This window comes from Salvelinus fontinalis, chromosome 29 (genome assembly GCF_029448725.1).
Source record: "Salvelinus fontinalis isolate EN_2023a chromosome 29, ASM2944872v1, whole genome shotgun sequence".
Lineage (NCBI taxonomy): Eukaryota > Metazoa > Chordata > Actinopteri > Salmoniformes > Salmonidae > Salvelinus > Salvelinus fontinalis.
In genome coordinates this window covers 45,031,234-45,175,412 of record NC_074693.1, presented here as the reverse complement: position 1 = coordinate 45,175,412, position 144,179 = coordinate 45,031,234, and the positions used below count along the sequence as shown (strand labels likewise).

At 42.3% G+C, this 144,179-nt stretch overlaps 1 protein-coding gene across 1 annotated transcript; it reads right to left on the bottom strand.

The window, feature by feature from the left end:
- Window positions 1-36,453: 36,453 nt before the first annotated feature.
- On the bottom strand, window positions 36,454-143,017 carry LOC129828031 (glycine receptor subunit alpha-4-like). Its single transcript, XM_055889443.1, is given in 12 exon segments — window positions 36,454-43,119; window positions 46,736-46,864; window positions 49,735-49,764; window positions 49,766-49,819; window positions 49,921-50,070; window positions 50,990-51,204; window positions 51,585-51,722; window positions 67,763-67,845; window positions 70,298-70,521; window positions 75,428-75,495; window positions 76,056-76,189; window positions 142,638-143,017. Coding segments are annotated over 12 exon segments (1,581 nt in total). The 5' UTR covers window positions 142,706-143,017; the 3' UTR covers window positions 36,454-42,831.
- Between the last annotated feature and the right edge of the window lie 1,162 nt (window positions 143,018-144,179).

Below are 144,179 nucleotides of genomic sequence, written 5' to 3'. Positions count from 1 at the left end.
AATGTAGGCCTACATTCCATGAGAATTTTGAAAAACAAACATGCAGGGCTTGACATCTGTTTATCAAGTGACTGAAAATGTTGTTGTGTTGTTTGATGCAAGAAAACACTTTACAAAATAAAACAGATTATTATTCCCATGCCATTATTACAGATAATCAGACAAATTATGCTACCCTCTGCCTATTGGCTACTTAGCTTGTTCAAGCCTCTCAAAATACAATACTGCCCATTTAAGACAAAAAAATTACAGCTGGGCTAATAACTCACTAACTAGCAAAGGATATGAACAAAATGTGTACACGTGGCTACATACAGCTCTCGCTTTGATCTCAAAACAAGTTAATTTACTCACGACTGCTCATACTGTTAACACAGTCCAGTTCAAAGTAAATGGCACAGATCCATATATGTTATTGGTCTATTTGCATATAGGCCTACTGCAGCTCTGATATTGTGTTGATTTGATCACAATTGCCACAGTAAAGGAAAATGTTGATGGTGTTAACAGGGAAAACTAGAACAGTGGTCACCAACCTTTTCTGAGTCAAGATCACTTTGAGTCAAAACGCAAGCAGAGATCTACCACTCACATTTCTTTTTTACGTGACATAAAAAACGTAAGCATATGCAACCTTGATCAATTAAAACCGTACTGTAGCAATGAGGTTTGTGAAGTAAGCTTTAGGCCCAATACATTATCACCTCTTATTGTCTTTGCTTGAATTGCCCTGCCAATGCATTGTTGTTTGGGCCATTTTGAGGTAGGCTATATGATCACACTGGTAACAGATCCGTTGTTGTATTACAGCTGAGTGAGCATACATTTAAATCATTTGATTTTTATTTTATTGGGCTGATGGTGCCTGCATCTGATGGTCAGTCTCACTAGAAGGAGAGAGCAGCAGACTGAGGGTTCACCTCTCAACATCCCACCACTCTCCCTTACCAAAAAGTGACACTGTCTTCCAGGTGATAGCGAAACTTGAATCGCACCACATTATTTATGCCTCATGCACAAATTCATGTTGTTACTGCTATGAACAGACAAAGTGAAATGTTCCTGGATATTAAAAAAGACCCAAGCCGCTAATAATAACAATGCAAGTCCATAGATACACTTCCCGACTCATTCATTAGTGCTGAAGTGCTTGTTGTAGCGCTGAGTGGAAATAAGAAGAAAGCATTTTATGGCTTATAAAAGTGTTGACATTGCTGAGTAACAACTTAAACATGAACTCCCTCATAAAAACATGACATCTCCCTCATGACAATCTCTCTCTAGTCATGGTTTTAAACGTTTTGAAATCTCACAGTATCAACTTTGCTGTAGCTTTCCTTCATGCCTGCTACATTACTGCAGACACGGTCAACTGAGCCATCCGATTGGCCAGCGGTAGGTCTATAGTGCACTCAAATTGCTTTCTGGGCCTGCCTACACATGAAATGTTTCAAAGTGCAACAGTTCTCCTACCCGGTGCGCAGGGCGGCTGAATTGGGTGCACCTACAGCCAACAGCCCGAGACAAAAAAAATCTAAAATAGTAACACAAGGCATTATCGTTGGGTTTTTTACAGAAATGTTTGGCGATCGACTAGGAATGCCTTGGAGATGGCGATCGACCGGTTGGTGAACACTGCTCTAGAAAGTTAAGGGGAAGTTTCATCTCGTGCTTCTCTCTGTGGGCTAATATTTATTTGTGGGCTAATATTTCTGCAAGGCAGTCCCGGGGCTACTGCGAGCGTGCGCAGCTTCGAGGGACCATTGCTCATAGCCTTATCTTCAGAAACCTGTTGCTAGGTTCACAACGTATGAGTTAATGTTTTTACCAACCTCTCATGCGCATTTTAACGAGATTATAAATGTTCACGTTTTGGCAGCATCAGAGAAACAGCAGCCATACCCATGCAATGACGCAACTATTTAGCAGCTTTGGAAGCTGAGGTCATGCAAACACACATTCAAACGCAGCATCAGCAAAGAGACCTTGTCCGACTGTCATCAGTTAGACAGCCAAGATCATAGGTCATAAAAAATATATAAGGGTGCCTATAGATGTAGAAACAGCATATCTTGATTATTGCCTAGTCATATGGTCAAGTGCTGCAAGGAAGGACATAGAAAAGCTGCAGCTGGCCCAGAACAGAGCAGTCTTGCCCTTTAATGGCTCAAATTAGTCCAAATTGTGCTCTGACATACATACTTACCCCACCAGACACCCACCAGGGGTCTCTTCACAGTCCCCAAATCCAGAATGAATTCAAGGCAATTCACAGTTCTATATAGAGCCATGATCACATGGAATTCCCGTCCGTCTCAAAACACTCAAACAATCAGTTCAATTTGCTTTAAAAAACTAATAAATCAACAGCTCACAGCACAACACCCCTCCCCTATCTGACCTAAGGCACATTTCTATGTACTAATGTATGTATGCCTGAACTGTCCGTAGTATGTTTTTTGGTTCTTTTGTTCTTATTTTAAATATGTGTAGTTCAGTCCTTGAGCTTTTCTTGTCTACTGATGTTCTGTATTATATCATATCTTTTGTGTGGATCCTAGGAAGAGAAGCTACTGCTTCAGCAACAGCTAATGGGGATCCTAATAAAAAATAAATAAGTACCTTCTATATGTCACCTACATTTTTGGGGTGGCTAAAGGGAAAGTCGCTGGGCCTGCTGCTGTAGCTTTCTGTATGTATTTTTATTTCTCAATGTTCAGCTCAATAGCAACTATTTTACAACCAAGATATTTAATATGGCTTTGAGATATGGAGCGGCGCACGTGCAAAATGGGCACCGGCCATCGCGAGGGCATGTGTCTCATGGGTAGTAGCCTACAACTTCTTTTAGGACATTACATTTACTGTTGGACGAATACATGGCTACTAGCAGTGGGCATTATATTTAGAGTTAGCAATCTAGTTAATATGTTTTGAGTTTCCACTTCCTCAGGTGTTGAACCCCAAATTAATTAGCCTATGATATTAGTTAATGCACATAAAAATGTAATCAATTCATGTCTATTGAACCCCAAAACAAATTCCTATTTTGACAGTAAAATATAGCAGTTATAGTCTAGAGTGCGCAGTAATGTGAGCCGGTGTGGATAAAATGCCAGGGCCGAATTCTTGTCCCAGTCCGCCCCTGAGGCTATCCCTTCGTTGGCCTATCAAGGTCCATGTATAACCTGGACTCGGGGGTAGACGTAACATTGTCAATTTTAATCTCGGACACTCCAATTAGTATGACCTGTTACGTTTCGTATGGTCTGTATCAATTTGTGGATGTCCATCATCCATTTCATATGATATGTTAAGAATTTAAATTCGTACAATATTTTATGAATATCAACTCATACAATATGTTATAAATTTGCAAAACGTATGATATGTTACGAATACCAATTTGTTGAGGCTAACATTAACAAAGTGGCTATGTGGCTAATGCTAATGTTAGCTAGGCTAGGGATTAGGGTTAAGGTTAGAAGTTAGATTAAAGGGTTAGGGGAAGGGTTAGCTAACATGCTAAGTAGTTGCAAAGTAGTAAGTAGTTGAAAAGGGTGATAATTAACTAAAATGCTGTCCTTGATGATATTCAAACTGTCAAGGTGTGTATAAAGGCGAAGTCAGGTGCAGGAGAGCAGAGTATGATAAATAAAGCGCACTTTATTAAAGTTCCGAAACCGGGAGCACAACAAAACAAACGCGCTCAAAAACACAGAACAATAAAGTAAAGTGCTAAAGAACATCGTATGACATGAAAACAATTACACACAAAACATGATGGGGAAAAAGAGGGTTAAATACAATTAGATTGATTTGGGAAATGAAAACCAGGTGTGTATGAAAACAAGACAAGACAAATGGATATGTGACAAATGGAGCAGCGATGGCTAGAAAGCTGGTGACGTCGATCCGAACAAAGAGAGGAGCCGACTTCGGTGGAAGTCGTGACAAGAACAAACAACCTTTGGGTTGCTAGATGTTCGCGTTATATGCGTATCCACGACAACCAACCACCCTACTTTTATTTTTGCCTTAAGTAGCCTTAAGTAGCCTTAAGTAGCCTTAAGTAGCCTCCAAATGTAACATGCTAATTTCATCATCATTGCCAAAATCCCGAATTATCCCTTTAAACATTTTTTGTTTGTTTGTTTGAACAGGCCAAGGCCTATACAATGATCACCACCAAAAACACAATTACAACTTGACTGGCGAACACCCTACACTGTAAACAAGCAAGGTAGAATTCTTGAGATGGCATAACCCCAGATTATCACAATAATCCCTGTCCCTGTGCTGCCACGGGTGTAGAAAGTGAGCATCATATAATAACATAAAACCTGACCTTTGCAAATGACAAGGGGTTGTATTTCAACCATAAACATCATCAGAAGCCATACGAAGAGGGACAGAACTGATAAAAAAAAAACAATTTGTCACTCGTTGTCGTTCATATCAGAGAGCTTGGGCAAAGGCGTTGCCACTCAAAATGTCAGATTTCAATTTGACTCGGACCACCTGATGGATAGACCATTCGACTTACTTGGTTACAAATCTAGTTTCCTCACTGTAAAAAGGATCTCGTTCGCAGCCACAGCAGTGATAGATTCTCCAATTTTTGGTTTGTGGGATTTCTTGAAAGTTAGGGTGGGGGCCCTGTCCCGACTGGGCTTGTGATTGTTTAACAGATGGGGAGCGCAGGTTGTCTGCCCTCCTCCCCAGATCAGTCTATCTATCTATCACATGCCATTCTCCAACCGTGTCACATAATTGAAGAGATGGTCACCGCTGATTTATGCAGCCTAATCAACTTTGTTATATGAAGCCAGTGGGGACCAAATAAAAAAGAAAGATATGGCTAACATGCTGCTCCCCAGGGGTTTCCCCTGTTTACATTACTGTTGCTATTGATCTACACCGGATTGATCCCTCCACCACCCCCAAGACTTAACGTATTCGATATTTCAGACAATGACCTATCAACCTTTTACCTAATGAAAAATGGCAAAGTGTAGACAGAGATTTAATCTTCATAAGCACTTTACAGGCTTCATAATTGTTTCAATTGAGTTCATGTTTCGAATGTGTAGTATACCATTCATTCCTTTCACATATGTGTAAAAAGCCACCAAAATACTATTTCAAGTATCTATTCACTCTTATTTACTTGTCCATTTCGACAGAGAACAGATTGTTCTAGGGTCAGACACTTTCTGTGAATCGATTTGCGTGGCCACACACGACTCCAACACCATTATCAAGTTCGCTGACGACATAACGGTGGCAGGCCTGATAACCGATGAGTCAGCCTACAGCAGTGGTTCCCAAACTCTTTATAGTTCCGTACTCCTTCAAACATACAGCTGCGTACCCCCTTTTGCCATCATTGTAAGCCTGCCACACACACACTATACAATACATTTATTAAACATAAGAATGAGTGTGTGTTTTGTCACAACCTGGCTCGTGGGAAGTGATAAAGAGCTCTTATAGGACCAAGGCACAAATAATAATAATATAATAATAATCAATAATTTTGCTCTTTATTTAGCCATCTTACATATAAAACCTTACTTGTTCATCAAATATTGTGAATAACTCACCACAGGTTAATGAGAAGGGTATGCTTGAAAGAATGCACATAACACATACATACTTTTCCACACACAGTCTGTGCCTGTGTTTAGTTTTCATACTAGTGAGGGCAGAGAATCCCCTATCATAGGTATGTGGTTGCAAAGGGCATCTGTGTCTTCACGTGATTTGCCAAGGCAAGAAACTCTGAGCGCAGCCCTATCCAAATCTGGCAGTGGCTTCTGATTTAAATAACATTTTCACAGAACTGCGTGTTGCAATTTCGATCAGGCTTTCTTGTTCAGACATCGGTAAGTGGACTGGAGGCAGGGCACGAAAGGCGTAACGAATCCAGTTGTTTGTGCCGTCTGTTTCGGGAAAGTACCTGCGTAATTGCGCACCCAGCTCACTCAGGTGCTTCGCAATTATCACATTTGACATTGTCCGTAAGCTTGAGTTCATTTGCACACAAAAAATCATACAATGATGGAAAGACCTGTGTGTTGTTCTTGTTAATGCAGACAGAAAAGAGCTCCAACTTCTTAATCATAGCCTCAATTTTGTCCCGCACGTTGAATATAGTTGTAATCCTAGATTCAGATCATTCAGGCGAGAAAAAAACATCATCCAGATAGGCCAGTTGTGTGAGAAACTCGTCATCATGCAAGCGGTCAGACAAGGAAAAATTATGGTCACTAAAGAAAACTTTAAGCTCATCTCTCAATTCAAAAAAACGTGTCAATATTTTGCCCCTTGATGACCAGCACACTTCTGTATGTTGTAAAAGTGTTACATGGTCGCTGCCCATATCATTGCATAATGCAGAAAATACACGAGAGTTCAGGGGCCTACCATTTTCGTGAAAATGTCTTTCAAGCTGTGAGGCATCCCCTTGGCAGCAAGAGCGTCTCGGTGGATGCTACAGTGTACCCATGTGGCGTCAGGAGCAAATGCTTGCACACGCGTTACCACTCCACTATGTCTCCTTGTCATGGCTTTTGCGACATCAGTACCGATACCAACACATCTTGACCACCAAAGTCCATTTGATGTCAAAAAGCTGTCCAGTACTTTAAAATATCATATCATGCTGTTGTGGTTTGCAGAAGCAAATGTCTTCCTTAATTGAACCCCCATAAACATAATGGACATATACCAGGAGCTGTTCCAGGCCCGCCATGTCTGTTGACTCATCCAGCTGTAACGCATGTAATTCACTGGCTTGTATGCGAAGCAGTAATTGCAGGAATAATGAAGTCATCCACAATAGTATGGGGCTGGCCTGTCCTAGCCACTCGGAAGCTCACCATATAAGACGCTTCTAGCCCCTTCTTATTAATGGTATCTGTTGCTTTCATTCATGTCTTACTACTTGAAGTTGTCTTTTTTCTCACTCAAAAAAAGTCCTGTGGCTTATTTTTCAAATTGTCATGTTTCGTTTCTAAATGTCTGTGCAAGAGTGAAGGTTTCCCGCGAGAGAGTAACGGTTAATGTGAATGGATGTTAATTATTTGACTAGGCTACCTGTATTTGACATTGTGTTGTTATTTCGCTGAACACTAGATTTCATTTTATTTTTGCCAGTGAAACGAGGCTACTCAGGCGAGGAAAAAAAACTCACCCAAATGTAAGGCCCGGTTGGAAAATCTAAATGTACTTTTTGAAATTTTAAATATATATTTTTTATGTTTATCACATTTTTATTGGCGTATCCCCGACGGCATTGCACATACCCCAGTTTGGGAATACCTGGCCTACAGGCAGGAGGTCAGAGATGTAGTAGTGTGGCGCCAGAACAACAACCTCTTGTTGTTGATCGTGGACTATTGGAGAAAGAGAGGAGAGCACACCCCAATCCACATTGACGGGGCCGTTGTGGAGTGGGTCAAGAGCTTCAAGTTCCTTGGTGTCCACATCACTAAGGACTTAACACGGTCCATACACACCTGCACAGTCGTGAAGAGGGCTTGGCAGTCCCTCTTCCCCCTCAGGAGGCTGAAAATATGTGGCATGTTCTACAAGAGCATTTTGACTGTCTGATTCACTGCAAAGTGCTACAGAGGGTGGTGCAGACAGCCCAGTACATCACTGGGGCCGAGCTCCCTGTTATCCAGGACCTCTCTATTACACGGTGTCAGAGGAAGCAAAAGACGGCAGTCACCCAAGCCATAGACTGTTCAGTCTGCTACCGTCCGGCCAACAGACTCCGAGACAACTTCTACCCCCATGTATTAGCCAGACTGCTAAATAGTCAATTAAGGGTACCCCAGCTATCTGCATTGAATATCTTGCACTGACCCTACGTGCACTCACTATATAAATATTTATATTTTTGGAAAATTAAGGATATTTTATTTCAGCTCAAAACATGGGACCAACACTTCACATGTTGCGTTTATATTTTTGTTTTGAGCTGAAATAAAATATCCTTCATTTTCCATACGCACAAAAAGCTTATTTCTCTAAAATGTACAAATTTGTTTACATCCCTTTTAGTGAGCATTTCTTATTTGCCAATCCATCCACCTGACAGATGTGACATATCAAGAAGCTGATTAAACAGCATGATCATTACAGCATGCACCTTGTGCTGGGGACAAAAAAAGGCCACTCAATCACACAACACATTGCCACAAATGTCTCAAGTTTTGAGGGAGCGTGCAAATGGCATGCTGTCTGCAGGAATGTCCACCAGAGCTGTTGCAAGAGAATTGAATGTTTATTCCTCTACCATAAGCCGCCTCCAACGTAGTTTTAGAGAATTTGGCCTCACAAACGCAGACCACGTGTAACCACGCCAAACTAGGACCTCCATATATGGCTTCTTAAGCTGTGGAATCGTCTGAGACCAGCCACCCGGACAGCTGATGAAACTGTGGGTTTGCACAACCGAAGAATATAAACATGTCACCCATTGAGCATGTTTGAGATGCTCTGGATTGACGTGTACGACAGCGGGTTCCAGTTACTGCCAATATCCAGCAACTTCGCACAGCCATTGAAGAGGAGTGGGACAACATTCCACAGGCCACAATCAACAACCTGATCAACTCAATGCGAAGGAGATGTGTCGCGCTACATGAGGCAAATGGTGGTCACACCAGATACTGACTGGTTTTCTGATCCATGCCCCTACCTCTTCTTAAGGTATATGTGACCAACAGATATGTATCTGTATTACCAGTCATGTGAAATCCATAGATTAAGGACTAATGTATTCATTTCAATTGACTGATTTCCTTATATGAACTAAAATAATTGCCATTTTTGCATGTTGCATTTATTTTTGTGTTCAGTGTACAAACCTTATACATACATACATACATACATACATACATACATACATACATACATACATACATACATACATACAGTTGAAGTCAGAAGTTTACATACACCTTAGACAAATACATTTAAACTCAGTTTTTCACAATTCCTGACGTTTAATCGGAATAAAAATGCCCTGTCTTAGGTCAGTTAGGATCACCCCTTTATTTTAAGAATGTGAAATGTCAGAATAATAGTATAGAGAATGATTTATTTCAGCTTTTATTTCTTTCATCACATTCCCAGTGTCACGCCCTGGCCTTATTATTCTTTGTTTTCTTTATTATTTTAGTTAGGTCAGGGTGTGACATGGGGAATGTTTATGTTTTGTTGTTTTGTTTGTTTGTAATAGTGTTTTTTCGTTCCATGTTCATCTTCGTTCGTTTCATTAAAAGAGAAGATGTATTCTTATCCAGCTGCGCCTTGGTCCTCATTCTCTCCAGTACACGATCGCGACAGAATTACCCACCATCGGACCAAGCAGCGGAAAACAAGGCAACAGGACCTACCCATAAAGGATTTCTGGACATGGGAGGAGATACTGGATGGTAAGGGGCCGTGGGATCAACCTAGAGAATATCGCCTCCCTCGTGAAGAGCTGGAGGCAGCGAAAGCCGAGAGGAGGCGATATGAGGAGGCAGCACGGAGACAAGGCTGGAAGCCCGTGAGTACAACCCAAAAATTTCTTGGGGGGGGCCTTAAAGGGAGTGTGGCGAAGTCAGGTAGGAAACCTGCGCCTACTCCCTGTACTTACCGTGGAGAGCGAGAGTACGGGCAGACACCGTGTTACGCAGTAGAGCGCACGGTGTCTCCTGTACGCGTGCATAGCCCGGTTCGGTACATTGCAGCTCCACTTATCGGCCGGGCTAGACTGAGCGTTGAGCCATATGTCATGAAGCCGGCCCAACGCATCTGGTCACCAGTGCGTCTCCTCGGGCCGGCGTACATGGCACCAGCCTTACGCATGGTGTCCCCGGTTCGCCTACATAGGCCGGTGCGGGTCATTCCACCTCCCCGCACTGGTCAGGCGACGGGGAGCATAGAACCAGGTAAGGTTGGGCAGGCTCGGCGTTCAAGGGAGCCAGTACGCCTGCACGGTCCGGTATTTCCGGCGCCACCTCCCCGCCCCAACCCAGTACCACCAGTGCCTCCTCCACGCACTAGCTATATGGTGCGTGTCTCCAGCCCTTTACCACCAGTGTCTAAACCACGCACCAAGCCTCCTGTGTGTCCCCAGAGTCCTGTGCGTCCTGTTGCTGCTCCCCGCACTAGCCCTGAGATGCGTGTCCCCAGCCCGGTGCCACCAGTCCCGGCACCACGCACCAGGCCTACAGTGCGCCTCAGCCGGCAGGAGTCTGCCGTCTGCACTGCAATGACTGAACTGCCTGTCTGCCAAGCGCCATCTGAGCCATCCGTCTCCCCAGCGCCATCTGAGCCATCCGTCTCCCCAGCGCCATCTGAGCCATCCGTCTGCAATGAGCCTGCAAAGCCGCCCGTCTGCCATGAGCCTGCAAAGCCGCCCGTCTGCCATGAGCCCACTGAGCCGTCCGCCAGACAGGAGCCGCTAGAGCCGCCAGCCAGACAGGAGCCGCTAGAGCCGTCCGTCAGACAGGATCTGCCAGAGCCGCCAACCAGACAGGATCTGCCAGAGCCGCCAACCAGACAGGATCTGCCAGAGCCGCCAACCAGACAGGAGCAGCCAGATCAGTCAGCCAGCCATGAGCAGCCAGATCCGTCAGCTAGCCATGAGCAGCCAGATCCGTCAGCTAGCCATGAGCAGCCAGATCCGTCAGCTAGCCATGAGCAGCCAGATCCGTCAGCTAGCCATGAGCAGCCAGATCCGTCAGCTAGCCATGAGCAGCCAGATCCGTCAGTTAGCCATGAGCAGCCAGATCCGTCAGCTAGCCATGAGCAGCCAGATCCGTCAGCTAGCCATGAGCAGCCAGATCCGTCAGCTAGCCATGAGCAGCCAGATCCGTCAGCCAGCCATGAGCAGCCAGATCCGTCAGCCAGCCATGAGCAGCCAGATCCGTCAGCCAGCCATGAGCAGCCAGATCCGTCAGCCAGCCATGAGCAGCCAGATCCGTCAGCCAGCCATGAGCAGCCAGATCCGTCAGCCAGCCATGAGCAGCCAGATCAGTTAGCCAGCCATGAGCAGCCAGATCCGTTAGCCAGCCATGAGCAGCCAGATCTGTCAGCCAGCCATGGGCCGTCCCTCAGTCCGGAGCTGCAGTCCCTCAGTCCGGAGCTGCAGTCCCTCAGTCCGGAGCTGCCATTACTCAGTCCGGAGCTGCCCCTTACCCTGGTGCTGCCCCTTACCCTGGTGCTGCCCCTTACCCTGGTACTGCCCCTGACCCTGGTACTGTCCCTGACCCTAGTACTGCCCCTGACCCTGGTACTGCCTCTTACCCTGGTACTGCCCCTTAGTCCGGAACTGCCCCTGAATGCAATGGGGTTAATGTGGAGGGGGGTCGTTTGGAGAAAGCCTAGGAGGTGGTTAGGTACTGTGGTGACGAGGGGACTACGACCAGAGCCGGAGCCGCCACCGTGGAGGGGAGCCCACCCAGACCCTCCCCTAGACTGTGTATGGTGCGCCCGGAGTTCGCGCCTCAAGGGGGGGGTTATGTCACGCCCTGGCCTTATTATTCTTTGTTTTCTTTATTATTTTAGTTAGGTCAGGGTGTGACATGGGGAATGTTTATGTTTTGTTGTTTTGGGTGTTTATTTGGTAAAGGGGTTAATGGGTGTAGTGTATGGTTTTGTGTTGAGTGTAGATGTTTAGCATTGTCTATGGTGGTTAGTATTCTAGGAGAGTCTATGGTTACCTGAATGAGTTCCCAATTAGAGACAGCTGATTTCGGTTGTCTCTGATTGGGAGCCTTATTTAGGGTAGCCATAGACTCTCATTGGTTGTGGGTAATTGTCTATGTGATACGTTTGTAGCCTGTGTGTGCACATCGTTATTTAGCTTCACGATCGTTTTCTTGTTTTGTTTAGTTCGTAAGTGTGTTTGTTTCGTTTTGCCTTCTTCGTCAATAAAAGGAGATGGCTTATTTTCCTAATGCTGCGTTTTGGTCCGTCAATCCTCCACACGATCGTGACACCCAGTGGTTCAGAAGTTTACATGCACCCAATTACTATTTGGTAGCATTTCCTTTAAACTGTTTAATTTGGGTCAAACGTTTTGGGTAGCCTTCCACAAGCTTCCCACAATAAGTTGGGTGAATTTTGGCACATTCCTCCTGACAGAGCTGGTGTAACTGAGTCAGGTTTGTAGGCCTCCTTGCTCGCACACACTTTTTCAGGTCTGCCCACACATTTTCTATGGGATTGGGATCAGGGCTTTGTGATGGCCACTCCAATACCTTGACTTTGTTGTCCTTAAGCCATTTTGCCACATCTTTGGAAGTATGCTTGGGGTCATTGTCCATTTGGAAGACACATTTGCGAGCAAGCTTTAACTTCCTGACTGATGTCTTGAGATGTTGCTTCAATAAATCTACATCATTTTCCTTCCTCATGATGCATTCTATTTTGTGAAGTGCACCAGTCCCTCCTGCAGCAAAGCAACCCCACAACATGATGCTGCCACCCCCATGCTTCATGGTTGTGCTGGTGTTCTTCGGCTTGCAAGCCTCCCCCTTTTTCCTCCAAACATAACGATGGTCATTATGGCCAAACAGTTCTATTGTTGTTTCATCAGACCAGAGGACATTTCTCCAAAAAGTACGATCTTTGTCCCCATGTGCAGTTGCAAACTGTAGTCTGGCTTTTTTATGGCAGTTTTGGAGTAGTGGCCTCTTCCTTACTGAGCGGCCTTTCAGGTTATGTCGATATAGGACTTGTTTTACTGTGGATATAGTACCTGTTTCCTCCAGCATCTTCACAATGTCCTTTCTGTTGTTCTGGGATTGATTTGTACTTTTCGCACCAAAGTACGTTCATCTCTAGGAGACAGAACGCGTCTCCTTCCTGAATGGTATTACGGCTGCTCGGTCCCATGGTGTTTATAGTTGCGTCCTATTGTTTGTACAGATGAACGTGGCACCTTCAGGTGTTCGGAAATTGCTCCAAATTGCTCCAAGGATGAACCAGACTTGTGGAGGTCTACAATTTATTTTCTGAGGTCTTGGCTGATTTCTATTGATTTTCCCCATGATGTCAAGCAAAGAGGCACTGAGTTTGAAGGTAGGCTTTGAAATACGTCCACAGTTACATCTCCAATTGACTCAAATGATGTCAATTAGCCTATCAGAAGCTTCTATTGCCATGACATCATTTTCTGGAGTTTTCCAAGCTGATTAAAGTTTAAATCAACTTAGTGTATGTAAACTTCTGACCCACTGGAATTGTGATACAGCGAAATATAAGTGAAATAATCTGTCTGTTAACAATTGTTGGAAAAATTACTTGTTTCATGCACAAAGTAGATATCCTAACCGACTTGCCAAATCTATAGTTTGTTAACAAGAAATTTGTGGAGTGGTTGAAAAGCGAGTTGTAATGACTCCAACCTAAGTGTATGCAAACTTCAGACTTCATCTGTACTACCTCAACTAACCGGTGCCCATGCACATTGACTCTGTATCGGAACCCCCCTGTATATAGTCCCGCTATTGTATTTTACTGCTGCTCTTTAATTACTTGTTACTTTTATCTCTTATGCATATTTTTTTTTAAACTGCATTGTTGGTTAGGGGCTCGTAAGTAAGCATTTCGCTGTTGTATTCGGCGCATGTGACTAATAAAATTTGATTTGATATCGATATATTCTTTTCTAATTTTGGAAACGGTAACTCATTAAATAAACTTTTCCCGTGGTGCCCCAAATTCCTAATGAGTTAATTCTGCCATGAATAATTTAATAGAGTAATAATTTAACGTAGTAGGTAATTATTCAAAGAATAGCATTCATCACATTAATGAGTCACGTCACAACATCATGTTCTGGCCCCCTGTCCATCCGCTCAAGAAAAAAAATCACCTGCAGTTGAATCTAGTTGATGGTCCCTGCCATAAGGGCTGTTGGGTGAGAAGGGATGGGGAGAAGAGGAGAATTTGGAGAAGATGCGACTGGAACCAAGCTGAATTGAGCTCATGAAACATTTCTTCTCCTCCCCACTCGCAATCCCCCATAGACGACCCCAACCCCTGACATCATCATCACCATCAACAGCATTTGTCTCCACTGGGGCCTCCATCACAAAAATCACATAATCTCTCTTTATTACCTCCTGTGTTGAAGGAGAGGAGCCTTGCTGCATCACTCCTGGTGTGTAGAGTGTTTGGGAGGAGGTGGAGGGCTGTGTAGGGGCGGGCTGGCCCACCAATTGGTGGATGGAGAGGCCCAGGAAGGCAAGGGTCCGGAGGTGCTGCTTTGCCCCATTATTTACAGTCTGCACACTGTCATAAGTGCCACATGCTGCTGGTTGTCCATCCAGTCTAGTCATCCATCTACACACTCACCACCACATCGGGCAATGTGTCAACTTAACTACCGGGCATAAAATGTTCTGTACAAACTCAAATTTGTCTGGGGCCCTACCATGGATCATAATGTAAATAACTATTGCAGATATGGAAAATGATGCCATGAATGCCATTTGTCAAGCACTCAACCCTGCACCCAGTTATAAAAGTTATCACTTTCCCCTGGGCTAAACAAAATGTTTGACTGTGTTCACTACTCTTCTTTACATTCTAGTACTTGAACTTAAATGATTTTAAACTGAACTGAATTATTAATTAATATACATTTATTTTGTATTCATAGACAACAATAAGAGGTACCTGAGAGCATTGTTTGACTGAATCAATCGTTGATAGGGCTTGAAGCGCCAACCTTTTAATACCAGCCCTGGAATTTTCATTAATGAGAAACGTGGAGAAAATTGATTATCTGCTTTAGCTTCCAAGCTCAACTTTTATGTTTACCATTGATGGAGCAAAAACTTGTGGGCTACATATTGTCCGTTTTCTTGTTAGTTTTATGGAAAGGAAAGTGTTACTTACTGGTTTACTGGTGGTTGCAGATATAAAACCAGTTGTTGTTGTTTTTTACAAGACGTTTCTTACTGCTGAAAACCCCCTGAGCATGTTTGACGCTTCACACAAAACCCGTAAAAAAAATTGAGGCACTCACACTTCTTAAAAACTGTTACCAATTTATTTTCTTCTCCCCTCTAAGGACAGAGAAGAAATAGCACAATACAACATTGGATCTTGCTCTTTTTTCGAGAGAAAAAAATTCATACTGTACAAAATAATATTTTACCACCCGAAGGCACGGTGTTATAATACGGATAATGGTTGCAGTTTTCAACATCACAGTCTTATCCCCATGTGTGTAATGCCTCAAGAATGAAAATCAAATATTTCTGACATCAGCCATGGGGACAAACTGCTTCCATGGATCATACGTTTCAATGATTTTACCTCCTCTAGTTTCCATAGTGATTTCCATTGTGATCCCTACTGTCATTATACCAAGTGCTATATAGGCCTATAGAGCTATACAGTACACGTTCCGGATATATTTGTTGATGATAATTTGTGTTCTATAGTAAATAATGTTAGAACCTACTTACTCACTCCTTCTCCAGTAGTTTATTACATTTACAACCCGTGTGTTGATTTACAAGGGCTATTGCTGGCACCATCGTTTTTACCTCCGAATGAAAAGGTAATTCCTGTACTCCATCACACGGATGCAGCAAACTGTTCTACGAATCATGAGACAATGAGGATCTTATTCGAGTAAAAATCTCTTGCTTTGTGCCATATGGCAAGTTTAGGTGATAGAGGGACAGAGCATTCTACAGTGTGACCGCCGTCTCCTCTCTGTCCCGGCAACACAATAATTATCCAATAAAAAATATCATCTACGGATATTATTTACCTCATCAGCTACTGAGCACAAAAACGCTGAAGCAGCTTACTCAGTGGTGTAAAGTTCAGTTTGTCAGTAGCTGGATGACACAAAGGACTAGGAAGTGATGCACCCATCAGTCTCCCATCAAAGCCTTCTGGTGGATTTTGTTTTTCTTCTTCCGTTTCACATTCTTTGTGAAATATTTAAACAAGCACCACACAGTATAAGTGAGGCGGCAAGGAGCCTAGTGGTTAAAGCGTTGGACTAGTAACCGAAAGGTTGCAAGATCGAAATCCTTGAGCTGACAAGGTAAAAATCTGTCGTTCTGCCCCTGAACAAGGCAGTTAACCCACCGTTCCTAGGCCGTCATTGAAAATAAGAATTTGTTCTTAATTGACTTGCCTAGTTAAATAAAGGTAAAATATAAAAGTTGGTATCATGTAGTTGCTAATCATGTTGAATTATTTTAAGTGAAAACCCTCTGCTATACCAGGTACAAATACTACCTACTACCTCCCTGAAATAGCAGAGGTCTAGGACTATAAAATAGTGTCCTACTTGGACAGAGATTATTTGTGACTGTGCTGGAGAACAATAAGCTCAGACAAACCTTGGAAGACTGTCTGCAGAGATCCTTGAGCTACTCTCTCCACCAGCCTGTCTGCAGCCTATTTCTGTGGGAAACATATTGCTGCTATGCTTTGCTTGTCGTTTTGCTGTGGAGCTTCGTTTCCCAGGTCCTACTCCAGCAATAAGCAGTAATATGGAGATTTAATTATTACAGGAGACATGAGATTTCCGTCAAGGCCCCTTACAGTTGAAATTAGTCCTGGCAACCCTACAGTACAGTGCTGCGAATGATAATCACTGTACTCTCAGACTCTTTAAAGGACTACAAGCTGAAGAATGTATCGATTACACTATTAAAATAGATTTGTATTTTTCAAATATACTGAAAGGCCCTTCACCGAGGCCTTGTAACTCGCTGTTGAGACAGTCTTTCGACTCGCTCTGCTAGATTATTACTAATAATATTTTAGATTGTAATCATGAGGAAGCCATTATTGAAAACCATTTTCATAACAGCGACAAAGATAAAATTATATTTATAGCGCATTCGGTCTTCTGTCTCATTCCCATGTATAGTGGGGAGAACAAGTATTTGATACACTGCCGATTTTGCAGGTTTTCCTACTTACAAAGCATGTAGAGGTCTGTAATTTTTATCATAGGTACACTTCAACTGTGAGAGAATTTTTAAAAAATCCAGAAAATCACATTGTATGATTTTTAAGTAATTAATTTGCATTTTATTGCATGACAAGTATTTGATCACCTACCAACCAGTAAGAACTCCGGCTCTCACAGACCTGTTAGTTTTTCTTTAATCAGTACAATAGTTTTCAGCTGTGCTAACACAATTGCAAAAGGGTTTTCTAATGATCAATTTACTCCTGAGGTGCTGACTTGTTGCACCCTCGACAACTACTGTGATTATTATTATTTGACCATGCTGGTCATTTATGAACATTTGAACATCTTGGCCATGTTCTGTTATAATCTCCACCCGGCACAGCCAGAAAAGGACTGGCCACCCCTCATAGCCTGGTTCCTCTCTAGGTTTCTTCCTAGGTTTTGGCCTTTCTTTTTGGTTTTGGAGTTTTTCCTAGCCACCGTGCTTCTACACCTGCATTGCTTGCTGTTTGGGGTTTTAGGCTGGGTTTCTGTACAGCACATAAGCTGATGTAAGAAGGGCTATATAAATACATTTGATTTGATTTGAATTAGCCTTTTAAAATTATCAACTTGGATTAGCTAACACAATGTGCCGTTGGAACACAGGAATGATGGTTGCTGATAATGGGCCTCTGTACGCCTATGTAGATGTTCCATAAAAAATCTGCCGTTTCCAGCTACAATAGTCATTTACAACATTAACAATGTCTACACTGTATTTCTGATCAATTTCCTGTTATTTTAATGGACAAAAAATGTGCTTTTCTTTCCAAAACAAGGACATTTCTAAGTGACCCCAAACTTTGGAACGGTAGTGTACATGGTAATTATGACCTTCAGGAGGACGTCCTCCAACCAATCAAAATTTTTGCAATATGAACTGACATGTTGTCCATCCAATCATAGAATTAGGATCAGAAAACGAACGTAGTGAGTTATATTGGGATTGTGCCACAGAGCATTGTGGGGGTTCTATGTGTTGAGAGGCTTGGTGACATTGTTGGATAGAGATTATGATTGAATGGTGATAGTTGAGCATTCAATTCAGATTTGTTTTTTGAAATTACAGGAGACGGAGGTGGTATATTATAAATTGTTTTCCTGGTTATATAACTTTATTTTTGTGTTCAGTTAGTGCAATTTATTTACATTTGCTTTTCGAACTTCAGTAGCTAGCTAGCCACCAGAATGATAGAATGGCCAACGCTGCAGAAAATGTTGTGGACTTTTTGTTGAAGAACCCCTTTCATTCTCTGGTGTACAAGGAAAATGTGTGAATTAAAAGCGAGGGTCGACCTTTGCCTGAGATCAGTTTCATGAAGGCAGATGAAAAGGTGAAGGCGTTCAATACTAACATGAATCAAAAGTATAGCTGGTTAACAGGGAGCCTTTCATCAGGCCGGCTGTATTGCTGGCCTTGCCTGCTTTTTGGAAAGTCTGAGCCTTGATCAGGTGCAGCGACCTGAAGAACACTAATCGTTCAGCTAAATGAAAAAACAAAAGCAGGGCATGCAAGAATTTGCTTTTAGGAGGACACGACGAGAGGTAAAGTTCACATATGGAACTTTCGACTGTCTTTTCTGGGATGTCGAAAACAATTCCAAATGATTTGATAGCTTCCGTCGCCTCATCCATTAAAAGTTATATTAAAGAGAGAGTTTGATGCAACACAATCTCAGGTAGGCTTTTCAATTTCCTCCGGTATTTATTTAGCAAATATTATAACACATAATCACTAAGGCGCAAACACAAGCGAAAACTCACAACATAAATGTTGCAGCAGCCGAGGCTACACCTAAAACATTAGAAATCTGACATGCTGCATCGGATGAAAACGAGACAATTTTTCAGTCTGATCAACTATTAAAAATTGCCCCATCGCTCTGGGACCTGCACCAGTCTACTTGCAGTTGTCAGTTATCGTCATGTGGATGACCAGGGCTTTATTCAGGATGTTTCTAGGTCTACTTTCATGTGTCAAGTGGGCAAGATGCGCAGTCTGTGTTTGACTTTATGAATTTTGAGATGTCTGAGTTTAAGTTCATAGAGAAACTCGTTGTCCAAAACTACGATGGCGCAGCAGTAATGGAATGTATCTGCTGTTTGTATTTAAAGCTAAGTCCCCTCCTGTTCCCTGATTAAGAGGTGATGACTACTCCACTCCACTACCACTGTCAACTTTCTCCTGACATGAACTGAAGCCACGAAGTCTCATGTGCCCGATCATCCACTGGCACATTGAATGTTTCCCCTCCAAGCACTGTGTATACCCCTATCAATTTTCTCTCATTACTGTGTGTTTAGTCAATCACTTACACAATCAAATTATTACACATTAATGATTTTACTCCTTGCTTGGAGTAAAATCATTCATAGCTCTTTTGTCTAACTGTGTAGTGTGATGTCTTATAGTTTTTTATCTTCTCAGTCAAATCCTGTCCTGCACTGGTCAAGCCTCTGAACACCTCAACTCATGCCTCATACCTTCATTCAAACACTGCTGTGATCCCTTTCCAACACGGTGTAAGTAGCCCTCTCATTCCCATTCCCCATAATATTGTACTTTAATTGTCTTTGTTAAATGCTTTAGGTTAATATAATTAGTCTTTGATGGTTTTTTAATTACACTTTGTCATCTCTGTGCGTTCCGTGCCTATACCGTGGGTCTCCCATCCTCCTCAATTTGTCAAGTCACCAGCCTCCAATGTTGTCATCCTCACCAGGGTCTTGACCTGACTCCAGTTTGGCATTGTAACTGACGTCAGTGAGCAAATGCTCACCTTCGATGGTCACTGGCATGCTGGAGAAGTGTGCTCTTCACTGATGAATCAGACGTGTGGCGTCATGTTGGCAAGCGGTTTGCTGATGTCAATGTTGTGAACAGAGTGCCTCATGGTGCCGGTGGAGTTATGGTATGGGCAGGCATAAGCTATGGACAACTAACACAATTGCATTTTATTAATGGAAATGTGAATGCACAGAGATACCGTGATGAGATCCTGAGGCCCATTGTTGAGCCATTCATCCACCGCCATCACCCCATGTTTGAGCATGATAATGCACTGCCCCATATCGCAAAGATCTGTACACAATTCCTGGAATTGCATACTGTACTCACCAGACATGTCACCCATTGAGCATGTTTGGGATGCTCTGGATCGACGTGTACTACAGCGTGTCCCAGGTCCCTCCAATATCCGGCAACTTCGCACAGCCATTGAAGAGGAGTGGGACGACATTCCACAATCAACAGCCTGATCAACTCTTATGCGAAGGAGATTTGTCATGCTGCATGAGGCAAGTGGGGGTCACACCAGATACTGACTGAATTTCTGATCCACGCCCCTACCTTTTTTTAAAGGTATCTGTCACCGACAGATGCAAAACTGAATTCCCAGTCATGTGAAATCCATAGATTAGGACCTAATGAATTAATTGCATTCACTGATTTCCTTATATGAACTGTAACTCAGTTAAATCTTTGAAATTCTTGCATGTTGCGTTTATATTTCTGTTCAGTTTACTAATTGTCCATTGCCCCCACTACAGTTCCAACATTTGTCAGACACTGGTTACATGAGTTTCAATTCCCTAGAGGTCAGATATACTGTATGCAGAAATGTTCTATTATTCCTAACAGAATTGGAAGCTTTGTACATGTTTTTAAGATATTTTTCCATGTTTTAGGAGAAAGGTGGACAAATCATTCTCCCTGCACAATTCTACACCTTGGCATTACTGTACTCCAAGGAATTTAACTCCTTCTGGAGACCCTTTTGAGTCGAAAAGAGGCAATACTGTCTTTGTGACAGTGTGTGTTTAAAGGCATCGCCTCTGATTTGTCCCAATTGATATTACTGATAGCTTGCTAACATTTTTGATTGTTTTTAGTACATGCTTAAGTGATGCCTGGGGATTCTTTACTGTTAGCAGTATGTAATCTGCACAGAGGCTTATTTTGACGTTCTCTTTACCTTTCTTAATTCCTTGTATCCTTTTATCATCTCTAAGTATGTAGGCTAAGGGTTCCAAAGACAGAATGAAGAGCAAAGGTGAGAGAACGCACCCTTGGCGTGTTCCTCTGTGGAGGGTGAAGGCATCTGACATTAGACCGTTAGTGCATATTTTGGCTGTTGGTGACTTGTATAAAAGTGATATATTCTTAATAAATGTTGTCCCTAAACCAAACTCTGAGAGTGTTCTAAACAAGTATGACCATTCTATGCGGTCAAATGCCTTTCCGCCATTCTTGGGGAATGGTACTCTGGCGTAAAAAAGACTGTACATGAGTTTCCTCATGTTGTCTGCTACTTGTCTATTTTTTTCAAAGCCAATTAGTTCTTTGTGGATTAATCATTGTAACATCTAATCTTCCAGCTAATATCTTCCCAAATATTTTATTTTTCATGTTTAAAAGTTGATTTGGTCTGTAACTGCTGCATTCTAACAGGTTGTTATTTGGGCAATAGGGCTATTATTGAGGAGTTCAATGGTTTTGAAAGGTGCCTCTCTCTTTAGTCTTGTGGTATACCTTGAGTTGTTTATCTGGAATTACAGTATTTATAAGGGTTTTACAAAAATGAACAGAGAAACCGTCATCACCCGGGACTTTATTACTAGTGATTAATTGAATTGCTTTGGTAACCTCCTCAATATACATTACATTACATTTACATTACATTTAAGTCATTTAGCAGACGCTCTTATCCAGAGCGACTTACAAATTGGTGCATTCACCTTATGACATCCAGTGGAACAGCCACTTTACAATAGTGCATCTAAATCTTTTAAGGGGGGGGGGCAGAAGGATTGCTTTATCCTATCCTAGGTATTCCTTGAAGAGGTGGGGTTTCAGGTGTCTCCGGAAGGTGGTGATTGACTCCGCTGTCCTGGCGTCGTGAGGGAGTTTGTTCCACCATTGGGGTGCCAGAGCAGCGAACAGTTTTGACTGGGCTGAGCGGGAACTGTACTTCCTCAGTGGTAGGGAGGCGAGCAGGCCAGAGGTGGATGAACGCAGTGCCCTTGTTTGGGTGTAGGGCCTGATCAGAGCCTGAAGGTACTGAGGTGCCGTTCCCCTCACAGCTCCGTAGGCAAGCACCATGGTCTTGTAGCGGATGCGAGCTTCAACTGGAAGCCAGTGGAGAGAGCGGAGGAGCGGGGTGACGTGAGAGAACTTGGGAAGGTTGAACACCAGACGGGCTGCGGCGTTCTGGATGAGTTGTAGGGGTTTAATGGCACAGGCAGGGAGCCCAGCCAACAGCGAGTTGCAGTAATCCAGACGGGAGATGACAAGTGCCTGGATTAGGACCTGCGCCGCTTCCTGTGTGAGGCAGGGTCGTACTCTGCGGATGTTGTAGAGCATGAACCTACAGGAACGGGCCACCGCCTTGATGTTAGTTGAGAACGACAGGGTGTTGTCCAGGATCACGCCAAGGTTCTTAGCGCTCTGGGAGGAGGACACAATGGAGTTGTCAACCGTGATGGCGAGATCATGGAACGGGCAGTCCTTCCCCGGGAGGAAGAGCAGCTCCGTCTTGCCGAGGTTCAGCTTGAGGTGGTGATCCGTCATCCACACTGATATGTCTGCCAGACATGCAGAGATGCGATTCGCCACCTGGTCATCAGAAGGGGGAAAGGAGAAGATTAATTGTGTGTCGTCTGCATAGCAATGATAGGAGAGACCATGTGAGGTTATGACAGAGCCAAGTGACTTGGTGTATAGCGAGAATAGGAGAGGGCCTAGAACAGAGCCCTGGGGGACACCAGTGGTGAGAGCGCGTGGTGAGGAGACAGATTCTCGCCACGCCACCTGGTAGGAGCGACCTGTCAGGTAGGACGCAATCCAAGCGTGGGCCGCGCCGGAGATGCCCAACTCGGAGAGGGTGGAGAGGAGGATCTGATGGTTCACAGTATCGAAGGCAGCCGATAGGTCTAGAAGGATGAGAGCAGAGGAGAGAGAGTTAGCTTTAGCAGTGCGGAGCGCCTCCGTGATACAGAAAAGAGCAGTCTCAGTTGAGTGACTAGTCTTGAAACCTGACTGATTTGGATCAAGAAGGTCATTCTGAGAGAGATAGCAGGAGAGCTGGCCAAGGACGGCACGTTCAAGAGTTTTGGAGAGAAAAGAAAGAAGGGATACTGGTCTGTAGTTGTTGACATCGGAGGGATCGAGTGTAGGTTTTTTCAGAAGGGGTGCAACTCTCGCTCTCTTGAAGACGGAAGGGACGTAGCCAGCGGTCAAGGATGAGTTGATGAGCGAGGTGAGGTAAGGGAGAAGGTCTCCGGAAATGGTCTGGAGAAGAGAGGAGGGGATAGGGTCAAACGGGCAGGTTGTTGGGCGGCCGGCCGTCACAAGACGCGAGATTTCATCTGGAGAGAGAAGGGAGAAAGAGGTCAGAGCACAGGGTAGGGCAGTGTGAGCAGAACCAGCGGTGTCGTTTGACTTAGCAAACGAGGATCGGATGTCGTCGACCTTCTTTTCGAAATGGTTGACGAAGTCGTCTGCAGAGAGGGAGGAGGGGGGGGGATTCAGGAGGGAGGAGAAGGTGGCAAAGAGCTTCCTAGGGTTAGAGGCAGATGCTTGGAATTTAGAGTGGTAGAAAGTGGCTTTAGCAGCAGAGACAGAAGAGGAAAATGTAGAGAGGAGGGAGTGAAAGGAAGCCAGGTCCGCAGGGAGGCGAGTTTTCCTCCATTTTCGCTCGGCTGCCCGGAGCCCTGTTCTGTGAGCTCGCAATGAGTCGTCGAGCCACGGAGCGGGAGGGGAGGACCGAGCCGGCCTGGAGGATAGGGGACATAGAGAGTCAAAGGATGCAGAAAGGGAGGAGAGGAGGGTTGAGGAGGCAGAATCAGGAGATAGGTTGGAGAAGGTTTGGGCAGAGGGAAGAGATGATAGGATGGAAGAGGAGAGAGTAGCGGGGGAGAGAAAGCGAAGGTTGGGACGGCGCGATACCATCCGAGTAGGGGCAGTGTGGGAAGTGTTGGATGAGAGCGAGAGGGAAAAGGATACAAGGTAGTGGTCGGAGACTTGGAGGGGAGTTGCAATGAGGTTAGTGGAAGAACAGCATCTAGTAAAGATGAGGTCAAGCGTATTGCCTGCCTTGTGAGTAGGGGGGGAAGGTGAGAGGGTGAGGTCAAAAGAGGAGAGGAGTGGAAAGAAGGAGGCAGAGAGGAATGAGTCAAAGGTAGACGTGGGGAGGTTAAAGTCACCCAGAACTGTGAGAGGTGAGCCGTCCTCAGGAAAGGAGCTTATCAAGGCATCAAGCTCATTGATGAACTCTCCGAGGGAACCTGGAGGGCGATAAATGATAAGGATGTTAAGCTTGAAAGGGCTGGTAACTGTGACAGCATGGAATTCAAAGGAGGCGATAGACAGATGGGTAAGGGGAGAAAGAGAGAATGACCACTTGGGAGAGATGAGGATCCCAGTGCCACCACCCCGCTGACCAGAAGCTCTCGGGGTGTGCGAGAACACGTGGGCAGACGAAGAGAGAGCAGTAGGAGTAGCAGTGTTATCTGTGGTGAGCCATGTTTCCGTCAGTGCCAAGAAGTCGAGGGACTGGAGGGACGCATAGGCTGAGATGAGCTCTGCCTTGTTGGCCGCAGATCGTCAGTTCCAGAGGCTACCGGAGACCTGGAACTCCACGTGGGTCGTGCGGGCTGGGACCACCAGGTTAGGGTGGCCGCGGCCACGCGGTGTGAAGCGTTTGTATGGTCTGTGCAGAGAGGAGAGAACAGGGATAGACAGACACATAGTTGACAGGCTACAGAAGAGGCTACGCTAATGCAAAGGAGATTAGAATGACAAGTGGACTACACGTCTCGAATGTTCAGAAAGTTAAGCTTACGTTGCAAAAAAATAAAATAAAAGATCTTATTGACTAAAATGATATAGTACTGCTGGCTGGTGAAGTAGGCTGGCTAGCAGTGGCTGCGTTGTTGAAAGTGAAGCTGGCTAGGTAACCTCGACAATTTCTCTAAATTTCTCTAAACTACACAATTATCTTGGATACAAGGACAGCAAAGACAACTAGCTAACACTACGCTAATCAAGTCGTTCCGTTGTAATGTAAGTTTCTACAGTGCTGCTATTCGGTAGAAGTTGGCTAGCTAGCAGTGTTAGCTAGCAGTGTTAGCTAGCAGTGTTAGCTAGCAGTGTTGGCTAGGTAGGAGGACGGCAGCGCGGCAGGCGAAAATAGCTGGCTAGCTAACCGATAATTACTCAAAGCTACACAATTATCTTAGATACAAAGATAGCAAAGACAACTATGTAGCTAGCTAACACTACACTAATCAAGTCGTTCCGTTGTAATGTAATCGTTTCTACAGTGCTGCTAATCGGTGGCTAGCTGGCTAGCTAGCAGGGTTGACTACGTTACGTTACGTTAGGACGAGAATACCTGGCTAGCGAACCTCAGCGAACCTCAATAACTACACAATTATCTTTGATACAAAGACGGCTATGTAGCCAGCTAAGTAGCTAGCTAAGATCAAACAAATCAAAGATAGCAAAGACAACTGTGTAGCCAGCTAACACTACACTAATCAAGTCGTTCCGTTGTAATGCACTCGTTTCTACAATGCTGCTATTCGGTGGCTAGCTGGCTAGCTAGCAGTGTTGGCTACGTTGCGTTACGTTAGGACGAAAATAGCTGGCTAGCGAACCTCAATAACTACACAATTATGTTTGATACAAAGACGGCTATGTAGCTAGCTAAGATCAAACAAATCAAACCGTTGTACTGTAATGAAAATGAAAATGAAAATGGAATGGTAATACTACCTGTGGAGCGAAGCGGAATGCGACTACTCCCTCCAACACCATCTTGCTTATTATTATTATTATTATTATTATATATATTATTATTATTATTATTACTACTACTACTACTACTATTACTATTTATCTCTGTGTCTCTATCATCCAATGGCAGTTTGGTGATGTAGATTTTCTTTTTAAGTCATCTAAATCTACATGTGACGGACTGTATTCAGCTTTGAATAGATCTGCATGGTAGTCCTTAAATCTACTATTAATCACGCTTGGATCTGTGAGTATATTCATATCAGTGAATGAAATAGCAGGGAGTCTGTGAGCTAATTGTTTACCATCCTTATCTCCTAAATATGACAGTTCTTGGATCTGAGTTTAAAGAAAATTCTACTTTTTTGTTCAGTAAATCCACCAGTTCCGTTTGAGCTTTAATGAGATTACAATAGATTTCTCTATTATTGGAATTAGCTTTATGTTGCCTTTCAACAACAGTCATAAGCTCTGTTTAGTTCTTCAATTCTTTTTAAGCTTAGTTTTTTCTGTTGGGTGCTTCATTCTATAGCCAGTGGACTCCTGTTATCTCCAGGAGTGAACTATACTTTTTGTCTTTATCTGTTGTTGTTAGCTTGGTCCATCTACTTTAAGTGCTGCCTGTCTTCCCAGTAGCCTACTTGGTGTGTGAACTGCTGGCTGCTGTTAATTTTCAGATGATTGTTGACACGTCAACCAGGACTAAGCGGCAGGGCAATTTGTGACTTGTTGTTTTCGTAATCAGTGGCTGTGTTGGAGGAGGAGTGGTTTCTCTTCTCCTAGACAATAAGAAATTAGTACCGGGAGTTGTGTTCTTCACCTTTTGCAATTCAATTAGTATTAGTAGTTCAGTCTCCCCTGTTTTCTCAGCGGCAGCTCATTGCAAAACTAAGACGGTTCTGCCAAGTTCTTCGAGGAAGGAAAGAGAAGGCTCCACACCACTCTCTCACTTGAGTATTTTACCTAGTTTTTTTCAGATGATCTCATTTTGATCTTTTGTAGCTTTGGCAACTATGTGTGTGTTTTCTAGCTCAGTTCACTCCTCTCCCTGTAGGCTTTACAGACACTCCCCACCCCTTGGTTGCAACCCCTCTAATTTAGCATACCCTGCACGCACAACCCATGTGGAATTCCTGGTCTCTGGCAGCATTTGGGACTGTCGATCTGTGGTCAAGAACACTGAATACATCTCAGCCTATGCTGCCCTTCAGTCCCTTGTCTTATCGGCCCTGACTGAGACATGGATCAACCCAGAGGACACTTCTACTCTTTCTATTTAACTAGGAAAGTCATTTAAGAACACATTCTTATTTACAATGACGGCCTACCAGGGAACAATGGGTTAACTGCCTTGTTCAGGGGTAGAACGACAGATTTTTTAATTGTCAGCTCGGGGATTCAATCCAGCAACCTTTCGGTTACTAGCCCAACGCTCTAACCACTAGGCTAACTGCCGCCCCTCTAGCTGCTCTCTCTTCATCTGACTACAATTTCTCTCATAGTCCGACAGCATCTTGTCGTCGCAGTGGTGGTGCAGGTCTACTCATTTCTCCTAAGTGGAGATTTTCTCTTTTCTCACTCTCTCTCCTGTCCATCTCCTCACTTGAATTCCATGCTGTCACTGTCACTTATCCACTCAAGCTTAACATTGTTGTCATCTATTGCCCAGCAGGTGCCCTTAGAGAGTTCCTCAATGAGCTTGACACCTTGATAAGCTAATTTCCTGATGATGGCTCAACGCTCTATGAACTTGGCGACTTCAACCTCCCGATGTCTACCTTCGATTAATTTCTTTCCAACTCTTTCCCCTCCTTACCTCTTGGCCTCACCCTTTCCCAGTCCCCTCCCACTCACAAGGCAGGAAATATGCTTGACCTCATCTTTACTATTACCATTCAAACAAATGTTTCTGTCAAACATGTATCCCACTTCATTAAATGACGATCAAAACGTAGACCAATATTATCTGGAAGCTCTGCTAAGAGAAGTACAAAAGCACCAAAAATCTGAGAAAGAGGAAAAAGATAAGTCACCATGACTATTCTTTTCATAATTTTGAGCCAGCAGTCTCTGTGAGTGAGCAACTTCCCTCCTCCTTGGAGTCATGCGATACTGTAGCTATGACTAACTTCTCTTGTCCTTCAGACACTTCCGCAAGCACCGTGGCCGTGTCAGAAATCAAAGCATAAATGTTCAGAGTGGACTCTGCTTCTGATACATATTCCGCTTTGAGGGACGACTGAAACCCCCTACAATGAAACTAACGGTGTCAGTCCCGCCACTGACCCGGTGACTACCACTAGTGAAACACTGTGCGATATCGCCGAAAGATATCCTTGTCTCAGTTCGCAGGTACTGGAACGTTTGCCACACGCGGACACGGTGGTGAATGGCAGGCTTTGATTAATAAAGGATTAATAAAGGCCCAAAACAAGCAAACCTCGACGTAATAATACGAAATAATGTATCTGCTGCTCCAAGATGGTCTGAAATCTGTAATGCCATCTCACCTCATTTTTTTTTTTCCCGAGACACAAAGGGGGCGTATACTAGCCCAGACCCATGATGAGCCGCGTCGATGCCAGTGGGGGGGTCGAGGCTACATGCAACACTGTCGAGGCCACCCGATCAGGAAACAAATCAAGTTGTAAACTTCCCCACGACAAACAAAGGAGCGGACAAGCCCCTCAACGGGATAACCTTAGAATACATCTCAGATATCACAGAGGTGTCCCACACTGGTCGTAAAAGAAGTCTCCTACCAATTTAAAAAAAAAAAACAATAGTCACTCCTTGCCATGCGTAGTCTCACCTCAATGCAACTAGTAAAATGCTCCAATCATGTGTTCCGGTAGGATAACATTACAGAATAAATTGGTAGGATAGCTGGTCACCTTGGGTACCAGTACAAATATAAGTCATTAAAAATGTTATAGAGGAAATACTGTAACTTGGAAAGTATGTATACTATATGTATACTGTTTCTATCTGCGTTGTGCATGCTATATGAAAAATGATGAAAGTGTTTTTGTTAACCTGTCTAGGATCAGCGTGGCGCTAGCGGCACCCCCCCCCCCCCCCCCCCCACTGAAAAACCAGTGCCGCGAAATTCAAAAAAAATATTTTTTTAAAATATTTAACTTTCACACATTAAAGTCCAATACAGCTAATGAAAGACACAGATCTTATGAATCCAGTCAACATTTCCGATTTTTAAAATGTTTTACAGGGAAGACACAATATGTAAAGATGTACATCTATTACCTAAAAACACATTAGCATAATCCACCATCTTTTATTTGTCCACCAACACCAGTAGCCATCACCAATTCGGCTAAACTAAGATATTTATAGCCCCTAACCAACAAAAAAACTCATTAGATGACAGTCTGATAACATATTTATGGTATGGGATAGGTTTTGTTAGAAAAAAGTGCATATTTCAGGTATATGGCATAGTTTACAATTGCACCCACCATCACAAATGGACTAGAATAATTACAATGAGCAACGTGTTTACCTAACTACTAATCATCAAACATTTCGTAAAAATACACAGCATACACGAATCGAAAGACACAGATCCTGTGAATACAGACAATATTTCAGATTTTCTAAGTGTCTTACAGCGAAAACACAATAAATCGTTATATTAGCTTAGCACATAGCAATTAGCAGCCCAGCATTGATTCTAGCCAAAGTGAGCGATAAAAGTCAACATCGCCAAAAGATATTAATTTTTTCACTAACCTTCTCAGAATTCTTCCGATGACACTCCTGTAACATCACATTACAACATGCATATACAGTTTGATCGAAAATGTTTATATTTAGCCACCAAAATCATGGTTAGACAATGTGAAATGTAACTCGGCTGGTCAGAATTTGTCCTTGCGCCACTTAGACAGTGATCTACTCTTATACATAAATACTCATAAACGTGACTAAAAAATATAGGGTGGACAGGGATTGATAGACAATTTAATTCTTAATACAATTGCGTTATTACATTTTTTAATTTATCCTTACTTTTCAATACAGTTTGCGCCAAGCGAAGCTACGTCAAAAAACATGGCGTCCTAAGCCACTAAAATGTTTCGACAGAAACACGATTTATCATAATAAAAATGTCCTACCTTGAGCTGTTCTTCCATCAGTATCTTGGGCAAAGGATCCTTTCTTGGGAGAAATCGTCTTTTGGTGGAAAGCTGTCCTCTTGCCATGTGGAAATGTCAACTACGTTCGGGATGAACTGAAAAGCGTGCCCAACTTTTCACATCGTTGCAAAAATAAATGTCCCAAAATCGCACTAAACGGATATAAATTGCTATAAAACGCTTTAAATTAACTACTTTGTGATGTTTGTAACTCCTATAACGAGTGAAAAGATGACCGGAGAAATATAACAGGCTAAACTAACGCTTGGAACAGGAGAGGGTCGGTGTCTTCCACGCGCGTTACGCAGCAAGAAAAGACTTGCTAGCTAAAGGTTTTTTTCATTTGTAGGGCCTGTGAACGAGCAATCGAGCCCGTTGGAATCGTCATCACGTAAAGGCATCCAGGGGAAGACGTAAGAAGTGTCCGTATAGTCATAGCAACGACAGTGCCCTTTTAACTGACTTCAGAAAAGTGCCCAACATTTCTCAAATCTGACTCCATGTCAGGGAAATTGCTGTAGAATGGGCTCTGTTCCACTTAGAGACAAAATTTCAACTCCTATAGAAACTATAGACTGTTTTCTATCCAATAATAATAATAATATGCATATTGTACGATCAAGGATTTTGTGGGAAGCCGTTTAAAAAATTAGCCACATTAGCATAAATAGTCTAAACAGCGCCCCCATCCCCAACAGGTTAAGAGAAGGACATGATTTTAGAAACCATAAGAGATAATAGTTTTAAATAACTTTCTACAAATGACAAGTCACGCCCCTGAGTGAGGTCAGAGAGCGTGTCAGCCTGACGGAACCCCCTTTTAACGAACTGCACTCGGAATACGCTATCAGAGTTGGTACAGCCACCCGGTTTCTTCACGCATCGCGCCAACAGAAACAAACATCTCTCTGGTAAGAAGAAGAAGGGGGTGTATGCCTTATGATTAACGAGTCGTGGTGTGATCATAACAACATACAGGAACTCAAGTCCTTTTGTTCACCTGATCTAGAATTCCTTACAATCAAATGTCGACCGTATTATCTACCAAGAGAATTCTCTTCGATTATAATCACAGCCGTGTATATCCCCCCCAAGCAGACACCTTAACGGCCCTGAAAGAACTTCATTGGACTCTATGTTACACTGGAAACCACATATCCTGAGGCTGCATTTATTGTATCTGTGGATTTTAACAAGGCTAATCTGAAAACAAGGCTCCCTAAATTTTATCAGCATATCGAATGCGAAACCTGGGCTGACAAAATTCTGGATCATTGCTACTCTAGTTTCCGGGATGCATACAAAGCCCTCCTTCGCCCTCCTTTTGGCAATTCTGACCACGACTCCATTATGTTGCTCCCAGCCTATAGACATAAACGAAAACAGGAAATGCCCGTGCTCAGGTCTGTGCAACGCTGATACAAGCGTGCCGCGAAAATGCCCATCCAACCCCCTTTCCAAGAATGTCAGGTTCCGAAAGAGATACATGGCGAACCAAGGCATTTCCACGTAAATACATTCATGATTTCTTACTCCTAGCGTGCGGCGGTTCATGTGACAGTAGTTTCAAAATGTACCAACTTTAAGTGTCTCTGTCCCTCTCTGGCTCTCTCTCGCACTCTCCATGTCTTTTGTAACAAGCCGCCATATTGTTGTCAGTCTGCTAGGGACCTGTTTCTAATGTATGTATGTATGTTTATCCTGTATTACCATTTAGTTAACTAGTAAATAAATAATTAAACCAATTTGTGTAGTACAGAATCATAAGTAAGGCTGGGGTTTTTGTAGATGCAAGGACAATACAACTGTTCAGAATGATGATATGATATGAGGTTATGATAAGTAAATTGACTGTTTATGGATGAAATAGGTAAAGACCTTTGGAGTTTAATTCGGGAGATGGTACCTCTAAAGAACCGCTTTCGTGGTGCCCCAAATCGAATGAGTTAATTGTTACATGATTAATTTAATCGGGTAACAATTAAACATAGTTGATTTAAATAAATAACAGTCATCAGATTAATGAAAGCGAAGTCACAACAGTGCAGAGGGTTGTGAGTTTGCGCGATTTTCCTGCAGGAGGTGTCAAGTCCTGAGTATTTTGTTTAATGTAAATGTGATATTGTTGGGGAGACAGACCTTGATATGAGCCTTCATAAGGTTGTCAGGGTACTTCTAAAGGAAGAGAAAGCCGTTAAATAGGATCACTTCTCTCTCCTGGCCCCTAGATAAAGGGAGCCATTGAAGTGACCACATATAAAAGGTATATTCACCATGCATGGATATCTGTATTTGAAGAGCTGGTGACTTTTTCAAGGTCTGCATTAAAAACCCTGCTTGGAGTAATTCTCTCTGTACATTCTCTCTGTCATATTTTGAGAGAGGGAGGGAGTGGTTTGATAAGTGCATATTCCTGTGTTTGGGTTTGTGCGTGTGAAAGAGATGGTAAAGAAAGACAGAAAAGGTTTTCATTCAAAAGGACAAAAGTATTGATTAAAACAGTCTCAGGATGCTCCATTGTGGCTCACACATCAGTTTTTACCAGTGGCTCCTATTGACATTCTACTCAGATAAAGTGAAGAAAGCATGTTGATTATCCCTGATGGGTTCTGACTTCTAAACTTGAAAATATGAAATATCCTTATTCATGTCACTGAGGGAGAGAGGGTAATGTAGAACGTTTACATTCTGTCAGAACATCTTATTGTTAGACATCAGGGATCCGAATGGGAAGGAGAAGGGCCACAGTCTGGTACAATTCAACAGGACAGCCATGAGTTGGGGAGGAGTGGGGAATATTGGGCCGAGGTTAGGTCAGTTGAAGTGAGGAAGAACATATCACTAAAGTCCTGTCTAGCAACATAGGTGTATTGGCTGTTCAGATGTGTAAGGAGGAGACTCATCATAGGAGGAAGGGTTAAATACCAGTGCTTGTGTCAATATGTCTTTGTCTGTTCAGCTGTCTGACCCATTGGGGGAATAAACTTGGTCTGAGCTTTAATTCATAGGGATAGGGGGCAGTGTTTCCACTTTGAACAAATTGCGTGCCAAAACGAAATTTCCTCCTACTCTGTCCCAGAAAGTAATACATGCATATTATTATTACTATTGTATGGAAAACACTCTGAAGTTTCTAAAACTGTTTGAAATATTTCTGTAAGTATAACAGAACTCATTTGGCAGACAAAAACCTGAGAAGAGGTCAAAACAGGAAATGAGAAGTCGATTTTCAAAACAGTGTCAAATGGTACTCCGTCTAGATATGACCGAACAAACACTGCCTAGTGCTTCCACTAGATGTCGTCGTCTTTAGATTTTAGTCTTATTATTCTACTATAAAGGAGGGGCTCATGGGAGCTGTTCTAGTAAGTGGTCATCAGAATTCTCAGTCACATTTGCGCGAGGGAGAGAGAGAGCTCTCGTTCCAATGCTCTTTCTTCAGACAATGAAATTCTCCGGTTGGATCCTTATTGATGATTAATGTAAAACACATACTAAATATGGATTGCAAACATCATTTGACCAGTTTCTACGACCTATAACGGAACTTTTTGAGTTTTTGTCTGGATGGATTGTTTGTGCGTCATGAAATGGATTCCTGGGATGAACATGCTAACAACAAGTGGCTAAATGATGGGCTTTATGGAACTTTTCAGTCATTTCTGTCGATCTGGGAATCCTGGGAGTGCCTTCTGATGAAGTTATTCGAAGGTAAGTGCATATTTATAGTGTTTTTGTAGTTTTCGTTGACACCAAAATGGTGACTATTTCTTTGTCTGGATTGTGCTCTAAACGCCGTACTCAGATTAATCTTTTTCCGTAAAGTTTATTTTGAATTCTGACACAGCGGTTGCATAGAGGATAAGTTTATCTTTAATTATGTGAATAACACTTGCATCTTTTATCAATGTTTATTATGAGTATTTCTGCAAAATCACCAGATGTTTTGGAATCAAAACATTACTGCATGTAACGCGCCAATGTAAACTGAGATTTTTTTTATATATATATATGCACATTATCGAACAAAACATAAATGTATTGTGTAACATGATGTTATATGACTCATCTGATGAAGAATTTCAAAGGTTAGTGATTAATTCTATCTCTATTTGGGGGTTTTGTGCAAGCTACCTGTGCTGTGAAAGAAATGTCTGTGCTTTTTTGTATTTGGTGGTGAGCTAACATAAATATACGTGGTGTTTTCGCTGTAAAACATAAAAAAAATCAGACATGTTGGCTGGATTCACAAGATGTTTATCTTTCATTTGCTGTATTGGACTTGTTAATGTGTGAAAGTTAAATATTTCCCAAAAATATTTTTGAATTTTGCGCGCTGCCTTTTCAGTGGAATGTGGGGCGGGACTAGACAGGTTAATAATCGTCTGTGAGTTTTTACTCTGTTTATTTTAGAACCTAACATCCCCAAGGGAGGGAAATGGCTGAATAACGCCGCCATCAAACCAACAGCTCTGTCCTCTGTTTACCTGTGTTGTTGAATGCTCGTGGACAACCAGGAAATGAGAGAGCCTGCCACGAACGGACACACAGCCCATATTCTTTACTCAAGTGCCTCGTTGAGCCAAATCCGCTTTCATAGACTGAAGAAAAGAGACAAAAAAACACCTCGCTACAGAAGTCATCGAACAACGTGACGTCGTCAAGCGGCTTTTACAGTCAGACGAGTGAATGAATGTTTAATATTCTAATTTGAACCCATCATTCCAATGGCAGATTAGGTTATTGATTAGACTATTCGAGTGTTCGGGGATTCCACCTTTACCTGTGATGCCAATCTGGAGAACCTGGGAGGTCACCTCGCCAAGATCAATCAAGATCTCTCATAGAGAGCGGCATTTGTAAAAGTCCTTGCTCCCAGGAATTTAGTGTGTAACGAGAGTTAGTTTATGAACCCCGGCTGCTTGTCAAGTCTAACAGGGGCATCCGTGAGATTCCGTTTTATTGGAATCCCCACCCCCTCAATCTCCCTCCATTTCCCTGTGTAAAGGGACCCTGAGGAGAATTGTTCCCTTCAGGAGGTGGCGAGGGAGCGTAATGGGAGTGAGGCGCCAGAAACCACGGATCATATTTTGTGCGTGTCAGTCATGGATTGCAGATTTAGAAAAGCCTCTTAAACTGATACAAAAGCATTGTTTTTCTCCACACAATAAGACAATGCCGTCTCATGTTATACAGAGCTATAATAAATCAAATGGAGACATCATTGCTGTAAAGGTTGTTACAGTAAATTATAGTCATCTTCATTTTAGAGTTCTGATCTGGCGATTTTATTCCCAGTGATGCACAATAACCAATATTTTTGACATTTGCCTATCACCCTCAGATTTCCTTTTGAGAAACATACTTAAGCTGTCCGAGACGAATATACAGGGCTTAAACGAATGTGTCAACCCACTATATTCATTCTCATGTCCAGAAACCCTTCAACTCTTTGAGCCGATGTGCCTCTCCTTCCCCCATTTGCAATGTTTCTTTACATTCTTTACATCTAGACCAAGGGGATTTGAGCTCTTACAATGAGTAAGGACAGTGTTTTTTAATGGAGTTTTGGACAATCTTGGATTAATTCTGCAGTGGCCATGTGGAAGTGTATATGTCATTTCAGAACCATAAGCTCCATCAGAGGGGAAAATAACCCTTCAAAATCAGCTTGTATGGAGATTGTATGCAACTATCCCCCAAGTAGATTGGTTTGCGTACTGGTTTTCAAAATGTCCAGCAGTTGACAGAGTTGGTGCTAATGGGTCTGCCCACATGCATCAATTAACAAATGGGTTCATCGAGGGTCCACAGCCTCCCACTCAGAGGGTAACCTTCCATTAATATAGACATCTGAAGGCACAAATCGCAGACAGCCTTCTCCCACCAGTGGTAGCACAGCATCCAGAGGTGTTGATTAGGAATGCCTCACCTAAGACAGGACAGTAAGCTGAAGCTGCAGGTCTAAATTGATTTTCAAAAAACGGTGAAAAGTCGAGTCCTTTTCAAACTCATTAGTTGATTAAAAACATCTGATTACCTGTTTAAAAAACGAATCCATCCTCCCATGTCGGCGATGCCCAAATTCTTTTTCCATTTCTCCAAACCTCCATAGCCACAATGAATGGTAGCTTTTATATGTTTTTGTTCAAGGATTCAGTCAGTGATGTTTCTTTGAAAAAAGTTGATGTGAGCTGTTCACATAATTTGTTTAATTTGCAAGGAGGAAAAGTTGTACAATTTAACGAAATAGTGTCGTCACTTTTCTATTTTGCACTTGCTTAATGGAATTTGGCCAACCGTTGGTGTACACTAATGGAAACTAATGGAAGACTATAACAGAAGCAATTGTCTATGATGCTGTAAATCTGTTGAGGAATTTCCTGACTATGTGTTTTGAAAGTCAGACTTGAATCTTCGGTGTATTACAGGTCTTCTATCTTTTGCCCAAAAAATATTTAGTGACAGAGGAACAAAAGCAATCGCTATTTCCTGGCAGAATATCCATTTATTCAAATGTTAGACAAAAAGAAATACTGTGCTGCGCAATCGACGAACAACTCTGTTTATGTACAGTTTATACATTTGTGTGTATATATATATATATATTAGAACTTAGAAATGTCCTTGCTTTTGAAAGAAAAGCACATTTTTTGTCCATTGAAATAACATCAAATTGATTACAAATACAGTGTAGACATTGTTAATGTTGTAAATGACTATTGTAGCTGGAAACGGCAGATTTTTTTATGGAATATCTACATAGGCGTACAGAGGCCCATTATCAGTTTCAGAATAAAGGTCTTTGTTTCTGGCCATTTTGAGCATGTAAACTGAACACACAAATGCTGATGCTCCAGATACTCAGCTAGTCTAAAGAAGGCCAGTTTTATTGTTTCTTTAATCAGAAAAACAGTTTTCAGCTGTTCTAACATAATTGCAAAAGGGTTTTCTAATGATCAATTAGCCTTTTAAAATTATCAACTTGGATTAGATAACACCACGTGCAATTGGAACACAGGAGTGATGGTTGCTGATAATGGGCCTCTGTACGCCTACATAGGTATTCCACAAAAAATCAACCTTTTCCAGCTACAATATATTCCTGATCAATTTCATGTTATTTGAAGGACAAAAAATGTACTTTTTCAAAAACAAGGACATTTCTAAATGACGCCAAACTTTTGAACGGTAGAGTATATATATAGTTGAAGTCGGAAGTTTACATGCACCTTAGCCAAATACATTTAAACTCAGTTTTTCACAATTCCTGACATTTATTCCTAGTAAAAATTCCCTGCCTTAGGTCAGTTAGAATCACCACTTTATTTTAAAATGGTGAAATGTCAGAACAATATTAGAGAGAATTATTTATTTCAGCTTTTATTTCTTTCATCACATTCCCAGTGGGCCAGAAGTTTACATACACTCAATTAGTATTTGGTAGCATTGCCTTTAAATTGTTTAACTTCGGTCAAACGTTTCGGGTAGCCTTCCACAAGTTTCGCACAAAAAGTTGGGTGAATTTTGGCCCATTCTTCCTGACAGAGCTGGTGTAACTAAGTCAGATTTGTGACTATTATTATTTGACCATGCTGGTCATTTATGAACATTTGAACATCTTGGCCATGTTCTGTTACAATCTCCACAAGGCACAGCTAGAAGAGGACTGCCCACCCCTCATAGCCTGGTTCCTCTCTAGGTTTCTTCCTAGGTTTTGGCCTTTCTAGGGAGTTTTTCCTAGCCACTGTGCTTCTACACCTGCATTGCTTGCTGTTTGGGGTTTTACACTGGGTTTCTGTGAAGCACTTTGAGATATCAGCTGCTGTAAGAAGGGATATATAAATACATTTGATTTGATTTGATTTGTAGGCCTCCCTGCTCACACACACTTTTTCTGTTCTGCCCACACATTTTCTATAGGATTGAGGTCAGGGCTTTGTGATGGCCACTCCAATACCTTGACTTTGTTGTCCTTAAGCCATTAGGTCACAACTTTGGAAGTATGCTTGGGGTCATTGTCCATTTAGAAGACCCATTTGTGACCAAGCTTTAACTTCCTGACTTTTTAAAAATCTTTATTTAACGAGGCAAGTCAGTTAAGAACAAATTCTTATTTTCACATAATTTCCCCCCCTCATGATGCCATCTATTTTGTGAAGTGCACCAGTCCCTCCTGCAGCAAAGCACCCCAACAATATGATGCTGCCACCCCCATGCTTCACGGTTGGGATGGTGTTCTTCGGGCTTAAAATCCTCCCCCTTTTTCGGCCAACATAACAATAGTCATTATGGTCAAACACACTTCTGTTTTTGTTTCATCAGACCAGAGGATATTTCTCCAAAAAGTACGATCTTTGTCCCCATGTTCAGTTGCAAACCGTAGTCTTGATTTTTTTATGGTGGTTTTGGAGCACAGGCTTCTTCCTTGCTGAGCGGCCTTTCAGGTTATGTCGATATATATGCTCGTTTTACTGTGGATATAGATAATTTTCTACCTGTTTCCTCCAGCATCTTCACAAGGTCCTTTGCTGTTGTTCTGGGATTGATTTGCACTTTTCGCACCTTTTCGCAACAGAACGCGTCTCCTTCCTGAACGGTATGACGGCTGCGTGGTCCCATGGTGTTTATACTTGCGTAGTATTGTTTGTGCAGATGAACGTGGTACTTTCAGGCGTTTGGAAATTGCTCCCAAGGATGAACCAGACTTGTGGAGGTCTACAATTGTCTTGGCTGATTTATTTTGATTTTCCCATGATGTCAAGCAAAGAGGCACTGTTTGAAGGTAGGCCTTGAATTACATCCACAGGTAGACCTCCAATTGACTCAAATTATGTCAATTAGCCTATCAGAAGCTTCTAAAGCCATAACCACATTTTCTGGAATTTTCCAAGCTAAGGCACAGTCAACTTAGTGTATGTAAACTTCTGACCCACTGGAATTGTGATACAGTGAATGATAAGTGAAATAATCTGTCTGTAAACAATTGTTGGAAAAATTACTTGTGTCATGCTCAAAGTAGATGTCCTTACCAACTCACCAAAACTATAGTTTGTTCACAAGAAATTTGTGGAGTGGTTGAAAAACTTGTTTTAAGACTCCAACCTAAGTGTATGTAAACTTCCGAATTCAACTCTATATATACAGAACTTGTAAAAGTTTGGACACACCTACACATTCAAGTGTTTTTCTTTATTCTTGCAAATATCTACATTGTAGAATAATAGTTAAGACGTCAAACTATGAAATAACACATTTGGAATCATGTTGTTACCAAGAAATTGATTTTAGATTATTTAAAGTAGCCACCCTTTGCCTTGATAACAGCTTTGCACACTTTTGGTATTCTGTTAACCAGCTTTCCCTGGAATGATTTTACAACAGTCTTGAAGGTGTTACATTTACATTACATTTAAGTCATTTAGCAGACGCTCTTATCCAGAGCGACTTACAAATTGGAAAGTTCATACATATTCATCCTGGTCCCCCCGTGGGAATTGAACCCACAACCCTGGCGTTGCAAGCGCCATGCTCTACCAACTGAGCCACACGGGACCACGTTCCCACATACGCTGAGCACTTGTTAGCTGCTTTTCCTTCACTCTGCGGTCCAACTCATCCCAAATCATCTCAATTTTGTTGAGGTCGGGTGATTGTGGAGGCCAGGTCATCTGATGCAGCACTCCATCACTCTTCATCTTGGTCAAATAGCCCTTACACAGACTCGAAGTGTGTTGGGTCATTGTCCTGTTGAAAAACAAATGATAATCCCACTAAGCACAAACCAGATGTGATGGCATATCGCTGCAGAATGCTGCGTTAGTTATGCAGGTTAAGTGTGCCTTGAATTCTAAATAAATCAGACAGTGTCACCAGCAATGCACCACCACACCATCACACCTCCTTCTCATTGCTTCAGGGTGGGAACCACACATGTGGAGGTCACCCTTTCACCTATTCTGCATCTCACAAAGACACAGCGGTTTGAACCAAAAATCTCAAGTTTGGAATCATCAAACCAAATGACAGATTTCCACTGGTCTAATGTCTATTGCTCGTGTTTCTTGGCCCAAGCAAATCTCTTCTTCTTATTGTGTCCTTTAGTAGTGGTTTCTTTTCAGCCATTCAACCATGAAAGCCTGATTCACCCAGTCTCCTTTGAACAGTTGACGTTGAGATGTGTCTGTTAGTTGAACTCTGAAGCATTTATTTGGGCTTCAATGTAAGATGCAGTTAATTGCCGATTTCCGAGGTTGGTAACTCTAAAGAACTTATCCTCTGCTACAGACGTTCCTTTCCTGTGCCGGTCCTCATGAGAGCCAGTTTCATCATAGAGCTTGATGGTTTTTGCGACTGCACTTGAAGAAACTTGCAAAGTTTTTGAAATGTTCCGTAATGACTGACCTTCATGTCTTAAAGTAATGACGGATTGTCGTTTCTCTTTGCTTTGTTTTTAGTTGTTCTTGCCATAATAAGGACTTGTTCTTTTACCAAATTGGGCTATCTTCTGTAACTTTTAACAAGGCACACCTTGCATTCCATGTGACTACCTCATGAAGCTGGTTGATAAATGCCAAGAGTGTGCATAGCTGTCATCAAGGCAAAGGGTGACTACTTTGAAGAATCTCAAATATAAAATATATTTTGTTTTGTTTAACATGATTCCATATGTGTTATTTCATAGTTTTGATGTAGAAAATAGTAAAAATAAAGAAAAACCCTTTTGACTGGTACTGTATGTATATATAAACACGAATACACAGTGCTTTCGGAGAGCATTCGGACTGTTTGACTTTTTCCATATTTTGTTACCTTATAGCCTTCTAAAATTGATTTAAACAATTGTTTTTACCCATCACTCAACAAAAAATACCCCATAATGACAAAGTGAAAACTGGTTTTTAGAATTGTAAATGTATTGATAATGAAAAACAGAAATACCTTATTTACATAACTATTCAGACCCTTTGCTAAAAATTTAGCTCAGCTGCATCCTGTTTTCACCGGTGGTAAAATCAATTGATTAGACATGATTTGGAAAGGCACACACCTTTCTATATAAGGTCCATGTCAGAGCATGAACCAAGCCATGAGGTCAAAGGAATTTTCCGTAGAGCTCCGAGACAGGATTGTGTCGAGGCACAGATCTGAAGACGGGTACCAAAACATTTCTGCAGTATTAATGGTTCCCAAGAACACAGTGGCCTCCATCATTCTTAAATGGAAGAAGTTTGGAACCACCAAGACTCTTCATAGAGCTGGCCTCCCGGCGCAAACTGAGCAATGGTCACTGACAGCTCCAGAGTTCCTCTGTGGAGATGGGAGAACCTTCCAGAAGGACAACCATCGGGTAGTGGCCAGACGGAGGCCACTCCTCAGTAAACGGCACATGACAGAGGCATATAGACAGGTGTGTGCCTTTACAAATCATGTCCAATCAATTTAGTTTACCACAGGTGGACTCCAATTAAGTTGTAGAATCAGATGCAGTTGTGCTCAAGATTCTCTGGTCTGATGAAACCAAGATTGAACTCTTTGGCCTGAATGCCAAGCGTCACATCTGGAGGAAACCTGGCACCATTCCTACAGTGAAGCATAGTGGTGGCAGTATCATGCTGTGAGGATGTTTTTCAGCGACAAGGACTGGGAGACTAGTCAGGATCGAGGCAAAGATGAACTGAGCAAAGTACAGAGAGATCCTTGATGAAAACCAGAGCGCTCAGGACCTCAGACTGGGCAAAGGTTCCCACTCCAACAGGACAACAACCCTAAGCACACAGCCAAGACAATGCAGGAGTGGCTTCGGGACAAGTTTCTGAATGTCCTTGTGTGGCCCAGCCAGAGCCTGGACTTGAACTCGATCAATCATCTCTTTAGAGACCTGAAAATAGCTGTGCAGCGACACTCCCCATCCAACCTGATAGCTCTTGAGAGGATCTGCAGAGAAGAATGGGAGAAACGCCACAAAAACACGTGTGCCAAGCTTGTAGCGTCATACCAAGAAGACTCGAGGCTGTAATTGCTGCCATAGGTGCTTCAACAAAGCATTAAGTAAAGGGTCTGAATACTTATGTAAATTTATTTTTTCCATTTTTATTTTTTTATTTAAAAAATTTTTTTTTGTAAAAATCTGTTTTTGGTTTGTCATTATATGGTATTGTGTGTAGCTTGATTGGGGAAAAAACTATTTAATACATTTTAGAATAAGGCTGTAACGTAACAAAATGTGGAAAAAGTCAAGGGGTCTGAATGCTTTCCGAATGCACTGTATATAATCTATTGTCATATGTAGTTTAAACAACATATCATCATCACCTCATTTAAATCCAGAAATATCAAATACCCCAATCCCTCCCTCACACCCCATTTGTTTGGCATTGTAAAGTTGTAAAAAAGCCTTTTAATATTTTTTTTACATTCATTCAAAGATGCGTTGATTGGTAAAATTCAAGTCAGAAGTATCCATCCAGCCATGACTAATATTCCCTTGTGGTATCTGCCTTTAGCCATAGTTCATAGTTCAGGCAGAAGTTAAAAGACTAGCACTATTATGTTTCTGCTGTAATCCAGTCAAAACAAGATGACTAAAATAAAAGAATGCAATAACATACAGCACTCGAACACCAGTTTAAATTCACAGCTTCACTTTCTTTTCATACACACTTTCTCGGAAATCCTGAAGACGCACCTGAGCACAGAGTTTTTAGCATCAATGGCAACTGTTGCGAAGCATATGCCTCTGAAACACTTTTAATGTAGATCTGATAGGCAGTTTTGGTTGAAAGAAGAAGAAAAAAAAAGAAAAGTAGCATGTAACAATTAGAAGTCGTGGGGAGTAGAGCAGAAAGTCCAAAGTCTAACCAATTTTACAAATTTGCGTGGATGTCCTCGTGTCGCAGCACTTTGTAGGTAATCCAGTAGAAAATGTTGAAGAAGAGGAAGCTCAGAGGGAAGACTGCGCGGGATATCGTGTCGATGCGCTTGGCCCGGTCCACAAAGCGCTTGCGGACCGCCTCGCCATCGTACACGGTGGACACCGGCGGGGCGAAGATTGTGGCCCCTTCCACTGCCGTTCCGTCCTTGGTCTGCAGGTAGTGACCCAGTCCGTAGCCGCGGAAGTAAAACCCACGGCTGTCTCTCACCAGTTCCTCTTCCTGGGGAATGAAGCAAAAAGAAAGCACAAATTGGCTTCTCACGGTCAACTGGCATTAACTCATATTTCTTCCCAGTGGGTAATTTTCAGATGCAGGCATTTGGGGTGTAACGTAGCAAAAGGGCAACAGGGTGAGGGCATTACTTACTCAACTTAAAATGAAAAACACCAAGCATGTCTGGACTTAAAGTGCAACTGCCCCTAAAAACAACTTCTCATTTAGAAAACAGCCTATGTGGCATCAATATGAGTCATAACCATGTATTCTACTGTCAAAGTTTACTATAAAGTGTAATTTTGGTCATAAAGTCAGTCTCGTCCAAAACAGAGTTTTGCGAGAAATCACAACCTAAGTGAAGTTTTTTTTTTTTCCCAATCCTGCCAACAGCTTGGCAGCTGCATGCGACCCAATCGTAATTCCGTGGTCAATTTGCATTGACTTTGGATATCCCCGTGGGGCTTGTTAGGGACCGTTGTTAAATTACACAATGTAATTTGTAAAAAAATATATATATTTTAGCGGATGCTCTTATCCAGAGCGACTTACAGTTAGTGCATTTATCTTAAGATAGCTATGTGAGTCAACCACATATTACAGTCGTAGTAAGAACAGTTTTGACTGGGCTGAGCAGGAGCTGACCTCCCCTAGGGGTAGGATGGTCAACAGACAAGAGGTGGCAGACGCAAGCACCTGGGCAAGCATCATGGTCTTGTAGTGGATGCGAGCTTCGACTGGAAGTGAGTGGAGTGTGCGGAGGAGCGGGGTGGCATGAGAGAACTTGGGAAGGTTGAACACCAGGTTGGCTGCTGCGTTCTGGATAAATTCAAGGGTTTGATGGCACAAGCAGGGAGCCCAGCCAACAGAGAGCTGCAGTAGTCCAGAACGGGAGATGACAAGTGCCTGGATTAGGAGGTGTGCCGCTTCTTGTGTGAGGAAACGTTGTACTCCAGGGATATTGTAGATCATGAACCTGAGTTGTCCACCGTGATGGAGAGGTCTTGGAGTGGGCAGAACTTACCCGGAAGGAAGTGCAGCTTTGTCTTGTTGAGGGTTAAGCTACTTGGGACAATATGTTAAAATTGGCTCCACATTTCAATGACTTAAAAACCTCAAACCAACCATAAATAGTAGAAATTAATATACAAATATTGAAAGCGTTTAATGAGAAAACTAAAAGGTGTACAACATGAAAATATTGTCTAATTTACATTGTGTAATTTATTGACGGTTCCTAACTATCCCCGGAGATAGTCCAAAGTCCAAAGTCTAACCGATTTGCCAGCTGGCTGAAGCAAATTGGCAAAATAATTTGTCTAACTCTTCCCACCTGCGAACACACAAAAGAGACATCCGCATCAAACCACACCCTGAAACCAACACCTGTTTCAATTCAATCATGGCCACTAGTGTTTCTTAATGAACCAAATCTATAACGAAGCCAAATCCCGAAGTGCAGTCAGGCTTTAAGGGGAGAGTTATTTCCAGTATACTATGTTGTAATTTGCCTCGTGTCATGGATGATTTGTGAGAGATGGTGTTTAATCAATCCAGCGGTCTAAGTTCAAGTTTGTTCAGTCATCTGCCTTTCCGGAGTCTCTACACAGAGGGAGGGCAGCTGGAGAGGAACAGTACCATTAACGTGAGAAAAAAAATGTACCTCCATTTTGTCTTTGTAGGCTAAGGACACAGACTTTTTTAAATCTAAACTTCTGAAATAATAGACTTATCAAGGTGCCGGATTGAAAAGTCAAGGTCCCGATAAAAACTCACAATGGGCATTATCAATGATGGACGGCGGGGCACTCTTTCCATGCAGAGTGAGATGCCATATTCCCCATCTTTGTGGAGAATGTTAACGGACATGTAGCTTAATGTTGACAGTCCTCTCACACCTTTAGAGATGCACTTTGGCAGGGGAAGGTGGGATGTGGGATCTAAATTTTGTTATTTGTAGTCAGTGTTAAAGCAGTGAGTGAATTGACCCTCCCGGGTGTCTCTCTCCCTGACCCTTGGCAGGTCTTTTTGTAGTGATACAGCCTGAATTGAAAATGGATTAAATTTGGCTTTTTTTTTGTCGCTGGCCTATACACAATACCCCATAATATCAAAATGGAATGATGTTTTTCGAAATGTTTGCAAATGAATTCACAATTAAGAGCTGAAATGTCTTTAGTCATAAAGTATTCAACTGACTTGTTATGGCACGCCTACATGAGTAAACATTTGCTTAACAAGTCACATAATAAGTTGCATGGACTCACTATATGTGAAATAATAGTATTTAACAAGGTCCCTCAGGCGAGCAGTGTATTTCAAACAGAGATTCAACCACAAAGACCAGGGAGGTTTTCCAATGCATCACAAAGAAGGGCACCTATTAGTAGATGGATGAAAAAATAAAATAAACAGACATTGAATATCCCTTTTGATCATGGTGAAGTTATTAATTACACTTTTGATGGTTCAATAAACCCACTAAAATTCAGTACAACACATTACTGAATAAAACTCTCCATATGTTCAAGCACAGTGGTGGCTCTATCATTTCATGGGTATGCTTGTAATCGTTAAGGACTGGGTAGTTTTTCAGGGTAAAAAAGAAATGCAGTGGAGCGAAGCACAGGGAAAATCCTAGAGGAAAACCTGGTTCAGTCTGCTTTCCACCAGACACTGGGAGATTAATTCACCTATCAGCAGGACAAGAACACAAAACACAAGGCCAAATCTACACTGGAGTTGCTTACCAAGAAGAAAGTGAATGTTCCTGACTGTCCGAGTTACAGTTTTGACTTAAATCTACTTGGAAATCAATGGCAAGACCTGAAAATGGTTGTCTAGCAATGATCAACAACCATTTTTTCAGAGCTTGAATAATTTTGAAAAGAGTAATGGGCAAATGAAAGCTCCTAGAGACTTACCCAGAAAGACTCACAGCTGTAATCGCTGCCAAAGGTGCTTCTACAAAGTATTGACTCAGGGGTATGAATACTTATGTAAATTAGCTATTTCAGTATTTTATTTTCAAATTCAAATTTTCAATTTGCTAAAAATAGTTTTCACTATGTCATTGGGTGAGAAAACATTTTGTTTTAATCAATTTTGAATTCAGGCTGTCACACGACAATATGTGGAATATGTCAAGTGGTATGGATAATTTCTGAAGGAGGTATATTTTTAACTCAACAAAAAAGACCTCCAAGTACTAAGCGATCAGTACATGCCAACACCCTCAGAGCAGAGGATGTCCTGAAAAAGAGTCTTTGTGCTTTCTTGAGAAGACAGGGAAGGTGACCCCCCCCCCCCCCCCCCCCCCGCCCGATGAGTACACACCTGGAGCCGATGACACAGAATTACATCAGACTTTAATTTAACGTTTAAAATTAGGATGGCGTGAAGGGCAGGAGCAGACCAGGGGGGAGGAGAGTGAGAAAGGTCAAAAGGGGCTTGTTTCAGTGCAAGACTTGCACTTGGTGGGGCAAGGGCAGAACATATTCGTTTTGGGGATCAGATGTGGTGGAGGACATTCGGTTTTGGGGGTCAACAGATTCAGTTTGAGTGGACAGAGGTGATGGAACATTCACTTTGGTGTCAGAGGTGATACAGTGGGTCAGTTTACCCTGGCACAAGCCCTGCAGTGCTGATTCAGGTTTCCGTGGTAGCTGGTGCTGATAGTGTTGTTGCCAGGCAGGTCGTTCACTTTCCTCTCTGACTCTACACTCGGCGGTTGATTGGCCAAGGCCATGGCCTCCGCAGGGAAAGGAGCAATACATAGATTGGAAAAATGTCATTTGATACCATGCTATTCTCTCTCTTAATACCAATCAGAAATTAGCTGCACATTGGATTGTGTACCTTTTTTTCTCAGCGTTTGTCTATAATACAAGGGTCCTGAAAGAATGATGTGCTCAGGTGCTGCAAAACTTAATTCCTAAGAAATGCTAATCTGCTTGTTGCTGAGTGCAGGAAATGCTATCTGCTTCATTCCAAATTCAGCAAAAGTACAGGACTTTCTTTGAGCCAAAAATAGACAAAAGATGTGGACATACAGTAGAAGTCAAATGTTTGGACACACCTACTCATTCAAGGTTTTGTCTTTATTTTGACTATTTTCTACATTGCAGAATAATAGTGAAGACATCAAAACGATGAAATAACACACATGGAATCATGTAGTAACCCAAAAAGTGTTAAACAAAACAAAATATATTTTATATTCGAGATTCTTCAAAGTAGCCACCCTTTGCCTTGATGACAGCTTTGCACACTCTTGGCATTCTCTCAACCAGCCTCACAAGGAATGCTTTTCCAACAGTCTTGAAGGAGTTCCCACATATGCTGAACACTTGTTAGCTGCTTTTCCTTCACTCTGCGGTCCAACTCATCCCATGCCATCTCAATTGAATTGAGGTCGGGTGATTGTGGAGGCCAGGTCATCTGATGCAGCATTCCATAACTATCCTTGGTCAAATAGCCCTTACACAGACTGGAGGTGTGTTTTGGGTCACTGTCCTGTTGAAAATTAAATGATAGTCCCACTAAGCGCAAACCAGATGTGATGGTATATCACTGCAGAATGCTGTGGTAGGCATGCTGGTTAAGTGTGTCTTGAATTGTAAATAAATCACTGACAGTGTCACCAGCAAAGCACCCCCACACCATCACACCTCCTCCATGCTTCACGGTGGGAACCACACATGCGGAGATCATCCGTTGACCTACTCTGCGTCTCACAAAGACACAGAGGTTGGAACCAAAAATCTCAAATTTGGACTCATCAAACCAAAGGACAAATTTCACCCAGTTTAATGTCCATTGCTTGCGTTTCTTGGCCCAAGCAAGTCTCTTCTTCTTATTGATGTTCTTTAGTAGTGGTTTCTTTGCAGCAATGCAACTATGAAGGCCTGATTCACCCAGTCTCCTCTGAACAGTTGATGTTGAGATGTGTCTGTTACTTGAACTCTGAATCATTTATTTTGGCTGCACTCTGAGGTGCAGTTAAATCTAATGAACTTATCCTCTGCAGCAGACGTAACTCTGGGTCTTCCTATCCTGTGGCGGTCCTCATGAGAACCAGTTTCATCATAGCGCTTGATGGTTTTTGCGACTGCACTTGAAGAAACTTCAAACAAAGTTCTTGAAATGTTCCGCATTGACTGACCTTCTGACTTAAAGTAACGATGGACTGTGTTTCTCTTTGCTTATTTGAGCTGTTCTTGCCATAATAGGGATTTGGTCTTTTACCAAATAGAGCTATCTTCTGTATACCACCCCTACCCTGTCACAACACAATTGACTGGCTCAAACGCATTAAGACGGAAAGAAATTCCACAAATTAACTTTTAACAAGGCACAACTGTTAATGTGAAATGCATTCTAGCTGACTACCTCACGAAGCTGGTTGAGAGAATGCCAATAATGTGCAAAGCTGTCATCAAGGCAAAGGGTGTCAACTTTGAACAATCTCAAATATAAAACATACAACACTTTTTTGGATATACATGATTCCATATGTGTTATTTCATAGTTTTGATGTCTTCACTATTATTCTACAATGTAGAAAATAGCCAAAATAAAGAAAAACCCTTGAATGAGTAGGTGTGTCCAAACGTTTCACTGCTACTGTATAATATATCAAACATGGTGGTGTGGAACTAAACGTAAAACAAGCTATGCAGTTTAACCTTTAAATCAGAGAAGCACGCAAGGAAAACGTTAAAAGTACGATTCATCATCCACGGCTTTAACCAAGGGAATTACTGTAGCTCAGGAGGCTGAGGAAAATATCCTCGGGGAACTAAAGTAAGTTGGCTTTCAAACACCGCAACTCATTTTCTTACACAGTAGATATAAAGTAGTTTTATTTCCATCATGACGTAAGCTGTAGTGCATACAGTACACGTACATGGGAGTTTGGGTGTCAGGGTCTGACTGCCCTCTGTTGTTTTTCAACGCCAAGCTGAAGACCATGGAGGTACACCGGGTACTGATTAACCCTGGTCAGTCAGTGATGGTAGCAAGGTGTGCTCCATCAGCCCAAGGCCACGCTTCAATACCACCCTAGATGGATAATTCAGAAGCCAAATATCTTGACGGGAGTAATTGCCCTATTGATGTGGAGTTACTTCTTGCTCTCATGGAAAATCATTTCCACTCCTTTTATTGTATTCGAGTCCAGTAGACAGTCCACTAAATCTGTGAGATTTGTCTGCCCTTAGGCAGTGGGAGCTTTAATAGTCTAGGAAAACAGCCCACCCATTTTGGACCACCGTTTAATGCGTTTTTTCAGACTCTGTTGTCTCGGCCCTTGAGAGTCAAGTTTCTGTTTCGCTAAAGGGTCTCCCATCTGGTAATTTGTGCTCAGTAGCATTACCGCTCTCCATTCTCTACAAGTGGCTACATGGTGGATTGGTTAGTTTGGCTGGATAGTAGTACTTCAGATCAGCAATATTTTACTCCTCCTAAGCTCTTGTTCAGCCATAAAACCCCCTATTTTACTCTCCCAGAGTTCCAGTGATGCGAGGCTGGAGGACAGGTTTAGCCTGTGTTACAGACCAGGTTAATGGTGTGACGAGGGGAGCAGGGAGCACATGGACATCTGTGCAGGTCAGTCCTCACCGTGGAAATGAGCTGAGCCTGAAACGAGCTGCATCTTCCTCATGTAAAGTGACGGCCAGCTGTAGTGTGCTGCTGTTGTCAGTCTCTGAATATACAGCGGCGCACAATAACAAGGTCTGTAAGTCAGTGTGGTAGAAAGTGACAGGTGTGTTTGTCCAGTGTGTGTGTCGGGCGATTTACACTCACTATTCTTTGCCGCCGCCGCTTCTTCCTCAGCCTGATAAACTCCTTGTGTTGCCGCGAGACAAAGTTGACTGCCGCATACTCGAGCAGCGCAGCGAACACGAACAGCAGGCACACGGCCATCCAGATGTCAATGGCCTTCACGTAGGACACCTGGCGGGGAGGGGCACACAAGGTCACCGGGTCATCAATAGCGAATCAATGGGGAAATGGCATACTGACACTGCCCTAAACATGCAGACTACATTTTAGTCATTTAGCAGACGCTCTCATCCAGAGAGACTTATAATAGTGAGTGCATACATTTTTTTTAATAGTTTTTTCATACTGGTCCCCTGTGGGAATCGATCTCAAAACCCTGGCGCTGCTCTACCAACTGAGCAACACAGGACTAGTGAGACTAATGAGCCTTGTCTTCAGAATGGCCCAAAATGTAAAGTCAATAAGATGCAGGCAGATGCATCAGATTCACATAGACTCATACATCCGCCAGGGAATGTCAACTATGCTCTGTTCGTGAACACGTTAAGGTCAAAACGTGTCAAACTCAAGTTTGAAATTCCAGTTAAGTTCACTCCATAGTAATATTTTGCCAGCTACCTGTCTAGACATGGCCTAACTACTGCATCTATATTGGCTATTCCAGTCTAACAAACCTAGAGGCCTAGCACTTTTCCAGTTAAGGTACATGCACATGTGCGTCATGCCAAGCATTGCAGATGCTAGAAGTAATTGGTTATGAACTGGACCATTGCATTGCATTCCGTTGATCTGGCAGGTGACAATAACCAGGTGCCAGCCCATTAAAGTGACATCTGAAATAGCCAATCAGCATTGGGAGAGGAGTCATATGATTAAATTGAAACAATTTGAAACATTCTGATACATATCCACCAATGCTAACAGTTCCTACAAGCTTTGCGGTGACAGTCACGCTTCATGTAAATGGTGTTTCCACGCCTTGCAAAATGAGCACTGACGGCACTTACTAGACACGCTATCCATCATCCTGCTTACTTGCCTTACTTAACACTACATCCCTGGTGTTTGGTAGAGCGTTATCTGTGCTCACCTTGGGTAGAGAGGCCCGGGACCCAGAGCTCTGGGTGGTCATGGTGAGCACGGTGGTGATGCCCAGGCCCACTCTAGCCGGGGCAGCATCCATGTTGATCCAGAAGGAGACCCAGGACAGGATGACGATGAGCAGGCTGGGGATGTACATCTGGATCAGGTAGTAGCCCATCTGTCTCTCCAGGTGGAACTTCACCTCGATGCAGGTGAATTTACCTGCCGCCATAACCGATAGAATTGGCAAATACTTATGTCAGTCTTTTGGCAACTTCTGTAGAATTTACGTGTTTTTTTGTGTGTAGGTTGGAAAAGTTGCCACTGGTCCATGGAGTTCAGATCATATGTTGAGAAGGAAGTTGCTGCTACTCCATGGAGCACTTAATTTGCTTTTTTCTCATGTACATTCATCAATGATTCTGCAGCATCTAGCACTTTTAATCATTCTGCAGAAAGCACCAGCTTTCTCATCAAGTTTTGCTCTGAACTCTTTTCTTAAACATGGATTCAATCCCCAAACCCCAAAGCTCCATACTGCCATTTATGTTCCACTCAGAAAAACAATGTGCTCTCCCACTGAAGTTCCACCAAGGTCCCACCTGTGTTGTAGTGCTTGGTACAGTAGCCCAGATCCTGCTCATCTTTCAGCACGAACTGAGGGAGTGTCAGATCATCAGCCACCTGCACCGGGTTCTCTGCCAACCACTCGAAGATCAGATCATTCATGGTATACCCAACTACAGAGAGAGAAAGAGATAAGATTAGGGTGGGAGAGACACAGGAGGGAGGGTGAAAGAGAAAGAGAGCGCGGGGGAGAGAAGATGAGAAACTGAGAGAGAGGTCCAAAGGGAAAGATATGGAGAGAGGGACAGTTGAGAAAGGGAGAGACGGGGAGTGCTGGAGAGAGAAAGACAGGTGTAAAGGAAGAGAGGGTGAGAGATGGCGAGGGAGAGAGTGAGCGATGGGGAGTAAACAGGGTGACTTCCCTCAGTCCAGCTGCCATTCCCATCTCCCTCCCCGCCTGTTTGTCATGATAAAGGTCATAAGCCAAAGTGGCAGACCAGTGGCTTGAAGATCAAACATGAAGGGTGAATGTGATGTGCATGCCTCAGCAAGAGCAGGAGCTGATGGCTTAATGGATGCAGGGTTGCCCTTGCATTCACTTACACGTGTTTGCGCTACCAAAGACCCGCAAAGCCTGTCAGCTGTGTAAGGACACATACATCACAGTAGACCAAGCAGCCATACGTGACTACTGAAGACTAGACTGTAATTGCTTTGAGTACCAGTCAAAAAGTTTGAACACACCTCATTCCGTTTTTCTTGAGTTTTCTATTATCTACATAGTAGAATAATAGTGAAGACATCAAAACTATAAAACAATGCATATGGAATCATGTAGAAACCAAAAAAGTGTTAAACAAATCATAATATATTTTATTTTTGAGTGTCTTCTGGAATGGATTTCAATGAACAGGTGTGCCTTGTTAAAAGTTAATTTTAATGTGTTTGAACCAATCAGTTTTGTCGTGACAAGGTAGGGGTGGTAAACAGAACATAGCCCTATTTTGTAAAAGTCCAAGTCCATATTATGGCAAGAACAGCTCAAATAAGCAAAAAGAAACGACAGTCCATCATTACTTTAAGACATGAAGGTCAGTCAAGTTTCTTCAAGTGCAGTCGCAAAAACCATCAAACACTATGATGAAACGGAATGTCATGAGTACCGCCACAGGAAAGGTTGACCCAGATTTACCTCTGCTGCAGAGAATAAGTTCATTAGATTTACCAACCTCAGAAATTGCAGCCCACATAAATGTTTCACAGAGTTCAAGTGACTGACACATCTCAACATCAACTGTTCAGAGGAGAAAAAAAGGGGGAGAAAAAACCCCACTGCTAAATGAAACCAATAAGAACAATAGCCTTTTTAAAAATATTTTATTTTGTATTATTTTTTTCTTTTTTTAACCCTAAAGGTGACTACTTTGAAGAATCTTAAATGTAAAATATACACTTTTTTGCTTACTACATGATTCCAAATGTGTTATTTCATAGTTTTGATGTCTTCACTATTATTCTACAATGTAGAAAATAGTAAAAATAAAGAAAAACCCTTGGATGAGTAGGTGTGTCTAAACTTTTGACTGGTACTGTATGTAAGGCCTGTCATGCCAAATAGTGTCCCCCTGTGTCACGCCCTGACCATTTTATTCTCTATTTTGGTTAGGTCGGAGTGTGACTAGGGTGAGTAATCTAGGTTGTTTTATTTCTATGTTGGCCTGGTATGGTTCCCAATCAGAGGCAACTGTTTAGCGTTGTCTCTGATTGGGAATCATATTTAGGCAGCCATTTCCCCACTGGTTTTTGTGGGATCTTGTTAATGTGTTGTTGCCTGTGAGCACTCCATAGCTTAACGTATTGTTTATGTTTTTTTAAATATTTTGTTTTTGTTTTGTGCGTTTCACGTCAATAAATATGTGGAACCCATATCATGCTGCGCCTGGGTCCGAATGTTATTTTGACGATCGTGACACCCTGCCAAAAAGTGTCCCCCCCTCTGCATCACAATGGGATTCGATGAGTTCTAGCTTCTGTTGCTTGGGCTATTCCTAGAATTCGCAAAATTCTGACCGGATTAAGTAATGAACCAAAGCGTCCCTTGCTATGCTGGTTGCTTGGCTCTATTTTACCTCGTAGCGGTCACTAAGGACTAGAGGTTGACCGATTTAATCGGAATGGCCGATTAATTAGGGCCGATTTCAAGTTTTCATAACAATCGGAAATCGGTAATTTTGGATGCCGATGTGGGCGTTTCTTTTTTTACACCTTTATTTAACTAGGCAAGTCAGTTAAGAACACATTCTTATTTTCAATGACGGCCTAGGAACGGTGGGTTAACTGCCTTGTTCAGGGGCAGAACGACAGATTTTTACCTTGTCAGCTCAGGGATTCAATCTTGCAACCTTACGTTAACTAGTCCAACACTCTAACCACCTGCCACACGAGGAGCCCGCCTGTTTCGCAAATGCAGTAAGAAGCCAATGTACTTTGCTAGCTAGCATTAAACTTATCTTATAAAAATCAATCAATCATAATCACTAGTTATAACTACACATGGTTGATGATATTACTAGTTTATCTAGCGTGTCCTGCGTTGCATATAATCAATTAAGTGCGCATTCGCGAAAAAGGACTGTCGTTGATCCAACATGTACCTAACCATAAACATCAATGCCTTTCTTAAAATCAATACACAGAATTATATATTTTTAAACCTGCATATTTAGCTAAAAGAAATTCAGGTTAGCAGGCAATATTAACCAGGTCAAATTGTGTCACTTCTCTTGCGTTCATTGCACGCAGAGTCAGGGTATATGCAACAGTTTGGGCCGCCTGGCTCATTGCGAACTAATTTGCCAGAATTGTACGTAATTATGACATAACATTGAAGGTTGTGCAATGTAACAGGAATATTTAGACTGATGGATGCCACCTGTTAAATAAAACACGGAACGGTTCCGTATTTCACTGAAATAATAACTGTTTTGTTTTCGAGATGACAGTTTCCGGAATTGACCATATTAATGACCTAAGGCTCTTATTTCTGTGTGTTATTATGTTATAATTAAGTCTATAATTTGATAGAGCAGTCTGACTGAGCGATGGTGGGCACCAGCAGGCTCGTAAGCATTCATTCAAACAGCACTTTCGTGCGTTTTGCCAGCAGCTCTGCTGTTTATGAATTCAAGCCTATCAACTCCCGAGATTAGGCTTGTGTAACCGATGTGAAATGCCTAGCTAGTTAGCGGGGTGCGCACTAATAGCGTTTCAAACGTCACTCGCTCTGAGACTTGGAGTAGTTGTTCCCCTTGCTCTGCATGGGTAACGCTGCTTCGAGGGTGGCTGTTGTCGATGTGTTCCTGGTTCGAGCCCAGGTAGCGGCGACGAGAGGGATGGAAGCTATACTGTTCCACTGGCAATACTAAAGTGCCTATAACAACATCCAATAGTCAAAGGTATATGAAATTCAAATCGTATAGAGAGAACTAGTCCTATAATTCCTATAATAACTACAACCTAAAACTTCTTACCTGGGAATATTGAAGACTCATGTTAAAAGAACCACCAGCTTTCATATTTTCTCATGTTCTGAGCAAGGAACTTAAACGTTAGCTTTCTTACATGGCACATATTGCACTTTTACTTTCTTCTCCAACACTTTTATTGCATTATTTAAACCAAATTGAACATGTTTCATTATTTATTTGAGGCTAAATTGATTTTATTGATGTATTATATTAAGTTAAAATAAGTGTTCATTCAGTATTGTTGTAATTGTCATTATTACAAATAAAATAAATCGGTATCGATTAATCGGTATCGGCCTTGTTTGGTCGTCCAATAATCGGTATCGGTATCTGCGTTGAAAAATCAAAATCGGTCGACCGCTACTAAGGACGGATGACGCGGCCAGTTCTAGTTCTATTTCACCTCATAAGCGCTCGCTCAGTCCATGCAAAATTATTAACGTTACCTCAGAATTGCTCTCCAAGGACAGTGTTTTTGACGGTGACAACCTGCTGACTACCTGCTGCATTAAAGGACCGAAAAGACTGGAAAGAGGACACTCTTTCTTTACCATATATGTCTTGTATAAGAAAATATTGTTAAATAGGAAGAAATAATTTAATCTGTTTTTATATTGATTTTACATTGACATTGCTAGCAAGTTATTTACCTTTGCCTGCCTAGTCAGCTAGCTAGCCAGACAGTTTTATTTAGCTAACGTTATCTAGCTAGCTAACTGTAGTTGTAGCTTTCTGTTTGTATGTAGCTTGCACTTTAATGGCATCACTCAGAGATTTTCTTTTACCTTTCCAACCAGGAAAAGTCCTATGAATTCACCACTGATCTCAACAAGAGGCGCAACACTCGTAATGGGGGCAGAGAAATTCACAATTCAGTGTAACCGTTAAGTAGTTAATTGCTATCAGATAACTGGAAGGATTTATGTACAACCAACCATTTATAACCCTTTCCCATCTATCTAGTTGGTCATCTACATGTCGCTAATTATACATTTAGTTGTATGTCTGTCATATTGAGGTACCTAGCTATAAGTTAACCCTGGTCAATCAAATGGATAGGTGTAAGCAATTATGGTAACTCAAACTACCCTTAACTAGGTGTCTTGACTAGACAGAGAGAGACCCATACAGAGAGAGAGGAAGAGAGTGAAAGACAGAGAGAGATGGAGAGACAGAGAAACAGCAGTGCAAATTTCCTTAGACTTTAGTATTTCATCAACTTGACAATCGACTGTCCGAGCCACCCAGGAAGTATCCCATCCACCAGAGCCAGTGAGTTCGGATCAGTCTGATTCTCTGTGCTCTGAGTCGTAAGGCGACCAACTTGAGGTAGGCTATACTTTCAAAAACGGTTGAAAAGTTAATATCTCCCCTTTTGCACTGCACTGCGCTAATCCATCACATTTTCTCACTTGTGGCTTGTGTCGGACTGGAGGAACAGGGGCAGGTAAGTCCAGTCACTGGACTAGAAGACACTAGTGAGGTTCTCATCACTAGTGTCTAACAGGGGCAGGTAAGGCCAGCTGCTCTCTGTGGCCAGATGGAGGACCTTCGGGGGGGTCATTCTTCCGTCGTACTCCTGGTTAGACAATTTTAGAATTGATCACGCTCAAGCTCTTTTGCAGGTGCAACATCCAGAAGTAGGAGACCTCTGCATCGCAGTGCTAGCTGTGCCACCAAATATTCTGGGTTCGAGCCAAGGCTCTGTCGCAGCCAGCCGCGACTGGGAGGTCCATGGGGCGACGCACAATTGGGCCACCGTCGTCCAGGTTAAGGAGGGTTTGGCCGACAGGGATATCCTTGTCTCATCGCGCACTAGCGACTCCTGTGGCGGGCCGGGTGCTGTGTACGCTGACCAAGTCGCCAGGTGTACGGTGTTACCTCCGACACATTGGTGCGGCTGGCTTCCGGGTTGGATGTGCATTGTGTCAAGAAGCAGTGCGGCTAGGTTGGGTTTTGTTTCGGAGGACGCATGGCTCTTGACCTTCACCTCTCCCGAGTCCGTACGGGAGTTGCAGTGATGAGACAAGACTACCAATTGGATACCACGAAATTGGTGGAAAAAAACATTGCCATGCTGTCAGCAATACCAACACTGGCCCAGGCGTTTGTCCAGATAGTTAATCTCAAGGCTAACCACTGGATCACGGTAAGTAACCTCCGCTGCCAGGTAGGTACTGTTAAGGTGTATGACTCCAGTGGTCATGACACTACCCACCTCATCTTTTCCAGGGACTTCTGTGACTGTGGAGTGGCCGGCAGTCCAGCAGCAGAAAGGGGGCACATATTGTGGGCTGTTTGCTATTGCAAACAGTCTTACTCTCTGCAGAGATGAGGAACGTTCCATGGCACGATACCATCAGAAATCCATGAGAAATCATATATTCTCTTGTTTTCAGGCTGGGTGCCTGGAACCATTTCCCAGTCCCGATTCCAGTCCCCATCCTGGGTCCAGGACTCTCAAGGTGTCCACGCCCTACACAACAGAGGTCAGCGTCCACTGCTTCTGCTGGAAATACGTGAGAGAAGGTAAGGAGGTGGCGCGGTGTAGGAAGCATTGTCATGTGGCTTGTTTGTTTCATGTCGTCAATGTGCGTGAATTTGTCTGTCCATCGACATCCTCCATCAGGTTTCGTCTCATCTTTCCCCCACCCTTGTTTTCACTGCTTGGCTGGTTCCCCACCTCAAGACAGTTGGTATTTTATTACATTACATCTTGTTGTAAATTGTATGTTATTGTAAGTAACCTTAATCATGTTGTAATATTGTTTTTAATTAGTAGAAAGATATGTTTTCTTGCAGACATTGGCTGTGAAGATGGTAAGTTGGTTGGTACTGTAAGTATATAGCACATATACAGTTGAAGTCGGAAGTTGACATACACCTTAGCCAAATACATTTAAACTCAGTTTTTCACAATTCCTGATTTAATCCTAGTAAAAATGTTACTTTACTTTAAGAATGTGAAATGTGAGAATAATAGTAGAGAGAATGCTTTATTTCATCTTTTATTTCTTTCATTACATTTCCAGCGGGTCAGAAATTTACATACACTCAATTAGTATTTGGTAGCATTGCCTTTAAATTGTTTAACTTGGGTCAAAAGTTTTGGCTATTTTAGCCAGTAAAGGCTACTATTCTTGGGTAGCGGAATTACTTTTGCTTCACTCCAGGCCTGAAGGCACATACTTTCTAGTAGGCTTAGATTGAAGATATGGCTTATAGGAGTGGCAATATCATCTGCTATTATCCTCAGTTGTTATTGTTGATAGACAACAATAATTTTTTCACTTCTTCCACACCAGTGGTGGAAAAAGTACTAAACTTGAGTAAAAGTCATGCAGTAAAACCCTACTTGAGAAAAATTCTAAAAGTATTTGGTTTGAAACATACTTAAGTGTCAAAAGTAAATGTAATTGCTAAAACATACGTAAGTATCATAAGTAAAAGTAAAATCATAAATCATTTCAAATTCCTTATATTAAGCAAACCAGATGACACTATTTTCTTCTTTTTCTCTTTTTTTTGTAAAGCAATGGGCATACTCCAACATTTAGATATAATTTACAAAAAAAGCATGCGTGTTTAGTGAGTCCGCCATATCAGTGGCGGTAGGGATGACCAGGGATGTTCGGTTGATAAGCCCGTGAATTTCACTATTTTCTTGTACTTTTGGGTGTGTAGGAAAATGTATGGAGTAAAAAGTACAATCTAGTCTTCAGGAATGTAGTGAAGTAAATGTAAAATTTGTCAAAAATATAAATAGAAAGTAAAGTACAGATAACCCCCAAAAACTACTTAAATAGTACTTTAAAGTATTTTTTACTTAAGTACTTTACACCACTGTTCCACATTCACTTTACGGAATTCAAAATTACAACGCTTGTCTTTCATATTTTGATCAGTTATATTTGGATGTGCAGTGTCAGCGTTTGTTACTGGCATTTCATGCCTAAATTTGCTAATCTTGCCAATGAAAATAATCATTTAATTAAATTGGCAATAATAGTGGGTTTTGTGATGAGTGAGCCATCTGATTCAATGAATGCCCGAAATTTCATTTAAGGTGCTCCAAAGCATTTTACTGTCATTCTTTATGTCATTTATCTTTGTTTCATAGTACACTGCTCAAAAAATAAAGGGAACACTTAAACAACACAATGTAACTCCAAGTCAATCACACTTCTGTGAAATCAAACTGTCCACTTAGGAAGCAACACTGATTGACAATAAATTTCACATGCTGTGAAAAAAAAGAAGCATTCCCCAAGACATGATGGCTTTCACTTCAGCAGTAATAAATTCATGAACTTCTTTGAGGAAAAGATCATGATCATTAGAAAGCAAATTACAGACACCTCTTTAAATCTACATATTCCTCCAAAGCTCAGTTGTCCTGAGTCTGCACAACTCTGCCAGGACCTAGGATCAAGGGAGACACTCAAGTGTTTTAGTACTATATCTCTTGACACAATGATGAAAATAATCATGGCCTCTGAAAACTTCAAGCTGCATACTGGACCCTATTCCATCTAAACTACTGAAAGAGCTGCTTCCTGTGCTTGGCCCTCCTATGTTGAACATAATAAACGGCTCTCTATCCACCAGATGTGTACCAAACCCACTGAAAGTGGCAGTAATATAAGCATCTCTTGAAAAAGCCAAACCTTGACCCAGAAAATATAAAAAACTATCGACCTATATCGAATCTCCCATTCCTCTCAAAAATGTTTGATAAAGCAACTCACTACCTTCCTGAAGACAAACAATGTATACGAAATGCTTCAGTCTGGTTTTAGAGCCCATCATAGCACTGAGACTGCACTTGTGAAGGTGGTAAATGACCTTTTAATGGTTTCAGACCGAGGCTCTGCATTTGTTCTCGTGCTCCTAGACCTTAGTGCTGCTTTGATACCATCGATCACCACATTCTTTTGGAGAGATTGGAAACCCAAATTGGTCTACACGGAGAAGTTCTGGCCTGGTTTAGATCTTATCTGTTGGAAAGATATCAGTTTGTTCTCTGACAAATCAACTGTAAATTTCGTTGTTCCTCAAGGTTCCGTTTTAGGACCACTATTGTTTTCACTATATATTTTACCTGTTGGGGATGTCATTCGAAAACATAATGTTAACTTTCACTGCTATGCGAATGACACACAGCTGTACATTTCAATGAAACATGGTGAAGCCCCAAATTGCCCTCACTGGAAGCCTGTGATTCAGACAAGAAGGAAGTGGATGGCTGCAAATGTTCTACTTTTAAACTCGGACAAAACAGAGATGCTTGTTTTAGGGCCCAAGAAACAAAAAGATCTTCTGTTGAATCTGACAATTAATCTTGATGGTTGGACAGTCGTCTCAAAAAAAAATGTGGAAGAACCTCGGCATTACTCTGGACCGTGATCTCTCTTTTGACGAACATATCAAGGCTGTTTCAAGGACAACTTTTTTTCCATCTACGTACCATTGCAAAAATCTGAAATGTTCTGTCCAAAAATGATGCAGCAAAATTAATCCATGCTTTTGTCTACTACTGCAATGCTCTACTTTCCGGCTACCCGGGTAAAGCACCAAATACACTTCAGTTAGTGCTAAATACGGCTGCTAGTATCCTGACTAGAAACAAAAAATGTGATCATATTACTCCAGTGCTAGCCCCTCTACACTGGCTTCCTGTTAAGGCAAGGGCTGATTTCAAGGTTTTACTGCGGACCTACAAAGCATTACATGGGCTTGCTCCTGCCTATCTTTCCGATTTAGGTCCTACCGTACATACCTACACGTACGCTACGGTCACAAGTCGCAGGCCTCCTTATTGTCCCTAGAATTTCTAAGCAAACAGCTGGAGGCAGGGCTTTCTCCTATAGAGCTTCATTTTTATGGAATGGTCTGCCTACCCATGTGAGAGACGTCGACTCGGTCTCAACCTTTAAGTCTCCATTGAAGATGAATCTCTTCGGTAGGTCCTCTGATTGAGTGTAGTCTGGTCCAGAAGTGTGAAGGTGAACGGAAAGGCACTGGAGCAACGAACCGCCCTTGCTGTCTTTGCCTGGCCGGTTCCCCTCTCTCCACTGGGATTCTCTGCCTCTAACCCTATTACAGGGGCTGAGTCACTGGCTTACTGGTGCTCTTCCATGCCGTCCCTAGGAGGGGTGCGTCACTTGAGTGGGTTGAGTCACTGATGTGGTCTTCCTGTCTGGGTTGGCGCCCCCCCCCCCCTTGGGTTGTGCCGTGGCGGAGATCTTTGTGGGCTATACTCGGCCTTGTCTCAGGATGGTAAGTTGGTAGTTGAAGATATCCCTCTAGTGGTGTGAGGGCTGTGCTTTGGCAATGTGGGTGGGGTTATATCCTGCCTGTTTGGCCCTGTCCGGGGTTGTCATCGGATGGGGCCACAGTGTCTCCTGACCCCTCCTGTCTCAGCCTCCAGTATTTATGCTGCAGTAGTTATGGTGTCGGGGGGCTAGGGTCAGTCTGTTATATCTGGAGTATTTCTCCTGTCTTATCCAGTGTCCTGTGTGAATTTAAGTATGTTCTATCTAATTCTCTCTTTCTTTCTTTCTCTCTCTCGGAGGACATGCCTCAGGACTACCTGACATGATGACTCCTTGCTGTCCCCAGTCCACCTGGCCGTGCTGCTGCTCCAGTTTCAACTGTTCTGCCTGCGGCTATGGAACCCTGACCTGTACACCGGACGTGCTACCTGTCCCAGACCTGCTGTTTTTAACTCTCTAGAGACAGCAGGAGTGGTAGAGATACTCTCAATGATCGGCTATGAAAAGCCAACTGACATTTATTCCTGAGGTGCTGACCTGTTGCACCCTCGACAACTACTGTGATTATTATTATTTGACCATGCTGATCATTTATGAACATTTGAACATCTTGGCCATGTTCTGTTATAATCTCCACCCAGCACAGCCAGAAGAGGACTGGCCACCCCTCATAGCCTGGTTCCTCTCTAGGTTTCTTCCTAGGTTTAGGCCTTTCTAGGGAGTTTTTCCGAACCACCTTGCTTCTACACCTGCATAGCTTGATGTTTGGGGTTTTAGGCTGGTTTTCTGTAGAGCACTTTGAGATATCAGGCACATGATTACTGCATACAATAGCTGTAGGATCAGCAGAGGCATTTAGGGCAGTTAGAGGGACATATATTAGGTTACTTACATGGTAGCATCCAAAGCCACTTGGATAATGTACATTTGCTGAAGAATTATGGCAACTCAGCGACACAATGGTACGGATTAATTGAGCTGGGCATGGGTCATTGATAAGTCATTATCTCAACACTGCCTTGTAAGGCTGTGAAAGGATCCAGGAACCCAAATTATTTTCATGGATCCCCTCCTCATTATAAAACAAGATTTGTTTCCAGAAGGTATCAACATTTCCAATAAATGTTACACCCACAGAGATGCAATGGTCTCGTAGCCAGTTATGGAGGGCTACAAGTCTGCTGAAACGATCAATGCCATGATTCACGGGGGGGACATGAGGCCAGATATTATTGGCCATTTGTTGGTGTCAAGCAGAGACCCAATCAGTTCTTTGAAATCCATCTTCAGCTGTTCTGAGCTGCCCTTCATTATGTCATTGAATCCCACATGAACTTTGATGTACTCAATTTCCTGATGCAGGTTTACAATGTTTGATGTCCTGTACTCGTGCTCCTGGATAGCACAAAGTATTTTCTCCAGGGACTGAGACATTTCGCACCATTGAACTGCCCAATACAATGGCCGGAGAAGGGGATGGATAAATCTGCTCAATCCTACCCCTCACACAATTTGTTGAACCTTTCACGGGCCCACGATCTCTCTCTGCTCTGATAAACATGATTCTGCAACTCTCATCTCTCCAGCGTTGCACTTCATCATTTATTTCCGTATAGAATTGCGTGAATGGTTCTGAAGGAACTGCAGCACCCCGTGATAAATTGAAATAAATTAGCTAAAGTTATAGAATTACTGCCGTCTGTTCAGAAATAAATTAAATCATTCAGAATAGCCTACTACACCATGAGAAGGCCTATAATTTAGCCACAGAGGATCAATAGCTACTTTTAAAAAATTGCCAGTTGGTAACGCACTGCAAATCTGTCAGTGAAAAAACAGCATGCAGACAAAGCATGTCTTTAGCAACATTTAAAAAACATTTGAGGGAAAACACAGGTTGGAAAGCAAATGTATCCCGCTGAAAAGAGAAGACTTTATTCTGTAGGCTACCAACATATTTGATGAACTTCCAATATTGTTTTACAAAGTTAAGCAAGAGAGAGAGAGAGAGGCTTATGGCGCGAGCGTGTCGGCCATCACCAGCAAGTGAGCTGCTAATCATTGGGGAGTCAGTGAAACTGGAAAGCATTTTTAGGACTATCATTTTCTCTTCACATTGTAGACTACAAAATGTGTCTACACACACCTAAGACTAGTCTATTGATGGATTCAAGAAAAGGTTGTTTTTATTGATTTCAGATTCTCAGTTTGTCAGTGTCAAAGTAGCCTGCCATTTCGATCAGTGTTAAAAAAAGATTCTGCTAAAGTCTCTAGTAGTCTAAAATGACGGAGAATTGCATGAAATGTGTTTATTAAAGGCCACATTTTTCCGGACCATAGGCTACTAAACATGTTCCTCATGTGTCCAACTTCTGTAAGTGCCTCTACTCTACTGCTCTATGTCACTACACAAACGCAATGATACGAATGCAATGCTTTATAATAAATGTGTTTTTTTGTACCTCAAAACTTCCGAGGTGACCCCCCCTCTCAATCTCACTTTTTGTTCCGGCACATCCCGATTTACAAATATAGACTGCTAGATAGCTAACAAAATGGCTACATGGAGTTGACCTTTTGTATTCTATTCTTATTTTTGCACTGTTTCTATGCACACTCACAGGGCCCTACGCACTACGCACACTGATACTCCAACACACATACAAACACTCACTCCATCATTTGCTCACATACACATAATATGCACATACATTTATGCTGACTCTACACACACCCACTCACATACAATCATCAAATAAGCTGCTGCTTCTCTGTTTATCATATATCCTGATGCCTAGTCACCTTAACCTTATACATATCTACCTTTATCGATCATCCAGTGTCCATGCACATTGTAAATATGGTACTGGAACTGACCCTGTATATAGTATGCTTACTTACTTTATTATGTTTTTCTTATTTACTATTTTTATATCTTGTGTGTTTTTGTTCTACCTTATTATTTTTAATAAAACATTGTTATTGATTACTGCATTGTTGGGGTTAGAGCTAGCAAGAAAGGCATTGCACTGTACTTGTGCATGTGACATTAAAACTTGAAACTGAAACATTAAAGAGAAACTACACCCAAAAACTGTAATTTTTCCAAGACCTAAAGAATGGTCTCCTGATGTGGTTTAAACATTGTTGAGGACTTGTTGTTTTTCTATTTTAAAAAGTGATATTTTGAGAGTGAAAACCTGAATAAAATTTGAAAAACAAAATGGAGGAAATGGGATTTGGGAAAAAACAAAACAGAATCAGGCAAAAAAATTAAACAGATTTTATAAGGCCCTACATATGCGCATACACAAATATGCATACACATAATATGCAAGCGTACACGCGCACACGCACACCTCAACCCTGTCTATCCTCCCACACCTTTTGAAGGGTCTATTTCCCCTCACAGGGGTCTGATTACCGGACCATTAAAAATGCACGTAGCATGCATTAATGCTTTGGAATAATACTACTGATGTCTGTCTGGGCCCTTGGGGCCCGTGTAACAAAGACAGAAATTATTCAAGATATTATCCCCTGATCCTTACCAGCAGCCTGAAAACAACATGACCACTAAAATACAATTATCTTGCTCCAGAAGATTTCATTCACATATCCTTCCCTAACAAGCAAGTAGAATATTAATGTCTTCACAAAAGTGACAAAATGTTATCTTTCCCTTCCCAGTTACACACTAATAGGAGTCAAACATCAAATGAATGTATTCAAAGTGTGTGGTCAAAGTGTAATTTATGAGATGCACTGTCTGGATTTATTTGACGAGATGACCTAGCTGAGGATACCAACGTTTTTATGGGTCTTGTCCCTGTAAAAAATACAACACATTTAGATGGAGGTCTGAATTGGTCAAGCTTCAGATTTACTGTCTAACTCTGTCCTGTGGATTTACACTTTATACATCTACTTACTGACTTAAGGCTACCAAATTGGGTCACAAGAACACATGATGGTTTTAAAGATTGTTTGAAGTAGGATCTTGCTACGGCACATACTATTTATACATACTAGAGCTCAAGGCATCAAGATTAAGGCTGTCAAAGAGCATTGGTCTGGACTTCCATTGTCAGAATTATCAGACTCCGAAGATATCCCTCTCTCTTTGCCCTCCTTGCTCTCGCCCTCAATGTGCAGCGTTGGCAGTTGGCATAGCGTGTGATAGTTAAACCTGCCTGTTATACCTGTTAAACCTGACATGTCCTTTTCATGTCCTCCCCAGGCAGCCAAGGTGATCACACCCTGGGCAGTGTACTAACACTTGTCAAAACAGAGCTGGTTGTCCCCTTCAGAGACACGCAGAGGAGGGCTTCCTATAATCAAAAATGATTAGGACTCCTGTAATGGCCCTGTCAGGTAATAAACTTGCTGGCTGGCATGCTTTCCAATGTTGGCCAAGATTTCTCTACTCACCTGCTCTCCACACTTTAGGAGGGTAGGTTTAATTGCAGACAAGAAATATATTTATCAATCTTTTACCATATTTGGCATTGAAATATGGGTATACCACACAACTTGACATATCACTCATTTCAAATGCCTGCTGCTGGATCTCCCAGCAAGAAATCGGTTATCTTCCGAGCCAGGTTTGCTCCCATTTGGTTCTCCTCTTGCTAGTTATTTTGTCTGGCCTGGCAGAGGTGGAATTAAGCCACCTCCGGGCGCCAGGGGTGGGTCATATAATAAAAGGGGACACAAAATGAAAGTTTCATTATTGATATTCTCGAAATTGGATTTGTGGATGCTATCAGCGCTTGGGGCAAGGGGTAGCAAATATACTTTTTTTAACATTTACATTTTATTTAGGTAACAAGGAATGACATGCTATGCACAGACTTTATAGACTAGACTTTGTTCTGTTGATATTTCTCATGAATAGATTCCTACATTTGATACACAGCACAGGAATTGCATTACCCTTACACAACATCACTGACAAAGCTAGCCAGTCATTTTATATTGCTGGGTCGCTAAATCACACAAGTCGGTGTCAGAAAGTCCGTCTTTCATTTTATGCATGCACAAGTAACCGTCATCTGAGGATGTTTGATAAAAGCAGCAACTCAAAACCTAGGCTGTCACATTCAGGCATTGAATTTAATCTCAATCATATGTGGTGATATTACAAAAGTATGTGGACACCCCTTCAAATGAGTGGATTCGGCTATTTCAGCCACACCCGTTGCTGACAGGTGTATAAAATCGAGCACACAGCCATGCAATCTCTAAAGACAAACATTGGCAGTAGAATGGCCCGTATTGAAAAGCTTAGTGACTTTCAATGTTGCACCGTCATAGAATTCCACCTTTCTAACAAGTCAGTTTGTCAAATTTCTGCCCTGCTAGAGCTGCCCTAGTCAACTGTAAGTGCTGTTATAGTGAAGTGGAAACGTCTAGGAGCAACCACGGCTCAGCCGCACCGTGGTAGGCCACACAAGCTCACAGAATGGGACTGCCGAAGCGTGTAGTGCATAAAAATCGTCCGTCCTCGGTTGCAAACTGCCTCTGCAAGCAACATCAACACAATAACTCTTAGTTGGGAGCGTCATGAAATAGGTTTCCATGGCCGAGCAGCCGCACACAAGTCTAAGATCACCATGCGCAATGCCAGTTGGCTGGAGTGGTGTAAAGCTCGCCACCATTGGACTCTGGAGCAGTGGAAATGTGTTCTCTGCAGTGATGAATCGCACTTCACTATTTGTCAATCCGACGAATGAATCTGGGTTTGGCGGATGCCAAGAGAACACTACCTGCCCCAATGCATAATGCCAACTGTAAAGTGTGGTGAAGGAGGAATAATTTGCTGAGGCTGTTTTTCATGGTTCGGGCCAGGCCCCTTAATTCCAGTGAAGGGAAATCTTAATGCTACAGGATAAAATTACATTCAAGACAATTATGTGCAGTTTGGGGAAGGCCCTTTCCTGTTCCAGCATGATAATGCCCCCGTGCACAAAGCGAAGGGCCATACAGAAATGGTTTGTGGAGATCAGTGCGGAAGAACTTCACTGGCCGGAACAAATCCATGTCCTCAACTCCATCGAACTCCTTTGGGATGAGTTGGAATGCCGACTACAAGCCAGGCATAATCGCCCAACATCAGTGCCCGACCTCACTAATACTCTTGTGGCTGAATGGAAGCAAGTCCCCGTGGGCAATGTTCCAACATCTAGTGGAAAGTCTTCCCAGAAGTGTGTTAAGGCTGTTATAGCATGATGTCCATGATTTTGGAATGAGATGTTCGATGAGCAGGTGTCTTACATCATTTTGGTAATGCATTGTATCTCTTAAGAAATTTCACAACTTAAAACAAAATGCTCCATTCATAAACTAAAAGCCAGTGTGAAAATGGCTGGGGAGAGAATTAAAATGAAAATTAGGAAGAAGGAGACTCACAGCTTTCAAGCTGCATGGTACAGGTCTGAATATCCATGGGGAAATTCTTCAAGTCCATAGGGCAGGACAGGATGAGAGTCAGCCTGAGATAGAAAGAGAGAGAGAAAAGAGAGAAGGGCAGCTTTAGGTGAAGGTAAAGGGCAAAGGAGAGCGTGAAAGAAGAGAATTACAACATACAGGGAGAAATTAAGACAAAGAGGCAAAGGTAGAATCAGAAATTCCCCAGGGCAGCTTTCTAGGCCCCTTACTTTTTTCAATCTTTACTAATGACATGCCATTGGCCTTAAGTAAAGCCAGTTTGGCTATGTATGTGGATGACTCAACACTCTACATGTCAGCTACTACAGTGAGTGAAATCACTGCAACACTTAACAAAGAGCTGTATTTAGTTTCAGAATGGGTGGCAAGGAATACATTTGTTCTAAATATTTCAAAAACCCAAGAGCATTTTATTTGGGACAAATCATTCACTAAACCCTAAACCTCAACTGAATCATGTAATAAATAATGTGGAAATTTAGCAAGTGACTGCCATGGCAGCAGCTAATGGGGATCCTCAATAAATACAAATACAGATGCAAAGGGACTTTGAAGGTCAGAAATGTGATTGAAAACGTACCTAATGCTATGTCGGTACCAATATTTATGGCCTACCCCCTAGATAAACTCTACTGTAACGTAAACTCGCCCCATTCCGTACAAATGTGCTCAACCGCAACATTCAAACGAGGCTACAAAGAAAACTAATGGGACTGTAGCGACTGTGTTGACTTCAAAATCGAGGGTGTGAACTAGGTTTCTATTCAAGCGTTGATCGACATGGTAATGGCTCTATAGTATTGGAGAAAAGTTGAAAAAATGGACCCTCCGTTACATCTAGACGTGTCATGTCGTACGTACAGCACACATGAAGCAATTATTTCTCCACCAGGTGTAGTACTTCTCTCATCCTTTAAAAACAAGAAATTGACAGTGACGGGGATAAGGGGGGATACCTAGTAATGTTTTGCATCTTCATTGCATGCGATCATCATTCTCAAAGCCGCTGTTTACTTCTAAGATCACTTTAGCACCGCTCTAAAAACCCGAATCAAATTCGACACAAACCTTCAAATAGGTATGTAATGACACATTATATAAACTCTTTATAGTGTTTTATTTACATTTTAGAGGCGATAAGGTGATAAGTTGGACAGATCGAGTGAAAAAAAGCAATTTTCCCACACAATATCTCTCCTTCTCTCCTTCTCACTCTCACGCATTAGTTTTGCTTTAAAAAAAAAACGACGGGGCTCATTGCCTGCTTGAATTATGCAGAAACGGGCAGCGTTTAGGTCAGGTCATTGACATTTATTCTGTTGGAAAGGGGAGAAATTGTGCTTTACAATGGAATTGACATTACAGTTGATCTGGAAGTATTACGTTTTGGGGCGCTAAAATAAGGGAAATTGTACGGACCAAGGCGATGTACGAGTTTACGTTACATTATGGTATGAATTGTGCGTGTTTTCTCCGATTATCAAAAAAGGCAAATTGCAAAGGATGCCGTGCGTTACGGTGCCGTTTGGTTTACAGGGCTTTGCTGTAATTGGTAGACACATCCTTCCCTTCATTTATTGCAGCACTGACGCATTGAGTCCTCAAGGAGCCGTGAGGAAGAGAAGGAGCTATTAGGGAGTTTGGGTTTGAAGAGAAGCTGTGTAATTACCTGCTGTAATGCATTGCCCAGAGGAGCGACGAGAGCCACCAGCTCTATGCTAATTGTACGGACCAAGGCGATGTACGAGTTTACGTTACATTATGGTATGAATTGTGTGTGTTTTCTCCGATTATCAAAAAAGGCAAATTGCAAAGGATGCCGTGCGTTACGGTGCCGTTTGGTTTACAGGGCTTTGCTGTAATTGGTAGACACATCCTTCCCTTCATTTATTGCAGCACTGACGCATTGAGTCCTCAAGGAGCCGTGAGGAAGAGAAGGAGCTATTAGGGAGTTTGGGTTTGAAGAGAAGCTGTGTAATTACCTGCTGTAATGCATTGCCCAGAGGAGCGACGAGAGCCACCAGCTCTATGCTACTCGCAGGAGCCTCCATTGCTATTGTGCTGCGATAACGTGCAGTACTAGGCCCAAAAATACAATGATGAATGAGCCTTCGAAGCTTCTCTGTGTGTGTAATGTATCCTTAGCTCAGAGAGGTAGCTACGAAAATGTCTTTGGACTAGTGTGTGGTGACTGTTAGCAGATAAATCTGCCATTGTAATCAATATGGCATGCTTAACTGCATATTTTTCAATTCCCTTCATGGGGTCATGAATGTTGATGGAAGAGAGATATATCAACTCACAGCAGTGTATGGGTTCAGGGGCTAATATATTGGTATCAAAGTTATCGTAATGAATAAATCACTAGCGCCCTCTTTGGCCATAGGCAGAATTGAATTGAATAACTCAATACCTTCCCCTTCGGCCATAGGCAGAATTGTCTTGAATAACTCAATAGCTCCCTCTGTGGTCACAGACCGAAATGTCTCTGCTCACCTGATGCTATATAGTACGCTCCCATCTTGGAATATCCGCAGCAGTTTGTTGTCAGTGGTGACCTCATGAAAGTTAGCTCCCTTCTCGTTAGCGAAGAACAGGTCAGGCTTCCAGATGGAGTCCAACATGGAGGGATCCAGGTCCAAGGAGTTGTCCGGGTACTCCTGGTAAGCCAATCGGGGATCGTTCCATTTTTGCCGTAGGAACACATTGAGCCTGTAGTCCTGTGGATTGACCAAGAAATTGACTCATTGGCTCTTTCTCAATTAATCTTTTCTCGATTCTTCGCATCGCATCCTCTTTCCTCGCCTCCTCCTCAAAACGCATAGGAGAAGATGTCAGAGGGGATGGACTTTGGGCCTTCTCCTTGAATGCCGTTGAGAAGGAGGCGAGGTGATGGGATGTGAGGAATTGCGGAAGATACATTGAGGTTGAGCCATGATACTGTTGCCAGGTTTCAATTATTTAATTAGCATGTTCTGATCATGATCGTCTCTGATGTAATGTGGGAAGTCTGGTTAAATTAATAACCTTTACTGTTGTTAATTATACACAAGCCAATGCGACAAAGGGAAGCTTATTTTCAATTAGTTATTTGAAAAGTAGGGTGTATTTATACTTTGAAAGTAATGTGTATCTTGATCAGACTGATTTGAATTATTTATTTTTAGTATTTCATTTAAGGGTAGATTATCTTTAATATTGCCTGCATCACTTCCAAACCCTCATATATTATTTGCAAATATATATATATATATATATATATATATAAACATACATATACATATACATACCTACACGTACATACACATATACATACATATAAATAAATATCTTTAAAAAAAATATATTTCCTTTATTACCAACCCTAATACCCCTCCCCCAATTGGAGCAAACCAATGAACAACAACGCTTAGGCCTGTATTTCCAGCTTATTCATACTATATACATTTTATGGACACAGTCTATTTTACAATAGTTCTATTTTGTTTGTCTTTACTCCTGTCCTACCTCTACCCTCAACCTCTCCCATCTCTTTCTGATGTCCATCCTGTTTGATTTCTATTTGCCATATCTTTCAAACTGTGCTCTTTCAAGAAAGGTCTTAACCTATATACACAACAGTTCAAAAGTTTGGGGTCACTTAGAAATGTCCTTGTTTTTAAAAGAAAAGCAACTTTTTTGTCCATTCAAATAATATCAAATTGATCAGAAATAGTTTTAAGTTTAAGTTCCTCGGCTTACACATCACGGACCAACTGAAATGGTTGACCCACACAGACAGCGTGGTGAAGAAGACGAAAGCATCCTGTCGGGCTGTATCACCGCCTGGTACGGCAACTGCTCCGCACACAACCACAAGGCTCTCCAGAGGGTAGTGAGGTCTGCACAACGCATCACCGGGGGCAAACTACCTGCCCTCCAGGACACCTACACCACCCGATGTCACAGAAAGTCCAAAAAGATCATCAAGGACAACAACCACCCGAGCCACTGCCTGTTCACCCCGCTATCATTCAGAAGATGAGGTCAGTACAGGTGCTTCAAAGCTGGGACCGAGAGACTGAAAAACAGCTTCTATCTCAACGCCATCAGACTGTTAATCACTAACATTGAGTGGCTGCTGCCAACAAACTGACTCAAATCTCTAGCCACTTTAATAATTCAAAATTGGATGTAATAAATGTATCACTAGTCATTTTAAACAATGACACTTTATATAATGTTTACATACCCTACATTACTCATCTCATATGTATATACTGTACTCTATACCATCTACTGCATCTTGCCCTTGCCATTCGGCCATCGCTCATCCATATATTTACATGTACATATTCTTATTCATTCCTTTACACTTGTGTGTATAAGGTAGGTGTTGTGAAATTGTTGGATTACTTGTTAGATATTACTGCATGGTCAGAACTAGAAGCACAAGCACAAGCACAGCATTGGCTTCTGAAAAGCGTTCGGTATACACGGTGGATGTCTCCGGCTCTAATTTTATTTGATAGATGTGATAAAAACATCATAAAGTAGTTTTTTTCAACCGAGTTGTATCAGTTTATTCAACATTTATTGCGATTTTTGGAATTTTCCTTTCTTTGCGTCAGGAGAAGATGGGCATGTTCGCGCCACATGGCTAGCTAAGGTTGCTAATTCGACAGGAGAGAAGGACATTCTTAAACCAAACAACGATTTATTCTGGACAAAGGACTCCTTGTACAAGATTCTGATGGAAGCTCAGCAAAAGTAGGAACAATTTATGATGTTATTTCGTATTTCTGTGGAAAATGTTGAGTCCTATTTTCCGCCCTTTTTGCGGGCGCTGTCTCGCTATAACGTAAGATGTTTGTTATGGTAAAGTTTTTTTTTTTAAATCTAACACGGCGGTTGCATTAAGAACTAGTGTATCTTTCATTTCCTGTCCAACATGTATTTTTTAGTAAAGTTTATGATGAGTTCTTTGGTCAGATTAGGTGAGTGTCCAAAATATCTCCGGACAATCTGGTGAATCGATGCTACATATTCACAATGTATAACCACGGTTTGCAGCTCAAATTATGCACATTTTCGAACAAAACATATGTGTATTGTATAACCTGATGTTATAGGACTGTCATCTGATGAAGTTGGTCAAGGTTAGTGATTAATTTGATATCTTTTGCTGGTTTTTGCGATCGCTACCTTTTGCTGCTGATAAATGCATTTGTGTGTTTGGCTATTGTGGTAAGCTAATATAATGCTATATTGTGTTTTCGCTGTAAAACACTTAAAAAATCTGAAATATTGGCTGGATTCACAAGATGTTTATCTTTCATTTGCTGTACACCATGTATTTTTCATAAATGTTCTATGATGAGTATTTAAGTATTTCAGGTTGCTCTCTGTAATTATTCTGGCTGCTTTGGTGATATTTTTGATGGTAGCTGCAATGTAAAACTATGATTTATACCTCAAATATGCACATTTTCGAACAAAACATAGATTTATTGTATAACAAGTTATAAGACTGTCATCTGATGAAGTTGTTTCTTGGTTAGTGACTAATTATATCTCTCTTTGGTCGGTTTTGTGATATGCGGTAGAAAAATTGTGAAAATATGCGGTTGAGTCTTTTGCTATTGTGGTAAGCTAATAGAAATACATATTGTGTTTTCGCTGTAAAACATTTAAAAACTCGGAAATGATGGCTGGATTCACAAGATGTTTATCTTTCATTTGCTGTATTGGACTTGTGATTTCATGAAAATTATATTATATGATATTAACATCTGCTAACCATGTTTATGTGACCAATAACATTTGATTTGAAATACAGTGTAGACATTGTTAATGTTGTAAATTACTATTGTAGCTGGAAACAGCTGATTGTTTATGGAATATCTACATAGGCGTACAGAGGCCCATTATCAGCAACCATCACTCCTGTGTTCCGATGACACTTTGTGTTAGCTAATCCAAGTTGATCATTTAAAAGGCTAATTGATCATTAGAAAACCCTTTTGCAATTATGTTAGCACAGCTGAAAACTGTTGTACTGATTAAAGAAGCATTAAAACTGGCCATTAGACTAGTTGAGTATCTGGAGCATCAGCATTTTGTGGGTTCGATTACAGGCTCAAAATGGCCAGAAACAAAGACCTTGTTTCTGAAACTCGTCAGTCTATTCTTGTTCTGAGAAATGAAGGCTATTCCATGCGAGATATTGCCAAGAAACTGAAGATCTCGTACAACGCTGTGTACTACTCCCTTCACAGAACAGAGCAAACTGGCCCTAACCAGAATAGAAAGAGGAGTGGGAGGCCTTGGTGCACAACTGAGCAAGAGGACAAGTACATTAGAGTGTCTATACTGCCCGCGTTGCATCACGTCCAATGGCAGCATCCAAACTCAAGAATCGCCGAGGTTTAATTCTTGAGGGCTGATGCGCGTGTTCATTCTACCTTGCAAATAAAAATAATGAGCAAAACAATTTAGATTTCAATAGGTTTTTGGTGTAGCAGGTAAAACGTCACATTGACACAATGCTGGTGGCAACGTGTGTACTGTAGCAGACTTGTTAGCATGGGATGTTAATTACTTAATTAACTCAGGAACCACACCTGTGTGGAAGCACCTGCTTTCAATAGACGTTGTACCCCTCATTTACTCAAGTGTATCCTTTATTTTGGCAGTTATCTGTAGTGCAGGCTGAGGTACCAGATTCTGGCTTAATCCAAGTATTGTTCAGTGCCTGTTGAAATGACAAAAATCAGCTTTGTGTGAAGCAAAATGAACAGCTACTTTGAAATTGGGTCGACAAACACTGCATGTCCTAATTTAGTTACGGTAGTTATTCAAGTAAATCATTCTAGTAAATGCTCATGGTATTGAGAGACTCTGTGTTCTTCCCTGGCAGTTTTCAACTGTCTGTCTCCGTTCCAATGAGGTATCACAAATAAACTAAGGACAGCACAACAAACACTGGGCCACAGCATCCAGTGACATCATTAGTGTCCTCTCTGTCCACGCTGAACTAACCTGGGGTCAAGCCCTCAGGGCCCAATATCCTTTAACAGCTCACTGCTACGACCTGCTGACCAAGCACTTTCCCCCAGTTTTTCATTTTAATTGCAGAGTGGACTGTTCATTATCAGAACATCACTGACCCACCGTTCTCTGAAGATTGCTCTGATAGGCTCGAGGAAATAAAGGGAGAGAGGTGAGGGAATTGCTCCAATACTGATTAGGCCAAAGGTTAGGAATGAACAGGTATTATATTAACTGGAGGAGAACTTTCAGATTTCTCTTTTGTAAATTCTGGGATTTAGCTAGTGTAAACCTGCTCAAATATGATCCTTATCAAGGTAATTCATGATTATACTGAACAATGAGACTGCCTAAGGGTTATCATGATTCCTGGATAATTATGGTATTTTGTATAATGTGCATATTCATTTAAACATTTAATTTCACCTTTCTTTTTATAGGTTTGTCTCTGAGATTAATCTCTTTTGCAAGAGAGACTTGTTCAAGACGGCAGTAGTTGGCAACATATTCAATTATTCGCTTGAAAATGAATGGATTCTAATTCCAGGACGTTAATTGACTATGGAAATTCAATTAACATCAGACGTGTTTTCTTACCATAGTCGTTTCTGTGATGGACCCAAAGCTGTTGATGAAGATATTGCAGGTGACATTCACAGGCGGACCTGAAAAAGAACCAAAATAAAATCCATCACTCCGTATACGGAATAATCCTTTCACTGTTTGACCTGCTGTAAAAAAGGTTTCATAAAGATCATTTTAAAATATTTGAATGACACTGGTTATTGTATGTGCAAGAAGTGGAGAGTGCCTTCTTGTCACCTCTATGATGTTGAGCAAGTATGAAGTATGTATGACACTAGTGTAGATGGGTTATGGTGGGGAACGACTGCTGTAGTAGTGTGTACTGATTCCAGTGGCTCTCTAGTACGGAATACTGTGTCTCTCCTGTCGCTTTACAAGTTGAAATACTAGGCATGAATCACTTTGTTTAACTTTTCAACAGAGAACTAGGCTAACAAAAAATGCATCACATTGGTATATGGAATTTTAAGTTAGGCAACCACATGGAATGTGCAGTTCCAAGCTTCCTATCCATTTCTACTGGTAAGTCCTATCTTACTTTTTTTTTTACCGGTGGCTGTCTGCTTGCATTAGTTTCGTGAAGTTTCAGTATTTTTTTATGGGAGCTGTGGCCTACTTCTGAAACTACTTTTTGACGTACCTTTGAAGTTGGGTCTGATGCGGGCGTCATAGCCAGACCTTTTCCCCATGAGCTTGTCCAGGAAGTCAGATGGCGACTGCGAGGAGGGGACTGTCCTACTGGGGGACTTTATCTCCTCCTTACAGGAGCCCAGTCTGAAGAAAAACCAAAACAAAGACAAAGAAAGAGAGGAGAGGAGAGGGAGGAAGACGCAATATAAACTTTAACCGGTATCAGTGGAATACATAGGGAGAGAACAACAAGGATTTAAACGACTTTTGCACAGCCACCCCCCCCGAAAACCCATCTAATTTCACATGATGCTCGGGACATATTGTGTTTAATAGAACCTACCCACTGGGAACACACTGGTTGTTTCAATGTCATTTGTCAACATATTGTGACGTAGAATCAACATGGAAAATACATTGGATTTGAAAAAATAAATCAACCAGTACTGTTGTCATCTCATTTCAACCAGCGTTTCAAACATTGAAATGAGGGTAATACTTTAACTTAAATACATGGACTTATCTTGACTAACAGGATGTTACATCAATCTATACTGAAGTAAAATATAAACGCAACATGCAAAAATGTCTACGAATTTCACTGATTTACAGTTCATATCAGTCAATTAAAATGCATTTATTCGCCCCGAATCAAAAAAATTCACATGTATGAGAATACAGATATGCATCTGTTGGTCACAGACACCTTAAAAGAAATGGATCTCAGGATCTCGTCACGGAATTTCTGTCCATTATAATTGCCATCGATAGATTGCAATTGTGTTCGATGTCCGTAGCTTATGCCTGCCCATACCATAACCCCACCGCCACCATGGGGCACTCGGTTCACAACATTGACATCAGCAAACCGCATGCCCACACAACCCCATGCACGTTGTCTGCGTTTGTGAGGCCGGTTGGACGTTTTGCCAAGTTCTTAAAATGACGTTGGATGCGTTTTGGTAGAGAAATTCAACATTCAATTCTCTGGCAACAGCTCTGGTAGACATTCCTGCAGTCAGCATGCCAATTGCACGCTCCATTTAAAACTTGCCACATTTGTGGTATTGTTTTGTGTGACCGAATTGCACATTTTAGAATGGCTTTTTATTGTCCCCAGCACAATGTGCAACTGTGTAATGATCACGCTGTTAAATCAGCTTCTTGATATGCCACCTGTCAGGTGGATGGATTATCTTGGCAAAGGAGAAATGCTCAAAATTTGTGCCAAAACTTTTGAGAAATAATGTTTTTGTTGCTTATGGAAAGTTTTGTGGATCTTTTATTTCAGCTCATGAAACATGGAACCAACACTTTAAATATTTTTGTTCAGTAAAATTTCAACATAATTAATCAGAACTATGTATGCGCTGAAATTGTGTTAAATTACACACGTAAATATATTTTTTTGCATCCTATATACAATTAGGAGGGTTGAAATTACGTTCGATGTGGCTGCAGTGGAGCGGGTCTTTAGCTTAAATTTCCTTGGTGACCAAATCACTAAGGACATAAAATGGTCCACTAACACACGCATGTTGAAAAGGTTTGGCATTGGCCCTCAAATTCTTAAAAAGTTCTATAGCTGCACCATTGAGAGCATCTTGACTGGCTGCATCACTGCTTGGTGTGGTAACTGCATCGCCATCGATCGCATGGCGCTGCTGCTAATATGTTAATAATATATCCTGATGCCTATTCATCTTACCCCTACACTGTACATATCTACCTCTATCACTCCAGTATCCCTGCACATTGTAAATATGGTTTTGGAACTGACCCTGTATTAAATAGCTTCTTACTTTCGCGTGTTCTTCTTATTTTTAATTTATTGTGTGTTTTTGTTCTATCTTTTGTTTTTTTTGTGCTATATTGATATTGATTACTGCATTGTTGAGTTTGGAGCTTGCAAGAAAGGCATTTCATTGTACTTGTGCACGTTACATTTAAACTTGAAACTTGATAGGGTCAAAAGCTTCAAGTTCCTCTGCGTGCACATCACGAGGACCTGAAATGGTCTCGCCACACCAACCTCTACAACCTCAGGCAGCTGAAGAAATGTAGCACCCTCGCAAACTTCTACACACGCACCACTGAGAGCATTCTGTCAGGCTGCGTCACCGCCTGGTACGGCAACTGCTCCTGCCCTGCCCTCAACCGCATGGCTCTCCAGAGGGTGGTGCCCAACACATTACTGGGGGCACGCTGCCTGCAGCAACCAGTGTCAACGGCAGGACAAGAAGATCATTAAAGTCCTCAGCCGCCCAAGCCATGGGCTGTTCACTCGGCTACCGTCCGACAGACGGAGACAGTACAGGTGCTAAGACCGAGAGACTAAAAAACAACTTCTATTACCAGGCCATCAGACATTTGAAGAGCCATCATTAGCAGTCTACCAGGTGATGCACTGTCTACCAGGTCTACCAGGTGATGCACACAGTCTACCAGGTGATGCACACTCACTCACACAAAACACACACACAAGATATCACACACACAGTACATACACACACACTCACATACACACTCACACACACAGTAAACACTGCTGTCCCATGCTATAGAGACAATGAATCACTGGTCACTGTGTTTCACTGTTTATACACACTGCATATGCATTTCTACACTGGATTCTTGACATAGCTCACTCTAATAAATCTACTGCTGTACATTTAATTCTGAGCTGATCTTGTATAAATTGTGTATAGGTCGGCAGATTCATCCCGCCATTCTTGATTTCTTTTATTCTTTTTTTTATTTCATTTTTTTGGATGGACATTTTGCTGCATTGTTAGGAGCTAGTAACACAGAGGTCACAGCTGAAAACGGTTGAATACTACTACTCTAATCTTTCTTACACAATAGCGGTGCGTGGGTAAAATCACTGGGGAAGCCAAGCCAGAGAAAAGCAATATTACAACCTACAGTATTTGTTGTGATAATTGCATAGTTTGCTCCATGACCTGTTAGTTCATATGCCTTGACCATGATAAATAATGTAGGCCTAAGGCCGAGACAGTAAGACACAGTGGCAGAATAAATTCAACCACATCTTTGTTTCATCACAAAACCAGAGATCAACCTCTGTCCAGTAAAGCCCCCAAAGCATATTGCATGTAACAACGGAGAGTTTAAAACCACGGAGTTACCGCAAGTCACAAAGAAATCAGGAGCTACCCACCACAGGAGTCAAAAGTATTGACACACCTACTCATTGAAGGGTTTCTCATTATTTGTACTATTTTCTACATTGTAGAATAATAGTGAAGACATCAAAACTATGAAAAAAAACTATCAAAACTATGAAATAACACATATGGAATCATGTAGTAACCAAAAAAGTGTTAAACAAATCAAAATATATTTTAGATTTTAGATTCTTCAAAGTAGCCACTCTTTGCCTTGATGACAGCTTTGCAAACTCTTGGCATTCTCTCAACCAGCTTCATGAGGTAGTTACCTGGAATGCATTTAAATTGTGACAAGCTAGTGAGTGTATACAGAAGATAGCCCTATTTGGTAAAAGACCAAGTCTATATTATGGCAAGAACAGCTCAAATAAGCAAAGAGAAACACAGCCCATCATTACTTTAACCTGTCTGGCACCGGGGTTCCGCTAGCGGAACTCCTCCCACATTCCACTGAAAAGGCAGAGCGCGAAATTCAAAATATATATTTTTAGAAATATTTAACTTTCACACATTAACAAGTCCAACACAGCAAATGAAAGATACACATCTTGTGAATTCAGTCAACATGTCCGATTTTTTAAATGTTTTACAGCAAAAACACCACATTTATTTATGTTAGCTCACCACCAAATACAAAAAAGGACAGACATTTTTCACAGCACAGGTAGCATGCACAAAGGCAACCTATCTAACCAAGAACCAACCAAACTAACCAAGAAACAACTTCATCAGATGACAGTCTTATAACATGTTATACAATAAATCTATGTTTTGTTCGAAAAATTTGCATATTTGAGGTATAAATCAGTTTTACATTGCAGCTACCTTCACAGCCACCGTCAGAAATAGCACTGAGTAATAGCAGCCAGAGTAATTACAGACACCAACGTCAAATACCTAAATACTCATCATAAAACATTTCTGAAAAATCGATGGTGTACAGCAAATTAAAGACAACATCTTGTGAATCCAGCCAATATTTCCGATTTTTTAAGTGTTTTACAGCGAAAACACAATATAGCATTATATTAGCTTACTACAATAGCCTACCACACTACCGCATTCATTCATCAAGGCACGTTAGCGATAGCAATAGGCACGTTAGCGATAGCGAATAAACCAGCAAAAGATATTAATTTTCACTAACCTTCATAAACCTTCATCAGATGACAGTCCTGTAACATCAGGTTTTACATACACTTATGTTTTGTTCGAAAATGTGCATATAACGTAGCATCTTTTTCCCAGAATGTGCGGATATTTTTATGACACTCAACTATTCTGACCAAATAACTATTCATAAACGTTACTAGAAAATACATGTTGTATAGGAAATGATAGATCCACTAGTTCTTAATGCAATCGCCGTGTTAGAATTCTAAAAATAACTTCATTACGACATCCAGCTTAGTTATAGCAAGAGAGTACCCAAAATCTGGGCGCAAACGACTATTTCACATGTTCGACAGATATATGAAATAGCATCATAAAATGGGTCCTACTTTTGACGATCTTCCATCAGAATGTTGTACAAGGGGTCCTTTGTCCAGAACAATCGTTGTTTGGATTTAGAATGTCCTCTTCTCCAGTCAATTAGCACGGAAAGCTAGCAAAGTAGCGCAAAGCTCTCCTTCCTGAACAAAGGCACACAACGCAACACGCCTAACGTCCCGAATAAATTTCAATAATCTAATGAAACTATATTGAAAAAACATACTTTACGATGATATTGTCACATGTATCAAATAAAATCAAAGCCGTAGATATTAGTCGTCTATAACGACAGCTTTTCAGAAGGCAAAACCAGGTCCCTTCACGCGCTCTCCAGAAAACAGGAAACTGGTGACACGTCATACAAAGAGCTTTTATTCGACCCCAGATCAAGTTATACACTCCATTTCTTCTCTCACTGCCTGTCGACATCTAGTGGAAGACGTATGAAGTGCATGTATACTAATAAACAGAGTTCAAGTAACAGACACATCTCAACATCAACTGTTCAGAGGAGACTGGGTGAATCAGGCCTTCATGGTCAAATTACTGCAAAGAAACAACTACGAAAAGACACCAATAAGAAGAAGAGACTTGCTTGGGCCAAGAAACACGAGCAATGGACAATAGACCGGTGGAAATCTGTCCTTTGGTCTGATGAACCAATTTGAGATTTTTGGTTCCAACCGCTGTCTATGTGAGACGCAGAGTAGGTGAACAGATGGTCTTTGAATGTGTGGTACCCACCATGAAGCATGGAGGAGGAGGTGTTATTGGGGTGCTTTGCTGGTGACGCTGTTGTTGATTAATTTTGAATTCAAGGCACACTTAACATGGCTACCATAGCATTCTGCAGGGATACCCCATCCCATCTGTTTTGCTCTTAGTGGGACTATCATTTGTTTTTCAACAGGAAAATGACCCAGCACACCTCCAGTCTGTGTAAGGGCTATTTGACCAAGAAGGAGAGTGATGGAGTGCTGCATCAAATGACCTGGCCTCCACAATCACCCAACCTCAACCCAATTGAGATGGTTTGGGATGAGTTGGACCGCAGAGTGAAGGAAAGTGCTCAACATATGTGGGAACTCCTTCAAGACTATTGGAAAAGCAATCTTCATGAAGCTGGTTGAGAGAATACCAAGAGTGTGCAAAGCTGTCATCAATGCAAAGGGTGGCTACTTCAAAGAATCTTAAATGTAAAATAGATTTGTTTAACACTTTTTTTGGATACTACATGATTCCATATGTGTTATTTCATAGTTTTGATGTCTTCAAAGCGCCCAAACCTTGATAAGCGCCCAAACCTGATGAAACCGAATAGCAAACCTACATAGATATGATTATGGTATTTTTTGACTTGATTGGGATGCTCTGGTTTTTCTGATGACTAAATAGAAAAAATAAATAAAGTGTTTTAAAAAGCCTTGAGTAGTATTACACATCACATTTGTAATACATTTGCTTGGCGGACAAACCCTTCTTAATACAAGCAGATCGGTCTGGGATTAGAAAAGTGGATGATTAATATTTTGAAGCATAAATAGTTAACAATTGCGCAGGAGTTTGCATGAATTTCTGGGTGACTGTGACGGGCGGGAAGGTGACTGACGATGACCTTAGAAAATCTAACATAAATTCTTCAGAGGGTGTACGTTTTGTGACTCCTCTGTCAGTTAAGCCTCAAAAGGGTTCACTGGAGTCGGATAAACTTTTATTAAAGTTCTCACACAAAGACAGAGTGAGCTGAGCACATTAGCCAACATACTTTCCTCCCATATATCAGCGAGTCAATATTCTGGAGCCAAATCCATTAGACAAGAACTTACATTTGAGAGAATGTTTGAGTGAATTTCAGCCTAGAATCATGGAGCAGTCTTTGGGTGGCTCGTTCCGTGCCTGTTGATGCTAATAGGCACTGAGGACACAGCTCAGTTCCTCATCTGATTATAAAGAAAAGCTGTTACTTAAGAAGCCATTTTTTCTTAAATGTATATTTTTACAGGACTGAGAATATCTTTACTTGGGCCGTTCAACCCACCCGTAGCATACCGACTGCTACTATAGTAAGCTATCCTTCAAGTACATTTAAAAAACTATTTGGATCCTTCCCAACATTATATCGGCTTCATTCCGTCCACAACAGTTCAGCAGTTCCTAGGTCCTGTTTGTAATGGTCTGCAGCCCCCTCTGCTGTAATGATGACCATCGTTTAAACTTTACCCATGTGCACTTGAAAAGTCTGTGGGATTCCTATGCATCCTCTCAGGCTTACATCATTTCTCCATCAACCCTCATGCATTTCTAATAGAATTCTTGTCTACATTGGCCTGCGCCGGGAAAGGTAGAAAAAAGTACTCCTGTTAAGCCTGTTAAACCTGCCAACTACAACAATTAAGCAGACAAAGTAACAACCCTAACACTGAGGTCTGACAACTGAGTTTTTCTTCAGACAATTGACAATATCCTAATATGAACACTGTATTACCTGACGTTGAATGTAAACTGTGCCACTTCTATCTGACATTATAGGTTGTGGCACCCGTCAAAGCTGCATTGCTTGTATCTTTATGTCAGTGGTGATGGATCTTGACAGAGCAGCAGGAGCCTGTCAGTAGCAGGACACTGTTAGAAAAAACCAATAGCCTCTTCCTAATCATTCAGATGCACGTTTGGGACATTTAATGAGCCTGATCTTTTCAGGCCCCCCCGTACCTCTTGTCTGAATTCTGCATCCACATCGGAGCGTCGCCAAGAATACCTAACAAATCTCTCTCTTTCTCTCTCTCCCTAATCTCTCTCTTTCCCTCTCCCCCTTCCTCCTCCCTCACAGAACAAGGGCACATATTTTCTGTGTATCAGACTCCTATAATGCGATTAGTTTATTATTGAGTTTCAGACAAAGAAGAAATGTTGAAGTCAGTATTTCTGCCACAGTTCAAATGCAATTGGGAATGTCATAAAACTGTGGGATTGGGTCAACCTTGAACATTGCTGAACAGCTGTTCAGAATGCATTTTGGTGGGGAAAATAACCCCGTAAAACAGTGTTGTCACTGGAGTTGTCACTGGATTTTGCATGCAGAATTAAATCGTTTTAGTTTCTAATTTGTGCTTCTTTCCATGAGCAATTACCGAGACAGATGAACACACAGCGAGAATTAGGCATTTCGTGCCATGCGACTAATGATTATTTATGTGGAAAAGTGCATTCAACTCCCTATCTTGAATCTCAGTTTTTGTTTAGCTACGTCTTGCTTGTCCTATGTTGCTCTGTCTGTATGCTACGTCTTGCTTGTCCTATGTTGCTCTGTCTGTATACTACGTCTTGCTTGTCCTATGTTGCTCTGTCTGTATGCTACGTCTTGCTTGTCCCATGTTGCTCTGTCTGTATGCTACGTCTTGCTTGTCCTATGTTGCTCTGTCTGTATGCTACGTCTTGCTTGTCCCATGTTGCTCTGTCTGTATGCTACGTCTTGCTTGTCCTATGTTGCTCTGTCTGTATGCTACGTCTTGCTTGTCCTATGTTGCTCTGTCTGTATGCTACGTCTTGCTTGTCCTATGTTGCTCTGTCTGTATGCTACGTCTTGCTTGTCCTATGTTGCTCTGTCTGTATGCTACGTCTTGCTTGTCCTATGTTGCTCTGTCTGTATGCTACGTCTTGCTTGTCCTATGTTGCTCTGTCTGTATGCTACGTCTTGCTTGTCCCATGTTGCTCTGTCTGTATGCTACGTCTTGCTTGTCCTATGTTGCTCTGTCTGTATGCTACGTCTTGCTTGTCCTATGTTGCTCTGTCTGTATGCTACGTCTTGCTTGTCCTATGTTGCTCTGTCTGTATGCTACGTCTTGCTTGTCCTATGTTGCTCTGTCTGTATGCTACGTCTTGCTTGTCCTATGTTGCTCTGTCTGTATGCTACGTCTTGCTTGTCCCATGTTGCTCTGTCTGTATGCTACGTCTTGCTTGTCCTATGTTGCTCTGTCTGTATGCTACGTCTTGCTTGTCCTATGTTGCTCTGTCTGTATGCTACGTCTTGCTTGTCCTATGTTGCTCTGCGTGTGCTCACTGCTCAATGATTGTCTATATTGTAATTGTTTTTAATAACCTGCCCAGGGACTGCGGTTGAAAAATAGCCGGCTGGCTTAAACCTTTTACTGAAACGTTGATTCATGTGCACTGTCCCTGTAAAAAAATAAAATAAACTCAACTCAACTCAAATGTATATCAACTTGAGAAAGGGGGAAGGGTGTCCGGGTCCGTGCCAACTCTTCTCTCCACTCTCCCTCCATAGGCATCATTAGACCCCTAGGAGTTTAATACTCATACTTCTTTACTCCCTCTTTCCTCACATTAAAGCTATTGCCGACACCATTAGCTTGACAGTCTTAAATAATACATCCTTTCCTCTGGACCAACCTTAATGCAAGTCTCAAACCATTTTACTAAAGCACTATTGAAATAATTTTGCCTGACGACAGGCAGTCCTTTGTGCTAACAGAGCTGGCTATTATTTTGTATACTCCTTGATTGGCAGTGCCTCTGCATACAATTCACTGCACTAGATTAGTTTCAATTAAACCCAGCCCTTATTCAGTGCCTGAGTTGCAAACATATGCTGCTAATTGCTTTTCATTAGCGAGCCCAGTGATCAAAAAGCATATCAATTTGGAATAGTAGCCCCGACACTCCTTGGATTCGGCACGCATCACGGGAAGTCAGTCATTTAGACAGCAATGCAGTGGAACCCCAGGTTTTTAGTGTCATTAGCATAATGGGAGATTGAACAAAACAGGTCTCTCCACCTGTTGGAATAGGCCTTAGTAATTTCCCCTAGCCGTGAAATCATCCTTTATGCCCACTCAAGCTTTAGATTTTGCTCTCAGACAAAGGCCAAATTCATGGCAATTTTGTATGCACGCTTGACTGTAAGTCGCTTTGGATAAAATCATCTGCTAAATGGCATGTAATATTTATTATTATTATCAACCAGGCCAGATTGCGTTAGTACATCTGTCCATATACCAGCGCGTTTCACAAGCAAAAAATACAATTTGGTTCCATCGCAGAGTACACAGATGCAATGCACAACTGACTGCTCATCTGATACAATCACTCAAAATGTCGACAATGTGCATTATTTCCACGATAAAAGCAAATAGAACCTTGTCATAGACAGACCTTTAACAAGCCCTATTTCATGTTACGTCTCCACTGACCTATTAATGTAATAAATCAACATGTCGTCTTTTGTCAATTGACCTATGTGGACCTTCTCTTTCCATGGCACTGTATGTATGTCGTGGCCTGGAGCGGAAGCCCTTTGCTATTGATCAATAGCCTTACTGGATCATGGGATTTGGAACACATTGCAATATACCCCTGCACATTCATTTTCAGTGATGTGACCCACCGCCACTCCACTATAGTGATGCCTATGCCTATGCCTATGGCGACACAAGACACAGACAGCGATGGAGCTCTATACAGTAGCAGGCTTCACCAATTCCCCGTACTAGTCCACCCCCACAAGAACAAAGTGATAGCATCAAATACTGGACAAAATGCTCTACCCGAGGAATTGTCAAAAATGTGCATGGGTCAGATGTAAAGGGCAGATCTATCTTTTGTGAGCATGGGGCGAAACCACACACCACAGCATAGTGGAAAGTCCAGATAGAAATACAGTGCAAGGGGAAGGGATTGCTGCCACTATCTCACTTTCCAATCAAGGTGCATGAATCGAGGCGCAAACTGAAGTAGAGGCCAGAAATACAGGAATATCCCTGGGAGGAAAAAATGTTTTTTGTTGAGTCGTGACTGCGTTGTGAAAGAGAAGTTAAGTCATAAATGGTGAGAGGGGTGTTACTGATTAGATTTACGGAGGGGGGAAAAAATCACTGCTGGGATGTGCCTGTCAAAAATGCATAACTTTAGGTCATTTAAATGTGTTCTAAATGTTTTTTTCACCGCTGGGCTGTTAATGTAAAAAATGTCAACTTCAGGTCATTTAAAGTTCTTCAAAATTGTGCAGACATTTCAGCTTCAGCTGTTGTGTAATCAATAGGGTCGGCTTGGTCGGGTTGTGTTTCGGAGGACGCACGGCTCTCTACCTTCGCCTCTCCTGAGTCCGTGCGGAAGTTGCAGCGATGAGACGAGACTGTAACTATCTGGGTGAACAGACTGCAGGAGGAAGAGTGGATCCAAGCCTGAAAGATGGAGGACTGAACACAGCTATGTAGACCACCTCAAGATAAAAATATAATATTCAATATCGGTAAATTAGACTAAAGATTAGCACTACACAATCTGGTGGGTAATAACAGGGGAAGGGGAACCTATTTCAAAATTAAACGTGACTCTTCTACAGGCACAGACAATTTAATATTTTCACCACCGGTAATGGTAAAGGTCGAAACCGATCTGTTAAAATCAATAAATGACAAACTGGGTATACTTGAACTAGTCAGTAAGGATATAAAAGAGTTGAAGGCAAGCCTCGAGATGAGCGACATTGAAGAAAGACACAAACAAGCTAAAAGGGACAGTCAATGAGATTGAAACCGAAGTTAATGAACTTAAAAGGAAAACATCGTTCTGAGAGAAGCCTTACATGACATACAGACTAGATCCATGAGAGAGAATCTGGTACTTACAGGTATCCAAGAGAAAGAAGGGGAAGTTCCTGAATCTGTAGTTAGAGAGTTCCTCCTTTACAGCGCTTCAGATCCCACGCGAAGCTACGACAAAATCCAACTTGAACGTGTACACCACTTCGGACAGAGAGGGCAGAGGTATGAACGCCCAATCGTTGCCAAATTTGCTTTCTTTAAAGATAAAATAATGGTTAAAAGTCTGGGTAAAAGACTTGCTGGCACAAAAATATGAATGAATGACCAGTTCCCAAAGGAAATTGCAGAACGGCGCAAAGTTCTGTATCCAATTTTCAAGGAAAATAGATTGAAAGGGAAACGCGTAGCTCTCGTGGTCGATAAACTGTATATTGATAACCAGTTGTTCAGAGACACAAATACTACTCCATGGCTATTCTAAAAATTACAAAGTTCTCATAGAGGAGGCAAATAATGAAACACACAATTCTAGCACTGTTATGGATTGTAATAACACAACAACAAAAAATATAGCTTTTCTTTCCATCTTCAAATATAACTAATTAGAACCCTGTGAGCAGGGGCTGTGAGAGAGCTTTCAATGTTGTGCAGATGAGGGATATACATTGTATAATGAATTATATACTTATTTATTTATTGTCCTATCCTAGTGGAACAGCGTTTTAAAATAAATTATACATCTAATTTATTTATTTATGGTCCTATATTGATGGAACGGTCCACAACCCTATGCCCTAGACATTCACCTGAACGACCTAGATACTAAGGAGAAGTCCCTATCTGTTTTATGGGCCTGCTGTAAGTGGCCTGTACGCAGCCAAAATGCGGTCAGAGACCTTCTAGAGCAACACCGCCCACTCAAGATTCTGAGCCTGCTTGGCAGGGTTGGTCCTGCAAAGCCAAAGCCCCCTGATGGGAAATTCTCAAAGCTCCTAATGAGAACCTTGACGACCTTGTACCTAGCTGGTGGGGATTCCGGTGGGGTGCCTCCACCCAGGCAGTGGCAGTGCTGGCAACACTAGCTGCAGTAACCCATGGGGAGGGGGTCACACTCGGACAGTCAGAGAGGGGGCATATTATTGTGGCCCTGGTGGCACAAAATCAAAGGTCTGACTGCATGGAGATGGTTGGGAATATGGTCACTATGAGGGACCACGCTGTTGGTGTTTCAGGGGAAGGGGATATATCATATAAATATAAATATGCATAAATTGCCTACATTACTACAAATATTAAAAGCGAATTATGGAAAATAAGATAAACAGGATTTTAAAAATGTATATTTATATTTATTTATATTTATAACTCGGGATGAGGAGGGGTTTTAGTGGGTGGAATAGTGGGGACCAATTGGGGGTTTACTTAGTAGATATGCAAATATCATGGTATAGCTTTATAGACACTCAATCATCATGTTACTTTTTAATGGTTCGTTTACAAACATATATTTTGATAAATAGAATTGAAACTTGTGTCTCATTATGGTAAGTGGTGAAATAAGTATAGCCAGTTATAATTGTAATGTCTTAACAGATAATAAGAAAAGACGATCAGTATTTACCTGGCTAAAAGAGAAGGAATATAATATCTATTGATTACAGGAAACTCATTCAACAATTTTAGATGAAGTTTTGAGGAAAAAGGACTGGGGGGGGCGAAATATATTTCTCCCAAGAGCAAAGAAATTCAAAAGGGGTGATGATATTAATTAATAGTAATTTTGATCCAAATATGCAAATTGTCCAAAACAGATCATGAAGGTAGACGGATTATTTTAAATATGTTTTTGGACAATAAACAGATATGACTTATTAACCTATATGGTCCAAATAATGATGATCCAAATATATTTCAGAATTTATCAACTCTACAAGTAACATTAGACTCTATTATTATGGTGGGAGATTTTATTACAGTTTTTAATACCTCTATGGACCGTAAAGGAAATCACACTACAAACTATCACCCTCAGTGTCACGATCGTGTGGCGGATTGACAGACCAAAACGCAGCAGTTGGAAAATAAGCCATCTTCTTTTATTTTAAAAGATGACGAAAAATAAACACGAAACACTTAATACAAACTATACAAAACAACAAACGACCGTGAAGCTAAATAACGTTGTGCACATACACACACATGCTACAAACGTTCTACATAGACAATTACCCACAACCAATGAGAGCCTATGGCTACCCTAAATAAGGCTCCCAATCAGAGACAACCGAAATCAGCTGTCTCTAATTGGGAACTCATTCAGGTAACCATAGACTCTCCTAGACCACTAAACATACATAGACAACACTAGACACATGTACTCCACACAAACCCATATACTATACAACAACCCCTTTACCATAAAAAACACCCAAAACCAACAAAACACAAACATTCCCCATGTCACACCCTGACCTAACTAAAATAATAAAGAAAACAAAGAATACTAAGGCCAGGGCGTGACATAACCCCCCCCTTAAGGTGCGAACTCCGGGCGCACCATTACACAGTCTAGGGGAGGGTCTGGGTGGGCTTCCATCCACGGTGGCGGCTCCGGCTCTGGTCGTGGTCCCCACGTCACCACAGTCCCTAACCACCTCCTTAGCTTCTTCAAAATGACCCCTCTCCACATTAACCACACTGCATTAAGGGGCAGTTCCGGACTAAGGGGCAGTACCAGGGTAAGGGGCAGTACCAGGGTCAGGGGCAGCTCCGAACTAAGGGGCAGTACCAGGGTAAGGAACAGCACCAGGATAAGGGGCAGCACCAGGCTGAGGGACTGCAGCACCGGACTGAGGGACTGCAGCTCCGGACTGAGGGACGGCCCATGGCTGGCTGACGGATCTGGCTGCTCATGGCTGGCTGACGGATCTGGCTGCTCATGGCTAGCTGACGGATCTGGCTGCTCATGGCTAGCTGACGGATCTGGCTGCTCATGGCTAGCTGACGGATCTGGCTGCTCATGGCTAGCTGACGGATCTGGCTGCTCATGGCTAGCTGACGGATCTGGCTGCTCATGGCTAGCTGACGGATCTGGCTGCTCATGGCTAGCTGACGGATCTGGCTGCTCATGGCTGGCTGACGGATCTGGCTGCTCATGGCTGGCTGACGGATCTGGCTGCTCATGGCTGGCTGACGGATCTGGCTGCTCATGGCTGGCTGACGGATCTGGCTGCTCATGGCTGGCTGACGGATCTGGCTGCTCATGGCTGGCTGACGGATCTGGCTGCTCATGGCTGGCTGACGGATCTGGCTGCTCATGGCTGGCTGACGGATCTGGCTGCTCATGGCTAGCTGACGGATCTGGCTGCTCATGGCTGGCTGACGGATCTGGCTGCTCATGGCTAGCTGACGGATCTGGCTGCTCATGGCTAGCTGACGGATCTGGCTGCTCATGGCTGGCTGACGGATCTGGCTGCTCATGGCTGGCTGACTGATCTGGCAGATCCTGTCTGATTGGCGGCTCTAGCACATCCTGTCTGGGTGGCGGCTCTGGCAGATCCTGTCTGGTTGGCGGCTCTGGCAGATCCTGTCTGGTTGGCGGCTCTGGCAGATCCTGTCTGGTTGGCGGCTCTGGCAGATCCTGTCTGGTTGGCGGCTCTGGCAGATCCTGTCTGACGGACGGCTCTAGCGGCTCCTGTCTGACGGACGGCTCTAGCGGCTCCTGTCTGGCTGGCGGCTCTAGCGGCTCCTGTCTGGCTGGCGGCTCAGTAGGCTCATGGCAGACGGGCGGCTTTGCAGGCTCATGGCAGACGGGCGGCTTTGCAGGCTCATGGCAGACGGATGGCTCAGATGGCGCTGGGGAGACGGATGGCTCAGATGGCGCTGGGGAGACGGATGGCTCAGATGGCGCTGGGGAGACGGATGGCTCAGATAGCGCTGGGGAGACGGATGGCTCAGATGGCGCTTGGCAGACGGGCAGTTCAGTCATCGCTGTGCAGACGGGCAGTTCAGTCATCGCTGTGCAGGCGGCAGACTCCTGCCGGCTGAGGCGCACTGTAGGCCTGGTGCGTGGTACCGGGACTGGTGGCACCGGGCTGGGGACACGCATCTCAGGGCTAGTGCGGGGAGCAGCAACAGGACGCACAGGACTCTGGGGACACACAGGAGGCTTGGTGCGTGGTTTAGACACTGGTGGTAAAGGGCTGGAGACACGCACCATATAGCTAGTGCGTGGAGGAGGCACTGGTGGTACTGGGTTGGGGCGGGGAGGTGGCGCCGGAAATACCGGACCGTGCAGGCGTACTGGCTCCCTTGAACGCCGAGCCTGCCCAACCTTACCTGGTTGTATGCTCCCCGTCGCCTGACCAGTGCGGGGAGGTGGAATGACCCGCACCGGCCTATGTAGGCGAACCGGGGACACCATGCGTAAGGCTGGTGCCATGTACGCCGGCCCGAGGAGACGCACTGGTGACCAGATGCGTTGGGCCGGCTTCATGACATACGGCTCAACGCTCAGTCTAGCCCGGCCGATACGTGGAGCTGAAATGTACCGAACCGGGCTATGCACGCGTACAGGAGACACCATGCGCTCTACTGTGTAACACGGTGTCTGCCCGTACTCTCGCTCTCCACGGTAAGTACAGGGAGTAGGCGCAGGTTTCCTACCTGACTTCGCCACACTCCCTTTAAGGCCCCCCCCCAAGAAATTTTTGGGTTGTACTCACGGGTTTCCAGCCTTGTCTCCGTGCTGCCTCCTCATATCGCCTCCTCTCGGCTTTAGCTGCCTCCAGCTCTTCACGAGGAAGGCGATATTCTCCCGGTTGAGCCCACGGCCCCTTACCATCCAGTATCTCCTCCCATGTCCATGAATCCTGTGTAGGTAGGTCCTGTTGCCGCTTTCCATGCCGCTTGGTCCTATGGTGGGTAATTCTGTCACGATCGTGTGGCGGATTGACAGACCAAAACGCAGCAGTTGGAAAATAAGCCATCTTCTTTTATTTTAAAAGATGACGAAAAATAAACACGAAACACTTAATACAAACTATACAAAACAACAAACGACCGTGAAGCTAAATAACGTTGTGCACATACACACACAGGCTACAAACGTTCTACATAGACAATTACCCACAACCAATGAGAGCCTATGGCTACCCTAAATAAGGCTCCCAATCAGAGACAACCGAAATCAGCTGTCTCTAATTGGGAACTCATTCAGGTAACCATAGACTCTCCTAGACCACTAAACATACATAGACAACACTAGACACATGTACTCCACACAAACCCATATACTATACAACAACCCCTTTACCATAAAAAACACCCAAAACCAACAAAACACAAACATTCCCCATGTCACACCCTGACCTAACTAAAATAATAAAGAAAACAAAGAATACTAAGGCCAGGGCGTGACACTCAGGCACGTAAGGAAATCATGAATGTCATGGATATATTGGAATGAGTGGATATATGGAGGCTAAAATACCCTGATCTAGTGAGATATACATGGCGGAGGCTTAATTAAGCTAGTCATCTTGATTACTTTCTTATGTCATTTTATCTGGCACCAAACGTTTAAAAAGTGTTGATAGGGGACAGAATGCGGTCGCATCATCACATAATTGGCATATATATTACTCTTACAGAATTTCCACATGGGCGAAGATATTGGAAATGTAATCAAAGCCTACTGGATGATAACTTGTTTATAACTAGGACAGAATAATTTATAACTGACATTTTCCGACATAACATAGGTACAGCAGAACCCTTTATTGTATGGGACACTTTTAAATGTGCCTTTAGAGGCCATGCAATTCAGTACCTATCTATAAAACAAAAGCAATTCAGAGCAAAAGAGTCCATATTAACAAAGGAAATTGAAGGACTAACAGTACAGTTAGATAGCAATAAAAACTGTACCGTAGAGGCACATAATGAGTTAGAGGAAAAACAAAAAGAAATAGAGGAAGTTATTTAAGAAAGATCCAGTGTAATATATTATAAAAATAAAGCGAACTGGATGGGATATTGGGAAATTGCACCAATCTTCAATACATTGTTACAAATGATGGAGTCATACATGATTCACCAAATTATATTTTGAAAGAGGAAGTAAAGTACTTTAAGAATATGTTTTCGTTTCAGTCTCCTCCATCTCCACTAACCGAAGCTAATTGTTTGGATTTTTTCCTAATAGTAATGTAAAATTAACATCTGTACAGAAAGACTCATGTGAAGGCCAAATTACAGAGGAGGATCTTCTTGATGCGGTTAAAGGGGGGGAAAACTCCAGGGCTGGATGGCATACCAGTGGAAGTATACCAAACTTTTTTTTGATATACTCAGTGTACCATTATTAGCATGTTTTAACCACTCCTATATAAACGGTAGATTATCGGACATGCAACAAGGTCTGATCTCATTATTACTGAAACAGGATCCAAGTGGTATATATAAAGATCCAGTCCATTTAAAACATTTGAGGCACTTCAGTGTTGTGATGCAAATATTCTAGCTAAATGCTTGGCGCATAGAATTTAAAAGGTATTGTCAGATATTACTCAACCGAATCAGACAGGTTTTTTACATGGATGATACATTGGAGATAATTTAAGACAAGTACTGGAAACGATAGAATACTATGAAACATCGGGGAAACCAGGCCTGGTTTTCATAGCTGATTTTGAAAAGGCTTTTGATAAAGTACAACTAGAGTTTCTATATAATTTCAATTTTGAAGAATCTCTTATAAAATGGGTTAAAGTTATGTATAGTAACCCTAGGTTTAAAATGGTAAATAATGGCTACATCTCAGAATGTTTTAAACTGTCAAGAGGAGTAAAACAAGGTTGTCCACTATTGGCATATCTATTTATTATTGCCATCAAAATGTTAGCTGTTAAAATTAGATCCAACAATAATATTAAGGGATTAGAAATCCGTGGCTTAAAAACAAAGGTGTCATTGTATGCTGATGATTCATGTTTTCTTTTAAAACCACAATTAGAATCCCTCCACGGCCTCATAGAGGATCTAGATACTTTTGCTAACCTTTCTGGATTAAAGCCAAATGATGATAAGTGTTCTATAGTACGTACTGGATCACAAAAAAATTCAACTTTTACATTACCATGTAGTTTACCAATAAAATGCTCTGACGGGGATGTGGACATACTCGGTTAACAAATCTCGAAAGAAAGAAATGATTCCACTCCAATAAATGTTTATAGAAAGTTAGCAAAAATAGATAAGATCTTGCTACCATAGAAAGGAAAATACCTTTCTATTTGTGGAAAAATCACCCTGATTAACTCTTTAGTCATATCACAGTTTGCCTATTTGCTTACGGTTTTACCTACACCTAGTGACCTGATTTTTAAATTATATGAACAAAAAATATTCCACTTTATTTGGGATGGCCAACCAGACAAAATTAAGCATTAGACCTCTCACTAAAGGCATCAGTCATACAGAAGTTATACTTAAATCCTAAATGGTTCTCTTGTAAATGAGTAAAAATGTCTCACCCCATGCTCACTTTCGGTTATTTGAAAACAAAATAATCTCCAAAATATCGTTAGAAAGTTGGTTGCAATTTCTTTTTAATCCACCTGAAAAGACAGAACAAATAATAAAACAAATATTGTGGTTAAACTCAAATATACTAATTGTTTTAAAAAATATATATTTTTTGATAAAATGTTTTTTTTAAAGGTATAATTTTGAAAATTATATCATAAATAGGACTGGTGGAGTTATGTCACACATACAGTTAACACAGACATATGGAAATGTCTACTCTACCCAAAATTACAAACAACTAATTGCAGCATTACAACAAAAATGGAAGAGACAAGAAGAAGGGGGGGGGGGGGGGGGTAAGGAACGTGTCTGTCGGCCCTGCATTAAAGACCATAAAGGGTTAAATAAAATTTTGATTAATAAAAACATATACCAATTTCATTTAAGGACCAAAAATTTGACAGCTGTGCCATATAAATTGCAAAATAGTTGGGAAGAGATTTTCGATGTACCGATTCCATGGCACATGGTTTATGAACTGACACGGAAAACAGCGCCGGATTCAAAACTTTGAATTTTTCTATTTAAAATATTATGCAAAATTCTTGCAACCAGTAGAATGTTTGGGTATATATGGGTGATACAATCTTCACAGCTCTGAAGATTTTGCTGCGAGGAGGCAAAGTCATTAGATCATTTATTTTGGTACTGTCCATACGTAGCTCGTTTTTTGGTCACAGGTCCAGGAATGGCTGTAAAATTGCAATATTTACCTGGAACTAACGCTGCAGATAGCAATACTGGGTGATTTGAAAAATATAAAATATATTGTGTCTGTAAAATGTGTATAATATGTATAAACTAAAGGTAGAAGCCTAAGTGTTGTTGTTTATTAGTTTACTCCAACTGGGGGAGGGGTGTTAGGGCTTGCACCAATAATAAAGGTATATTCCCCCCAAAAAAAGTGTGTATATGTTTGTACAGTGCCTTGTGAAAGTACTGTGGCTCCTCCTTTAAAAGTTGCGTACACCCATTCTGTGGCACGTCATTTAATTCTCATCCATTTCTTCTGTTACTGCAAGTTATTGCTAGGGAGGCATCTTTGCTAGGAGGGCATCTTTGAGAAGCATTTGATAGTATTCCGTATTGCCATTACCAGAGAGTTTAAAACCTATTTTGTAATAACCTAGTATATGGGATTGATTTTAAGAAACAATATTATTGTGTTTCCATTCAGAGAAAAATTGTCAGTTTGTAAATTCAGACCGTTTCGCTCTCGGAGTGCACACTGGACGTTCGGGCCGAGGAGTAGGGTTGTTTCGAGGGTTCTGGCCTTACAACGCAGTCAAGCACCCAAGCTAACATTGGCTAGCTACTTCCAGACACAAATGAGACCACTGATAGTTTTACTCGCCCTAGCAGAACTGGTAAGGCAGTTTTCGGGTTAACCAGAGCCTTGGTGACCGTAAATGTGCTGCTGGAAAGAATCTAATGACGCTTTTTTCCCGATGTTTACTGACACCGGCCATATTCAACGGGTGTTGAGCGCTCGTAAAGTAATTATTCTGCGTTCTGGTACACTCAGACGAGAGTGCACTCAAATCTGTGTAGATAGTAGGCTGGAGACATGACATTTTTAACGCAATTTTTTGATAAAAACTAGTTCATTGCATCCACCGTGGAGTCCAGTTTAATAATTTGACCACATTTCCCAGCTGCTTGCCGTCGTTTTGAAGTAATCGCAAAAAACAGGCCTTATTTTAGTGCATTTTTCACCCTGCCAGTTCCTATTAGTTCTATTCACCACTGTAGCACCAACTTGCCTTCCGAACGTTCTATTCCCAGCTTATTGTTCAATGTCACAATGCCTGCTTCGCTATTGTTGGCAATGATACCTGTTCACATTGTTTTATAGTTAAAATGTAAACAACAAAATGTAAATAACAAAAATAATATTGGAACTCTGCGGTCTTCCCCTTGTTTCCTATGGGGGAAATATAGGCATGTCTGTCTATTTCACCAAATATCTCGCAATGTGTATATTTAGATTTTTTTCAAGTCGGGTTTAACCGGTGTGAAATGGCTAGTTAGTTAGCAGGGTGCATGCTAATAGTGTTTCAATCAGCGACGCCACCCGCTCTGAGACCTTGAAGAAGTTGTTCCCCTTGCTCTGCGGCTTTTGTGGAGCGATGGGTAACAATGCTTCGAGGGTGGCTGTTGTCTATGCGTGCAGAGGGTCCCTGGTTCGAGCCCAGGTAGGGGCGAGGAGAGGGACGGAAGCAAAACTGTTACACGGACACCAATTTTAATCAGGAGAATCTCTTCTTTGAAATTATGTAAGTCAGGGCAGCGAGCTTGTTCGTCATCGATCGCTAGACCAGAAATAGACAGAAGTTTTTATTTTTCCCCTACTGTTTCATTACGCAGACATAAGCACAGTTGACACCATCGAGGTGCGGATGTTTACTTTCTGCACAAGTCGTTTTTTTCCAGTTTCGTCCGACAAACAGATTGTAGTGGTAAAATAAAAAGTGATACATTTTTTATGAAATTCTAAGCATCACTCCAGTCAAAACAGGCTCTGCGAACGTTTGATTCCATTAATTTGCTATGGGCTCGCGCCGCCAGTGTTCCAGTTTAGCCAACATTCTTAAGCCGTTTTTCAACCTTGGGTGAATTTTGACTCGTTCTATTGTCCAGCCTATAGATAGCCAGAGCGAATTTACGAAAGCACCCGAATGTCCATTGAGTAAGCACAACGACTATACCATTTAGCTAAGCTAAGAATGACGAGTCAATAAACGTTGGGTAGTTAGATAGCCTATAGTTAATATACTGGCAAGTTTGATGTGCAACTACTAACGTTAGGTAGCTAGCTAACATACCGGTACATACTGCCGTAATGATATGCTATGTGGTTCGTAAGGACAGCGTAGCTAACAAATTGTCAGCCAACATAACGTGTAGGTAACTTATTTGAAAAGTCATTACTTTAGTACATTGAGTAGCAAGCTACCCCTTGGTCATCTGGGCAAATCTGGTCTGTGATGGGGGGGGGGGGGGGGGGTGGGATTCACACCTAGTTCAGCTATTAGACTATTCTTTAGTAAAAGTTGAATAGTTTATTGTTCAGCTATTAGCCCTCCTCCCCAACTTGCAACAAATTGCTATTCCCATTTCATTCCTTTCCCTCTTCCACGCGTGATCATTCTGCTCCTGAGTGGCTCACTTGTTGGCGTGCTGGCAGGATGTTGCCGCATCTTCGGTTGTGTGTCAAGAATTCTGCATATAGTAAGTAGCACGTTTGTATGAAGGTGTGGTTATTCACAGGCAAATTGTTATATGTCTTGGAGGTACATTTGTGTCTTTTTGTTGAGAGAAAAACCTTTTTTATTTTCAATCAAAAATAATTGTTCTGAAAGCCATTTTTTTCTGACACAAAGGAAGTCAGAGCGGACACCTACAAAAATGGCATCTCAGGTAAGCAGCACTGGGCTGTATTGCTGCTTTAGTTATTGTTTTCATATCCATAAAAAATAAGCTGTTTTCTTTACATTCAGAGAGCAAGCTGACCAAGGGGTCGAAAATGGAGATATTGCCAGATGTTCACTGTCCGAGGAACAGGCCGTGGAATCTTTATTGCTGGCAAAAGTGACCAAAACCAGAGGTAATTAAACTGTTCTGTGTTCTTTTTCTCCATCTCTGCCTGTCTCACATGCATTAATTAAAAAACCCTTAAGAGGTCAGCTGCTAATTTTCAGATTTACACCACATGAACACAGCCATTTTCACTGGACTATCTGTTGCTGCCAAGTTATGATTTCCCTGGGGGTTAGCCTTGCAATAACCAAGTGGTGAGACACATAGCCCTCTATATTTAAATGTTTCAGGTCCACTCCGATAGGTGTCTGCGTTACATACAGTATCTACTTTTTATATTAACCTCTAATGTTTGTCCTCATATGTCTGTTTTTCAGCATAAAGTACTCTGTAGCCACTTAGTGTGGACACCGGGTGAGACCACACACACACAATAAGTCTCTCTTCTTCACTTCATCCCTCTCCCCCTTCTCCCTAAATCCTCTAGGTTATATCAGCTGTTTTGGTGAACCCCTCCCGCATCTGAACTGGCTGACACAGAGGGCACAACATGATCATAGGTGAGATGGCACGTGGTCGGGTCAACAGGAAGTATTATTAAAGAGATGTTTTACATTGAAGAATAAATTAGAATTAAAAAACAAGGCTTAATCATGCTCTCTCTCTATCCATCTGTCACTCGTCTGCAGGTATGTTTTGATGTGACAGAGGAAGCCAGTCCCGTCATTGCCACCTCACCTGATCTTAAGATAACTTTCGGGCCAACTGGGGGCCAATGGCTGGTTAGGAGACACCGCAATTGTGATGAACTGAGAGAATATTAGGGTAACACTGTAATTCTTGAATCAAATGCTGTCTGCCACTTTTCTTACCTCTTTCCCTTTCTGTCTTCTACCTCGTCTTTCTTCTACCTCGTCACCTCGTCTTTCTTCCTCGTTTTATAATGCACACAATATGTGCATTGAAGTACAGATTGAACTTGAATTCATAATATTACAATTATCATAATTATAATGCATTTATGTATTTATTACAACTGAATATTTAACTTCTTTCAATAAAGCGTTTCACATTCTCCACTGGTTGAAATTAAGTATCTCATTGAAATACACTGCTCAAAAAAATAAAGGGAACACTTAAACAACACAATGTAACTCCAAGTCAATCACACTTCTGTGAAATCAAACTGTCCACTTAGGAAGCAACACTGATTGACAATAAATTGCACATGCTGTTGTGCAAATGGAATAGACAAAAGGTGGAATTATAGGCAATTAGCAAGACACCCCCCAAAACAGGAGTGATTCTGCAGGTGGTGACCACAGACCACTTCTCAGTTCCTATGCTTCCTGGCTGATGTTTTGGTCACTTTTGAATGCTGGCGGTGCTCTCACTCTAGTGGTAGCATGAAGTGTGATTGACTTGGAGTTACATTGTGTTGTTTAAGTGTTCCCTTTATTTTTTGAGCAGTGTACTATCCTGTGTCCTCAGATTAATGCAGATGAAGGGAGTTAGATATGCATAGTTTTTTTCTGTATACAGTTGAAGTCGGAAGTATGCAGACACCTTAGCCAAATACATTTAAACTCAGTTTTTCACAATTCCATTTAATCCTTGTAAAAATTCCCTTTATTAGGTCAGTTAGGATCACCACTTTATTTTAAGAATGTGAAATGTCAGAATTATAGTAGAGAGAATGATTTATTTCAGCTTTTCTTTCTTTCATCACATTCCCAGTGGGTCACTCAATTAGTATTTCGTAGCATTGCCTTTAAATTGTTTAACTTGGATCCAACGTTTCGGGTAGCCTTCCACAAGCTTCCCACAATAAGTTGGGTGAATTTTGGCTCATTCCTCCTGACAGTGCTGGTGTAAATGAGTCAGGTTTGTAGGCCTCCTTGCTCGCACACGCTTTTTCAGTTCTGCCCACACATTTTCTATGGGAATGAGGTCAGGGCTTTGTGATGGCCACTCCAATACCTTGACTTTGTTGTCCTTAAGCCATTTTGCCACAACTTTGGAAGTATGCTTGGGGTCATTGTCCATTTGGAAGACCCCGTTGCGACCAAGCTTTAAGTTCCTGACTGATGTCTTGAGATGTTGCTTCAATATATCCACATAATTTTCCTACCTCATGATGCCATCTATTTTGTGAAGTGTACCAGTCCCTCCTGCAGAAAAGCACACCCACAACATGATGCTGCCACCTACGTGCTTCATGGTTAGGATGGTGATCTTCGGCTTGCAAGCATCCCCCTTTTTCCTCCAAACATAACAATGGACAAACAGTTCTATTTTTGTTTCATCAGACCAGAGGACATTTCTTCAAAAAGTACGATCTTTGTCCCCATGTGCAGTTGCAAACTGTAGTCTGGCTTTTTTATGGCAGTTTTGGAGCAGTGGCTTCTTCCTTGCTGAGCGGCCTTTCAGGTTATGTCGATATAGGACTTGTTTTAATGTGGATATAGATACTTTTGTACCTGTTTCCTCCAGCATCTTCACAAGGTCATTTGCTGTTGTTCTGGAATTGATTTGCACTTTTTGCACCAAAGTACGTACATCTCTAGGAGACAGAACGCGTCTCCTTCCTGAGCGGTATGACGGCTGCGTGGTACCATGGTGTTTATACTTGCGTACTGTTGTTTGTACAGATGACCGTGGTACCTTCAGGCGTTTGGAAATTGCTCCCAAAGATGAACCAGGCTTGTGGAGGTCTACAGTTATTTTTCTGAGGTCTTAGCTGATTTATTTTGATTTTCCAATGATGTCAAGCAAAGAGACACTGAGTTTGAAGGTAGGCCTTGAAACACATCCACAGGTACACCTCCAATTGACTCAAATGATGTCAATTGGCCTATCAGAAGCTTCTAAAGCCATGACATCATTTTTCTGGAATTTTCCAAGCTGTTTAAAGGCACAGTCAACTTGGTGTATGTTAACTTCTGACCCACTGGTATTGTGATACAGAGAATTATAAGTGAAATAATCTGTCTGTAAACAATTGTTGGAAAAATTACTTGTGTCATGCACAAAGTAGATGTCCCAACCCTGACTTGCCAAAACTATAGTTTGTTAGCAAGAAATTTGTGGAGTGGTTGAAAACAAGTTTTAATGACTCCAACCTAAGTGTATGTAAACTTCCGACTTCAACTGTATATGAATTCCAAATCAATCATGTTTCTAGTCTATTGTATAGTTACAATGTGTAATCATTGATGTCCCAGGAGCAGGAGTGGTAAACACTGTTGAAGTGTACAATTGTAATACATACATGCAGACACAGCATCAATCAAATAATGGAGTTTGATATGAATGAAAAATTATGTCTCAGACATTCATACCTGAACCACACCTTTATTTGCCAAGGAAAAGTACATGATCAGTGAAAATATTTAATGTACAGGCTACAATGTGGGAATCTCATGCGTGGTAATAACTACAGTACATGTGTACGTAGGACTTGCATCCTTGGCACAATAAAGTTATTATATTCTACTCTATCTATTTGCTTCATTAATGCCATTCAGACTTGAAGTTGATACAAAAACTATGATAGCTGAAGTTCAAAGATTGGTATGAATATTAGTTCAGAACCTAACGTTTTAGGGTCCATACACAGATCGGCCACATACTGTAGCTAGCTACACATCCATAGGCATACAGTTACTTTTATCCTCCACTACACAGTAAGCTAGCTATATTACTTCAGCTGAATTGCAAGGCAAGCTTACACAATTGTACATTCAATTTGCAGTAAATGCTTTAGCTAGCTAGATTCTTTACATCCACTGTTTCACTAGAAGACAGCCTGGTTTGTTGGTTCTCAGGAGTCCCTAAAACATTAAACAACACGACTTACAAATTCATTCTCCTAACACTAGCTAGCTGGCTAATGTCAGCTAGTCAGATGACTTGCTAAATAGCGATTTTCGTAAAGTAACTTTATGACAAAAAAATATGCACAAACGTTTGTCTCTACATTAACTAACATATTCCTCTCAATTGTACATGTTTTTCTTGACTCGTTATGACATTATAACAACTTACCTTTGGTTCCACCGTAATGTTTACTCAGCCATTTTGTTGAAGAACGCCACAAGGTGGCTGGTGTCAAAATTTTGTCACTGGAACCACTCGATATGATTGGTCTTATAAAAACCTTGTGACCCAAATGCATAATGAGTGCTCTAACTCCCCCTTGTGGTGGTCTGGAGCAATGAAGCCGTGACGCTGGGTACCTCTAAGTCCCACGGTGAAAGCTCGCAACTTTAAAGGAGGAACAACTGCATTCACCCCCCTTGGCATTTTCCTATTTTGTTGCCCTACAACCTGGAATTAAAATAGATTTTGGGGGGGTTGTATCATTTGATTTACACAACATGCCTGCCACTTTGAAGATGCAAAATATTTTTTATTTTGAAACAAACAAGAAATAAGAGAAAAAAACTGAAAACTTGAGCGCGCATACCCATTCAACCCCCCCCCCCACCACCACCTCCCTTTTCAGTAATTACAGTTCCCAAGTCTCTTGGGATATGTCTCTATAAGCTTGGCACATCTAGCAAATGGGATTTTTGCTCATTCTTGAAGGTAAAATTGCTCCAGCTCCTTCAAGTTGGATGGCTTCCTGCTGGTGTACAGCAATCTTTAAGTCATACCACAGATCTCAATTGGATTGAGGTCTGGGCTTTGAATACGCCATTCCAAGACATTTAAATGTTTCGCCTTAAACTACTCAAGTGTTGCTTTAGCAGTATGTTTGGGGTCATTGTCCTGCTTGAAGGTGAACCTCCGTCCCAGTCTCAAATCTCTGGAAGACTGAAACAGGTTTCCCTCAAGAATTTCCCTGTATATAGCGCCATTCATCATTCCTTCAATTCTGACCAGTTTCCCAGTCCCTGCCGATGAAAAACATCCCCACAGCATGATGCTGCCACCACCATGCTTCACTGTGGACATGGGGTTCTGTGGGGATGTGAGAGGTGTTGGGTTTGCACCAGACATAACGTTTTCCTTGATGGCCGAAAAGCTACATTTTAGCCTCATCTGACCAGAGTACCTTCTTCCATATGTTTGGGGAGTCTCCCACATGCCTTTTGGCAAACACCAGATGTGTTTGCTTATTTTTTTCTTTTTTCTGGTCACTCTTCCGTAAAGCCCAGCTCTGTGGAGTGTACGGCTTAAAGTGGTCCTATGGACAGATACTCTAATCTCCACTGTGGAGCTTTGCAGCTCCTTCAGGGTTATCTTTGGTCTCTTTGTTGCCTCTCTGATTAATGCGCTCCTTGCCTGGTCCGTGAGTTTTGGTGGGCGGCCATCTCTTGGCAGGTTTGTTGTGGTGCCATATTCTTTAAATTTTTTAATAATGGATTTGTTGGTGCGCCGTGGGATGTTCAAAGTTTCGGATATGTTTTTAACCCAACCCTGATCTGTACACAGGCGCGAGCTGCCCAGTGACACGAGCCTACCAGACGAGCTAAATGACTTCTATGCTGGCTTCGAGGCAAGTAACACTGAAAAACTGCATGAGATCACCAGCTGTTCTGGGCGGCTGTGTGATCACGCTCTCTATAGCCGATGTGAGTAAGACCTATAAACAAGTCATTATTCACAAGGTAGCAGGGCCAGACGGATTACCAGGGCGTGTATTCAGATCATGCGCTGACCAACTGGCAAGTGTCTTCACTGACATTTTCAACCTGGTCCTGACTGAGTCTGTAATATCAACATGTTTCATAGTCCCTGTGCCCAAGAACACTAAGGTAACCTGCCTAAATGACTACCGACCCGTAGCACTAATGTCTGTAACGCTGGTCATGGCTCACTGGTCATGGCTCACATCAACACCACAAAATCCTAGACCCACTCCAATTTGCATACTGCCCCAACAGATCCAACAATGATGCAATCTCTATTGCACTACACACTGCCCTTTCCCACCTGGACAAAAGGAGCACCTATGTGAGAATGATATTCATTGACTACCGCTCAGCGTTCAACACCATAGTGCCCTCAAAGCTCATCACTAAGCTAAGGACCCTGGTACTACACACCTCCCTCTGCAACTGGATACTGGACTTCCTGACGGGCCGGCCCCAGGTGGTAAGGGTAGGTAACAACACGTCCGCCACGCTGTTCCTCAACATGGGGGCCCCTCAGGAGTGCGTGCTCAATCCCCTCCTGTAATCCCTGTTCACTCATGACTGCATGGTCAGGCACAACTTCAACACCATCATTAAGTTTCCCGACAACGATGAGACAGCCTATAGGAAGGAGGTCAGAGACCTGGCCATGTGGTGCCAGGATAACAACCTCTCCCCCAACGTGATCAAGACAAAGGAGATGATTGTGGACTACAGGAAAAGGAGGACTGAACACCCCCCCATTCTCATCCACAGGCTGTAGTGTAGCAGGTTGAGAGCTTCAAGTTCCTTGGTGTCCACATCACCAACAACCTATCATGGTCCAAACACACCAAGACAGTCGTGAAGAGGGCACGACGAAGCAAATTACCCCTCAGGGGACTGAAAAGATTTGGAACGGGGCCTCAGATCCTCCAAAAGTTCAACAGTCGCACCATTGAGAGCATCCTGATTGATTGCATCACTGCCGGGCATGGCAACTGCTCAGCTTCTGACCGCAAGGCACTAGAGAGGGTAGTGACTACGGCCCAGTATATCACTGGAGCCAAGCTTCCTGTCATCCAGGACCTCTATACCAGGCAGTGTCAGAGGAAGGCCCTACAAATTGTCAAAGACTCTTGCCACCCTAGTCATAGACTGTTCTCTCTGCTACCGCACGGCATGCGGTACCGGAGCGCCAAGTCTAGGTCCAAAAGGCTTCTTAACAGCTTCTACCCCCAGCCATAAGACTCCTGAACAGCTAATAAAATGGCTACCCAGACTATTTGCGTTGCCCTCCCCCCTAATTTTACTCTGCTGCTACTCTCTTTTAATTATCTATCTATCACTTTAACTCTACCTACTTGTACACTACTGTTCAAAAGTTTGGGGACACTTAGAAATGTACTTGTTTTTGAAAGAGAAGCACATTTTTTTTGTCCATTAAAATAACATAAAATAGATCAGAAATATAGTGTAGATGTTGTTAATGTTGTAAATGACTATTGGAGCAGGAAACGGATGATTTTGAATGGAATATCTACATAGGCGTACAGAGAACCATTATCAGCAACCATCACTCCTGTGTTCCAATGGCACGTTGTGCTAGCTAATCCAAGTTGATCATTTTAAAAGGCTAATTGCTCATTAGAAAACCCTTTTGCAATTATGTTAGCACAGCTGAAAACTGTTGTTTTGATTAAAGAAGCAATAAAACTGGGCTTCTTTAGACTAGTTGAGTATCTGGAGCATCAGCATTTATGGGTTCGATTACAGGCTCAAAATGGCCAGAAACAAATAACTTTCTTCAGAAAGCTGGTGACGTTCATAGCAGGAGCTATCAATAGCACTGCTAAAATAGAGTCTAAAACAGAGAGGATTAAGCTAATAGTGAAAGCTGCTGGGAGACATCTGAGTATGACAGGGTTGACATGGGAAGAGGTTCCAGATGACCTCAATCAGCCGAGGGTGGAGTCATGTATTACAGGATCGTAGTTATGGTGGTAGTACTACAATGGAATGCTCGAAGCCTGTTGGCTAATGGGCAGGAGTTCAAGTAGTTCATTGTAGATATGCCAGCTAAGCCTGATAGGATTTGTGTGCAGAAAACATGGCTCAAACCGATTTTGGAGTTTATCATACAGGGATATGTGGTGGTTCGTAGGGACAGAGATGTAGGGGGAGGGGGGTGTGCCACCTTCATAAAGCAAAGACTTCCCTACAGAATGCTAGGCAAAGGTATTGAACAGGAATATGTGGTGGTGGAGGTGTGGTTGAGAGGATGTGTGACAGTGGTAGTGAAGTACTATAATAGATTGAAATGGCAAAGTGATGGAAAATCTGATAGAAATGAAAGATCTGGTGTGCCTGAATGATGGCCGAGGGACCAGGATTGATGTAGCCACAGGGAAAGAGTCTGCCTTGGACCTCACTCTGGTATCTAGTGCGATGGCAGGAATCTGTGAGTGGTAGGTATGGGAGGAGTCGACAGTAGGGAGTGATCATTACCACATAGTATGCACAGTAGGCCGAAAGGAGGAGGAGGTGTCAGTGGATGAGGTAGGAAGGTGGGTGTTGGGAAGGGCAAAGTGTTTCAGGAGCTGAGTGAGCAGGTGATGGCTCGGGTGGATATGAGAGGGGATGTGGATAGTATGAATAACTGGGTGAGAACAGCATTGGTGGGGGCATAACTTCCAACATCTGATTCAATATAAGCAGGCCCAGGCCCTGGTGAGGAGAACTATCCGTCAGGCAAAGAGGTCATATTGGCGTTGGTTCTGTGACACCATTGGAAGGGCGATATCTGTGAGAGAAGTGTGGGGGATGATTAAGAGGATGAGTAGGGTCAGAAGGTAGTGGGATGATCCAGTGTTGACGAGTGGGAAGGATGTGGCAGTAACAGGTGAGGAGAAGGCAGAGATGATGGCTAAAGAGATAGCTCTGAAATAGCTCTGAAAATTTGTCAGAGGAGGGGCAAAGGGGGAGAGAGAGAACGAGAGAGGAGCATCCTGGAGTGCTGTATAGGAGGGAGGATGTAAATGATGCGTTGAATGCACCATGGCAGAAGTGAAAATGGCAATCGGTAAGGCTGGGTTAACTTCACCTGGGAAAGATGAGGTGTGCTATGTTATGTTGGCCCATCTTAGTGATGAGGCACTGGGTAAGGTCTTGGTGTTGTACAACAGAATGTGGGAGAAGGGGAAACTACCAGGTAGTTGGAAGAAGGCATTAGTGGTACCAATCCGTAAACCAGGTGATAAGGGAATTATATCCTTATGGGTAATGACTAAAATATTCCACCCTGAAACCATATAATTGTATGAAATGTATTAGAATCATAAAACGTTAATCTGATGATGTGTGTAGTTTTAGTTAGAATTAGAACAAGGACCTTTTGTTCCTTTTTAGTATGTAAGCATGAAACATGTTGCAGATTAAAGAAACAATGTATCTGTGTAGTGGGAAAACACAGACTGTCTGAGCAAGGCGTAGCTTAAGATTTGAACTTGTTTTTGTGTGTGTTATAAAGACTGTGTTTGTATAATGGACTTTAGAACATTCTCATGATTAAACTGTACTAAACTTTGCATAAAGCTGAGTCTTTGCCTAATTATTATTATACCCATGGTTTTACAAACCTCGGGGATTGGTCAAAGCTATTGATTGATAGTTATTATCATTGGGATTGAAAATTCTCGTGACACCAGGGAATGACCCACAGAGGCCAACAAGATATTGGCCAATAACTTTATGGAACGTATGATTACGAAGAGGCTAACTTACTACCTGGAGAGCAGGGGGCTAGTATAGCTACAACAGAGTGGAAGGGAAGGAAGGGTCGGGGAGCTATGGACTCAGAGGTTAGGAAGGCTCAGGTGAACAAGGGAACTGTAGTAGTTGTCTTTTTTGATGTAGAGAAGGCATATGATATGATGTGGAAGGAGGTGTTGTTAATCAATCTTGATATTGTTGGGGTATGAGGAAGAACGTACAACTGGATAAAGGATTTCCTATTTGGAAGGTCTATGGAAGGCCTATGGAAGGTCCAGGTGAGGGTGGTTAAATCTCTATCAGGCAGCTACCTGGTGGATAACGGTACACCCCAGGGGAGCGTGATTAGTCCTCTGTTGTTCTCAGTCATGATCAATGATGTTTACTCTCAGGTAAAGACGGATTTTGGGAGCTCGTTATTTGCAGATGATGGGGCCTTATGGAAGAGGGGAAGAAATGTGCCATACATAGTAAGGAAGGTACAGGAAGCAATTGATGAGTTAGAGCGGTGGGCATCAATGTGGGGATTCAAGTTCTCTGTCGAGAAAACTCAGACAGTGTTCTTTACCAGGAGGAAGGTGGGAGATGAGGTGTGCTTGAGGTTATATGGAAGAAAATTGGAGAGGGCGGGGGCCTTCAGGTTTCTTGACACTAGATTGACCAGGGCAGAACACAACGAGAGAGTGGCGGGAATGTGTTAGAAGGTGCTAAATGTGATGCGCTGTCTGACGGGGAAGGAGTGGGAGGCGTTCCTCATTGAGGACCATGTATGTTGCATTAATCCGATATGTAACAGACTATGGCAGTATAGCGTATGTTTCGGCAGCCCGGACATCATTGGACAGGCTAGATGTCGTACAGGGGCAAGGACTCAGAATATGTAGTGGGACATTTCGGACATCCCCAGTGGCTGCACTACAGGTGGAGATGGAGGATATACCATTGCAGATTAAGAGACAGCAGCTGGCAATTCATTATTGGGTCAACCTACAGGGACATGGGGTGTCTCATCCTGTGAAAGGGATTTTACAGGCATGCTGGGAACATGAGCAAAGACAGAACACAAGCTTTGGGTGGGTAATTCTTTTTTGTTTTGTTTAGTATTTTATGAAACAATTTTGTTAATTATTATTATGTATTTTATTTTTAAACCTTTATTTAACTAGACAAGTCAGTTCTTATTTACAATGACTGCCTGCACCAGCCAAACCCGGACGACACTGGGTCAATTGTGCGCCGCACTATGGGACCCCCAATCACAGCCGGTTGTGATGCAGCCTGGATTCGAACCAGGGTGTCTGTAGTGACACCTCTAGCCCTGAGATGCAGTGCCTTAGACCGCTGCACCACTCAGGGGCCCAGGTGAAGGAGATAGGACTGTATGGAAGGGAGTTTAGACGAACGGTAGCTATTCCTGTAAACACACCATGGCTACTCCCACCTCCAGTAGTTAATCTAGAAGTGTTGGAGAGACTACAGAAAGATAGGGAGGGGGATCCATCTGATTTGTTTGAGATATGTCTGGATACTGTGTATCAGACTTGAAATGTGATAGGAAAGCATCCAACAGGAAAGTGTGTTATTGCCAGGAAACAGAGACTGTGGAGCATGTATTGCTACAGTGTGGGCAGTATCAGAGGAAAAGAGAGAGGCTGAGATCTAGTATGAGGGAGAAGGGGTTACAGGACATTTATTGAAAGAGTATATTGATTAGAACGTCATTAGATATAGTCTCAAACATTTTGTTTTCTTTTTGAAGAGCAACGGGGCTGGGAGGTAGGATTTAGTTTATCCCTGTTTCTGGCCAACACTCCAGTTCAGCAGGTGGCGGTAATGCACCATAACATTGGATGCCAACCCCACCAAAGAAGAAGACTTCATTTCAAGTTGGATGCTCCCTACATTCCAGTTAGCGTTGTGAAGCATAAACGAAATAAACATGGAATACGTCGATACAGGACCTGTTTACCCTGTTCAACTCAGCTAACTCCAACCTCAATCTCCACATCTGTTTTTTCTACAACTCATCCAAGCTTCCCCGGATCTGCACTCCATATCTCCCTGTGTAACAATACATATTTTGGTTCATTCATCCATGTTTCCTCATCCGAGTCTCCTCTTGGGTTCCCCTGTGTCGCTCCGTTTAACATGTGGCACTATTCGTACTAACAGAATCGTTTTCCCCAAAACCAAGCTAAACAACATGACAAAGACAGCGGAGAGGGGGACCATATGTTGGATCAGGACTAACAAGCTGCTTTTTGTGAAATTGAAGGACACTAGGGAAGTAACCATGCTCACCCCACAGCATAAGGCATTCAATAACAACCATGTCTCAAGGAGGGTGAAAAAGGAAGAATGTTTCTGTGAAGGACTACAATGCCAGCATGGGGGGTGTCGACCTATCTGATGCTCTGATAGGCTACTACCAGGTCCTCCAATACTTTTTTTTACCACTTTGTGGACATTGCTATAGTAAATGCTTTCATTCTCTACAAGCAGATGGCCAAAGCAAAAGGTCAAACCCCTCTCTCCCAGTCCGCCTTCCCGAGAGCAGATGGTGTTTGAAATGGCTGAATTGGAGGCACAAAGCAACTTCACAACCATCACAAGACCCCCCCACTCAAGGTAAGCACCACTATCCAACACACAATTTAACTCTACCTACATGTACATATTACCTCAATTACCTCGACTAACCGGTGCCCCCCGCACATTTACTCTGTACCGGTACTCCCTATATATAGCCTCGCTATTGTTATTTTACTGCTGCTTTTTAATTGTAATTAAAAAAAAATACTTGTCTATATAGCATTTCACTGTGAGGCTGTTGTATTCGGCTCATGTGACAAGTAAAATTTGATTTGATGCCATTCATTACCAAGGTAGCTTAGCAGTTCAGACGTATTTTTCCGTGTTGTCGTGTCGTGTCCTGTATATATATATATTTACACCTTTTCTTCACATATCTTTTATTTATTTTATTATCCAAGAACTCAACTACAAAAGCTTTCCTGCAAAAGCTTTCCTGCAACCCGCTTCACCAATTACAATAAGTACTATTCACCTCAATCTGAAAATCCATCGTGGAAGATAGCCAGGGGCTAATTCAGAAGCTAGCCTGAAAGCTAATCCAGAAGCTACTCCGATAGCTAGCCAGAAGCTAATCTGTAGCTGCCCCGAAATTAGCCGGTTTGCTGGCTAGCGTTGGTGTTTCAGCTGCCCACGTTTTGCGGTCATCAGCTATTCCTCTAGCTCGATAATCTACCGGCACTTTAGTGCAACGCGACTCGGACCGGAGCATTCCGGGACTTTTTTTCTCTCAGTTTCCCCGGATTCCAACCGCAGCCTCAGCCTCTATTTTGCACCTTGATTTCGCAGCTAGCTAGCTGCATACCGTGTGACTATTGGCTTACGTCGACCCCGGAGCTAACTCAAATCATGCTGGAGCTAGCCAGCTGAGGAGTTCCATCACCATCCGGACCCGCTTCTTTGTTGCTGCTGCAGATACGGAACCCCACCGGGCCTTCACGACTGACTGCCGACGTTATCTGCCCGAGGGATTTATCCAACCGGCACCTCCGTCCCGGCGTTACCTGAACGCTCATCTGAGGCCCGCTAATCGTTAGCTGTCTTATCGGCTGCTATCTGAACAAAACCCCACTACACGGAACCTACCGACGGAAACGCACGAGGTATCTACAAACAGACCTCCATCCTATGCTGCTACCGATAGCCATATACCCGGCCAGCTGTCTGGATCGCCACGACCCCAACCAACCTCTACTCACTGGACCCTTATTTATCACTCGATTAAGCTTGCCTCTCCTTAATGTAAATATGCCTTGTCCATTGCTGTTCTGGTTAGTGTTTATTGGCTTATTTCACTGTAGAGATTCTAGCCCTGCTCTCTATACCATATCCAACCCTGCAGTTCCACCACCCACATATGCGATGACATCACCTGGTTTCAATGATGTTTCTAGAGACAAGATCTCTCTCATCATCACTCAATACCTAGGTTTACCTCCACTGTATTCACATCCTACCATACCTTTGTCTGTACATTATTCCTTTAAACTATTTTATCGCCCCCAGAAACTTCCTTTTACTCTCTGCTCTGGTAGCTCTAGGCGACCAATTCTCATAGCTTTTAGCCGTACTATTATCCTACTTCTCCTCTGTTCCTCTGGTGATGTAGAGGTGAATCCAGGCCCTGCAGTACCTGGCTCCACTCCTATTCCCCAGGCGCTCTCTTTTGATGACTTCTGTAACCGTAATAGCCTTGGCTTCATGCATGTTAACATTAGGAGCCTCCTCCCTAAGTTTGTTTTGTTCACTGCTTTAGCACACTCTACCAACCCGGATGTATTAGCCGTGTCTGAATCCTGGCTTAGAAAGACCACCAAAAATTCAGACATTTTTATCCCCAATTACAATATTTTCAGACAAGATAGAACGGCCAAAGGGGGCGGTGTTGCAATCTACTGCAAAGACTGCCTGCAGAGTTCTGTTATACTATCCAGGTCTGTTCCCAAACAATTTGAACTTCTACTTTTAAAAATCCACCTCTCTAAAAACAAGTCTCTCACCGTTGCCGCCTGCTATAGACCACCCTCTGCCCCCAGCTGTGCTCTGGACACTATATGTGAACTGATTGCCCCCCATCTATCTTCAGAGCTCGTGCTGCTAGGCGACCTAAATTTGAACATGCTCAACACCCCAGCCACCCTACAATCTAAGCTTGATGCCCTCAATCTCACACAAATTATTAATGAACCTACCAGGTACCACCCCAATTCCGTAAACACGGGTACCCTCATAGATATCATCCTAACAAACTTGCCCTCCAAATACACCTCTGCTGTTTTTAACCAAGATCTCAGCGATCACTGCCTCATTGCCTGCATCCGTAATGGGTCAGCGGTCAAACGACCTCCACTCATCACTGTCAAACGCTCCCTGAAACACTTCAGCGAGCAGGCCTTCCTAATTGACCTGGCCGGGGTATCCTGGAAGGATATTGATCTCATCCCGTCAGTAGAGGATGCCTGGTCATTTTTTAAAAATGCCTTCCTCACCATCTTGAATAAGCATGCCCCATTCAAGAAATTTAGAACCAGGAACAGATATAGCCCTTGGTTCTCTCCTGACCTGACTGCCCTTAACCAACAGAAAAACATCCTATGGCGTTCTGCATTAGCATCGAACAGCCCCCGTGATATGCAACTTTTCAGGGAAGCCAGAAACCAATATACACAGGCAGTTAGAACAGCCAAGGCTAGCTTTTTCAAGCAGAAATTTGCTTCCTGCAACACAAATTCAAAAAAGTTCTGGGACACCGTAAAGTCCATGGAGAATAAGAACACCTCCTCCCAGCTTCCAACCGCCCTGAAGATAGGAAACACTGTCACCACCGACAAATCCACTATAATTGAGAATTTCAATAAGCATTTTTCTACGGCTGGCCATGCTTTCCACCTGGCTACCCCTACCCGGGACAACAGCACTGCCCTCCCCTCTGCTACTCGCCCAAGCCTTCCCCATTTCTCTTTCTCCCAAATACAGTCAGCTGATGTTCTTAATGAGCTGCAAAATCTGGACCCTTACAAATCAGCCGGGCTAGATAATCTGGACCCTTTCTTTCTAAAACTATCTGCTGAAATTGTTGCCACCCCTATTACTAGCCTCTTCAACCTCTCTTTCGTGTCGTCTGAGATCCCCAAAGATTGGAAAGCAGCTGCGGTTATCCCCCTCTTCAAAGGGGGGGACACCCTTGACCCTAACTGCTACAGACCTATATCTATCCTACCCTGCCTTTCTAAGGTCTTCGAAAGCCAAGTCAACAAACAGATTACCGACCATTTCGAATCACACCACACCTTCTCCGCTATGCAATCTGGTTTCAGAGCTGGTCATGGGTGCACCTCAGCCACGCTCAAGGTCATAAACGATATCGTAACCGCCATCGATAGGAAACAATACTGTGCAGCCGTATTCATTGACCTGGCCAAGGCTTTTGACTCTGTCAATCACCACATCCTCATTGGCAGACTCGACAGCCTTGGTTTCTCTAATGATTGCCTCGCCTGGTTCACCAACTACTTCTCTGATAGAGTTCAGTGTGTCAAATCGGAGGGTCTGTTGTCCGGGCCTCTGGCAGTCTCTATGGGGGTGCCACAGGGTTCAATTCTTGGACCGACTCTCTTCTCTGTTTACATCAATGATGTCGCTCTTGCTGCTGGTGATTCTCTGATCCACCTCTACGCAGACGACACTATTCTGTATACTTCTGGCCCTTCTTTTGACACTGTGTTAACAACCCTCCAGGCGAGCTTCAATGCCATACAACTCTCCTTCCGTGGCCTCCAACTGCTCTTAAATACAAGTAAAACCAAATGCATGCTCTTCAACCGATCGCTGCCTGCTCCTGCCCGCCTGTCCAACATCACTACTTTGGACGGCTCTGACTTAGAATATGTGGACAACTACAAATACCTAGGTGTCTGGTTAGACTGTAAACTCTCCTTCCGGACCCACATCAAACATCTCCAATCCAAAGTCAAATCTAGAATTGGCTTCCTATTCCGCAACAAAGCATCCTTTACTCATGCTGCCAAACATACCCTTGTAAAACTGACCATCCTACCAATCCTCGACTTCGGTGATGTCATTTACAAAATAGCCTCCAAAACCCTACTCAATAAATTGGATGCAGTCTATCACAGTGCCATCCGTTTTGTCACCAAAGCCCCATATACTACCCACCACTGCGACCTGTACACTCTCGTTGGCTGGCCCTCGCTTCATACTCGTCGCCAAACCCATTGGTTCCAGGTCATCTACAAGACCCTGCTAGGTAAAGTCCCCCCTTATCTCAGCTCGCTGGTCACCATAGCAGCACCTACCCGTAGCACGCGCTCCAGCAGGTATATCTCTCTAGTCACCCCCAAAACCAATTCTTCCTTTGGACGCCTCTCCTTCCAGTTCTCTGCTGCCAATGACTGGAACGAACTACAAAAATCTCTGAAACTGGAAACACCTATCTCCCTCACTAGCTTTAAGCACCAGCTGTCAGAGCAGCTCATAGATTACTGCACCTGTACATAACCCATCTACAATTTAGCCCAAACAACTACCTCTTTACCTACTGTATTTATTAATTTATTTTGCTCCTTTGCACCCCATTATTTCTGTCTCTACTTTGCACTTTCTTCCAATGCAAACCAACCATTCCAGTGTTTTTTTTAGTTTTTATTTTACTTGCTGTGTTGTACTCACTTCGCCTCCATGGCCTTTTTATATTTTTATTTATTTATACATATATCTGTTTGCCTTCACCTCCCTTATCTCACCTCACTTGCTCACATTGTATATAGACTTATTTTTTTATCTTTTTCACTGTATTATTGACTATATGTTTGTTTTTACTCCATGTGTAACTATGTGTTGTTGTATGTGTCGAACTGCTTTGCTTTATCTTGGCCAGGTCGCAATTGTAAATGAGAACGTGTTCTCAATTTGCCTACCTGGTTAAATAAAGGTTAAATAAATAAAAAAATAAATAAATAAGACAAAAGGAAGAACTGCAAGCATTGCACAAAACACAGAGGGGGGAAAAAAAGGGGGAAATACCAGATCTTCTGTCCAAAAGCCAGTTCGCTTTTTGTTTCCTGGCAGAGAGGGACGGCTTCAAAGACTATCACGACATGCACAAGCTACGGTGAAAGTGAAATCTGATCATCTACACCTGGGACGTGAAACGAACACGAATGCCATTTGTAAATAGTTCAGCTTATTTATATTTTTGCACCTTTTTTTAGTGAAGGACATGTGTGTAACCAAGTTTGTTGATTTTTTCATGTATATCTGTTGCTTTTATATTGTTTTTTGTAAACAGTTCATTTATATGTGGAACCAATACATTGGATATGCCTAGGCTAAGTGTTCAGGCACTTTGGAGAGGTTGGAAAAACTCTTGGATATCCCCTGTGTGTCCCCTGACATCACCACAATGTTGGAGAGAGGTTGGTGTTGTAGAAATGTCGTTTTTATAGTGAACAATAACTTTTAGGCACATCCAGTATGCAAAAACAGTGCAATTGCCACATTTGAACACTTTGGAGAGGTTGAAAGGACACTTGAATGATTCACTTATAGCTTGTCAATGAAAGATGACTTTTAAAATAAAAAAAATAACAAAAAAATGGTTTTTGTGTATGCTTGATCTTGTGTATTCTGAACTATAACTCATATATTCTGATCATTTCCTCAATCTCCCAGATGTCGTCTTTCCAGATATACCAAGTTTTGGCATGTAAGAATCATGTAATTACACATGAATAGCAGTTACTTTTGGCTATGTCTATTTAGGCGGAAATCTACATTTTGCCATTACATTTAAGAGGTTAGATAAGTATTCAACCCCCTGAGTCAAGACAAGCTAGAATCACCTTTGGCTTCGATTACAGCTGTGGGTCTTCCTGGGTAAGTCTCTAAGACATTTGTACATCTGGATTGTACAATATTTGCCCATTATTCTTTAAATTATTCAAGCTCTGTCAAGTTGGTTGTTGGTCATTGCTAGACAGCTATGTTTTATGTCTTGTAAAAGATTTTCAAGACGATTTGTCTTAAACGGAAATTACTCAATGTTTACAACTGGATTGAACTCTACCCTGTGGATCACGACAGCAGGGTTTGAAGGCACAGAGCAGGGTTGCGTCCCAAATGGCACCCTATTCCCGAAAACCGACAGTGCACTACTTTAAAGTGCACTACATAGGCAATAGGGTGCCATTCAGAACGCACTCCTGATATACAGTCAGCTCTGCTCAGCCCTCGGTTTTCAGATATCTCCTGTCTCGCCTGTCTCCCTGTCCTCTCCGTATTCAACACACCTTCCCACACGTCTCAGAGATCTGATATCAGCACGTTTTGCCTTTCTGTCAGTCTCGCTGAAGCACTGCTAGCATGGATCTCTGATCGAAGAGGGATTTTGCTGGCTATGAAAGATAGCTTTGATGTGTCTGTTTAGGGCCGGATATACGTCAGGAGCACAATGATAGGTCAGCCCTATACACACATTAACTGTCTTGCTCAAGGGCAGAACGGCAGATTTTTTCCCCACCTTGCCAACTCTTTGAAACGGCGACCTTTCAGTTACTGGAACAATGCTAGGCTACCTGCCGCCCCCTAGACTACCTGCCAATTGTATAGTCGTAGCCAAAAGTTTTGAGAATGACACAAATATTAATTTCCACAAAGTTTGCTGCTTTAGTGTCTTTAGATATTTTTGTCAGATGTTACTATGGAATACTGAAGTATAATTACAAGCATTTCATAAGTGTCAAAGGCTCTTACTGACAATTACATGAAGTTGATGCAAAGAGTCAATATTTGCAGTGTTGACCCTTCTTTTTCAAGACCTCTGCAATCCACCCTGGCATGATGTCAATTAACTTCTGGACCAAATCCTGACTGATGGCAGACCATTCTTGCATAATCAATGCTTGGAGTTTGTCAGAATTTGTGGGGTTTTTGTTTGTAGAGGTTGAGGATACAAGGATTGACCACAAGTTATCAATGGGATTAAGGTCTGGGCAGTTTCCTGGCCATGGACCCAAAATATTCATGCTTTGTTCGCCGAGCCACTTAGTTATCACTTTTGCCTTATGGCAAGGTGCTCCATCATGCTGGAAAGGGCATTGTTCGTCACCAAGCTGTTCCTGGATGGTTGGGAGAAGTTGCTCTCGGAGGATGTGTTGGTACCATTCTTTATTCATGGCTGTGTTCTTAGGTAAAATTGTGAGTGAGCCCACTCCCTTGGCTGAGGATCAACCCCACACATGAATGGTCTCAGGATGCTTTACTGTTGGCATGACACAGGACTGATGGTAGCGCTCACCTTGTCTTCTCCGGACAAGCTTTTTTTCCGGATGCCATCAGAGAAAAGTCCTCAGCTGTCCAAATCCTGTACCTTTTGCAGAATATCAGTCTGTCCCTGATGTTTTTCCCAGAGAGAAGTGGCTTCTTTGCTGCCCTTCTTGACACCAGGCCATCCTCCAAAAGTCTTTGCGTCACTGTGCGTGCAGATGCACTCACACCTGCCTGCTGCCATTCCTGAGCAAGCTCTGTACTGGTGGTGCCCCAATCCCGCAGCTGAATCAACTTTAGGAGACGGTCCTGGCACTTGCTGGACTTTTTGGGCGCCCTGAAGCCTTCTTCACAACAATTGAACCGCTTTCCTTGAAGTTCTTGATGATCCGATAAATGGTTGATTTAGGTGCAATCAATATCCTTGCCTGTGAAGCCCTTTATGTGCAAAGCAATGATGACGGCACGTGTTTCCTTGCAGGTATCCATGGCAGACAGAGGAAGAACAATGATTCCAAGCACCACCCTCCTTTTGAAGCTTCTAGTCTGTTATTCGCACTCAATCAGCATGACAGAGTGATCTTCAGCCTTGTCCTCGTCAACACTGACACCTGTGTTAATGAGTGAATCACTGACATGATGTCAGCTGGTCCTTTTGTGTCAGGGCTGAAATGCAGTGGAAATGTTTTATTGGGATTCAGTTCATTTGCATGGCAAAGAGGGACTTTGCAATTAATTGCAATTCATCTGATCACTCTTCAAAACATTCTGGACTATATGCAAATTGCCATCATACAAACTGAGGCAGCAGACTGTCACGCCCTGGCCTTAGTATTCTTTGTTTTCTTTATTATTTTAGTTAGGTCAGGGTGTGACATGGGGAATGTTTGTGTTTTGTTGGTTTTGGGTGTTTCTATGGTAAAGGGGTTGTTGGGTGTAGTATATGGGTTTGTGTTGAGTACATGTGTCTAGCGTTGTCTATGTATGTTTAGTTGTCTAGGAGAGTCTATGGTTACCTGAATGAGTTCCCAATTAGAGACAGCTGATTTCGGTTGTCTCTGATTGGGAGCCTTATTTAGGGTAGCCATAGGCTTTCATTTGTTGTGAGTAGTTGTCTATGTGATACGTTTGTAGCCAGTGTGTGCACATCGTTGTTTAGCTTCACGATCGTTTTCTTGTTTTTGTTTAGTGTTTAAGTGTTTTTGTTTCGTTTGCCTTCTTCGTTAATAAAAAGGAGATGGCTTATTTTCCTAAAGCTGCGTATTGGTCCGTCAATCCTCCACACGATCGTGACACAGACTTTGTGAAAATTAATATTTGTGTCATTCTCAAAACTTTTGGCCACGACCGTATACTCCATCTGGTGTTTACGATCTGCATTAGAACACTACGAGAATATCTACTCTGTTGTTCTATTTTCTCATCCATAGTGCATTAGATCGGATCTGATAATTGATTAAGCAAGTAGGCGACATCTTTTGTTGTTAGGCTAACATGCTTATTGTGTGTGTTTTCTCTTCATATTGTAACGAAAGTCATCGGGAGAAGGAGAGGAGGACCAAAGTGCAGCGTGATACGTATCCATAATACTTTTAATCAAAAATGAATACACAAACAAAAATAACCAAACGACCAAAGAACAGTTCTGACAGGCGCAACAAACACTAACCAGAAAATAACCACCCACAAACACAAGTGGGAAAACAGGATACCTAAGTATGGCTCTCAATCAGAGACAACGATAGAACGATAGCTGCCTCTGATTGAGAACCATACCAGGCCAAACACATAGAAACAGAAAACCTAGACCTACAACATAGAATACCCACCCACATCACACCCTGACCAAACTAAAAATAGAAACATACAAAGCAATCTACCGTCAGGGCGTGACACATAAGCAATATTTACAGCAGATGTTTGGGTTGATGTTGTCCTTTACGCCCGTGTTTTCACTAACCTTGCGGTAAGCAAAGCGGGTGTGATCAAACGTTGTCCGTATAATCTCACTGATCAAAGAAGCAGTGTGTTTCATGTTCGTAATCTCTTCAAGGTAATGAAATGCAGCAATTAGAGAGGAGTAAGATTGGATTTTTGATGCAAGCTAACTGGATTGGTAAGTGGGTGAGATAATGAAGTTACTGTGTGTGTGTCAGCACAGATTCTCTCCCAGTGTGCACCTTCCCACCACTGACAAGACACCACCTTGGTTTCAAATCCCCATTGGGAACTCTCACCTGCCCGGAAATCCCACACAATCCCACGGGAGGAGTCTACTGTATAATCAAAACCTGCAGTTTGCATTCCAAATGGCACCATTTCCCCTACATAGTGCACCACTTTTATAAATGTAGAGAACACGGAATAGGGTGCCATTTCGTACGCAAATGCACCATATATGAGTGAGATGATAAATGTCTTCCACTTACCACCTGAGCCAGTATGAATATGAATGGGGGGTGTCAGCTCTGATCAGTCCCATTGGTCATCACTTGGCCTGATATCTGAGGCGCACTAGCGGTGAACTAGCTGCCGTTAACCCTGGCTCCTCTGTTCGGTCATTACACGGCTGAGTCACAGGGTTGTTACAGTAGCTTAGCCCTCCTCGGATGCTTTCTCGGGCGGAACTCTGGTGCCTCCCCCAACCTCTATGCCCCAGGGACTGAAGCCTATTTACTGTCAACCCAGACTGCGGCGAACCAACGTCCAAGCAGGGGTGGGTGAGTCAACTGGCGCTTGACCCCAATTACCGACCAAGGTGCCTTAAACCAATATGGACACAGCTCTACTGGGTCTGCCGCTCTGGATAACAGAGGCTCAACAGGTTCCGCATACACGGGAACTCAGACAGACACACAGACAGAGACATGCTGATGCATAGACCGAGAGCGAGTAGAGACACACACACACACACACACACACACACACACACTGGCTGCACTTGGTATGACCCACATTTTGGTCAAGAGAGGGAGAGAGGGAAAGGAACACCAAAGGCATGGCCGCTGGTTTCTCTGTTTCAACAGGATGACCAGAGCCAGACAGACAGTGGTGGAAAGAGGCATGGCAAAGCTGGACTTGAGCCTGCCAGAGATTGGGTGTGTATGTACACGTGGTAACTATACCTGTGAGTTCGAGACATCCTCACAAGAATAGTAAACCAACTAAAATTAGTGAGGACATTTAGTCTGTTCTCACTTGTAAAAATACTATTTTAGGCTTAGGGGTTAGACTTAGGGTTAGTGGTTAGGGTTAGGGGTTAGGGAAAATAGGATTTTGAATGGGAATCAATTGTTGGTCCCCAAAAAGTCACAAATACAGTATATTAATACATATCATGTGTGTGCGTTGCTCGTTTTCTATATCACCCATGCATTTAATGTAGCATTTGACTGTACAAACCCTGGCAGGAGTTTTTCCTCTTCTGAGACCGGACAGATGCACAGTAACAGATAACACAGACTGGATGTGAATGTTCGCCATTGTACGTCTTAACAAAACCTGAGACTCTACTGCTCCAATGGAGAGAGGGAGAGGTTGTACCACACACACGGGAGGCCATACTGTTCCCTCGAAAGAAAATGTATCTCAATCCCTGTATTAGCACCTTTGAAAATCTACAAATGATGATGCGTACTATATGTCTAATTAGCCACTGTTAGCCTCAGAGATTATTTTATTTGTATTGATGCTATCAGAAGTATATGTTTTCAGACCCTCATAGCCATTGTCAAAAACTCCCTAACATTTAAGATTTTTGATCTGTGAAATTACCAAGCTGCTTTTTCAGGAAGAATCTTGCATTACTAACAACAACTCTTCATTAGTCAACAGTCAGTTCTAATGAGAACAACATTTGAGTCTAAAGCCAGATATGTGTTGTTTAAATCAGCAAAAGTAACCCACAAATTCCTCAACACTATGGAAGTTTAGCCAATCTAAAATGATCCACACATGAGCTTTTGCCATAAATATGTTTTTTTTAAATATGGAACACAACAGCACCTAAAGTAAATTAGTTCAGCTAGGTCACATTCAGTAAGCACGTACAGGTAGAAAAGTCTTCAAATTGAAACCAAAATGAGCTTTCAGATGTATGGTATCTCAATGTTTTCTACCATTTCATACCTACTGAACTCTTCCCAGCTCTGCTCCACTATCTGTGCCAGCCTTCTGAGATCCCTTTCAGCCTGATAGACGAGACATATGGAGCCGAACGAGCACGCACGCAAACACACGCACACACATCAGTCAACAGCTTCCTGCAACCCGGTGACTAATTGAAATCCCCGCCAATGCAACATCCAGAAAACACTAGGAAGCCTCGTCTGAGGAAAAATGTATATTGTCTTTGGGGTTTTTTTCTATATTTTTATTTTGCCAGTTGTTGATAAAGCAGGGAGGGGTGATGGAATACATTTACAAAGGACATGGCTAGAAATGGAACCATTGTGTCCTATTGATATTATTGGGTTTGCGTTTTCTCTCATGTTGTCCCAATGGTTCCTGATTCTCTATGCTATATTATGTGTTGATGCCTGATTCACACAAAAGGGCCAAACTGAGCTGTACTGAGCTGGCCTGGTTACGGGTCCACCATAGTTGCTGGAACCATGCAGGGAAGGACTACATAAACAAATATCCGAGCCGGTACGGTTTGGGTTGGCCCTATAGTGTGGATCAGCCAACCGAGGAGAAAGACTGGCTCCACTCCTGAACAGTTTAATCCTCACTCACTGGTTGGTGAAACTCCAGCAGAGAGCCCGTGCCCACTAGTATAGTTGTCCAGAGGACATGTCCTCTTTTGTGTGGAGTGCGTTCTGTTTGTAAACTGGCACCACCTCTCACACCACACACGCACGCACGCACGCACGCACGCACACACACACACACACACACGCACACACACACACACGCACACACGCACACACACACACTGCCGCATTGCCATGTCACAGTCCACTTGATTCCTCTTTTGCTCTGGGCATGGTACATGCTGAGTACAAAGAGATATGGACACGCTTTTCTATTTTTGCCATTTAAAGTACAGGACAATGGCATATCACTAATCCCATTGTGAGTGTGTGCATGCGTGTATGTTTTCCACATGACCTGAAGACAATCTTTTTTTTTTTTTTTTATAACTTTGTGTAGATAAAGCATTTCGCTACACTCACCTTGACAACTGCTATCCATGTAGGTGACCAATACAATTTGATTTGATTTAAATATTTAAATTGTTATAGTAAAAAAGTTCCCACCACACAGTGCCATCAGTTTATATCTACGACCGGTTTACCCAACAACCAAATGATACGCCCCCTTATTGAAAGGCAAACGACCCTCCAGCCAATAGGCAGTTAGTGCCACTCGTCAGTCAGCGATTTGGCCACATCCCCACAGCATAACGATGTGCTGAGCATCTAACGGGGGTCATACAGATGAATGGGGGGAGCCTCAGACAGTGGTCAAGCATCAAAGTGAAATTGAAAACAAGGTCTGTGTCCCAAATGGCACCTTATTCCCTATATAGTGCAATACCAAAGCCCTATGGGACACTATAGGCCCTGGTCAAAAGTAGTGCACTATATAGGGAATATTGTGCCATTTTGGATGCAACCAAGGACAAACAGGGGGCCCAATCTGCGCCCGATAAAAGAGAGACTGCACCGGGGAGGAGGCTGTGGGCCCGCTCTGCTGTGCTCAGATAAACATGAAGACAGCATGGCCATGCATGCCTAATACAGTAAGGTATCACGGTGCCAAGCAGGAGAGGAGACTGGGGAGGTTTTCTAAGAGAAGGGTCGTGTTCATTAGGCACCAAACGGAAAAAAGTTGAATGAATACAACCTTACTGTGAAATGCTTACTTACAACAATGCAGAGTAAGGAAATGATTGCTAAATAAACTAAAGTAAAAAATGTGATGGTTCAAAGTGCATGTACTTGTTTGTGAGTTTTTTTGGACACATGCTCAATGCTTAAACCCACAAATACTGAATTCCCATTCAGATTTCATAATGATAGATTATTTGTCCAGTGTGTCAGCACTGTGTTTGTATGTATGCTGTATATGTTGGTTCAAATGTCCGAATCAGTATATATTTTTTAAAGAATGGGGAACTCCCATTTTTTCGCTGACACAGTATATAAAAAAATATATAAAAGTGTATTGGACAGGATTGTGAAATATAGTGAAAAATAAAAAAGAGAGAGAGAACGCTAAATTAAATGAATCGGATTCGACGTCCGGTGTAGTAGCTGGCTTCAGTAGCGAGGTCAGTGCACAAATCAGCCTTTGCTACTTGACGGTGGCACGGTTGTGATTTAGTGCTATTGGATTTAATGTGCTCTAGCAGTAGCAGCCTGGATGGAGTCGAGGGTTGTGGAGATTTGCCCTGAAACCAGTGCTGCTAACTTGTGCGGCAAGGAATTACACAGGCTTCCGTATGCAACAGCTCACTCTCATGTCATGCTGCTCGAGAGGAACGGGGCCCACCGTACCATTGTGTTATCTGACGAGCTGAGTGACAGAGTGCGAGTGACAGAGTGAGTGAGATTTTCTCTTCCTCCCCCTCCTCTGGCTGTACAAGTTTGAAGTGCATAACATGGCCATCTAGTCAAGACAGTTCTCTCGTCTATTTTGACAGACCAACACAAGGTTAAACTGACTTCATGACTTCAGTTCAATTTCTATAGCTGTCAACTCAGTTCCTTCCCTCTCAGTGTTTCAGCTTAACTGAAGATTTCTCCTTCTCTTCTCCTCTCCTTGGAAGGATTCTACCGGCACTCACACACTTCCATACTAACAGACCTCGGCCAACTTGCATCTTTCAAAATCACATTCTGTAACCCCACCATTGCAAATCAGGCTCACACTTAGCATACACACATTGCACAAATGAATGTGGAATTGTATTTTTCTTGATGTCGTAACTCATTACATAGTAGCCTAAATAAATTACTGCAATGGCTAAAATGTCATGGAACGAAACACAAGTCTGCTAATTTGTAAGAATTTGGTCCGTTTAGCCTAGTTCTATATCATTTAATAATTTGCTTTTGCACTTTATCTGCCATTCCCATATACAGTGGAGGAAATTATATGCTGGTATAAAGGATGTCATGCTTAGTGTGTACTGCTTCTTCATTATTCGGCTCAAACCTAGGATCGAACCCAGGGCCTAGCTAGCACATGTGACCGCCCTCCTGAAGCGTCTTACCAGTCGGTGCCATGCGAAAAGCTAGCCATTCTTTGGCACAAGTGGGGACACTTCAGGCTGAAGGGTAAGTTTCACACATTCCCATGTGCTACACTGGCTTCAATAGTAACAAGGGTTCGATCCTAGGTGTCCTAGGTGTGAGGCGAATCATGAGGAAGCAGTACACACTAAGCAAGCAGTGTGACATCCTTTACACCAGTATGTCATTTCCTCCACTGTATATCCACATGTCGTCCCCCAACGAATGATGCAGCACCCCCCTTGGGCCAATCAGTGTCATTTTGTAAATGGCGATCTCTATATAGCAAGACGCATGATTCACCTAAGTTTAGTCAAAATCAGGCCAGTGGTGTCTGAGATATGGCGTGGGTTAGCTAGAATCATATCCCTGAGCATGTGTGCCAAATTTCATCAAACAAATCAAGAGAAATAAATATGTGTCTGTTATAGCGTCACCATGTGGTCAATATTAATGTTATATGTTGTCTTGACAAGGTTTGCAACATGTGTACCAAATTTTGTGAAAATAAACAAATATCCTTGACTGAGTTATGTGCCAGAACACGCCCATGTGAATTTGTATTGGTCAATAGCGACCACGTTTGTTTTAGGTACTAGTCTGGAAAGTATTGCTTTGAGAGACTTTTGTCCATGGATGTCACATATCAAGTTTAGTGCAGATTGGTCATACGGTGCCAGAGGTGTAGCATTTTATTTGCACAATTCCACTAGAGGAACTGGTTGTGTTTTTAAGACAGTGACCGATGACACACTTCGACAGTGACATTGTTGTTATCCACTGTGACTGGCATTTTTAAGTATGGAGGAGAGAGATGTGCTGGAGTTAGCCAGGCTATTTTGTCCTATTCTTTTCATTTTTGTTCCTGAGCAGCAATGGGGACTGAATGAAAGGAGACAGCTGAAAGGAGAGATGGATAAAATACACAACATAAGTTATCATGCGAGGAAAGGATCGATTCAGCCGGTTGAAAGACCAGTTTACGCATAGAAAGAGATGCTCCAGAAAGGTACAGTATGTTTATTTGTTTAGCTAGCTGTTGTGTATCGGTTTTTGTGAATTGTTCAAAACTTATTTGGAATGAGGACAACTGTTACAGTTGCTAGCAATGAGTCCTGCAAAGGTGTGCTTTAGGACCATGCAGACGCCTCCGAGCGGTCGGGTAGGCTGTTTGGAGTGTTTATCCGACTGGATAAAAAATGTATTATAATAGAACCCCCCCCCACTTCTAAAACCGAAGTTGCGCCTCTGAGTAATCAACTATATTATCTCCACAGATGCTATGGTGAATTGATGTGTGTCCCATTAACAAATAAACCATGTTTAATAACATATTTTCTTTCTTTGTGATTTTCTCCCTCTTCTCACAGACACCCAACACCCTTTGGGTAACAAAGTGCCTGGACTATCAACAGAACTACTAGCATGAACTACTAACATGACATGAACTACTAACATGACAGAACTACTAACATGACAGAACTACTAACATGACATGAGCTCAGTGGTTATCGGCCTTTTTTGGTTACTATAACCCCTATCATATGATTTTACCCTTGGGGATTATTAAAGTAGTATTATACTGTCTTATGTTAATTTTACCATTAGACATGCTGTATGTTCTTACAAGTTCAGTGTTTTGCCCCCTGTGAATAGCATACTACACAAGTGTATCTTCTACGTTTGACCAATGTTTGATTGTTGTTTAAGAAAACTATTCAAATCAATCTTTTTTTCCAAATGTAAAATCAACACAAGTAAGCATGTTGAAGTTTTTCGCAAAGAAATCGGCGAAATGTACATTATTTTCATTGTTTAACAGCAGGCTAAATTCAACAAACAGTAATTGGAAGCCACATTCACAATGCTTTTGGTGTAGTACACATGTAATATATATATTTTTATACATATAAGAACTTCAGCCAGTTTAGTCTAGTGACATGTCTGCTGTTGCTGTCTGACATCCTTTTATGGCTTGGATAAACTGTCCAAATACAGCTCTGAAGCTATGGTTAACAAGGCGGTCTGGGCCATCTCAGCAGCCCTGGCTGTCCTTTCTGCTGCACTGTCTGCTGCCTCATCTCAAAGCAGATGATTGAAGTGCTGATCCTGCTGTTGACGCTGGGCCTCAAGTATCTCCAGGTATCTCATTAAATTCAGGCATTCCTTGGTTGTGCTTGCAGTGTTTTCTCGACCCTGAGAATATATAGAGGCAGAAGTAATGACACGTACAAACCTGAAGGCAGTCAGTATGAGTGCATTTTTATTCTCCAACCATGTATTGTCCCATCAAATGTATTAAATCTTATCCAGTAACGGCCAGTGTGGGGCCATTCAGATCTACCAACCAGATATACCAATGATGCAAATAATAAAGGGCTTGGGTCAGAATAGGATTAATTGAATGAGTGGAAAAGTTGTATTTATATATATATATATATATACATACATACACTGAGTGGACAAAACATTAAGAATATTTAGTTGCACCCACTTTCGCCCTCAGAACAGCCTCAATTCATCGGGGCATGGACTCTGGATGTCCTTGATTGACACACAGGAAACTGTTGAGCGTGAACCTCAGCAGCATTGCAGTTCTTGACACACTCAAACAAGTGCACCTGGCACCTACTATCATACCCAGTTCAAAGGCACTTAAATATTTTGTCTTGCCCATTCACCCTCTGAATGGCACACATACACAATCCATGTCTCAACTGTCTCAAAGCTTAAAAAATCCTTCTTTCACCTGTCTCTTCCCCTTCGTCTACACTGATTGAAGTGGATTGAACAAGTGCCATCAATAAGTGATCATAGCTTTCACATGGTTAGTCTGTTATGTCATGTTCCTATGTTCTGTACACTCAGTGTAAATTCCTACATCCACACTGTCTCCTTGAATAATGTTTAGGAACATAACCCATTCATGAAAAAAGCTCTCTGTGGATGAGATTGCCCACCGCGGTTGAAGACAGCTTAATTGTGTCATTAGGGCTAAACAAGTTAACATCACAATCAATTGACATTGAACTGTTTACCAACTGAGAATGTACTCTTGGCGTCTGGGGCTTCAAGGCTCAGGGGTTGCAGGAACATTGATTGTGTCAATGGACCCTGGGTGTCTGGGGGTGCAGGGCTCTGTGGTTGTGGCTTCACTATTTGAGCATGCAGCTTCCTCCGAGTCTGTAGGTTCAGGAATGTCCTCTGAAAAGTATAAGTATGCTTGTTTGTATAATGTAAAGTCAGATACTCCGGCTTATGTCAAACATGTAGCTAAGTCCACGGCGTTGGCCTTCCATGGATGTTTACGTGACAAGTTGTTGACCCTGGTTAATGTCTTGCGCAGTGCTCACACTCATACGCTACAGCTAGCTACGCTCAAGACATTGGTAGCTAGCTCCATAGTAATTTGGTTTAAAACGATGTATTACCGTCCTGATCATTGCTGCTCTGCATCATCATGGCTTCAAATATCACTGTCTGATCAATTTTTGTTGTGGTCTTTTATCTTTTGTATTCGTGTTTGAGTTTCTTAATACTTTCCCGGCACTGTTTTACTGACCGATGGATTCCCATCTTGGCTAACTCATCCAATATTTTTGTGAAGCCCTGTTCATTCCTGGTGGAAGAATCCAGTTGCCTCTGGATGCTGGAGTCTGCCCAGATGCTCAACAGACCAATTTGCTCCTTCCATTATAAATGTTTAGCTTTCGAGTTTTTCATTTGTGTAGCTGTACCAAAGATTTTTTATAATTGTTCCATCTGTGGTTGTACCGTTCACAGTCAGATTTAACTTGCCTTATAAAAATGGCACCAGTGACTTGTGCATGAGTATTAACAACATACGCAACACTGTGACATCATTGCGTGAGACCAATCATTAAATATGGCCATTTGTAACCCCATCCACTGGCCTACTTGGTTCAAGGTCAGTACCAGATATCAAACAAGGCTGAATATCCCACTTGGTTCCAGGAATCAATGAGCCATGGGGCCATGAGCATATGGAAATAAAATAGGAATCGTGATATTCACGGCACTCCATGGCACTGCAGTGGAAACGCACTGTAAGTGTTTTTCACAAAATTCTAAATGGCAGAAAATCCTTCCTTATGGGTCTCTGAGGCAAATTTGTTCCTTGTGAGGAGAAGGACTTATGTACCAAATTTCATGACTTTAGGTCAAACGGGGTTAGAGGCATGACCTTTCAAAGTTAGCATTTTCAATCGCTTTTTATAGTGCCACCATCTGGCCAATCCGTGTAATTTTGTAAATGCCAGATCTCTATGGCATACCCATTATTCACTCAAGTTTTGTCACATTTGGTCCAGTGCTGTCAGATATCGGGTGTGGGAACGTGCGAAAGGACAGAGACCGATCCACAGTCTCCGCCCCAACTTCATTGTGGGGGACAATTATGGAGTAATTACATGCATAAGAGCTACTTAATGTATAGTGGATCCCAAATTGGTAATCCATTGACAAAGCTGAGGTCGAGAGATCCTCAGGATAATGGATCTACCTGCAATCTCTTTCATTCTTTCTCTTTCCCCCTTTCTCTCTCTCCCTCTTTCCACCTTTTCCCCATCTGCCTCTCTCCTTCCCTACCCCTCGCCCTCTCGTTCCTCTGGTAGACTATCTATCAGGCTCTATGGCATGTGCTTAATAACATGAAAGGCTTTGTAATGGCCCCACTACATGTCCGTAATTGCAGTGAACGTAACTTGCAGCAATGAACTCAGCAGCCATTGGCTAGAGTGCTACTGAGCCAATAAAAGGCTATATCCATCCTTGGGAGGGAGAGAGCACATATTCTATGGATTCCCTCAGGTAGCCTATACACTGGCCATTGTGTTCCTAATGAGACACTCTGGAATGGTATGGGCTAATATGAGATGGTTGTAATGACTGCTATGTTAGTATAAGGAAAGGCTGTGACTGTCTGTGTGTTGATACTGTGTCGTAATGATAGAAGGTTGTGTCATACGACAGGGTTTAGGAATCACTAGTCATTTTACATACACTACCGTTCAAAAGTTTGGGGACACTTAGAATTGTCCTTGTTTTTGAAAGAAAAGCAAAAAAATGTGTCCATTTAAAATAACATCAAATTGATCAGAAATACAGTGTAGACATTGTTAATGTTGTAAATGACTGTGGTAGCTGGAAAGGGAATATGTTTTATGGAATATCTACATAGGCATACAGAGGCCCATTATCAGCAACCATCACTCCTGTGTTCCAATGGCACGTTGTGTTAGCTAATCCAAGTTGATCATTTTAAAAGGCTAATTGATCATTAGAAAACCCTTTTGCAATTATGTTAGCACAGCTGAAAACTGTTGTTCTGATTAAAGAAGCAATAAAACTGGTCTTCTTTAGACTAGTTGAGTATCTGGAGCATCAGCAGTTGTGGGTTGGATTACAGGCTCAAAATGGCCAGAAACAAATAACTTTATTCTGAAACTCGTCAATCTATTCTTGTTCTGAGAAATGAAGGCTATTCCATGCGAGAAATAGCCAAGAAACTGAAGATCTCGCACAACGCTGTGTACTACCTTCACAGAACAGCGCAAACTTGCTCTAACCAGAATAGAAAGACGAGTGGGAGGCCCCGGTGCACAACTGAGCAAGAGGACAAGTACAATAGTGTGTCTAGTTTGAGAAACAGATGCCTCATCAGTCCTCAACTGGCAGCTTCATTAAATAGGACCTGCAAAACACCAGTCTTAACGTCAACAGTGAAGAGGCGACTCCGAGAGGCTGACCCTCGAGGCAGAGTTGCAAAGAAAAAGCAATATCTCAGATTTGCCAATAATTTAAAAAAGAAGATTAAGATGGGTAAAAGAACACAGACACTGGACAGAGGAAGATTGAAAACAAGTGCTAAGGACAGACAAATCTATGTTTGAGGTGTTTGGATCACAAAGAAGAACATTCGTGAGATGCAGAACAAATGAAAATATGCTGGAGGAGTGCTTGACGCCATCTGTCTGGGGGTGCTTTGGTGGTGCTAAAGTGGGAGATTTGTACAGGGTGAAAGGGATCGGGAAGAAGGAAGGTTATCCCTCCATTTTGCAACGCCATGTCATACCCTGTGGATGGTGCTTAATTGGAGCCAATTTCCTCCTACAACAGGACAACAACCCAAAGCACAACTCCAAACTATGCAAAAACTATTTAGGGAAGAAGCAGTCAGCTGGTATTCTGTCTATAATGGAGTGGCCAGCACAGTCACCGGATCTCAACACTATTGAGCTGTTGTGGGAGCGGCTTGACCGTACGTTACGTAAGAAGTGCCCATCAAGCCATTACAACTTGTGGGAGGTGCTTCAGGAAGCATGGGGTGAAATCTCTTCAGATTACTTTAAAAAAATGACAACTAGAATGGCAAAAGTCTGCAAGGCTGTAATTGCTGCAAATGGAGGATTCTTTGACAAAAGCAAAGTTTGAAAGACACAATTAGTATTTCAAATCGAAATCATTATTTATAATCTTGTCAATGTCTTGACTATATTTCCTATTCATTTTGCAACTCATGTCATGTATGTTTCATGTAAAACAAGGACATTTCTAAGTGACCCCAAACGTTTGAACAGTGGTGTATCTGTTAACGTAAAGTGCCCTAATGAACACAACCCAGGTGTGTTCATATGTGAAGCGGCATGTGGTCGTCAAAGATAGAGCGTCTGGAAACACTGTCAGCATTCGAATGAGTGTGTCTTGTGACTGCAATAAGACTGTCTCACCTCGTCATCACATACCTCTCTCACACTGCGTAAGAATACAAGTCGTGATTTCGCTTACTGTGGCATTAACATCGAGCAGCGTGTCTTTTTTCTGTTCCTTTCTCGATACTCTCTGTTAATCCTGGACTCTGCATATCCGTGCAGCAGCTGGTTAGACGCGGGCCTTGGTAGCGCCACATTTTGTCGAGGCATGTAGTGGTAAAATGTCCTAAATGAGGCAGCAGCTCACCTCTCTGTAAGGATGCGTCCCAAAGGGTAACCCATTCCCTACATAGCACACTACTTTTGACCAGAGCCATATGGGTGGTAAGTAGTGGAATAGGGTTGATGTAGCCTTAATCATTAGGGCGACTGTCAGGAAAGAAGGATTAACGGTTTACACTGGGCTCCCATCATCTGCATCAGTTGCACTTCGTGATGGGTGCTTTATTCAGTGGCTCTGGGTTTGGCTCAAGGTTTGGGGCCTGACAGTGGAGCAATGGCACATTGTTAACTTTGCCACACAAGCCCAGGCAAGCAGATGGCAAGGGTTACTACAAGATAAAAAATCCATAGTGTCAATTCTCTCTCAAGGAAAAAGTTGGGTGAAAAAAAACAACTGTTACTGTCCATGTGAGGTGATGTGCTTGACAAGAAGATATTACCGAATTGGCCCCTTTACCTGTGTTGCAAATGGAAACTGAATACTAATTTTCACTTAATTGATTGTCTTGGCCTGCTTCAACAGAGGGCACTTAGAATTAGCTAAATTATAGCAGGTCAGAATAGTCTTCTTTGCGAACACATGATTTTTGCTTATTCCAGACACCGACAAAACGATATTCAGTGTGGATCCCAGGCTACTGTACCTCTCAGCCCCACATGCTCTCGCAGTCAGATCTCAGTGATCTGTTTTTGCTAATCCTTCAGTCGTGGAAAAAAGGAGGTTGTTATGCACAGTCCATCTCATGGTAAGGACGTGGAAAAGGTCAGACGAGGTGCCGGGTGAAATGGGCTGAGAACCATCCGTCTCCTGTTTCCCAGCCCGAGGTGTCAGCCTCTGCCACGAACACGTTGGCTCTCTCTGGAGAGACCATTAGTAAGTTGTCACCTCTCAGGGCCATATATCCACACTCCAATCTAATGCTCACTGAAGCACAAGACGGTTTTGTGTCTGTGTTCTAGTAGACATTTTTTGGCTTCCATGACCATGTTTTGCTTTTTTTTTAATGTTTATTTAACTAGGTAAGTCCCATTTGAGATAGGAATCTATTTTTTTTCAAGTGAGCCCTGGCAAAGAGGAAGCTGCAATGTACGATTGAATGTATGCCGTGGGTTTGTGGGCTCATTCAGCCTGTTTGCCTAAAGCCGCCCATGCGACGAAGCAAATATTAGAGGGAAAATTTGGTTTGTTCTGTCTGGCTGGACAGTGAGCTATTGAGCTTAAGTAAGCTGCTGGTAAACACTTTCAGACAACTGTGCGCAGGGCATAAATGGTAAAATGGTAACAGTCTATCCGAAGGAATATTTGTATTTTTATGTCTGAGTGTTTGTATTTTGAAGCTGTTATCGAGTACCCAATGTGTGAAGAACGCGTTATGTATCCATTTAACATTTAACTAAAAATGATAGATACTGACGAATGAGTGTCCGAGATCTCTGTTGTTCGTCAACGAATGTTGAGCCCCATACACAAACATTGGCTCAATATGGTTTCAACAGAGGTGAAATGTGTGTGGCTGGGCCCATATTCAAAGTTTTTGGTGATTTTCTAACAAGAATTATATTCATTTATTTTGTCTCCACCATATTTTTCAGTCACTTGGTATCCATTGTCTTTTCCTACTCCTTATCTTGTTTGAGTCAATCCTCGTAGCACACTCCTTCGAGGCAGAGACGACAGACAGATGAGAACAGCCCCTTTTCACCACCCACCATCCAACTTGGCCCTCATTTTCTAACCATTAACTCACATCACATCTGTCCTTTCTCTCCTCCCGCGGCAGGTAGCCTAGCGGTTAAAGCAGCGTTTCCCTAACTTGGTCCTCGGGACCCCAAGGGGTGCACGTTTGAGTTTTTTTGCCCTAGCACTACACGGCTGACTCAAATAATCAACTAATCATCAAGCTTTGATTATTTGAATGGGCTGTGTAGGACTAGGGCAAAAACCTAAACGTACACACCTTGGGGTCCCCAGGACCGAGTTTGGGAAACACTGGGTCAGAGTGTGGCGCCAGTAATCGGATCCCGAAAATTACAATCCCCGAGCCGACTAGGGGAAAGAATCTGTCGACCTGCCCTTGAGCAAGGCACTTAACCCTAATTGCTCCAGGATTTCCGTGAATAATGGCTCATTCCTGGCCGTGATCCCCGCTCAGAGGATGTTTCAGGGGAGTGGGAGATGCAAAAAAAAAGAATTTCCATTTCACATCTCACACTTGTACAGGTGGTACACTTGTACATGTGTGAAACAGGAAACACACTGTATATGCACCCCCTATTTTACTATGTGACATTCCTCCTTTTACCCAAAACATCTCCTCATTAGTCTATTCTCACATGCTTTTGGAAAGGAAGTGAAAAACAAAAAAAATGGCTGAGTCAGAGAAATGTAAGACCATAAGATTTCTGATCTTAATGCTCCTCAGATTCAATGAATCTAATACCAATGTTTCGGTCTCAATAAACCTAAAGGTTCAAATCTGTTCCCTCGTACACACAGGCCCTGATTCAGATTTAGGAAATGATGCCTTTCTTACACACTCCTTTTCATATGCATTTCTCAGTAGTTGGTATTCAGACTTACCTTATCAAGGTGCGTAACAGGCTTTGCAGGCCTGGTTCACTTGCCCATGCGGAATAAATGTAATTCAACTGCTGAAAATCCACTTGCGGCCAACAGATTTTCTCATGGAATTTTCATTCAATAGGATTTTCAGTATATTTATCTTACCTTAAGCCCTCCCTTTAAATACAGTGTACCTTGTTTTAATTAGAATTTGGTCAACAGACTAGAATACATAGAGAAATAGGTTCAGAAAATAGGGATCAATGAAAGAATGCTATTTAAATATATGCATATTCATCTCCGTTTCAACAACAACTGGTAGAAGACTGATCTTGTAGATTATGTAGGCACATTTTAGGGTTAGAAAAGTATGTATGAATAGATTTTTTTTTACGTTTCAAGAGACTCACGCACGAAATATATTTATGAATAAAAAATAATGTGGTGTGATTTAATTCTGAAAATAGCCACATGGTTCTTTAACCTGTGGTAGTGTTGGACGATTAGCGTACAGTTGAAGTTTACATACACTTAGGTTGGAGTCATTAAAACTCGTTTTTCAACCACTCCACAGATTTCTTGCTAACAAACTATAGTTTTGGCAAGTCGGTGAGGACATTACTTTGTGCATGACACAAGTCATTTTTCCAACAATTGTTTACAGACATATTATTTCACTTATAAATCACTGTATCACAATTCCAGTGGGTCAGAAGTTTACATACACTAAGTTGACTCTGCCTTTTGAACAGCTTTGAAAATTCCAGAAAATTATGTCATGGCTTTAGAAGCTTCTGAAAGGCTAATTGACATAATTTAAGTAAATTGAAAGTGTACCTGTGGATGTATTTCAAGGCCTAGCTTCAAACTTAGTGCCTCTTTGCTTGACATAATGGGAAAATGAAAAGATATCAGCGAAGACCTCAGGAAAATATTTGTAGACCTCCACAAGTCTGGTTCATCCTTGGGAGCATTTTCCAAACGCCTAAATGTACCACGTTCATCTGTACAAACAATAGTACGCAAGTATAAACACCATGGTACCACGCAGCTGCCATACTGCTCAGGAAGGAGATGCGATCTTTCTCCTAGAGATGAACGTACTTTGGTGCGAAAAGTGCAAATCAATCCCAGAACAACAGCAAAGGACCTTGTGAAGATGCTGGCGGAAACAGGTACAAACGTATCTATATCCACAGTGAAACGAGTCCTATATTGACAGAACCTGAAAGGCCGCTCAGCAAGGATGAAGCCACTGCTCCAAAACTGCCATACAAAAGCCAGACTACGGTTTGCAACTGCACATGGGGACAAAGATCGTACTTTTTGGAGAAATGTCCTCTGGTCTGATGAAACAAAATATAACTGTTTAGCCATAATGACCATCGTTATGTTTGGAGGAAAAAGGGGGATGCTTGCAAGCCGATGAACACCATCCCAACCGTGAAGCACTGGGGTGGCAGCATCATGTTGTGGGGTTGCTTTGCTGCAGGAGGGACTGGTGTACTTAACACAATATATGGCAACATGGGGAAGGAAAATTATGTGGATATATTGAAGCAACATCTCAAGACATCAGTCAGGAAGTTAAAACTTGGTCACAAATGGGTCTTCCGAAAGGACAATGACCCCAAGCATACTTCCAAAGTTGTGGCAAAATGGCTTAAGGACAACAAAGTCAAGGTATTGGAGTGGCCATCACAAAGCCCTGACCTCATTCCTATAGAAAATGTGTTGGCAGAACAGAAAAAGCGTGTGTGAGCAAGTAGGCCTACTAACCTGACTCAGTTACACCAGCTCTATCAGGAGGAATGGGACAAAATTCACCCAACTTATTGTGGGAAGCTTGTGGAAGGCTACCCGAAACGTTTGACCCAAATTAAACAATTTAAATGCAATGCTACCAAATACTAATTGAGTGTATGTAAACTTCTGACCCACTGGGAATGTGATGAAAGAAATAAAAGCTGAAATAAATCATTCTCTCTACTGTTATTCTGACATTTCACATTCTTAAAATAAAGTGGTGATCCTAAACAACCTAAGACAGGGAATTGTTACTAGGATTAAATGTCAGGAATTGTGAAAAACTGAGTTTAAATGTATTTGGTTAGGGTGTATGTAAACTTCCGACTTCAACTGTAGGTAGAATTATAATAGGGAGAATGGTGTACAATCCACTGCCTGCACTAACCATGGAACTGTGTGATGACACAGCCAAGCATTTCACCATGCGTCGGGTTTAAACTGTTATGACTTGGTCTGTGCTCGCTCCATAACAATTTAATTAGTCTCCTTTTTTTTTAAATGAATGTCAACTGTTACTAACGATCCGTGATGGCATTTATGGAGGAAGCAAATTAATTTAAAGTATTCAATGTATATAAATGGAAAAATAATTTAGGCTATACCAACTGAAGGGAACTAACAGTAAATTGGCAGTTCAATATGTGTTGTAATTAGGCCTATTGACGGTCAATAATGATAGTGACTAATATTTAACATGATAGAAACAGTAAACAGAAAGTTGGGGTAGCCTACAATTAAGGCATTCAAGTGCCCATCCTTGCAAGTTAAAAGGTCGTACAATTTTGCATAATGGCACAGCATTTCATAAACTTTACTGTGGGAAAGTTGATATGTTGATATGCTTCAATGTTCAATATGACTGCTTCAATATGACTGGTTTCACAATTCTCTCCAGCGATTATAAGGTAAATTATAGCCTGTCTAAAACAACTGTCATTTATATTTACAATTCCCTTATCCAACCTGACTTCTCATTTACCTGGCTCTTATCAATAGCTCTTATCAAGTTGTAAATTACAGTGCATGGACAATGTTGTTATTTCTATCAAAAAAAATCAAGTACACGCTTTTTCCACTTGGAACCAGTAGGTTTAATAGACCTTATTCATGGTGTCCTCTCGTATAAAGTTGGTGGAATTATTAGGAAATTAAGTCAAGGTCAGAAGAAGGCGTATGTGTCGACACACCTCCGATACATCTTCATTTATTCAATCTCCACCCCAAAACGAATAGCAGGTCAGAATATGCATTGAGAGAAAAGCCCATAAAAAAGGTAATTCCATTCCATTTAAGTGCACTTAACTCCGGTTGGAATTGGGGCCTTAATTATTAATAAACAAGAGATTTGTCTCTTCATGTATACTGAACAAAAATATAAACGCAGCACGTAAAGTGTTAGTCCTATGATTCATGAGCTGTTAAAAGATCCCAGGAAATTTTCCATACACACAAAAAGCTTATTTCTCTTAAATCTTGTGCACTAATTTGTTTACGTCCCTGTTAGTGAGCATTTCTCCTCTGCCAAGATAATCCATTCACCTGACAGGTGTGGCATATCAAGAAGCTGATTAAACAGCATGATCATTACACAGGAGCACCTTGGGCAGGGGACAATGAAAGGCCATTCTAAAACGTGCGGTTTTGTCACACAACAATGCCACAGATGTCTCAAGTTGAGGGAGCATGCAATTGGGATGCTGACTGGAGGAATGTCCAGATGCTGCCAGATAAACATTTAATTATTTCTCTACCATAAGCCGCCTCCAACGTAATTTTTGAGAATTTGGGAGTACATTCAACCGGCCTAACAACCGCAGACCACTTGAAACCATAACAGCCGAGGAAGTCCACATCCAGCTTCTTCACCTGCGGGATCGTCTGAGACCAGCCACCCTGACAGCTGATGAAACTGAGGAGTATTTCTGTGGGGGAAAATTAATTCTGATTGGCGGGGCCTGGTTCCCCAGTAGGTGGGCATGTGCCCTCCCAGGCCCAACCGTGGCTGCTCCCCTTGCCCAGTCATGTGAAATCCATAGATTAGGGCCTAATGAATGTATTTCAATTTACTGAATTCATTGTATGAACTGTAACTCAGTAAAATTGTTGAATGTTAAGTTTATATATTTTCAGTATATACAGTGCTTTCGGAAAGTATTCAGACCCCTTGACTTTATCCACATTTTGTTACGTTACAGACTTAATTTAAAATGGATTAAATAAAAAAGATCCTCAGCAATCTACACACAATACCACATATTGACAAAGTGAAAACAGGTTTTTAGAAATTTGTGCAAGTTCATAAAATTCAAAGAAAAGAAATACCTTATTCATAGAAGTATTCAGACCCTTTGCTACGAGACTCAAACTTGAGCTCAGGTGCATCCTGTTTCCATTAATCATCCTTGAGATGTTTCTACAACTTGAATGGAGTCCACCTGTGGTACATTCAATTAATTGGACATGATTTGGAAAGGCACACACCTGTCTATATAAGGTCCCACAGTTGACAGTGCATGTCAGAGCAAGCCAAGAGGTCGAAGGAATTGTCCGTAGAGCTCTGAGACAGGATTGTGTCGAAGCACATATCTGGGGAGGGATACCAAAACATTTCTGCAGCATTGAAGGTCCCGAAGAACACAGTGGCCTCTATCATTCTTAAATTTAAGAAGTTTGGAACCACCAAGACTCTTCCTAGAGCTGGCCGCCCGGACAAACTGAGCAATCGGGGGAGAAGGGCCTTGGTTGTGGAGGTGACCAAGAACCCGATGGTCACTCTGACAGAGCTCCAGTTCTTCTGTGGAGACGGTTGTCCTTCTGGAAGGTTCTCCCATCTCTGCAGCACTCCCCCAATCAGGCCTTTATGGTAGAGTGGTCAGACGGAAGCCACTCTTCAGTAAAAGGCACATGGCAGCACGCTTGGAGTTAGCCAAAAGTCACCTAAAGACTCTCAGACCATGAGAAACAAGATTCTCTGGTCTGATAAAACCACTCTTTGGCCTGAATGCCATCATCACATCTGGAGGAAACCTGGCACCATCCCTACTGTGAAGCATGGTGGTGGCAGCATAATGCTGTGGGGATGTTTTCCAGCTGCAGGGACTGGGAGACTAGTCAGGATCGAGGATATGATGGGTGGAGCAAAGTACAGAGAGATCCTTGATCTCTGAAACAAAATGTCAAGAGGTCTGAATACTTTCCAAAGGCACTGCATGTGGCTTCAACACAGCGCTCCCATCAATCATCTAGTGTATATGTAAATCATTGGCTGGGCCACCACAGCTTCAATGCAACTTGCCGTAGATTTTATATGTGTCTGGAACTCTATTTGAGGGAGTCAACACCATTCTCCCACAATAAATTCCATAAGTAGGTGTTTTGTTGATGGTGGTTGGACACCCCCTTTATCAGGCCACTCCAGAATCTCCGATAACTGTTCAATTGGGTTGAGATCTGGTGACTGAGGTGGCATATGGTTTACCTCATTTTCAGGCTAATCAAACCATTGTAACCATGCCTCCTGTGGATGGAGGCATTGTCATCCTATGGGGGCATATGCCATTTTTATACATGACCCAAAGCATGATGGGATGTTAATTGCTTAATTAACTCAGGAATGACATCAATGACAGCCTAGGAACAGTGGGTTAACTGCCTTGTTCAGGGGCAGAACGACAGATTTTCTTTACCTTGTCAGCTCGGGGATTTGATCTTGCAACCTTTCGGTTACAAATCCAACGCTCTAACCACAAGGCTACCTGCCGCCCCGGCAAAACACTTTGTATCCCGCATTTACTCAAGTGTTTCCATTATTTTGGCAGTTACCTGTACCTTCCGTTTTAAAACAACCCGTATCTCTTCTGCCCATTAAGGGAAGACTGGGAGGGCCTAGAATAGGAGCAACGTATCTGAACTGGAACCAGGACTCCCCTAATGAGCAAACAAAGATCTCTGGGCTCTCTCAGATGTCCCTTTGTGCGATATCTGAAGTGATCCACCCACTTGACCACACTCAACCGAATCCCTCACTTATTTCCATCATTATGACCACTGACTCATTTTCATAAGAAAACACTGGCATCTCGAAGTCTACTATCCAATGACCATCCAGTTGAATCATCTACTTGCCCCGGATTTGCATGTTAAGTACATATTTATTAAAGTATGTCCTCGCGAGTGTTCCTTGTTGTCGGTCACTGGGGCATGTGATGAGATGAGTCAGTTCAGAGGGGACGACAGACACCGGGATATTGTAGTCTGAGTGGGACAGAGGCTAATTTCAGACCTGCAGGCCTGGCTCCACAGCGGTAATTGATGGGGAGGGTCATGTTCACGTATGTTTTAGACACGTTTTGGGCATGCATGTTTTAAAATGATTAGGGAGAGGGACCTCTCCCTATTTCAGTATGTTGATATCCATTTGGTGCATAATGAAGACAAACCAGCTGAGCTCTGACTCAGTCTGACTCCCTTCGCTGACCAAATAGCACTGGGAGCAGGATCTGTGCAGTTTTACGGCTTCTAAATGCTGGTATAGGTGCCGGTGTCTGTCTTTGTCCACACGTTGGGTTGCAGTGTAGTAAACACACACACACAGAGACATGCACACACACACACACACACACACACACACACACACACACACACACACACACACACACACACACACACACACACACACACACACACACACACACACACACACACACACACTACATCTACTGTGAGTCTCCTACAATGACTGATCACAAAGCGTGTAATTTACTGTTCCCTGCTTGATGTCCTGGCTTGTCAGTCCCTAAGAAACCAACCATGTTACCCAGCCACAGAAGCCACAGGTTCCCCCTTACCCCTTCCCCCATCCCCACAGGGGACTGGACGCTTTACAGTCTCTGCCAATTTCCCTCTCTCTCTCTTATTTCCCGCAATATTTTGCTTTCCCCCATCCCCCACACCGGCTGTCCCCTCCCTTTAGTCTACCTCTCTGTCCTACTCTCTCTCTCCCTCCTCCCTTTCACTGCCCTCCTTGGCTTACTTCTACACCTCTCCCCCCCCCCATCTTTCCATGCCTGGTTGGTGGGCTTCTGGGATGATTTCTCTGAGGAGGTGCTGTCAGTTCACCTGCTCGCCAAGGCTAAAGGGCTGCTCTCTCAAGACCCGAGGTTCACCGAGTGTCAAGGCTGGCGGTGGGATTATGCAGATCTTAATTCCATCCCTTTCCCACACCTGGGGTTGACAGGGCATGAAATAGGGAAAGCGTTCACTGCAAAAGTTTCTGCTACGCAAGAAGAGATGCAGCAGGCGGGGAAGGGGGATAGGGGAAGGAGAGAGAGACAGAGACGTGGAAGGGGGGTGAGCGACTGAGGGAGAGAGTTAAAGAGAGGGAGAGAGCAATAAAGAGAGGAAGATAGTGAGCGAAAGAGAAAGCAAAAGAGAGAAAAATACAGAAGGCAGCGAGGTGATGGAGGAAGAGAGGAAGAGCAAAAGAGAGCGGCTCGTCTCTTCCGTCTAAACAGAACAGAGACAGCAGCATGCCACTGTTTTCCTATGATAATTAATCAAGCTTCTCACACTTGCCAGGCTGGCACACTCATTTCATTTCGCCATTTCAGAAATCTACTCAGGACTCTTTTTCCGAATAAGGCGTTTGTTATAAAAAAAAAAAAATGGTTCAGGTTACCAGGTTATGGTGACTGTTATATAATGGTTACAATATACATGTATCCACACTCCCTCCTTGACATGTAAAAAATATTTGTAACAGAAGTTCAGCTGGATGCTCTACAGGTAGTTTAGGTCATAACAGGTTCTATCTTATCTTATCTGTTTAGTTGTGGGTGAAATATAGATGTCCATTGTATTGTGTAAATACAAGGGTAACATGCCTGGTAGAATCACTTGTTACTTGCACTTAAGGAGACAATGCTGTGAATATTCCATTGTTTGTGTGTCTCTTTTATTGCTAGTTATTGTTGCAGTCATTTTTACCCTCATGGTTTACATGATCATTATAAATCGATTGTTAGTGGTCAACTTCTTCTCTCTATATTTCTGCCTCAGCGGTCAAGATGTCCCTTTTTGAAGGATGGTGTTTTTAAACAACGGCTGTAGGGATCAAATATTAGATATTAGAATGTGTTTGCCAAGGTCCAACGATACAAAAGTCAGGTTAGTCTCAAGATCTGTATTAACAATATATCCAAACTTCACCTTTTATTAATTTTCTTTCTCACGGCAAAATGTAAGCTCAATAACTGATGTCGTAATACAATCTTGCTAAGCGAATGTAAAACGTAGAAAAAAGAAAATAATCGCTTCAAATGCACGTTGCTGCAAATAATAGTGAAAGGTAATCCACAAAGCAATGCAATGGTCTTTCTTACCTGATAAAGCCGCCATGGAAAAAGCTAAAAGACAAGACATATAGAATCCTTATGAGCTTTGGGAGCATTCTCTGGCTCAGTCTCTCTATCCCTCCCGTTGGAATAACTTGCAAAAAAAAAAATGATCTGAGCAACTACCAAATCCACTGAGCGGTTTTTGAGACTAGGCAAAAGGAAGACATCGTCTCTGCAAGTCTGACAAGAGCTTAGCTCGGGGAAAATAAACTTATCCCACTAAGTACACAGGGCTGTACAAATCCCAAATCCACAATAGGCTCTTCTTTTTCACTTGTCAGAGCTGGACTGGAGTCACTGGACAGTGCCAGAGGGGGTATGAGTGTGTGTGTCAGTGTGTTTTGGCGGGAGTGTGTGCTATTCTCCTTCTTTCTCCCTCCTTTTTTATGGCCAGCTGCTTGCTCCAGGAATCATAATGGGGAGGATTTAAAGGGACAGTAGCCCCTTTTCTGATCCCTGACAGAAAGATTGAAATGATCTCTGTGTTGGAGACGGGAGGTGAATGGGAGCTAATGGGGGATGGGGTGAGCTCACACAGGTTGGTCATTTGAGAGGAGGTGTGGAAGTGGGAAAGGTTCTGTTGTTTCTCTCCCTTTTTATTAAAATGAAAATATCAGGAGGGAGGAGACTGGCAGAACAAAGAGAGAGAGAGAGACGAAGAGTCAGACAGACAGAAAGAGGGAGAGGGAGAGAGAAAGAGTGTCTGTGAGAAAGAGTGACAGAGGAATAGAGAGGTACAGAGAGGGGGGCGGGAGAGAGAGAGAGAATTAGAGAGACTGAATGCCCCACTGGGCACAAACTGGTTGAATCAATGTTGTTTCAGCGTAATTTGACAACGTATTGTGACGTGGAAAATACGTTACATTTGAAAAAAAGTCATCAATGTAAACTATTGTTTTGAGAACGAAATTCCAACCACTGGATTGTCATCATGGTAACCAATGTTCAACATGGATAAACAGTGTATAAAATATGTTGAATTCATACCTTTGAAACAACAGCAGATCTTCAATGTTATATCCTCTATCAGGAAAAAAAAACTATAGTCTGAGCAGCACCTCCTACTGGAGAGTTGATCTATCTACAGCTATGCATTTGGTCTCCCATCCAGGGCTTTATCCAAACCCAAGCCCTTGGCTTTGTCACTCACTAGTACCAATGTGCTATGGTGAGAATCATTATTGAAAGCTGTTTTAATAACTATAGATTCACTATTGCTATCGAAGTCATTACAAAGTGTAGTTACACTACGTTTTAACAGAGCAAATGAAATATAACCATACTTTCTTTATATGTAATATATCATCAAATACACTATTTAGGCCTACAGTATATAGCAGTTGCGAAGTCATCAACAGCTGTTGTTTCAGTTCAACCCAGGGCTCAACAAAAAATAGACAATACATACAGTACTTTGAAAGTACCCATTCCCCTTGATCTGTTCCACATTTTGTTGTGTTACAGCCTGGATTTTAAATGGCTTAAATGTAGTTTTTCTTTTGTGTCACTGGCCTACACACAATACCC